A 144,179-nucleotide genomic window follows, 5' to 3' on the forward strand; every position below is an offset into this window, starting at 1 on the left:
TAATTTATAACGTGGCCTTTTGTGGTTTTGTCCTACTATATTGTACGAGGTGATGTAAAGAAAGATTAACTGCTGGTGGGCGAGTAGGTACCAGCTAGTTGTGGTGAAAATGTGCGTTTCGATGTAAAATATAGTTTGCACCGTCTACGACTACGAATAATAAATATACCTAATATAGGTAAAGTATGAATTTAAAGTTCATTATAGTGTCTTCACATAAACCTTTTTAGGCGTAATGTACATTATTACGTCACTCGTATATTATTATATTACACGTGGATAAAACCGTTGAATTATTCGGTAAAATGAATAATACCTAAATTATTTATTTATTTTTCGAACAGACAGCTTCCGGTGAACCTACAATAATTATTGTCGGAGTCGTACATTCGTACTTTCCCTAAACCTATATCATATGTATAGGTAGTATTATTGAGTATTATATAGCTACAGTTTTCGTAATCGTAAAATCCAAATTCTATAGAATTAATAGGTACCTAATAGATTATAAACCAACCATTTTTTGAATTTATTTTTTTCGTGTTCTATCAAATACCCATGTTATGATGTAGTTTATTTTGAAAAAATATACTTTTATAATGGTTGACACTGCAGTATTGTTGTAATACCTATATTGCAATATTTAATACATGATCCATATTTGTGTTCACACTCTGTGGCTGCATATTTTTTTTGCATCTGAGCATTTTTGTTTTCTCCGGCAACGAATATACATGACGATGACATTGTAATACCAATATTGTAACACCGAACTTACTGTGATATACATGGTACTATATACGGTTTTATAAGTTCGTAACATATAATCGAATACCTACAGCCTATAATACTGCGCCGCCGCCAGTAAAACTAATTCAGCACGCCTCTATATAGGTAACCTACGACACGTCACCTCAGCGTAGTCACAAACTATTTTTATAATTTATGTACGCTCCAAAGATGAACGTACATGGCATAAAATATATGAGTTATAAGTTATAACAATGTATATAATATGCATTTAGAACAGTTACAATGCGATATCGGTCTTCAGCGAAACTGCGATCGCGGGGGAGTGCGATTGTAATATACATAATATACGATAGGTATACATATCATATTATATTATATACAATTATATAAGAAAGAGGTGCGATGCTGACGTGTGTCATAAAATGAATTAGTCGTCAATAATAACACAACATTATAATATGATGCAAACACGGCGTGATGACAACGGACATCCGAATTAATTTAATCCACAAACGTGAGTCATGATTAATGTTATACCTAATAATAATTTTCATTATACCTATATCAGATATATAATACCTAGCTACGGTGTTTTTATAGCGAAAGTTACAACAAATGTTTTTGTCACATAGTTAGAGCTTTTTTTATATCAAAATCATTATATAAATTGTTTTAATATTTAATTTGTATTATTAAAAAAAGGACTTAAATTTAAAAAATATATTGCATCGTAGAATATTCCGTTTATTCGCACTGTGACTTCCACATGTGAATTGTCATATTATATATATCCAGTGCTTACTTGTAAATTTTTTCAGTGAATATATACTCCGATGAAACCAACAATTGTGTGTTCCTAGCTAACTATGTGGGACTTTGATCAAGTATAAAAATCCAAACATAATATGAACATATTATCATAATATATAGGTAAAACAAACAAGAGCAAAAACTCTGGAAGAAGCTTGCTGTATATTATGTTTTAAGTGTACAAAGGTATCTACTTATTAATCAGCCGGTCGTCCATGATTCTGTCCTTCCACTTGACAGAGGTGCTGATCGGCCTTGCGAATGCCTCTAGAACAATTTGTGCCGGATGGACAGGTCCGGGAATGGCCGCTGCGTGCTCTGTGAGCATCCAGAAGATACTGCCAAGCATGTACACCACCACCGCTTACCACCTGTGCATTAAAGCAAGTGTATGCACGGAAAGGCTCCTTGAAAGACCCTTTAAAACCGTAAACTTTCCAGGATTGCTGTGCGGGCCTAGAAAGGATAACTTACCGACCGATTACCAATAAAGGATTGATGTTTTTCCCGGACGGAATCACTGTTGGGTGAATCCTACAGTATGAATAAAGATTTCATGACCGAAATCGAAGATCTGAAGTTGGAGTAAGATGCTGCAGCCATTCTGGAAGGTATGAACCTCCAAACATCCAAGGTTAGATTAAGCAACCTCCAAGGGTGGTGGCCTATCGAGTAAGCACGAGAAGAGCATGGATGCGTTGGACTTTGGTTGGCCCAGGAAGTTTACATAGTCGTCTGCGCGGGAAATAACAACAGAACGGATCGACTTATACTTTTGCCGTTGTAAGGTACTTGTCCCATCTTTACTTTATTATATCATATTTAGTATTAATATACTATATTTTGGATGATGGTTCGGACTACCACAGAACATGTACTGTACAATTTTCTTGTTATTATTGTACAATATAATTTGCAACCGAAGTGGTGGTAATAGTGGTAGTATTATCATGATTTTAGCCTCAGTTGTTATACCACAACGAATAAAAATAATTAAAATTTGTCACTGATTATATCTGGATGTGATAATTTTAAATTTAATAATAAATCACTGCATATAAAAAACGGTTCTGAGCAGAGACTTTGAATTCAAATATTTAATTTGAAGAATATTTAAAATTGTTTTTTTCACATAACAATAATTAATTATTTATTTTTCTATCAATTTTGGCGTTAAAATTAAACTTACTAATTTTTGTAAAAAAACACATTATAATCAACGTAACGATAATCTGACGTATCCTATGTATTTGTGTGGTATAAATAGCTTAAAATTAGTCTAAATATTTTGGAAATTACATTGCGTATACCTATGGAAAACATTAATCATTGCAATGAGAAGAAAAGAGTCAAGTCACTATACGATTAATATTTTTAGGTACCTACTTAAAAATCTGAATTTGGATAAATGCATTGTTAAAGGGCGAGCATGCTTACTGAATCGTTTTATTTATCATACAACACATTTACCTATAACACCTCCACGGATACATCGTAAAAACAATAAACGATAAACTTATTCTATACTGTAACGTTTCAATTTCATCGAATTGTATTACTCCTGCAGTGTACATATAGGTACTATATATTCGTACCCATTAATATCACTGTCATTTTTGTTTAAACTATGGCAATGATTAAAAATACTGTAAGATAAAATGTGTATGTATTTACGAATAATTATCGCGCAAATAGTGTTTATGTTTAGTGCGTATAGTGTCAGTGTGTAGGAAGATAATATCATAATTTATAATAATGTAGCATTTATTATTAATAATGTGACACTGTAGCATGCATCGGACGCGATTTATCAAAGAAAAAATCGCAAGAACAATCGCCTACACGATAGGATGTCAAAATACATCTCAAAAGAGTTTACAAAAAATAAAATAACATCCAGCGGACGAGTAGTCTTTATAATATTAATATGTATAGGTATTATATAATATAATTCTGTGTGTGTGTGTGTGTGTGTGTGTGTGTGTGTGTGTGTGTGTGTGTGTGTGTGTCTGCATCGTGTATTATAATACGGGCAAACAAGACAGAAACGGCCATAGGACAAAATGTAATAATAAAAACGAGACTATATAATATTACCTACCTATATATTATATTACATTAGGATATAATTTACACGTATATAATATTATTATATTGGATAAAAACGCTATATATTTACGAGGGGAACAGATGTTGCAGTTAACGATTAACTTCATTAGCGCGGCGTGTGTGCGTGTGTTTAACGTACACAAAACTAGTTTAATAATGATATATTATTTATCCATTAATAAAATATATTGTATAAGAGCGGCCGCCGAGAGTCGTCGCGCATTATGTATAATATAATACCAGGTATATTATACCAGATACCTACGTATACATATTATATCGTAGAGCCCAGTACCTATATCTACCTATATTATCATTTTCTTACCGATTTCAAATCAATTTAAATATTACTTGGTTATACAGTGCGCGCGTGTTGGTAGTGTCATGATATCATATACAGGGTGATACGCAGTTCTAATATTTTTTTACCAGACTGCGGATCCTGACTGCGGATACCAGACTGCTGACTCTGGTCAAACGTTCCGAGAGATGAATCTGTGTTTGCGAACAATATCGGTTATTTAGACATTAACTATTTAGCACACATTGCGATTACATAATTTTGTGGAACAAATGTGATTTTTTTTGTTGTTATTCTTAAGCTCTTATATTATAGTAAATTTTTATAATGCTCGGACTTTCATATTAATACTACGCATATAGCGTGTTACCTACACATTCATTGCTGATAACTAAAAGTAAATAGTACCTATATTTGTCCAATATTAATTATTATCATTGACATACCTATTTGTTGTGTAGACATTTTTATTAAGATGTAAGTTATCATTTAAAAGGGTAAAAGGCTGATGGTATATCAATATATTATTTAATATTATTTTCTAAATGTATCTTAATTTTTTAACTCTGTATCAGTTATTTTTTCAAGTGCCTGCAGACTCAACAGCTCATTACTAGTCATCAGGCTTACACTTTCGACGTAGGTATTGTCCTTTCGGTTCATTTTCGCATAATCGTTTTGTTGGCATTTTGGTAGTTGAGTTGCCTATATTGGTTTCGATACTTTATTGTGCGGTTGCCGCGGCCATTGAGGTGCAAACCTTTTGTGTTTTAATTGTATACGAGGTGATTCTTTTATCATGAAATACTTATTATTTCAAAAAGTATTAATGTTTTTGAAAATATTTTTTTTCATAGTTTCAAGTTGTTAATAAAAAACAACGTTTTTATTAAAAAATCATATTTTTGAATAGTTTTTTGCCTTTTAATTTTCTAAGTTTTTACTTTTTCGAATGACGACATATAGAATTTTAATTTCATATTCTAAAGCAGAATATTTTTCTAAGTATTTTGATACATAATAATCGAATTTAGAACTATTTATATATTTTCTTTTATATAGATCAATTTATTGCAACCACGTTTTTTGATTGAAAAAAAAAATACTATTTTTTAAACGAGTATCAGCTATACTCTATACTATTAATCTCATGGCTTTTAACTGAACCAATAAATTAATTTACTGTTATTATTCTGGGCTCCAATTTTAATTTATCTAAACGTTTTAAGCCAAGTCGAGTTAGTTTTTTTCACAGATCGTCACAGGTCGTGTCCAGTTTCCGTCTTAGCGTTTATTTATTGTTTAAGTGACAGGAAAAAATAAATCAGATTTTCTTTTGGTCTATCATAACTTGCATAATATGCGTAAATATTATATCAAATTTACGAAATACTGGCCAATGGCCAACTGTGTAGGTATATCCGTAAAATCCCACTAACTAGTATCATGATATTTTCGGTACCTAATTATTAAATAACAATATATAACTTATAGGTATACTTAATAAAAAAAAACACTATGGCACTATATTATACCTATACAATATAACATGTATTTGTAACATTCTTTTTCTCTCGCAACTGATCTCAAATTGGTATTAATCTCTGCACTGATGAAAAATATCATTCTGAGGGACAGAAGTTTTATCATTTTTTTTAAGATAAGATCGACGTAGTTGAACGTATAATATTATTGTCTTTACGCAATGTATTAAATTTCACATTTTCAGCTGATTTTTTAATCACGACATTGTTGATGGGAGGGCGGGCGGCATCTCGGGCCCCACCCTTAAATACGCCCCTGGCTATCGCATTATTTTGTACGTATATAGTTATTGTATAAAATATAATAATAAAGATAGAGCAACTTAACAATAATAATATATGTATAATCGATGCTATTCTATAACGACGAAATATTCTATTAGGACTCGCTGTAATGACGTTGCTGGGACAATACAAAAATAGGTGGTAATAATATAATCTCTTTCATTTCAATCATATACCTGTATTATGATTCACTTGTACTGAAGTAATTTTCAGGGTTTTTAAATCTTCGTACGGGGTCAGTGTTGGCGGCCCAATACGCTATTATACCACACGCTATAATATACAGTGCATAGTGAACGTGATGTTTGACCGTTGCGGCTCTTTTGAGTATAGTACGAGCCGCAGCAAAGACTATATAATATATGTATATAAATAGCATCACGTGCAATAAAGTTATTATGTCCGTATAGGTCGTAAATTAAGGCCATAGTCGGATAACGAGTGTAGGTATATGTTACGGTTTGGTTTATTAATATATTATTCTTACTTGGTCATGAGCGGATTAGTCAGCTTCTAGTCAAACAATTTATCTGTCCGTAGGGTTAAGAAATAGAAGTGAACCATATAAAAAAAAGAACAGATTTAATGCGTAATAATATTATAGGTACACATCTCGTGGGCTGGACTTTAAACGCGAAGGCATGAATTGAACGATATTCAAACCTTCTCCAAAAAATGAATCCCAGTCCATCGGTTTCTAGATAACTTAATGAGCATACAAATTTTTATATTTTCTAATTAGAAATAAGAACGTTTTATTAAAAACAATGTACCTATATCAACCATGAGTATTGGTATTATAATAATATATGTAAAAATGCGGTGCTACCGGCCACCGTTCGTATAATAAGTGATGACAATAATAATAGTATAATATAACCATTCATTACACACATTTATCATATCATGTTATACGTTTTGTATACATACCTACCTAAAACATATTATTGTGCGCGCCACGCGGAGGTCGTCTCCAGTATGCATGTTGAAAGAGAATAGCGTCCGCACATGTCTATTGAACAATAATAATTATTATTATAATATTAATTATCAATAACAACATAATATAATATTATAACATTAAACATTCCTGTAATTGAATAATATAATATAATATGTCATCATCATGTGCAGAGTAACGCGACTGCAGCGAGCTTTCTAAATACGCCTCGTACAAAGGAATGCGTGCGATATAATAATAAAATAATATAATAATGATATGTGAGTAATATCGTATACATATTTTATACGAGTATACAATATAATGTTACTATAATATTGTAATATCGTACGCGTTTCATATCGATGGACGCGCGTGACTTACGACTGTGAAAGACTTAAGTGATGCTCGTTCGTGTATACCTATTTATACGCGTCATTAGATAAAAAAAAAATGTAATAATATTATATGATTGTTGTATTATTATACCCACCGCGGCGAGTACAGCTAAAAAACGTCTTGTGATGCTAATATTTTTAGTGTGATATTATTGTGTGCCGTCTCCGTTTGTATTTATTCATCTAACCGCGACAGTCGTATTTAATACGAGTAGGTATAGAAATCTACCACGTCTACGCAAAATCGCGAGATCGTGATTATTGTGCGGCGTTTGGGTTATTGTCCTCGTGTGTAAAAATTTAAACGCCTGTTGCCAAATTTCAAGAGGAGAATATTACTATCGAGAGATAATGTCATATCTCATGTTTTTCGTAAAATAATATATGTTAATATTGTCGAACGTATAGCTGATGTCTGCTGATATTTACGTTTCCTCATACTACCTACCTAACTATTATAATATTATTATTGTGCTATTATACGCTATCATAGTATAATAACTTGTTCGTCGGACCGTATGATTATATTACGAAGAGGATATTCCTAAAAGAAGATTCTTCTCTTAAAATGTATGGCTAGCTGGCGTGTGCAGACTTCTAGTTGTTTAAATGACATCACAATTATTAAGATTTTTACGTAGTGGAATATTTCGCTATATTTCCGGTTGGATGGACTGAAGAGACGTCAGTATAACATTCGTGATACCCGAACGATTATTTTGTATAATATCCGCCATGCTGCAACTGTTGAGTGCAACGATGGTTTCGTTTTTGAGACATACGCACTTGTATAGTTGCAGTCGTCTTTGTCTTTTTCCACCGATTCCACTGAAACTACCTTAGGTAATCTGAAAATATTTGCTTGCATACCGTAGTTGTAGACTTATGATGTTAATAATTTATAATTGGTAAGTCCCTAACCATGAGATTTGTAGGTGTAGAAGTGTACCTGGTACCTAGGCAGTTAAATATAGGAGATGAGGTTATTCGGCATAAAACCCACAATAACAGTGTATTCGATCTCAAATTTGACCCATTTCATAGTAATATACAATTTGTACGAAAAATAAAGTATAATTAGTTATTTATTTGTTATTTTCAGCTATCCAAAGACAGTGGAAATTGATTGGGATAAAACAAAAATATGTCTTGTAATGCGTGTGTATAATATATATATGTATAATATATTATGCAATATTATAATATGTACAAATATATTATTATAGTTTATGATTTATATAGTATAGTAGTAGTTAATCGATATAATAATATAATCAAATATGAATACGAACAAAGTGCAAAAAATCTAAAAAAATTTTTTTGTGTTTTTTGTTTTTTTGGTATTGGGTTAACGAAAAATTAAGTACGAACAAAATATAATATATATAACAAACAAACAAAATATAACAAGCGCGTAATAATAATATATATTAATATACATTACATATATTTCATATGTATATTGTATATAATATGTATAATGTATATAATAATAGTGTACGAACAATTTTTTAGTATAATATAATATAAGTATAAATTACGGGGTATTTACAAAATTAGATACACATGTACATTGTACAATATTATTATATTATAATGTAATCTAAAAATATATTATACAAGTTTTATGTGCATTTCGCGGCGGCCGCCGGTCGGGGCCAACGCGTTTGAACAAAAAAATTAAATTAAATTTTTTTAATAAGGATAATAATATATAAAAATGTATAATATCAATTGATCTAGTTCCTTACGACTAATTTGGGTTTACCGAACATTAATATAATAATAATATGGTCATACACAACTTACTGGCGTATAATAAATATAATAACTTGTAACTACACACATAATAATAATAATAATAATAATAATAATAATAATGGATATTATTATGATTATTGTACTTAAACAATCTTATAAAATGGACGAACACTATAATACCTACTCCTATAATAATATTAACGCGAAAAACGATACATATTATATTATACCGATCTCCCATGACTATTATTATTATGTAATTCTACGGACACTAATATCATTATTATTACCATTATTATTCTATAAATTACGTCTATTTAGATTGTTAATTTATATTTCATTATTTATTATTTATGGATAATGATAATAATATAGTATAGTCGTATATAAAATATAATATATAGTGAGAAAGACTAGGACGCACGCGACAATTAAATGTTTTGTCCGGCAGTTTCGGACCACCATCATCACCACCTCATCATCCCTCATCATTATAATATACCTTTTAGAGGCCGAAATGCTATTTTAAATTGTTTGATCATCGTCACCGACCGATCGGAAAATAATTACTTAACAGTATACATTTCACATTTGGACGTGGAAAACATTACATTTTCACACGTCGATATCGTATGCTTACTACGATATGTAAAAGAAAATTAGAAATGAGATCTCGATTTCATTGTTTACCGCGCTACGGCTGATGGTCGCAGGTGATAGGAGGTGGCATAGGAAGACTCGGCGGATAACTACTTATATACGTTTTCGGGATGCGCCGCGTTCTTATATTATTAAGGTTGATTTACATTTTTTCAGAAAAGTAAGGAAACTTACGAGGAACGTTATTATTTTTTTTTTTAACGATATAATATTATAATAATTACAAGATTATTACGGGCTAGACATGTCGTATATCGTGTGTTGCAGTATATTAAGCAGCTGCTACACAGATTTTGCCAACGACGACTCATAATAGATAATAATATTAGGTATTATAATATATTTAATACTTTAATGTATTATAATACACTCGCAATAACCGACGAGCCGCTCATTCGTCGTACTTGACCGGCTGCTGCTGTTGCTGCTGCTGCTGCTGCTGCAACAGGTGATCGGTGGGCGAACCGCACGCGGCTGCCACCGCCATGGCTGGTTGAGGTTTCTTCTTGAGTATTCCCATGTTCTGGGCCGTCTCCAAGAATATCTTGTGCTCGCTGAGCGCGGCCAGCGTCTCCCGGTCCTTCTTCTGCTCCTCGTAGTCGCGCTTCATCTTGGCCCGGCGGTTCTGGAACCACGTGATGACCTGCGCGTTCGTCAGGCCCAGGCTGGACGCGATCTCGTCCCTGTCGGCCGGTGACAGGTATTTCTGGTACAGGAATCGCTTCTCCAGCTCAAATATCTGGTGGTTGGTGAACGCGGTGCGCGACTTGCGCTTCTTCTTGGGCTGCGACCGCGAGTTGAAAAGATTCAGATGACTGGAACTGGTGTCTGTGAACAGAAAAGAAAACATTGTTTTAATAAAACGAGCCATAAAGTGATGGTGAGAGTTACTAGCGCACATCTCTCGACAAAAACGAAATTGGTGGAAAACCAAGAAATACGTTTAGGATAACCCGCAGACTATATTCGTGACATTTAAATGTTACTACGCACTATATATTAGTTGGAGAAGCATTTATCAGGACGTCACCATTGATTGTCCAAGGTGATAGTTTAATTATTATTCGACCGTTCGGATGGAGATATCTGAATGCCATTAATGGCGTGTGCACGCAATCATCAAACAAATTGCGGGCACTTGCCACTATTGGTGGTTTTTTAATAATATTGTCACGTGGACGACAGCTATAATATAGTATTTACTGTTAAAAACACGATATAGTGCAGATGGTGGCCTAGAAGTTACTAGCACGCCTATAACTTGAAACCGTTTATAGATCGTCGGAGATAATTCTGGACTATTACTCCGATCGGTCATCGTATGCAATAAACAAACTATAAAACCTACTCGGGGCACTAAACTATGTATAATGTTGTAGATTTTAACACCGCCTCCGATCTCCGTGAGAAATGCGATGAGCGGTTTTCCCTATATCTCATTGACACGCTCTCGGCTGGGGTTTTCGTCGAAATTCGGTTATAGCGCGGATGGACACGAGCTCCGGATTACCGATGATCCGCTGCCGCGACGAAACGAAATTCGATCGTTCGGTGATTATTGACCGCCGCAGTAACGTTACACGCACAGTAGCATTATATATTATAGTTAATATATATATATAATAGTTCGTTATTAATATAGTTGCAGTGCGATGTATCGGACGGTTGCGATTCGCCGATACGACACGGCGTTCCGTGTATTTATATACATAATTAGGTTAGGTACTTATAGATATAAATATATTATATGTGCCCATCGGAGTATATAACAGATATACATACACAATATATATATACCTATTATACCTATAATGTATATATTATTATTGTATTATGTATCTTTATATTATGACGTATCGTCGTCGTCGTCTTCGTCGCCGTTTACTTACAAACCGGGTGTGCACAATCGATTGACCCGCGGCCGGCCGTGCTTGATTCGGTCCGAAACGCGCGATTCCGGGCGCAAACGTTTTCGATACAATCGCGCCGCTGACACGCCTGATAATAATAATAATATAACGATAGCGGCGGACGTATTTAAAACGGCGGCACGAATACAAGTAAAAGATAATAATATGTATTATATTATACAAGACGACCGACCGTCGTATGCGGTGGTCTAATAATAACACGCGCGACGTTGTCGATGGCGAAACGTAAATCAAAAAAATATGGGACAGCGGCGGCGCGAGAACGTGGCGAAAAATATTTGAAAAAAATTGTGTGCCCACATCGTATATAATATTATTATATATATATATATAGGTACGGACATAATATACGGCATACATACGATAGGCCGCACGGAAAATAAGACTTATCGCCGTGGCCGTAAAAAAACGGAGAAGGGTTCGTTTTGTGAAACGCGCTCACGAGAAAACCCGTTAAAATGTCAACTCCGATAAAACAGCACCGCGACTAATCCGCCGTTCGGACGAATAAATCACATTTCGTCCTTGCGGCAGCGCATAATATGACACGCACGCCGTTTTAATGTTTTACTGCAGGCGGTCGCTATTATTAATTATTATTATTATTGTTATTATTGTATTGTAATAATATAATACGTCATACATACCGACGCACGACGTTATAATACTATGTCGTCGGTTTTCGCAAATGCTCGTACGGCACTCGATATAATAATACTAATAGTACATAATAATATACGGTGCACTGTATATCAATATATTGTAACACACCTCCTCCTACGCTTCCCCGAGATGGACCCTATTTACGTTTTGCGGCAGGAATCGTGTTAAATAGTTTATTATTATTGTATTGTACGTCATGCAACAACAGCAGAGACGTATAATAATAGGTCGATAACGGTTATTATAATATTACTGCGCATAGAGTTGTCCCCTGTATAATATATAGGGTGATATTAATTTTCTTTTTAGTCGTTTACCAAAAATAGCAAAAAGACGGCATGCCGCTGCCGGGTTTCGTGGATGACAAGTTATTATTATGCAATGATTTTTAAATATATTATATTATATTATAATATATTATTACACTTGTATAATTAAAATGATTTTTCTGAAACTTCCGTGAGAAACCTGGATTCGATTCAGCCCTTCCCTCCTCCCAAAACAAACACGAGTCTACAGGTCAGACCACTTAACCACGATTTTGACGTTTTTTGTACTAAGTTTTCAAGACGTGCGCGTGCCGTTAATAAAAATACGCAATAAAAAATTAAAAAAACGTTAAAAGTAGGAATAGGAAAAATAATAATAAAAAAAAAACGGCGACCGGCGCATGGCTGTTTTATTGCCCGGGAAGAAGCGACCTACCGACCGACCAAATTCCACAGCTAATTTGTAATCTGTGAATTTATACGAACGGACGTATAGTGGGAATTCATAATTTAACTAACGAGCAAACGACAAGCGAAACGTCTCTCTCTCTCTCTCTCTCTGATTTAATAGCCAAAGATTTTCGAATATAATATTATGTGAAGGCCGACGGCGCGGTGCGTAGTTTATGTTCGAGAAAAAAAAATGCACTTTCACGTGTGTACAACGTATAACGTATATTATGTATAATATTTGTAGGTAGTATAAATTATTGTAAAATGTGCATTTGATAAGCGAGTAAAAAAAAAAATACGTTTCCCCCCACACACACACCACTCGCACACCATTAATTGGACGTCTCTCACGTCTCTCGGCGGCGGCATTAGTAGTGGGTGGCAAAAGATTTGTATTTTATTTTTCCTTATTCCTTTGTGTCCGCGTTTTTACACGATTATTACTACTAAACAACACTATACAACACAACAACTACCCCGCGTAATGCCGACCAATGCCACGGTCCGGTAATCACTCTATGGAGGCGGCGGTCACTTCACACTTATTTTGATCCGTGGAATTTTTCGGTCCTCCTTGGCGACGTGTATAATGTTAAGCGCATCATTGTGTGATGTGTACCCTGAGAATATTTCTGTTTTCGGACGGTTTAACGATTTACTTTTTTTTTTTTTTTTGTACTTGTCATCAAGCAGATACCGATCGTATAACGCACGTTTATAATTATTATTATATTTATAAATGTATATGAATCGGACGCGGAAAGCGACTATCTATCTCTTACACGACGGCAATTAATGCGCTTTGGAAAATGGCAAACAACAGAGGCCCTTTCAAGTAGCCCGATGACTAATGACGGTTTCTCGCTCGACAGCGTAGGCAGCAGAAACGGTGCGGTCGAAAATTCCGGATTATTATCGTCGTCGTCGTCGTCGTACGTCGGCGATTTTTCTCTGCTCAACAGAGAGGTCCATTATTAATATTGTTATTATTATTAACATATAAGTATGTATGATTTTTTTTTTCGGTCGAATATACCGTAAATCTGTCGAGATATGATTATTTTTATAATATCATTGTTTCAACAATTAAACAACTAACCGCGAGTTTGACGTGTCACGTGTTAATATACTGCTCTAAAGATGCAGACGATATTATAACGCATTAAGCATATTATAGACATGTAGACATAACGAAGAGCACTATTCAACCCGTTGTAACTCTGTCTTGCAGTCCGCAATGTATGATATTATATATATATCACGAATAATGACTAGATAATCGATATGGATGTAATTATTAATTAAGCAGGTACTTACATAATATGCAATTATAAAAACTTGTCGAAAATTATGAGCGATAGCTCGGTACACGGTGTATAATAATAATATATTATATATTATAATATGTTATGCGTGCCATATTATTATATTATTATAGCAGAACGGACGTTTTGCGTTGATGTCGATACAAATAAAATATATTATCTCGCAACTGTCTGTGCCAACGACGATAGCTCGTAAGTATTGGAACAATCTAACAATATGGGTAATGATAATAATATTATAATAATATTGTGTACGCGCGGGGCCGGTCGTGGCGGCGACGGTTGCCGAGCCGAGCCGAGCCCGGCCGAGCAGCGCGTTACGGCGCTACGGTAAGTTACGCGGCGTGCCTCGGCGGTGGGTAATAGCCGCGGGGCGCGCCGTCTCATGTCGGCGGCCACATCAAAGGTCCCGCGCATGGCAGGTGTGACTAAACAGCAGAGGCGGCTCCTCTGATCGTATCGCTTCTTATTACCGCCGCCGCCGCCGACACCGGGGCCCCGACATTCCGGTGCGCGGGTTCTCAAAATTGTGTGTGCGCGCGCGCGTCAGGTACGTACACGACGAAATAAGCGATATTAGAGAGATGTATACATAATATATATGTATAGAGGCGAGCACAACAGTCGTATTGCAGTACTACCTATTATTATAATACTTCCACATACTTGGACAGCGTCAAGTCCGTTATAGTATATATTAAAATGAACCCACAGGTATATATAGGCTGCGTCTACGGGGCAACCGACGGACATTACTACATTATTTTCTCTACACCGCGTCCGTATGCGTATAATATTTTATACGTCTGTATGCCTAAATAATATCATACCAACTGTACCGGATATAAAACCGACGAGTCTTTGAACAATTTTCGTTGCCGGGAGAGGCAAACCTCCATATTATTTTATTATTATTAAGTATAATAATATTGTGCATACCGATAATCACTGCAGAATTCGAAGACGATAACGAGTGCGATATCTTTGTAATTTTGACTTATGATCTCTCGGCTGTGGCAGCTGTTTAAAATGTGCCTAGGTATATACCTAGTTATGTTTTAATCTCAAAGACGTACGGAGGTACCTATATACTGTTGACCGAGTGCTATAATTAGTGATTACTATGTGTAGTAATGCGAACGCATGGATTTAAAACCAAAAGAATAATAATAGTAAAACTGACGGGAGATCGTATTATATAATAATGTTTTAATATTTCAATATTTATAATAATTGGCCAATTTAGTTTAACGTTATAAATTGAAACATGTATTACATTGGTTGGGTGGAATGTTAATATTCTGTACGTCTTGTCAGATACAGAAAAGAAATTAACGAGTTATGACTTATAAGTTATAACTATTATTTGTATCGTAAATGTACCTACTCTCGAGGTATGGGGCAAATTTACTATCTACTTATGGTTGGGTTATAGTTTATTCGATTATTTTTTTAGTGAGCTTTTTGGTTTTTTAGGACATATTTTTAACACTTAAACCGGAATAAATTATCAAGTAGTGTTAATCAAAAATAGTTATCAAGTTCCAACACATCTATAGGTGGTTCTTCCCCCCGTGCACGTGAACAAAAAACTGTTATCATATTCATATAATATGATAAATATCTCTAATGCGTATTGTACCTATACTAAATTACATATAAAATACATTATATTCATTGTATTGAATACAAAATTTAAAAAAAAAAGTTCAAATGAGCCGATGAGTAGTCGACCCAACATTATTTTGTGAACAAATCATTTATGTCTCCACTGAACTTATGAAAGCATTAAGCTTGCTGTTTCGTTCCAAGTGAAACTATATCTCTCCCACCCACCGCGGTGCGGTTATATGATCTCGTTCAGTTTTTATTATACTGTTACGGCCGATGTCTGCTGGTGAATATTATACACGCACAGTGCGCACTGCGCATGCACACATAATATATATTATATATATATATTACGCATACGATATTAAATTATGCTACAGTAGAAGAGAGTGGCTGTGGTAGTGTCGGCCGTAGTGCGTGTACGTAAAATTGAACTTTTTTACGATCGTCCCGTCGGATTTGCCTATATTATATTATATATATTATTACTATTATGACGTTATTAACGAGGCCGGAAATTGTGCGGGACTCATGCACAGAGTAACCGTGACGACAAAAGCGATAAAAAATGAAAACAAAAAAAAAATCGGATCGGCCTCACGACCCGCGTGCGAAAAGCCCGCGAGACTGCCGCGGCAGACGTGTCCCTGTGTATACATAATATATGTTTAGGTATGTACACCAGAGACAAAAAACTTAATTATATTTTCGGGTTTACATTATATTTGTCAGTATACGTGTTATCATATATATATATATATATTTATAATGTATAATATCATGCATGTATACAAATCGGAGGCATATTATCCACGGTACCTAATACTATGTACCTATTGCCTATATATATACACACTACACTATGGCAAAGTCAACCCGATCGCGTTGATATTATACACGTATATCAATATTATCGCGTCGAATAATAATAATACAATACCAATGTTTTTACCTTATTATTATTAATTTTTTTTTTTCGGTTCGAAAACGTGATCTATAATGGACCTTCAGCCGGCGCGTGGCGTGACAGACAGGCAGCAAATGCGCTCGACCTGCAGCAATAGCCGTCGAATAATACGTTTATTAATATAATATATACGCAACACCGTAAAATTTTAGTTTACCGGTGCGAAATAGCACACTTTTGTCGTCATAGGTATACGCCGTATACAGATTACAAGTATGGGTACTGTGCTGCAGCACAACTACACAACAAAAGCGACAGAAATCGGCTAACCATATCACCATATTATTATCACGACGTGGAGAGGAGATTATCCGTTACATAATTTAATAATTATTATTGTTATTTGTTGTCGTTGTTTATTAAAGGCACGCGGAGACTGAACGTCGGTAGAGTCGATCGTTATAATTGAGAGACATTTACACATCATTATATTATTATAATATATGTTTACTTTTTTCAATAATTTTCGCATATATTATATAGCCGAGAAAACTATCAATTTCTTTATGATTTCGCAATAATGGAACCCGTGACCAACCATACATATAGATACTCACGTAATTGCGTAATACATATTATTATCTTATATAATATTATGATAGTAACATATTTTAATAATAACTATTATTAACGTTGGATAATGTGATGATGTATAATATAATAACTATAATAATATTATATATATAATGTGTGTCGCCGTCGTACGATTTATTTAATGGTTTAAGTTTACGTACCTACGCATGCGATATGTATTGTTTTGGTTTTCACGCTCGCAGTGTGTGTGTGTGTGTGTGTGTGTGTGTGTGTGTGTGTGTGTGTGTGTGTGTGTGCGTGTTCTACCCGTGTAAGGTACATCGCGTCTGTGGGACGAGCGGCTTAACAACAAAGGATCCCCGCTGAACCAATTAATGATTCAGCCGTATTAATTAGCTTCAGTCTTATAGTTGTCCAAAGAGAACTGTGCGAGATGTGTATACGAAAAAAATAATAATAAAAATAATACAGGCTCGTTGGCTCTCTAATGGTTTTGACTCTGATCGATCTCGTTTCGTCCTTTTGTTCGGAACGTCTCTGGTGTGCGTCCCGATGATCGTAAACGAGGCACCTACTAATCGAAAATTTTCATCATTATACCCATTACACACATACACACGCGCACATAAAGTATATACCCGCGATGTGGTATACATAATATTATATGCTACTTCTACGTCTTCTACTCTCCCCTCCTCCTCTTTCTCCTCCTCCCCCTCCTCCTTCTCCACCACCTCTTCCGCTAACTCCTATACTCGCCCAATGTCCTACTATATACACCCGTACATATTATAATACAGGTACGATTTACTTATGTTATTATCATGTAGGTACCCGTCCGTCTGTCCGCTGTCGTGACCGCCTTGCCGAGGTGGTGCTGCAATTAAATCGATGCAGTTTTATAGTGCACGATGGGGAGGAGGGGGGGACAGAGACGCGTGAGAATAGTCAGCCGAAGATATTAGTGACGGCTGTAGTTGTATAGCGGGGGAGTAGTATATCGCAACGAGAAACAATAATCGTTATATATCATCGTTGCACACTATATGCGGCGGCGGCAGACCAGAGTGAACATTAAATTATTATTATTGTTCGCGTTAGGAGAGGAGAGATAATATGTCATTTCTATTGTACCTATACGTGTGAGTGTGCAGAGCGAGTATAGACGAAGACCTACGGATCGGAGGTGTAATAACAGTGAGAATAGGTGGGGGGTGGAAACACTCGAGTTGGTGGAGGGGTGACGAGTATCGTGTTTTTAATAAGATATTGAATTAAACGTGACAAGGCGATATTAGCCGGCAGCAGTCGAGAGCGCGGTACAAAGCGCACCGCTAACTAGCACCTCCGGTTTCATAATCATCGTCGGGATTAGACTGTGACGAGGTTACCGATAATAAATGAAATGCGCGGATTTTTTTTTTTTTCAAACATTGTATTTTTCTCTTGTTTCGCTTCTTTCAATCCCCTCCTCACCCACGCCATGTTTAAAATTTTACCACATATTACACGTGAAACGACGAATCTGTGATGACACTCGTCATCTAATTAGATATTCTATATAGGTCATATGCCATCTTGTCATCTATACATAATATGTTATACCATATTAGAGGCCAAAATGGTGGACCTATATTGTAATTTTATTATCATCTGAAAGAACAGACATTCTAACCACTCATGATTCATGGTTTTATTTTTGGTTTACTTATTGGTGTATAACTCGTTTTAAAACTAAAATACAAAGGAGATAACGCGATAAAACGCGCGGGCAAAGTGTTTTACTGGAAAACGAACCAACCGTGTCTCTTGACTTAAAATAAAAATATGTTGTAACTTGTAATATATGAGGCGACTGTGGCGACGCATCCAAATTTTACTTAACATGATTATAATTTATTGATCCGTGGATATACACTTTAGTGTAATCCCATTAAGTTATGAAACGCCATATATATATAACTGTACATAATTTACAGAACTAAATATTATTTTAACATTTGTTTTTATTTCTGGGTTCTTAGATTGATCATCGAATCACTTGCACCAGAAACTCTACACGATTTTCTCAAGTTTCACACACACATCGATGACGTCTCTATAGCGCGTTGAATAATGAATTGCGATAAACCTATCCAAATATATTATATTATATGTAAAGTAAAGTAATATATAATATATTAATTATGATTCGCGACCTTGCCATATGCTCACACAAACGCACACGCGTACTTAAACTAATTAGTCGTTCGTTCCGCCACCTCAGCCGTAGTCCTCCTATTCGCGTATACATACACACACACACACACTACTATAGGCCAGATGTATTGTAATACTACGGATAAGGAAAAAAAAACAATGGCAACACCTATATCGCGTGGCACGCAATAAGCTATAACACTATTTTGCCTACTGGCAGGCAAGCCGCTGTCGGAACGTAATCCGAATCTTGTTACCGAGACCACGTCGCATTCAGATCATTATTCCAACACGTATACATTATTATTATAACACACGATACACATATTATTATATACATACCGGAGTCCCGGAGTCTTGCAGCAATAATAATAATAATAATTATATATACTGTACAGGTCGTCGTCTCTCACTCTCAGCAATGGGTCCGTTGCCGAGACGGTATAACTTTTTTTCGAATCATCACCGCGTATCACACATTTTCGTTTTCGTGCAGCAGTTAAAAATGTTTACGATTACCTATATAAATCTGCGGAGATGGCAATGGTGGCGAGCGGGTTTGTATACGGGGTGTAAAGACGATGCGAGACACCTTGTGTGTACGTATGTATGTATTTATATATTCGTATACGATGTGTCAATATATATGAATATATATATCACGACCACTATCGTTGAAGAGGGGGGATATTGTTATTTTTTCTAAACGGAATACTAATGATGTACGCGACGGTAAATCATCGGTTTGCGAAAGCTGCGATTCGTGCGCTCTTTTTTCCTCGACCGTGCAGGGTACCTATACATTATATTATTATGTTGTATAAATGACTTGAGTAGAGTATCTATGTTTCAAAACCCAATACCGGCGGTGCCGCGGGAGACAGGATGATAATACGCCACAGCGGTCGTAATCGGTGTGATATCGAGACGATGGTTGTACCATTATAAGCGTATATACCTATACCTACCCATTTGCAGTGAGCTCGTATTACAACCGTCGAATGTAGATGATTTTTTTTCGCACACGGCGTGCATAATAATATAATCGTGTTCCGCGATTCCTGTGTATGCTGCAGTATAATACGTCATTATAATATGATAATATTGTTATTATATACAGGGTGGGACAAGGGGCGTGGCCGAACGACGGTATTCGTATGTGCCGCGGTGACGTATAATATGATAATAATAATATATTATGTGAAATCCGTCCATCTGCCACATGCCCCCCTCCCCCGCTCAAGTCACTCGCAGCACATCACACTGTTGCGTACGATCAGAAAAATATAATAATCGAGTTTTATATACGCGGGAGTGAAGGCGAGGAAAGAATGATTATGTACGTCGAGATTTTGGCGGACGAATAATGACGCGTAAGGGGCAATTAGTGGTGGGAGGGGCGGGGGAGGGGGGGCTGTAGAGCAAAATGTTAGCAGGAGACTTTTATAGCAGCAACACAACCGATCACCGTTGGACCAGGGAAACAATCGTTAAGAGAATCTCGCCAAAAGGACGTGTAACGTATATATTATTATAACGACGTTTCCCCTCCTCCGCGCGTATAGTATAATATGTACGATTGGACATAACACCGCGGGTGGCCGTTTAATTTATAAAATTCGTAAAATACGCACTGCTGTAGCAAGCGGTATAGTATGTAAGGAATCTTCTCTCCTCCATACACGCCGTAAACGGTGAATTAGTTTGGGATTAAATTCGACACGGACAATTAATCGGACGAGAATCGTGTAATAACGCGATAATAATAATAAAAAAAATAATAATGCAGACGCTCACTACAACTGCAGCGGCAAGTGTGACGCGCGGTCGACGATTAAAAAAAGCGACTGCGATTCGTCATCGAATTAAATCGTACTATTATACACTGACATTTGTTTGCTGAGCAACAGTGTATATTGCGAGCCTGCGAATTTTGTTATTTATACTACTTGTATACATTATATATTTATATATAGGCACCTACTATATAGTTTTGATTCGTTTAATTTATCGCAGATGATAATAAATAATACTATTATATTATATAATCGTTCAAAATGTGATGAAAAAAAGGATTTTAAAACCAGGAGATGCTAAAAACTTCACAGTCCGGACCGTGGGCGTTTGAGAGTGTGTGCGTGTGTGGGTGGTTGGGGAGATATATATCGTAGAACGGATCGGAGGGGAAGAAAAGCGGTTTCTTTTCACCGATGTCATTACGTTATTACATATCATACAATATAATAATAATAATATAATATGTGTCGTTTACGGGGCCCATTTAAAGGATTACGACATGTAAAACTAACCGGGGTCCCCGGGTATTTAGGCACCGTCACCCAGGTCTCGCGTCCGTCTCTGCCTTTCATGCCGCCGACGGTCAATGATAAATCACCATTAAGCCCGGGCAGGCGGGAGACGCGTTTTTTCTTTTTCTTCCTAATACCTTCGGCCGGGCGGGCGGGTATTTCGTTTCTTCCAGGGACAAAACGTTATGAGAAAAATAATATAAGACACTGTATATGATTATATATTTATTACGTGTAAAAATGATGTCATATTTCCTCGGTGCCGCCGTCGCCGGTTGTAAATAATAAAATAACCATCGTAGTATATACATAGGTAGATGGTGTAACTTTATATATATATATTATATTATATATCTACACACACACACACACACACATATGATATTATATAGTTATAGAAGTATATAATATAGGAACGACGGCTTTAATTTTCCCGGTGCCGCGAAAGAGGTGTCGTAGTCGGGAGGGAGAGGGCGGGCGGGTGAGCTGCCGCGGCGGCGGTGGAGGCCACACACAAACACCCGAACCGTATAATCAAGCAGCTGCCGCGGCGGCTCCTACCCAGCCTTAATATACGCTCGGGCCCGAAGCGATATCTATAATAATAATAAAATGTATTTAACTAAATATCCCCGGAGTGTAATTTTATTACTATTTATTATTATTATTATTATTATTATTATTATTTCACTAGACTGTTATAGACGCGCGAGCACGGCATTTAATTTCCGAGAACGGGTCAAATTCTCTCTGCCGCGGACGACGCGACGGATGGAACGAGAAAACGGACGAGACCCCTTTTTGCGCTTGCAAAAACGGACGCGACCCCTTTTTTGCGCTTGCACGTAGGTACCATATTCCTGTGTACGCGCAACGAAACGGACGTCGGCCGCCGACTGTTGCCAAAAAACGTTTCGAGACTCTGTCGCCCAGCTCCATCCCGCCCCCCGCTAGTGTCTACCCATAACGGTGACGAACTGAACTGGCGTTCATACGTCTCTTCTCGTCGTCGAAACGTACCATGATATTGCATAAAATAACATATTATATTATTATTATGTTAAACGAATGGATTATAGTATAATATAGTGAGTACACAGTGACTAAACGGCATTCGAAGGTGGTTCGACTGTACAAAAGTGGTTCACCACGGTAATACAACAACGACACCGAGACCGACAATGGTGCAACAACGGCCGACCGAGATTTATACTATTATATAAATGTTACATCAATATAACATAATATTATAATATTGCACTGCGGTATACCCATAACAATAAGCTGCAGTCGTTAAAAAAGGGAGGACGGATTGTGACGGATTCCCCCTATTCATAGTACAGTCGCGACTTTGCTTCCCCTTTAGTTTTGATTCGAGAAGTCCTGGGTGACGGTGAAAATATGCGCAAATACAATTGTGGAATTATATAAACAACAAAAATAATATCAAAATGAGTATATTTTTTTTTTTCAAATAATACAAATTAAAAACACATAATACCTACTATTATTTAAAATTAGATGAAACTATGTTTTACATACTGATACTAATGAATGGCAAGTTTCGTATAATCTGTAATAATACATAATCTGTGACAAATAATAAGATTTTTGAACGATACGTCGTGAAAGTTATTCTAACAATATATTATTATCATTTTTAGAGAGAAAGCATTATTTATCCTGAATATGAGATATCCGAGATTTAGCAAGTTGTATAACACCTATTTCAATTTGAAATTATTTATCTAACTGTTATATCCTAAATATAAGTAATTAGTAATTACTTAAGTACCTGGGTATATGTTGAAGTAGCGTTACTGCAGAACGCCCCCTTCACTCAAGCTGTCAAGCCTTGTACATTTTTATGTAATATTATATTACCATTTGATTATACGGATTGTAAATATTTTTATGATTGTCTTGATAAACAAAAAAAGCTGGTGTAGGCATATAATTATTTATGGACATTTAAAATGTCCACAACAATACAATTATTAATAATATTTTATTTATTTGGTTATTAATTAAATATAATTATTTTCAAGGTATAATTAATATTAATTAGGATTTAATAAGCAGAATATTTTTGGTATAAGACATGTATGATTGCATAAGTATTTTTGTTTAAGAAACAAGAGATATGACCAATATAGGTTATTACGTGCCATTATGTCAGTTCAATATATATTATTGGTATAATATTCTTTTTACTTATTGGCAATAAGTTATCGTAAAAATAGTACAGATTATAAATAATGGGTTTCTTTCAAAATAGATAATTTATTTTAAAACCAAAAAAGCTATTTATGATTCAAATATGATATGTATGAAAAAAAATATGGTCCGGGACGTTAATAATATTTTAGTATCTATAGTCCTCCCTACGATTTTATTCCACTTTATATAAGTGAATTGGACACGAGAATAATATACTATGTACTTAATATCTAATGAGCAATTTTTTTACGTGGAAAAATGAAATTGTATGTATAGATCGGGATGGCCTATAGGTGGTAGGGGGGTGACATCGTAAGTGAAACGCCGGACAAATGGTTTTGACGTCAACAACTGCAGGGAAAAAAAATAAACAATGACCAATTTGCAAAATGACTGCAGACATGGACACATTAATAAATAATAATAAACAGTATTATGGACAACGACCTCGTGGACCTAGAATGTATTATTGTCCCGCTCGACGAATCGTCAATCTAATTGGACACGTATACAATATGTTTATAACATAAAAATTACTGCGCAAAAATAAAAAAAAAAAAATGTGCGCTAGGAATTCTTCTCAAGCCTGTTCGAACAATCTTGGCACGAGAAGTGACGTATATTACCGTAATATAATAATATATACGTACGACAGCGTCTCGATGAAATTTCGAGAATTCATCCAGAGTATAAAACATTTTTATATAATATATTTATAAATTAATTGGATTTCCGCGGCGGTGGTGATTATTATTATAAATCGTAATGGCCGCAGACGATAAATATTTTGTTTTCATTTTTAATATGTCCCTAACAATGAACCCGTCATCACATCATTTCCCCTCTTATCCCGTCACGAGTGCACTCACACACACACACACACACACACACACACACTCATACACTCACACTTACACTCAATCACTAACACACACATACACTCACACTCAATCACTAACACATACACATAGACTTGAGATCGCGCGTGTGCGCGTGTTTAAAAATACACACACACACACACACGCGCGCGCGCGCGCGCTGGCGCATCTCTCGAAAACAGTGTACGCCACTAATTGTCTATTAACAAAACGTAGGTACGACGACGACGTCGAGACGAAGAAAGATTGATCGACGACGGCGGCGGCGGCGGCGGCAGGCCGGGACCGCAAACTAATAATTACCGGCCGCCGCGGTGAGACTTGACAAAACTCGAATAACGCGTCACCCTCCCCCGACGGACGATACGGGCCGCGACGAGATATTACGATATTATGGTGCGCGATTATTGTCCTTTGGATAAAGCTGGCTTACGTGGATGAAGTTTTTGTAAAAAGATTCCGGATTCGAATGTCAGGCGTATGGGTACACTACATAGGTGGGTTAGGTTAGAGGTGCCGACAGACGATGACGATGCGCGCGGTGATTATCGATCGCGGTACCGAGAATAATTGCGATTAAAATGTATGTTATTTTAATCGAAACGAAATATTATTAAAATGAGATGATAGAAAAAAATAAAATCGCCCGGCACACACGTCGAGGTGGCGTAGTAATAATATTATATAGTAACACATCGCCGCCGCCGCCGCCGCCAAACGTGTCGGACGCGATATCACGAACGGGGAAAAAAAAACAACAGGTTCTTTTTGTACGGTCGGCGTCGGCGTCCGTAATTACAAGCCGGCCTGTTGATATTAACTCCACCGTTTGCTATAATATTATACCATCTAGGCGGCGGCGGAGTACACAGAGGTATAGACGTACACGTATACACCTATATACGACCCCGAGACACTCCTAGATGCTAATGAGACTTAAATATCATGTCAAAATACATCCCTGGCGGTCTATCACTCGTCCACCGCCGTCTTCCAGCTCTCTTCATCGCCCCACGTACACACCCCCAAAACACCCTATAAAATGGTTACACACACGTCGCACGATGATTTTCTGCCCCCGACCGCATGACAACCCGGTCATTTCCAACGCCCTTTGTCGCACCACCTTGCGCGCATAACAAAAACAATTCTTCTTTCATTTTACCCATCTAAACTATAACCACCTCGCCCTCGCACCGTGTAATTTATTTATTCACTCGAGGAAATCTCGGGACACCCTCTATACGCATTGCGTATATATCATTACAGACGACCGTCTTGGGCCCTCCAAACGCCTATTATTTATATTATTGTCGAAATTACGCCACGAGTATAATATGATAGGTACATGATGGAAACCCATCCGACGGTTTTTTGGTTTTTACGTCATCTGCAGCACGGTTGTTTATTATTATATTAATATTATTGTACCTACACATTGTACCTATGTTTCGCGAGCATTTTGCTGCGGTCCACGACTTTTCCGACTTCGAGAACGTATTATTATTTAACTACGCCCCTTCCCGCTCTAATCATTTATATGCGGCGTCTTGACGTGATATCATCATCATCATTACCTATTATTCTTATTACCACTCCGATCACCCGGGTCGTGTGTGTGTGTGTGTGTGTGTGTGTGTGTGTGTGTGTGTGTGTGTGTGTGTGTGTGTGTGTGTGTGTGTGTGTGTGTGTGTATTAAACGCGACTCTCGAGCGGTACTGTTGCGGGCACGAACGCTGGCAATAACGATGCTATTGAACATTCCAATCGTCTGAATCGGACGGCTATTAAATCGAATATTGGTTAATCGATAATCGTATAATGCGGCCCTGCACGATAAATTAACAACATAATAGCGCTAGTAAAACGTTAATTAATTATAAAAATTAATAACGGGAGAGTGGAGAATACCGCCGAATAGACAGAAGTAAAAACTTAGCCGCGTGACATTTATCGAAGGCACCTAAATCATTATCCGGACGCGCCGGGAACGAAAATTGTTTTAAGACACTTGCAAGTCATCGTGGTAGCTGTTAATTGATTATTATTTTTTTTTCCGGCAATATTTCCTGTAGGTATACTTGCCAGTTGCCACTGACACACAAAAGATAAACAATGCTTATAAAGAATAATATTGATGAATTTCTGTATGCAACTGTACTACAACACAGGTACTAAAATAAAGAACCGTGATGCAGTAAATAATGGAATAACAAAAGCAAAACATAAAGATGGTCGAATAAAAGATGAGTAGGTACCTACGTGCATTGAAACCGTCGACAACCCAAGTTGCGTGGAGACGAAGAAAAACATAATATATAAAAAAAATGCGTCACAACACAGGTAAATAATAAATTGTAGTCACCGCGATATTATATAGACGCATTTACAAAAATTGTAGCTACATTAGTATAGCCGAAGTTGTAAATAAATCGATGATTGTGACATTCATTAAATATTATAATGCACTATATATGTTTAATAAGTAATAACGGCAGGTCAAGTAGAAACGGTTACGGGTTAAGTTATACTGAGAGATATGGTAATATTACGGTTCCAAATGTTTATTGTGATTTGATCTAATAAACAGGTTCCCGCCGCGTGTGCAGGGAAACCAACTACCAAGTCTTCTAACAATTAACGCCACGACGTTAATTCGGTGGGCAATAAAATAAAATAAAAATACTGCCCACAGGAAAGTAATCATTTTTTATTTTTCAGCGGGTCAAACACTAAAATAGCGGACGGATTCCGTTATAAAAGAACAGATTTAGTTTTGTTTAAACTTTATTCGTTTTCGAAAGACACCGGTTAATAGGTGTACTAGCTCAACCATCAGCCATCGGTAGGTGTTCTCGTACACAATATTATTATTATACTTTTGATAAAATACACACTCAAGGGAGCCTGAAGTAATATTATTACGACGTAATGATATTATTAACAACGTTTTCCCGTATACAATCACGCTTAATTATCCGATCGAAATGATCTGGCGATGACGGCCTTCGCAGCGCGCATACGCACACGGCTATCACACCATTTGAATTCGCCGATTCATTCGAATGTGGCAATCGTCTCGTTGGCTTCGAGGGATCAATCAAGGCGCTGGCCTCGAACGCCGCCGGTCACTCGATCCAACGAAAATAGGACCGCTGATTATAAAAATTAAGGACGCGCCGAAAAGACGGAATCTCGATGCCAAGTTTAATAATAATACCGCGCATTGTTGTATAATATGCATTGTTATATTTTTTACGCATTTCTTATCACCGATATGGTCGCGGCCCGATATTATCGAGCATTTGGGGGGGGGGGGGGGGACATTGGTCCTAACCAGACGACTGTTAAGTACCGACACCCGAAAGACGCGAGAAAATTTTACATGCGATAAAATATTATAACATTCCATTAAATAGTCCATGTACTAACCCGTCCCTGCATCTATATACGGTTATAGTCGCTTACTAGTACGCTGTAGCGATTATACCTAAGTGTAAATCCAAACGACTCTGTTAACTCGACCAATATTGACGGCAGCAGAGGAGCGCGGTGAGAGTTTCACACGATTATAATATGAAATTATAATAGACACGCGGCCGACCGTAATTTGTATACATATTTGATATTAGGTAGGTACACCTATCACTAGACCTCTATTCGTTTGCCGATGCCACACACCTCGTTATGAACATTAATAGAGCACACACACACACACACACACACCACGAGCTCGCTTGCGCCATAGTAAGGGCCCACCGGTCGTTTTTATTATTATTATTATTATTATTATTATTGTTATATTTATTATTATTAGGTATTATATTATATTATTTTTTTATCTTTTTACGGGGAGTAAGAAAAAATAAGCCGGCGCGGTCGGCGACAAAGGATTTCTAACGAACCGTCGATAATTGAAATCTATTCACCGCGCGCGGAGTTTGTGAGAGAATGTTCTTGTATATAAACAAACTATCGGGACAAAAAAAGAAAAATTAATTATTACGTCCGCGCGCGTCGGTATAATACGCTGCCGCCGCGTAGGAAGTGGTCGGAATATATACTATTTTTTTCCTCGGATTTCGTTCCGATATCGGCCGGGGCTTTGTTCTTTGCGGGCGACACGTAGGTTCGAGGATCAATGATCCGTAGGTCGTGTACAGTCACTAGTATACATCTTCTTGTATATATACGTGTAAGGTGTACCTATATTTATAATTTTTTTTTTTTTATCAGCGTAGTATAGTCGTCCAATTAGATTGGGTGACGACAATTTTTTTCGTAAAAATACACACACAATCGAAGCATATACGAGCAAAACAACCTGCAGCACACTATTATAGAGCGCGCGTGCGCCATAAAACCCAATGAGCACTGGACGGACCACGGACTGCACCCTTATCGGGACATTGTATAACACATCAAATATATTATGGTGAGGGGAGATGGTAGAAAATATATCATCAACCCTTTCACACCAGAAAATTCAATGGTATACGGATGTTGAAAACGCACCTAATTTTGTGAACTGCAGTTCGACCTTATTTGACACTTTTTGTGCGAGACATTCAGACATTGATTGGACTTTGATGATACATTGTACATCCGAAGACAACGTATCACAAAAAGTCGATAAAGAATTGAGCGAGCTGAAAGCGTTTTTCGACTGCAATTCGTTGGTGTAATATGCAGTACACAACAGTATAGTTTTGAATAATAATCGAACGCCGAATCGCGCCGCCCGGACTTTCACAACTGCGGGACTTTGACGGTGAACACATGTGCAGCGGTGGCGCGCAGAACATTTTCCAGACCCGAGAAGAAATCATAAAACTATGCCACCCACAGTGCAGCTCTTACAGTGCGTGTACGAAGAAAATAAATTCTCCGCCAGCGGTCTGTCGTAGTCATAATGTATATTATAATATCATTCATTATTGTTAAATGCATCAATTATTATTACATTACGAATCGATCGACACTCGTACCCATGGTAAAATATATTGGCCATTTTTAGGCATATATATATATACGAATTCGCACTCGATTCGTTACGTACAGAAACCAAAAAAAAAAAAAAATGTATATTTATGCGACCCCACCCTCCAAGGCATCGCTACGGCGCCAAAGTCCGGTCAAGTCCGGTCGAGTTTTTCACCAACGACGATGACGCGTGTGCAATAATATAATAATAAAAATAATAATAATAATATAATAAACCGGCGGCGGCGGCGCGGCGGGTGTCGTATAAGATCGTCGGCGTCCGCAGACGAGTTCAAAGAGTTGAAGAGAGGAAAAAAACAACCTTATTGCTCGAGGTGGGTTTACGTGCGGCAGTGACAGCGTATTATATTATTATATTATATACATATTATGTATATGACTATATATATTACAATATATATACATAATATGCCGTCTTGTATATTATACGCACTCATTGACATGGACCCGCGCGCGCCGTTACATTGTGTCGGCCGCCGCCGCAAACACTGTGCGCGTTTGTCCGTTGCCGTGTAGCGATATATTATAACAAAACTAATAATACACGCGGCGGCGGCGGGTGGCGGTCGGCCGGTCGGTCGGGCGCGTGTTCTGCGGCTCGCGCTCTCCCGAAAACGAGAACGCGGCGACGGACACTGCGAGCGACGCGCGCACGCACCGCGGGGTGGAAATCGTTTGTTGTCGACACGTCGTACCTGCAGTCGATGTGATGTGCGTACAAGACGAAGATCGAGGTAAAGGATTATACCAACACTGATAATAATATTATAGTGTCATTAACAACACCATAATATACTACTACTACTACTATTACTTCTACTTCTACCGCACTACTGATATTAGGTAGCCAATATAATATTATATAGGTGGGTCCAGTGCTCGACTTGGCAAAAATTAAAGTAGGGAGACTCTGTTGACTTTTTTAAAAAGAGCGTCTCCATCACTTGTTAAACGTTAATTGCAACCACTAATAACTGTTTTTGAAATTATTTAAAATATATTTATAAATAATAAATTTAAAAAAAAAAATACAAGTTAATATAAGACATGGGCAATTATTAGTAATACCATAAGACGTAGGTAAATATTAACTAATTTATGGAATAAGATAAAATATTATGATGGTACCTATATCTCGCGCATTTTTATAAAAACGCAAAATGATGAAGGGTCCCGTGCGTTCCCCCCAAGTCGAACACAAGTAGTACCACACTAATGTTATACCCCTACTTTACCACGGTGGCGTCGTTTCACATCGATCCGCGGGATGCATGATATAATCAATACTTCGAAACCGATATCATTATTATTGCTATTATAGTATGGAGTATATAGACACGTGCAGCTGAAAAAAAATTAAGTGATGCAAATGCACTGCGACTGTGTAACTGGGGAATCATACTTTTAACGACACGACGTAACTATATGCATATAATATAATATAATAGCTAACTGTAATGTTGAGCGTTTGGTTGGTGATGGTTGGGGAGGACTTTCCACTCACTCATTTCAAAACTTTTAGATGGGGATGGGGGGGGGGGGGGGGGAGACGTCTACGGGAAATGCACACAAATTCGGTGGATACCACCATCGCCCACTTTATTTGTCCATTGTGACAACACGAGTATATACTATTATTATATATTATAATAGTTTCTATTATATTACAATTATATGTAATCTACTGCACGACTATAATGAGTAATGACTATATTATATAGTATATAATATAATATATTATGTGTATACACTTTGATAATATACTTAATAGCCGCACAGCGGATGACGACGTGGAACGATGACAAATTGTGCTCAGATACTAAAATCCGGTGGAAAGGAGGGGTTTGGTTTTATTTCCCAGAGGGATAAAAAATCGGCGACGTTTCCGACGCGGGGACATGCGCAGCACCGGCAGAGCAGCAGACGATCGCGTCTTTCGTCGCACTCGTATAATTTACGGTCGCCAATAAATATACAGCCGCCGCCGGGCCAAGGACGTGTTTTATCCCTCCGCTCATTAGGGGTCGAGCGTCCCCGCACCGATAGCTCTTCATTTGGGCGCACAGGCACACGGTTGACAGACTTATTGGTTTTGCAACGGCGCGCGAGTCCCGTCGACGACAAACCTCCGACTGTCCCTCCTCCCCCCACCGATCTGCTCGTTTCGCTTCCGGTGGCTCGTCGGTTAGATTATTGTATTGTAAAAAGGATGAGAAAAAAACAGCGTTACAATAATATTATATAGATACGCGAACAAATACACGAAGCCCGGTAATCCGGACATGACGCGACATCCCATTCCCGCCATAAATAACCATCGAACGCGTAATTACGATACGAATTTTATTCTGCTATCGCAATAAAACACTGTCAACCCGATTCAATAAAACACGCGCACGGCCGCACAGAATTAGCGTAATGCAACACTGGACAGGTCTCTCGATTTTTGTAACTTAACCGAGTATATTGCATTTGCGGTATAACACTAGGTATTCAATTTCACAACGGTCTGCGCTTAATATAGGTGTGTGTTAAATTGAGAACTAAGTCGAGACGATATTACTTGAATTCAAAATTGGATCAATTTCATACCTATATAGGCATGATATAATATAGAGAAAATAAACCTATAATATAGAGTACCAACTACCAAGAGTAACTGTAACGACTAAATGCCCAGTTTTTTTTTGTGTGGCAAAACACAGGGTCACTACGCGGAATCAAGTATGATATTGTTATAATTAACTTAGATGGGTTGATTGGTATGAATATCTACGGTTGTCGCATATACATCAAAATTTTAATATAATAGACAGTCGCTGCGGCTTATATTTTATTTTAGTTTTTCAGCTCGCGCGTTAAAAACTGCGATTCTTCGTTGTTGGTCGCACGAAAATTGGTGGGTCCTTTTGTCTGGACATGTCCATCGGCCACACAGGACACAAACGACGAGATGATATATTATAAAGTAATAGAAAAATGAATATAAAAGGTGAAGAAAACACCGAAATGACGGTGACGCGTTTCTCGTCGAAAACGGATGCGACCCATGACCAATTGCTTTATATAATAGTGATATAGGTATATTCAACTTGAAAGGAAAACGTCAAAAACTAGCGCCTTGTCTGCACTTATCTATAAGACGTGATCTTGACGAAAGATGTGATAATAATCTGTCCCTACGCGCGTACACCTGTAGTTACATATAGGTTTTTTTTTGTAGTGCCACAATTTTCTTTCGGTTTCTACAAAATTAAATGTTAAAACCAATGTTAAATAATAATTTTTAACGTGTTCTTGTTGGTGTTTAAGAGTCGTTTTAAAATATTGGGTAACCGGGAGCCAAATCATATGCAATTGGTGATGAAACACGTTTTGGATTAAACAATTTTGGATTCTCGTTCAACCCACAATAACACTAACCTTTATAAATTATAATTATTTACACCAAACATTCTATTATAGAATATTCTCAAACGGAATTCTATTCAAATCAAATACGGTCGTTTTCTCGAAGAAATCTTCTCGGTTATACATGCACAAAAAAAAAAAAAAATTAAATAATATAAAAACGTGACGGTCGTACTGCAATCCGAGACAAACAGACAAACATGTCAGTGGCGTTAAACGACGGCGCGATTAAGTAATTATTATAAATTAAGCTAAAATAAAAACGTCCTACTCGCGCGTATTAACGATTTGTCGAAAGAAGTCCCTTAAAATAACGCACGTCGAGGACATATTAACGACCAACAGCAGTGGCAGCAGCACCGGCAACAGTATAATATAGTGATACTGAGACATATATATATATATAGGCGCGCGGGCGGCTGCAATATTATTATTAACCGGCGGCGGCGGCAGTTTGTCAACGAATAATTATAAAAACGCCTGTAAATATCTCCGTTTGTTTTGTGGTTGCACTGTACACTAAAATAATAATGTCGCGTACTAATATTATACACTATTCTTCACGTGTATGTGCATGTAAGTGATAGGGTGGGTATCCATTGAAAGAACGGCGCGCGCACCGAACTGATCTCAACGTGTACGAAAATAGTGTAAAGCGTACCAAATTAATACCTTTCCAGCGGCCGGTCGGTTCGGCGGGTCGGTCTGCTAAAATGTGCCGATAACTCATTTGGCTCGGACATCCAAAGCAAACGTCACGACGTGTTGTCCCGTGATGAACCGACTCGATAAATTACCAAACGTTTCGAAACGGCCCGTGAAAACGACGTTTGCTTGAGAGTGCCGCCGAAAAAAAAAAAATGACATAAATATTTTTTTCAATTTAAAATTCTAATGGGACAGAGTGCAGTGCGGCGGGCGGCGGTCTGCAGTTCCGAATGCTCGTTTGGCACATACTCTGTATAGTGTATAATATTATGTGATATTATGTACATAGGTATATAAATATATTATAATATATCATTTGTGTACATAATATATAGTCGCGGTAATAGCGGCGCAATGTCAAATACCACCGACAATTAGCTGATAACAATATTCGATTTCATAAAATAACGGCAGGTCGCATTAAGTTAGGACACGCATCAGTGGTATATTTTTACTGTACCTACATATAGTCCCTGCGAAAAAATCACGGTTATTGCATTAGAACAAAATATATATTACCTCCGTGGATAGGACATCCATGTATACTTATAATATATTATATCGAATATTATACACTGTGTACCGCGTGGTAAAAGAAATCTACTATATAGTTACCACTTACCATATCATAATGGTTATACTCGGACACACGGTTGTTGGGTATGGTTTATGCGAAAAATAAAACAATTTTATCAATTCGCCATCTGCCAAATGTTGAATTTAATTAACTTGAATTGTATTTTATTTTAAAACTATAAAATACAAGATGTGTCATATTGTGTTTTAATTTTACAGTTCTATACAGACAATATTAATTATTATTGTTAGGTATTTAAGATGATAAGTAGCACGAGAATACTAAAACCTTAACTACTTTGGTAACTAGTATTAATACTCTTCGATCACATTTGAACATAATGCACGTCCTACCCATGTTTATATTATCTATGGTTATAGCGACCACGTTTTTTATAAACGATATTTGGCTCCAAGCGCGTAAACGTTCCGTTTTTGCCGTGTCGGTCTTAACGCAGGCGCTTTTGTCTTTAGTCCCGCTGAATTTACCGCACTCTTCCTAAATATTTATCGTTGTCCGCTAAATATACTACAGATCTGTAAGTGATACGAAACAATGATCCTGTACAGTGTCCACAACAATACAAACTACTCTACGTTAGGCAGTATAATCAATTGCAATGATCAAAAATTACGTTACCTAGTTACATAAATTGTGTAATCTGCAGTAACGAAATTTTCCATTTATACTTTAAATTAATGTACCTCGTTACAATTTAAATAAAATATGCATACATCGAATGTCACATTAAAATGAAAATCGCGGACGATATTAATATCGTTGTCGTCGATGATGTAATTTATAACAATATATAATATTGAAATATTTGATAATATAATAAATATCGATACGAAAACAGTTTTTTTTTTAAATTAAAATATATACAAGTGTTTTTGATGATTTGAAGGTTAAAAGTTAATTTCCAGTATTATATTATTACACCTCAAATCGTTTGTCGATATTAATAATTTACCTACCTATACTTTTATATTATGTATATAGGTTCTTCGGTTAAATTATATAAAATAATTTAATAGTACTATACTACACTCATTGGATGACGTATATAAGACATCACGGTCTCTCCTACATCATATTATATATACCTAGTAACCCTTTCTATTCGTCTCGCCGCGGTCTATAGTATACAGCCCGGCCAACACTCATGACAAGCGCGCGCGCGTTAATGCGCTTAATGGACGTATTATCCACACACGGCCCGTGAATAGCCAATCTAAATTGATATTGCTTTTTCAAAAGGCACCGCGGTCCGTGATGATATTTGTTTTGCGCCTGTCAACGGTCCCTCGTTTGATTGATGTCCGGCTCCTCGGCCGGTATACCAAGCACCCATCGCGCGAGCCGAATGCCCGCCGTGAGTGCGCGCGTGTAATGACGTTATCTCCGGATGGATAGACAATAATAATAATAATACACAAACAAAACGCCGTCTCGCTCTGCGATGTAAAATATTACATTTTTATAGTCAATAATAATAATAATAATAATAGGTACCTGTATGATACGAAGACGGCGGCCAATAATAATGATAATAATAATAAAAAAAAATCGTGACCTATAACGAAACTCTGACGACACCCGCGACTTACTGCAACGGCCGAGACGTGTAACACGAGCATGCGGAGTGGGTGGTCAGAAAAAGACTTGGCGCGGTCCGCTGTACATCCGACACGAGATCGCCATCATGATGGTCATTGGTCACTCTCTCTCATCTCGCGGCGTATTAAATATATAGATAGGTACGATAACTATGATAACATGTAATATATATATATATATATAGTATATACTGCACCCCGGGTTGTGCGACCTATCTGCACGCCGTAATCGTGTACGTGGAGACGTTTCGATCACTTCGTTATCACGGAAGAAGAGTTTAACTCTTTATTAAACAGCCACATAACTATTAACTATAATATTATGTACCTACGACTCGCGGACAAGAAGATTTCATATCGGTCCGTGGGAGGCGCCCGCCCGCCTGCCGCCAGACCGTCCTCGAATCGTCGAATATCATTACCTATATGTAACCTATATAGTGTAACGAATCTGCAGTTAATTTTTCACGACTCTGCGTCGGTGGACTTTCGATTGTGTTTTCTGACGTAACTGTTCAATATCATTTGGCGTTTTCGAGGGGGCACGTATAGACGTATACAATTTTTCACGTTGGAGGAATTTGGTTTTGAAAAGAAACTCCGTCGTCCGCGGATCTCCCGCAAATCAGGCGGCGGCGCGCAATAGTTATGCACCTGTTGTTGTACATACATAATCACTTTTATTTATACAATAATATCATAATATTTAATACGTGGAGTCGTGGAGAAACGTTCAAACAATAGCTCGTATAACAATAAAACCAAAGCTATATATTATTCCGCAGGAGAATGACGATTGTGCTTTACAATAAGACGTCTGCACTGCCGCACGTATTTATAATATAATATCCTTATCTCAATCGTCATAACACTATAATAATATTATGTCGTTATAAAGCCGTTTGCCGGTGTACCTAACATATTTTACTAATATAGTATAATAGGTAGTACAAGTAGTAAGAGTAATATAAGTGACTATAGTGTTCTATTATTATATAGTATAGTAGCGTAGTAGTTATTGCCGTGGCCTAAATAGTCGAGTTTCGGTTGTCTTTTGTGTTTAACACGTCGTCGTTGTCGTCGTCGTCGTCACCGTAACCTGCGGTCGCCGATGTACCGAAAGTATAATAATATTATAATAATATCGTACCTACACGCACATAAAAAGACCAACGCATTAGCACCGTCCCGCCAAGTGCTAATTGATACCAAACAGTATAAATAACAATCTGCCCGTGGGTTACTTTGGTGTATACCGCAACCGGTCTTTCTGGTAGTGATTCGTGGTGGCAAAAAAAAAAACGGAAAAAAACCGTACGAGAAACTTAACGCCCGGTAACACGTCGACGCGTTGGTGAAATATATTACATTGTTACGTGATTTAATATGTATTTTGAAATAAATTGTTTTCCATATCCGAGATCGTGAAATCCTTTCGAACTATAAGTTTTGTATAAGGCACCACCACCACCACCACCACCACACCGCATTACATATGACGTAGTTTGATTTATTGACGTTATATTATTTATATTTAATATTATACTATATTATATAGTAAGCCACCGCGCCCCACTCGCCCTACATAGATACATATTTATTAGTGTAGCATGATAATATTATAATGATGTATATATACCTACATTATATTATTAGCAGATGATTAATTGGTAAACTACCGTGTGTGATCGTTAATCGTATATGGAGAAATATCCTCAGGGATTAGACAATATCATTTCGAAAAAGTATTTTTGGTTTTCCTTATACGACACGCATTTCACTCGGACACAAAACGCGACCCTATATTGGCATTCGCCATTGTAAATGTTGACTTAGAAAAAATATAAAATCACAACCCCTCGTGGCCGAGTTATTCACGTTGTAATAATTGATATTATAGGGGACTGGCAGAATATATTACAACCACCGGGATTGGACATTTTTACGAGGGCCATATTATTAAATACGTAACTTTAATATATTAATATTATACTGCACGTTGCCAAACAATATGGCTATGTAAACCCCCTCACCCTCCCATAAGCTGTGATCCCACCCTTTAATAAGGGCCCACACCCGTGGGGGGCAACGGTGCGTGGTCTACAATAACAGGGCCCGCATAATAATATATAATACCTGTGGTGGCGTGAGGTTATCGCCCATACGAAGATAACCAATCGCGGAATGGCTGTGTAATTGGGTAGTTTGTTTACCGCGGTATAATAATAATTATATAAGAACGCGGAATCGTAGATAAGGGTTTTTTTTTTTTGTTGTATGTGCCTGGATGTATACTTTCGGGTGAAACGGTAATAATATTGTGCGCGCGCGACCGGGTATAACGACCGATGCGTGTCCGATAACAATAACCTTTTGCGTTGTGGTTACCGCCTCCCACACGACAGTCTATTGTTTTTACATACCCTTCCACTGTCGCGGTATAGAGGGCCAAAACACCCCATTGTCGTCGTCGACGACCGCTACGACTTACGGCGAGAAATATTTGAATACAAGAATAATATGAAATACCTATATCTATTTATATACTATTATATGCGCGCGTGTGCGTGTTTGTATTTGTATGTGCGTCTGCAGTATGGAACTGTGTATACAACGGAGAAATAAAAATAACAATAATAAACTTAGAGAAATGCAGAGTTACTGTATATTATACTATATAGGTAACTATTATGTACACGGGTATAGTACCCACGACTGTTATTATATTATAGTGCGCTGCCTATAGTGTGTTTCGACGACTCGCGGTCGAAAAACGCATAAACCGACCAAATGCAAACACGAAGGCGGGGTGTGTTTGCTGCTGCGGAGCACATTATCATATAATAATAATCGTACCCATATAATAGTGATGAATAATAATAACATATAAATATCGTACAAAATATGTATAGTGTGTACAATATTATTATTATTATATACGTATAAGTACTGCGCAGTGGCCGCTTTCGGGTCACACGATTTCTATGTATAATAATAATAATAATATTGCAGTGTGCAACCGCCGCCGCCGCCGCGCGCGCAGGAAGCCGGTAATGGTTGTGCGCGCGAGGCCGGAATACAAATTGTAGCTCATGAACTCAGCCATTTTGTAAACGCCACCACCACCACTACCACAACCACCACCACCACCACTACCACCGCGCCGCCGTAGCACCGGCGCTCGTGTCAACACCCCTATGGGGTTATGTATTATTTTTGTAATGCTAATTCCGCTCCGAACGATACAGCGGTAATTGCTGCGATGGCGAACATATTTATTGTAGTGTACAAAAAATACGGCTCCCCCCCCCCCCCCCCACCCCAACACAAATCTACGAAAGCCGCCGGTCGGAAAAACTATTATTGTAACACGCATTTATTATATTATATATGGGTAGAGGTACACGGCACGACGACCCGCGGAAACGATTTCCACAACGAGCGCGAGTGCTGCGCGAGGTACTGTGCAAACATCCGTTTTGTAAAACGAATTCCGCCACGGACGACTGCGGTAGCTAGAGAAAAATTGCGATTATTATCCCTTACATGCGGCGGTGGTCCGGAGAAGTTTGCAGTACAAAATGTATTCCGGACATTATTCCCTATTCACGTACGCTGAACTCTGCGAGGGACGCGCATTCATGCAGGGAAGACAATGAGTTGAAGGTAATTTTACATACAACGAATCGAAAACGAATTGAATAAATAAAATTCTCCTATAGAAACTGAACGCACTGCAATGTTAACCAAAGAAATTATATTATATATTAGCCATTAGGTGGTATAATTAGTTATTTACTTTTCTATTAGTGATGTTGAACTATAATTTTTGCAAATAACATTTCATTCATTTTATAATAGTTATTAGACCATATTGGCTCCCTGATTCGGGATCCCACGAGTTTGTACTGGAAGAATTGGTAAGTACCACATTATATAAAGATCTACTGTTGAATTATGAAATTGCAAAACAAGAAAAAATTGACTCACCGAATATATATTATCGTTGATAAATTATATGTCAAATTTAAGGCGCCCGGTGCAGCCAATATAATTTTGTACACAAAAATACGCTCTATGGGAATAATGATCAAGTTCTATAGAATCAATCAAATTTGATATTTTTTTTAAACTAATAGGTGGTAATATTCTACAGGCCGCATCGAACTCCATTTTTAATTTCAAACTTTATAATTTGTCTTCAAAAATAATACAATTTTAAGTGGTTTCTAACAAATTATATTATAACATTATTTCAAATAAAATAAAAAATCTGAGTTAGATGCGGCCTGGAAGTCTTCTTCTTTCAGATAAAAAATACTTATTTAAGTCCAACAATTCTACAAGGCATGAAAATTATTCCCGTGAAGTAATTTTTTTTGATATAATACACCTTAACCAACCCTCCCTATTTTAATTATAGTGGCAACTAAAATATGAAATTACATTTTCAAATTTTATAAAATTACAGAAAATTTGAAAAACTAGCACCGGGCCCCGTAAAAAATAAAAATTTTTCATTTTGAATTTAAATATTCAAATAGGTATCTATAAAAAAAACATGTGCAGAATAATGATGTACCTATTCTTGATATTATTTATAAATGGCTGTCGCCTGTCTTAGAATCTAAAGCGAAATTATATTGTTCTGAAATGCATTTTTCCCGAACTACAAACTATTTTAGTTTTATTAGGTATCATTTTATTACAAATCCATTTCATGTTTATGCGTTTAATCGTATATAAGACTGACCAAAAACCTGCAAGTGTTTAAAATATATAAAAATAACAAAAACGTTGTTTTAATTGCATAATTTTGAATTTTAATGGCATACCGATATTTTAATCATAAGCAATTCTCAGCCCCGCAAATAAAATAAATATACTGTTCCAACTTCATATTGTTAGTCCTTTAGAAAAAACAAAAGACATGCACCTAATGCTCTATGACGTCGAAATTCTAAATACGACATACGTTCTACCTATCATAAAATATTCATTTTTCGTAATTTTATAATTCATTTACACGTGGTCCGATTACGGCGGACAATATATTTTTTATATTAATAAATAATAATATTAGACGTGGGTTTGTCTACGCGTGTATACAATAATATTATATATACTCGAAATATTATAATATTCGTCTGACGAGAGTGTGTGCGTTACCACTTGAAAAAAATCTGTCACCGCCCAAACCGCTGCACAGACGCAGTTACATGTATATATCATACTAAATATATATATATATATCACTGAAATACATATATACACGACTAGACCTAATAACGGGGACCTATAATAACTTCCGCACTTTACGTCACACACGAAAATAAAGATTTGTATACGGTCTTCTTCCGACACGCACACCCTCACACTCTGCACTCATTGCTGCACACATACTGCACACGTCAACACGCGCCGACTATAATAATATGTAGTTCCCGACGACGAACGTACGCCGCGGTTTTTCATGGGAGAATTTCACCTCGGTGTATAGGCTGATACCGAGAGAGAGAGAGAGAGATGTATGTGTGTGTGTGATATGGTTTACATCGCAGAAGCATAATATACATACTTATTTAAAAATTGACGTCGGTATCGAGTGATATATCCTGAGGGACGGACCACGTTTATCCGCGGGCGGTGGTCCAGACTGCACGCACACGACACTGCAGCACACCGCGGGTTCACACAAATTACACGTGCGTTTAATACCTGAGCGGTAATCGCCGGACCGACGAACCGATGATGTCAATGGTCAATGTCGATCGCCAGCTAATATTGTAGTCACAATATTACATGAGTTGTATATACAATACAGGTATTATATTAATATAAGAAACGAAGAAACGAAGAAAAAAACGAGTGTTTATAGGTATTATGCGTGCGACTATACAGGGGTTGTCCGGTGGTTCACACAAAAACAAATTACTTGATAATATTACACACGCACACACACATAATACGCACCCACATATACAAAACGTGCCGCGGTTTCCTATATTACATAGTTTATATTACCCATAGATATAAATGATATGAACACGTACGTTATTGATGAGTCCGCCACCGAGGCGTCGCGACGATTATAATTAAATTTCCTGCGTTTCGTATATTATACCTCTACCTACGTCCTATACATATATATAATATACATATATATATTGGCGCGGCGGCGGTGGCGGTAAGTTTGTAAATTGCTTCCGCGCCCCCGATAAATGTTTTCATGTGCGACGGGGGTGGGGTAAACGATCGCGAAATAATAATTAATTATTTGGACGCGGACCCGTTTATAGGTATACTCGCGAGCAGCATTAATTGTTATAATATATGGCTATTATAGCGGGTAACCGGGTGTGTTCCAGGTATATACATAATATTATGGCCGCCGATTAAAAGGGCATATATTACACGGACACACGTATATCATAACATATTACCTCGGAAAACCACTCGTCGATGGCTATCGAACATCGTGTAATTTAGCCGCGCACTGCGGCACTGCAAGGAACCATCTGGTGCAGGCGTGTTTGCTGCCCCTCTAAAGGTATTTATTTTTTTCAACATTTTATCTCATTTCGAATTAACACTGCGCCCTGTTATTAAAGTCAATTAGAGGGAGTTTATGTAATTGATCGATTGGCCATGTTTATGTGGCCGAAACTGGTGTACTACCTGTAATACAGCGACGTGCGTATATGTATAAAGGTACCTAACAATTAACAAACTAATATAGGTAATATTCCTAGATGAACGCGATACATATGAATATAATATGACCCATTGTAAATTTACGTACCTATACAGAGTCAACAGAGGGAGGAAATTACAGTTTTTGTTGTCGACGTCGTCGTGGTTGCAAACGAACTTTTTACAATAATATTATTATTATTATTATTATTCAACGATATAATATATAATTTGCTAATATCGTTCATTATCCATATTGCCAACGGTTTACTGCTTTTGGACACGAATGCCACCATGTATTTTGGCCGCGAAATATCGTGTATTTCAATATAAAAAAAAAAAATTTCTTTACAACTATATATAATGCGAATCGATTATAATTTTTTATACCAACACGACTCGCACACACTAGCATTTTGGCGATCAATTGCGCGACACGATATAAAGCCAAGTGACTACCGAATTAATATCATTGCGTAACGTGTAAAACGTGGTCAACGCACATAAATTATGACAATAATACGTGATAGCCCTGAACTCCGATAAACGTATTATAATAATAATAATAATAACAATAATAACGGACCGCTGTTGTCCGGCGGTCGTGCGAAACTGGTAGCCGATAAGACCACCTCGGCGCCATTCATGGTAAAAATAGTAATTTTCACTATATATGATATTATAATATAGCTAAGCATTAGTTACCTATAATAACGTTTCAACGACAAAAACGCGTAGGTATACAATATATAATAATAATAACAATTTGACACACACACACACACACACAATATTCAAACTATTATTTCATTTTAATAAAAATATAATATTATAGCCGTCAAAATCCTTAGGTCAAATACCGCAAGCAACACACACGATCATTATAATATTATATATAAGTGTATCATAATTATGTGCATTATTTTTAAATTTCATTATGGCGCAACAGTATAAACAGCGTGTTGAAAATCATAATTAAACACACGGTTAATTAGACTGGTGCACATAAATGTGTATATATAATATGTATATGACGTATACTTACATTTATTTATATACTCGATTTCTAGCATAATATTATAACGTAGTATAATAATTGTGGAACAATGTAATAACTAATAAGTATATTATGTACCTACGCGTCTTGTTGAATTCAAAATATTTTAATGAATTTACTAATTACTCGCGAGTAACACGATTCGATAACAATTGTTTTGCATGCATAACGATATGTAACATACTCGACGTTGTATTTAACGTGGGCGTATATAAATAGGTGTAACTAGGCAGATACACACACGCACAAACGATGGCATGGAGGACTGGCTGGCACGCATTTCTGAATTTTAATTAGAAACGACACAAAATTAATTGAATACGATTTGGAAAATTAAAAATCCGGACAGGATACATAGCTCGGATGATGTCACTCGCCTTTTTTCGCTCTTTTTGGCGCAAGACAGTGTTGTAATTATATGCAAATTGAAAGAAATTATTTCAATCCTAATCGTCGCATCCTAAATACGATTCAGAATAGAGCCTGCATAATGTTATTGTAACAACTAATATTACGCAACTTGCAGATATTTCGTCTAGACCGCGATTGAGCTGATGTTTACACAAAATTGTTTTATTTTTACTAAAAAAAAAAACCTCTTTAAATCACAATCCCAATTCCCAGGACCCAGACTAGATTAGGTATAAAAAATTATAATTTTAACGCCAATCCACAAGTGATACTGACGAGTAATCAAATACGCCAGCATAATATTATGACGATACATGATTTATAGTTTAAATCCTGCAGAAAGACAGTTTGTTATACTTAAAAGTTATACATTCATAATATTATATACATAATAAACGTACCTAGGTACATTGTAGATTTAAAAACGTATCGATGAGATGGGAACGATGGGATGGTCTCGCGTACACACTACATAGGTATAACTGATGGACGAATGGCATATTATATATCCGGAAACGAAAATCCAAATCGTACATAATATAATAATAATAATAATAATAATAACAATAATAAAAATAATAAAAATAATGTAATGTGCTCGACGTCGGCGGGATATCATTAAACGCGGAACGGGCGTAACGAACCGCCTTAGGGGAAGGGACTAAATATTTTCAATTAGTGTGTCCACCGGTGCGTATTAATTTACATGGCTGCACCTCTCCACCACCGCCGCCCACCCAAAACTACGACGACTCTGAGGCGTATACGTATTATTATTATTATACGTATACGATTAAAACGTATCGACCGGGGCCTCCGAGAAAATTCCACACGGGACGCGCACGAAATCAATGCGCAGCTGTGTTTGTTTTGGATCACGACGTGCGCGCAAGTATTATAATATTATATTATACATACAGTGTAATGTGTGTTGTTATAAATGATAATAGTGCAACCATCACTCCGCCGGGTCCCCGTGGTAACAATAATTAATAGCCCGTCGTCGTCGTCGCGGAGACAAATCACATGAAGCGACGACGACCGCGTCGTTTGTTATACCATGGACCATGCGGTACCTATATATTATATTACACACAGACGTCAAATAACCAGCTGACCTATATGTAAAAGCAGGACACACGCAGTACACTGCACATAGGTCGGGTGTATGTCGATAAACGAATTAAATTCTAAAAACTCTATAATTTAAACATTTTTTTCTGTTTTTTTTTTTTGGAAAAAACGGGGACACGGCAATAAAACTTTTCCAGTTATGAGATCCCACATACATACACATACACACACACACACACACACACACACATATATATATATAAAGAGAGAGAGAGAGTTGGATACATAATAAAGTAAAAAATTTCATCCATTTTTAGGGTGGTTTTCTGATTTATCGAAGTTATACCGAGGGGAGACGAACGACGGCCGTGATATAATGGACGGGGATCGTCGTCGGACGAAACGACCGTGTTTATCACTGTAGGTCGTCGCCGCACCTCCCCCGCCACTACACAGATTTTATAAGGCGTGAATTCGTTTTTAAAGCTCTACCGAGCTTTGTTAGCAAACACCCGGTGCGGGCCGACGGACATATATTATGGTGTACTGTATGTATATATGCGTACACGACGCGGCGGCGGCTGAAGAGGCGTGAGACGGAGAGAATAAGAGTGATAGAGCTAGAGAGAGAGAGAGAGAGACGCACCCTCGCGCAAACTAGATTGCGGGTTAATCGTCCGGAAAATAGCTTGCGCAAAGTGATCGGCGGCTGTGTGGAGGGGACGCGCTGCAGAGTCAGCCGTATAGTCAGCAGCGCAGACGACGACGACGAGGTATGCGGCGCTGAGGAAAATCTATTATAAATACAACGCGTCCCCGTCGACAAGACGGACTGCCGCCGCGCTCCAGTATATGTATATATAGTATATACCATAGCTACCGTGTTCCCGTCACCACCGAAGAAGTGTTTTCCGGCCCGTTTCCCTTTAAACGCTTTTACCCGATTTCAACCTTAAACCCGCCTCCCCCTCCCATCTACTTCACTGCTGTATAACAACACAACACGCCTTTTAACAAACAGTATATATCTCCGTCCCTGCCACATGCAGCCTACCCCAAACGCTGTTCGCGGGACTTTGCTGCAGCAGTGCACACCGCGCCGCGCGAGACCAATTGGCAAATCAGAAATTTTAATAATCCCAGTGACGCCGCAAACTCCTCGGATTTGTCGTCGTCTCTTTGTCCCTCTACTATAATATAATATACATCATACACTGCAGTACCTACAAAGTGCGAGGATAAAGACAGAGAGAGAGAGAGAGAGAGAGGAGCGTGATAGTGATAGAGATGATGGTATAGCACGGGGTGAATCCTCTGATCGGATTTTTTCCTCTCCACTGACTGTAGGGGGAAGTTTTATTAGTGTTTCGACATAATCGGCTGCCAGTATAAAAACGCTCATTTTCAAAAGACCTATTTTTTTTATCGTTAAACTTTCGATTTTTATTTATGGTTGATGAAATACTGAAGTTTTGTAATTATGTACAACACTGGTATCTTTTTTCCAGCGATTCCATAACGAGTTAAACGGCTAAACAGACATTCCAATTTGACACGATAATATCCGGTTAATTTTTATACCCCTGTTCCTGCATGTTTATATTTTAGAGTTAGGGATGTCGTAAAAACAAGGATCAACGTCGGCCGCCCGCGTCCTCCTCAAAGGACGGCCGGCGGCTACAACAGTGCAAGGGTTTCAGGCGCAGCAGAAAAAAAAGTATAATAATATAATATAAATAAATTTGAATAAAAGTAAAAGACGAACCGCCGACACGGTCCTTTTCACGCTTACACCGTGGTTTTAAGTTTGCCATCATCATAATCATCGTTATTACCTATATATTATGTTATTAGGGTTGCTTTTAACGATTTACACACGTCATTTTCCCTTTGAGATGTTGCGCGCGGTCGGCGGCGCTCGCGATATTTTATAAGAGACCGGCTCGGCGGCATATAATAATGTAATATAATAATAATAATAATAATAATATAATATGTAATGGTAATAGTAATACGATGTAAAAAAAAAAAAATCTCCCCGACACGGTCGCTGCCGCTGCAGCATCAGCAGTCGACCATTACCGGTCCATTTACGAGATTTTACACGATAGTACGAGTATAATATCATAGTATAGTTGTAAGTAGTGGCGGCAACGGAACACTATACACGGCGTGCTCCTATTAAACGAATCAAATGACAACAGCAACTGCAACAACGCTCTTACACGCGTTTATGTCTCAATTAAACCCGTCCTGGTCGTCAACAAAAATATGATATATAATAACACGCTGCCCCGCGCGGGTTTGATATTAATATATAATGTAATATACCTACTACACGCCGTGCACATAATATTATATCCTGTATAACATGCGTAATAGTATAATATAATAATAATGATAATATTAACAACGCGATCCGGTGTTTTTTTTGTTGCTAATCGTCCGGTTTTTGTTTTCGGTAATCGAGATTCGAGCCAAAGGTATGCCGCGTGGACCGCGAGGACCGGAGATCATTATAGATCGGCTCGCGCGGTAACCACCGCCGTCTAATAACAATAACAATACCTAACAACGATAATAATGATGGAGGTGTAATAGTGCCCCTCTTGTACTATAATATAGTCTTGTGTGTTTCGGACAACGACGACGACGACGACGACGACGACGACGATGGTCGTCGGCGGTGTTCATTACATCGACGAGAACATAATACTCGCCACGGCAGCAGCCCCGCCGCCGCCGCCGACGACTGGCTACTACTACTACTGTTACGACTTTAATAGTATAATATATAATAATAATATAACGAAATGATTAATACGGCGTCGGCGGCAGTTCATTAGGATTAAAGGGTCCCATACACGGAACGATTTATCGACAGATTTATCGTCAAACGCGGTCGCACGGACAGATTGATACGTGTATGGGCTGGTTGGCCGTCGTGTCGTCGTGTCTGGCGGTTGGCGCTCGCGGAGCGTCAACACGTCAACCACCGACCTGTCAACAAACCTGTTGGTGCGTGTATGGTATTGTCGATGCCAACACTCAACCGCGCGTTTGCGCAAACTATTGTTGTAGAAGTCACTGGGTCCTGATTTGAATACGGTCTATGCCAACTTATTTTTTTAAAACATATTTAAACTTATAAAACTTTTGTGACAATGGCTTTCGAATTTGATAAGACATTTGTGGCCGATTTCATTGATGAATATAAAAATCATCCAGCATTGTGGAACGTAAAAAGTGTTATCTCAAAAAATAAGCACTTGAGAAATAAAGGAATTGAGGCACTAGTTCTAAAATGCAAAGAAAGAATTCCCGAGGCTGACGATTCTTTTGTTAAAAAAAAAATTAACAATTTGAGGACGGCATACAAAAGAGAACTGGCCAAAGTGCGAGCAAGTAAACGCACAGGATCCTCTGCAGATGAAATATACATACCAACGCTGTGGTATTTTGATCTGCTATCGTTTACCATGGAGTATGAAACTGGAAGAGAAGGTATATCCAGTACTGACGACAGTGTCGCATTTTCAGTAAGTACCTACTAATAATTAAATATTATAATAACATTTTTTTATAGACGTTTGAAGTTGAAATTTTGACGAAATTTAAAATTATAAACCAAGGATTAAATATGTTTAAACATTTTTATTTTTTTTTATTAATCTTAGAGTAAAATCGACCATTACAATTATTTTGTAGTATAATTTTTTTGGAGGGTAGGTACCAATGCCATGTAAATTTGTCTAAATATTTTCAACAAATTTGAAAACATTTTTTTTTTTTATTTCAGAGTCGAATACAAGTTAAATAATAATAAAATATAAAACCAATGTCATAGGTACCCTCTATAATTTTTCTAATACCTAGGTGATTTTAATCAAAAATTATAAAATACGATTTTAGATTTTAGAGATTTATCTATGCTGCTTGTGGGTTTGAGAGAAAAAAGGTGCTCTGCTGTACAGTAGGTTACAAGTGGGTCATTGTATAATGGATGGTATTCAATTTGAATTTAATGATATAATATCATCGTATAAGAAAAACGATTCTACATTATATATCTATAGTATTAAAAAAAAATTGACCTATAATAGGTACCTATTATAAATTCCAAATTAATCATATTACAATATCCATTAGGTACTTATAACGCGTTATACATCATAGATATATAGTAGTATACTTTAGAAGTTTCAAGTACCCACGAATAATATTATACAATCACAAAAAAATAACTAGGTTTTTTAATATGTAATTTCGTCCAAATTTGAACTTAAAATTACTATAAAAATAAACTGTGCTTGTGTATTTTTTGGTAATAGAATTATCTACTTAATGGAATCTTGCTCTAAATTTTCGATCCTTAGATATAAAAGTTGAACATTTTATACAAAATAATTATTCAATTTAAAATTTGATAAATTTTGTCAAAGTTCGATCTTTAAATGCTTATAAAAATAAATTTTGCCCATATATTTTTAATATTTTTCATCTGCCTTTGGAAAAATATACTAGGAGCCTTCTATTACATTCTTAAGCTTTTTTAACCAACAAATAAAATTGTATTGATATTTTTAAAAAAAAAAAAATTTATTTTTTATTTTTGTGTCTGTGTACACGATAAGTAGTCGAAATAATGCTTCGATTTTCAACTTCAGTATCTTGTTCGATTGGAAAGTGAATATCGTTGGTGCATTGGGGAGGTCAAAATTTAAAATTCCCAGTCATTTTCAAAAGTGCCAAGAAAAACAAAAGAAAAATTAAGGAAAAACGGGAATTTTTACGCAAAATCGATTTTTCACAAAATTGAATTTGGTTTTTGGTGTAACTTTAAAACAAATGACCGTAGATACATGACATTTTCACTGGTTGTTTATATTTGCATTTTCTATACACCATAACATTTTCCAAATATTTTGACTTATTTTGAGCTGTTTCCGGACATTGTCATTTTCCATATTTTTTTAGTTTTTTTTCTAAAATATCAATAAAATTTTATTTGTGGGTTAAAAAAGATTGAAAATTTAATAGAAGGCTCCTAGTATATTGTTTCAAAGGCAGATGAAAAATATTAAAAATCCTTAGTCACAGTTTATTTTTTATAAGCATTTAAAGTTCAAAATTTGACTAAATATGGAAAAATCACGAAAATTAGCAAATTATTTTGAGTTAAGAATTCGTAAAAAATTTTCTTTTTAAATCTAAGGTTTTAAAATGTAATACAAGATTCCTCATAAGATTATCATCCTTTATCAAAAAAAAATTTTCTATAAGAAAGTCAAATTAAATTTTTATGAGCGTTTGAAATTCAAATTCTTACAACATTGGATATTCACTCGATTTATCATGTAGCGATTTTCTTATTTTGTTGTAATTTAAAAACGAATAACTGTAGATACATGAAAATTTCACTACCATCCATTAAACAGTGACCCACTTGTAACCTACTGTACAGCAGAGCCCCTTTTATTTTATTTTATTTAAAATAATGTTATAATATAATTTATAAATAATAATTATAATATAATTAATTAATAATATATTTTATGAACCTATTTACACCGTTTCCAAATGATAGAATGTTTTGTTAATTTTATTCTCAGGATACGACTGAAACTGATCTTATTTATGAGAATATACCACCTGAGTCTGATGATACGCAAAGTGTTGCACAACAGGTTCCTAGCCCCAGCCCCAGCCCTCGTCTTCTTAAAAAACAGAAAAGTTTCATTACAAAGAAAAGGGAGTTCATAGATATTGCAAGTGAAACGATGAAGGCTTTGAATAATCCAATTAAAGAAGATGATGAATATGATGTTATTGGTAAAAGATTTGCAATGCAGTTGAGAGGTATGAAAGATCATCAAATGTTTTTGGCAGAAAAAATAATCGGTGATGTTATGTATTATGGTAGAATGGAGAAACTCACTGAGAACTGTTTTCAATTTAATAATACTAATATTTCAACCACTGAGCCACAAATAAACACAAACTCCATGTATGTACCGGCTCAAAATAGTATTATACGACACTCTCATCAAAATTCTCAAAAATTAACACCACCACAGGAAAATATATACAATCAACAACGTCAATATGATATGTTAGAAAATACTTATCAAGTACAAAGCCCATATCTTCATCACGATACTTCTCAACCCAAACAAAATGCAGGGCATAACATTCAACAATATACATACGGATTAGATAGTATCCCGCCAATCACCCAACATAAAAATCGCGTTAATTGGAATGTGAATACCGCAAGTTCCATTGATAATCCTGATGCTGGTGCACAAGTTGTTAACACGAGTATTTAATACATTTTAATTATTACAACTTAATCGAAAGTACAAAATATAGGTTGTTTATATCATTTTTGCTTAGAATAAAGAAGTTATTTTTTATTTTATGACATATAATTTATAACTAAGGGAAATTATTATTATTTTGTTACATTAAATATTTTTTTTTATTTAGAATATTTGTTTTTTCTATTGAATATATCTACTGATAATTTAATTTTAAAGGTACTTAATAAATACACATTATATCTTATAATTTATCTGTGATGTATCATCTTTTCTTGAAAAGATACTTTTCCTTCGTTGTTAAAATATTCTTTGTACTTATCTCTTACAAGTTTGGCGTTTTGAGGTGTATAACTTGAAGACTGTTGTAAAGGAACCATCTCACCAATTTGACGCCATTGCCCTTGGATTATATTACCTGTTTCTGTGTCTTCTGAATCAATGTGATTTGCTGAGGTATAAAATGTACTAGATTTTTTACGTAAAAAATTATGTAAAACACAGCTTGCCATTACAACTGCATCAACGTTTTCAACACTAACGTTTAATGGTTGTAAGAAGACTCGAAATCGTGTAGCCAAAATACCAAAAGCGTTTTCAACAACCCGTCGCGCTCTAGAAAGTCTGTAATTAAATATGTGCTCATCATGGCCTGAGTTATGTTTTCCGTACGGTTTCATTAAATTTTCCATGAGAGGAAATGCTGCGTCACCAATGAAAACAAATGGTAGCTTATATTCGACTTGAGGTAGACTTTGAGGGGGAGGTATTTTTAACTCGTTATTTTCTAATGACCGGTATAGATCAGTTTCTTTCATAATTCCGGCATCGGAAACTCGTCCATTTGTACCACAATGTACATAAATAAATTCAAAATTTGCATTCACCACTGCAAAAAGTACTAGACTAAATGTTCCTTTATAATTAAAGTAATATGATCCACTATTTGGCGGTTTTGTGATCAATACGTGTTTTCCGTCAATTGCTCCTAGGCAGTTATCGAAATCCCAAAGCGTCTTGAAATCCTTTGCAACTTGCTTCCATTCTGTTTCTGTGTTTGGCATCTTAAAAAATAAATAATTCTTTATTTATTTGACTATTTTTACTAAACATGATACAAAATACAAAGTAAGTACCTATATTAAATAAACGTATTTACTACTGCCTACTAGGATCTACAGGGAATGGCCGTTTTTGAACCAAAAACGTACCCTTCCCTTTTCGGCCGATTCACTTTTCGACCAAATTTAAAAACAACAAGTTATATAATAGATATATATTGGTAAATAATTTTTACCAATTATTATTGAGTACAATAGTAATCTGTATAATACATAACAAAAATAAACTAATAGGTATATCATTTTGGTAAAATAATAATTAGTAATTAATATTATATACTTTATCGTGTTTTACTTATAGAAAATTATTTAAAATATAAAATAACCTATATATTAACATTATTTTTATGTTAATATGTCACAAATCTACTCATATAGTTTAAATTGATTTATAAATTATAAAAAATTAAATTACTATATAAAATGATATAAACATTTTTAATACTTTTCATAATTTTAAAAACTATAATTTCCATAATTTTACAAAAATTACATTATTGCATTATATATTTTATATAACTTTTTGTTTTGGTCGAAAAGTGAATCGGACGAAAAGGGAAGGGAAAACTAAATTAAAGTAAACTAATTTTGTACAAAACCTTGCAGTAATGTTCAAGGTTATTTACAAACAAAACATTTTTTAATGAAAAAAAACTTTAAAAAATGGGAATTTCTTAAATAAATTATTGGAAAATTTCAAGTATCTAAAACATTTTTTTTATAGAAAAGAAAAAGTGCGTTTTGCCTTCCTACTTTCTACTAGGATATTATAGTTTAACTTTATAGTAAGTATATATATTTTTTTTTAATATTATGATATATTATAAGGTTATATAATATATATTATTAGGTAAGTAAGATTTTACTAACCTTTAAATATTTTTGTCTTAATACTTCATATATTGCCCAACATGTCTCAGGAATGATTTTCCCCAGAGCTTGAGCAGATATCGCACATGAAAACTTCAGGTCTTCATAGCTCCTACCAGTTGCCAAAAATCGTAATGTTGCTACCAAACGCTCCTCCGCAGAAATACTTTCACGCATTATTGTATTTTGCTTTTCTATTAATGGTCTAACTAAATCCAACAACTCATAAAATGTATGATTTTCCATACGCAAATAATTTTTAAAATCTGCAGGTTCATTTGACTGCAGCTCGTGTAACAAATTCATATGTGAATGCTTTCTCCTCTCCAATAACCACTGCTTTGACCATTTCCTTTTTTTAATTTGTTCTTCTTCATCGTCCACAGCCAAAACAAGAGCAGCTATAACTAAAGATTTTCTTTTCCTTTCTAATAAGTTGGACATTGCGTAAATATTAGGAAATTTTGAAAAATATAAAATGTTTAAACAGAAAACAGAACAGTACTTCGCACCTCGTAAGTAACTTAGTAACTGAACTACTGTTCATCGCGGCGAATAGTTGATAGACAAATCGATTCGTGTATGGAGTAGGCGATGTTTGACAACAAATCGACCGATCGGTTTGACGATAAGTCTGTCGATAGATCGTTCCGTGTATGGGACCCTTAAGGTAGCGGATCAATTTGTGTGCGCTAACGGTATCCGTGTGTACACAACGACGACCGCGTGTGTAAACGACTCTTCGTATTATTATTATTATCTCCTCAGGTTATTATTATTAATATTATAACTCGAACGGCGGCGGCGGTGGTGAATTAAACCATTATATTATGTAGGCAGTGCGCATTACACGTGGTTTAAATTTTTATCTCATTATACGCGCTATATTTTACTCGGGCAGGGAGGGTTTTTCTTTTGTTTCTTCGCTTGTTCTCTCGCCGGTTTGCGGGACGCCCGAACAAAAGGGTACCGCGTACGCGTGTGCGTATATAACAATAATATTATTATGCACGTTTAGTTTTTCGCGTTCTCTAAAAAAAAAAATGACTATTATTATTATTACCGTGTTATTATAACAACGCGTACACCCCCCCCCCTCCCCTGGAGTATTCTTTTATAACAATATACGATTATATAGGTATACGACGATAGATAAACATATCACCCCAAGATAGGTACCTAGGTACATATTATATTATGTGACTTTTTAATTCATTTTTACCAATGCTCCTATTTTTGCAGATTTCAATGTTTCAATTTCCAATGTATTTCCTCGGTAAGTGAGCAAATTTTAACTTGGAGTATTTTTTAAGCTTTTCAAATCGATACGAAATTTATTTGAATCACGTTTTTACGATTAAATAAAATTCGAAGAAAAAATTATCGCTTATATGTAACACCTGAGGCGATTTAGTGCGCACTTTCTATTTTTATTAATTTAAATGACTCAAATGCAAGGTTTATATTTTACATATTTTTTTTTGTTCGTCAATTTTTATGTCCTATACAGGTAGTTATTACAACGTGTTGAAATCGAAACGAGCTGGTTCTTAAAATTATATTTTTTATACACACACTGTATTTATGATGAATCACGGTCGTATATACACTGCAAGCGAGATTGTTTCCACGAAAACGGTGTCTTAAAGCCTCCATCGTTAATGTCATCAGCAATCGCCTCTGTTTTATTTATTTTTTCAGTTTTATTTTGTTATTCGTATACGTAAAAAAATAATAAAACATGCGAATGAACCGCCGTTTTTAATGAATATCCGGTCCACTCATATGTATAAGGTTTTCCCATCCCATATAATATTCTATGCAATATAATATGATAATGTATATACGCGCGTATCTACGAAAAATAAAACGAAATATCGCCATCACTGACGGTGGCCGGTGTACCTTCTACTTCAGTTTTCTTACGGTCAAGTACCTACCAATAATATGCTACCACATACGCTTTAAAAAAAAAAAAACAATAATAATATAATTATATTACGCTAAATTAAATCGAGTTATTTTTTTTTTTAAATGCATGTACTTAAACATTAATCAACTCCGTGTAATTTTACGATTCGGTCAACCGTCATCAACGCGGGTAGTAGGTGTAATACATTTACCTGATGCGCACAAAAAAAAGTTCACAATTAATTTTCAATTACTTTCCCATTAAAAAAAGCCCATTTAATTTATACTTAAAACGATTCGCTTTAAGATAGCACGAATTCTAACCGAGTAGCTGCACGTCACACTATATCATCCGAGAATATTATTTATTTGAGTCATATTATAGATGCGCCAAAGAGGGGGGGGATTTCTAGGTGGTTTCGTGTAACAATATTATGGCGGACATATTAGGTACATTTGGATACACCCAACGAATCCGTATATTATTAAACGCGCAGGTGAAAACCCCATTTAAATTACTTTAAAAAAACGTCCAACGTTGATATTCTATATACCTATATTACATACACCGTGAATCCTCTCCGTTACACCACCAATGAAATGCAAAAGGGTGAGTTCAGCAGGTTTGGATTGGAATGGTGGAAAACATATACCTATAATATCAAACGGAAAACCGGGGCCGAAACCTAACCAGATACTTGTAGATAACCGGACCAGGTGGGCTGCAGCCCGAAGTCATTGGTCGGTTGGAGGTGGGGGGGGGGTCTCTCGATTGTCTTCCCTCGCGGTGAAGGAGTGCGAGCAGCGATTACTAATAATAATAATAATAATACGCAAGTGTACATAATATATAGTCATAATCGGATCTGGGTAGACAATAGGTAATCATAATCATTAGCCGACCATGAAGATTTCGTTGGTCGACTTCGAAACCAGTGTTTATCCCGCGCCCTAAGTAGTTAATAACACAGGCCGATGTGTCCAAAAACAAAAATAAAGGACGGGAGGAGGCCACAAAGGAAAACACGGACGTCGGCGTCTATGTAGAGGGAGTAGAAGGATGATGGACTCTCCAATTAAATTTGCATACAATGTGTATGTGTGTTTCCCTTATGGTGTGGTTCTCCCGTAGATAATGCGATAATATTATTATTTTGTTATACGAAATTCGTGTGTGCGCGCGCATGTATATACGGTGCAAAGTTAATTACACGCCGGCAAACTTATACACATATTAAAGCAGGTACCACGTTTACATATTATACAATATGGTTTGTGCGTGCAAGAGGCACGGGCGGCATACCACCCGATTGTGTTGTCGAAAGCAATATATTATTTATATATATATATATATTACGACATTACGTAGGCATATATACACACGACGATAATTACTACTATACCGAGGCGGTATCCCCCTCGACCGTCATTATAATATTATTATTGTTGGCCGATCAGCCGACGAGCCGACGATGGCGTACGGCAAAAGGTATGGCAAGTATTTGTCAAGTAAAATATATATACGCCGAGACGACGCGTGTCGCATATTACGATATTATCATATGACGTCGCTTTTGAAAGCCCGCTAATGGGAGGTAGAATTAGATCGTTATTTTCCAAACCTATATAATAATATGACGTACCCATCACTTATTTGCTGTCGGGAAACGCGTGTAGCCCCGAAATTATAATCGTATTAATTAATTACAAAGTGTATGTATGTTATTTATACATATTATAATTTCGACGATCTCTCTCATTCTTTACACCGTATCATTCCACATCGATTGATTTCCACTTCACATGCAATATTCAAGATATTAGTGTGGTTGTGGTTGCCGGTATATAGGTATATACAGACATACGGTAGGTACCTACTATATTAGACATATTGCTGAAAACTCAATATCAATGATTATTATCGTTCTTGTAAGGGGTTGGAAGTTTATAGATCTCGATACTAATTATTGTGCCGTGCTTTTTATTTTACGAATTGAATATAAGAAAATTATCAAATAATTTGTATAATATCGCTTATAGGGAAGAGCTTAAAACGCAAAATTATTTATGTATCTTTAATTTGACTTAAAATCGGTTATAAATTAAAATTATTATATTATGTACGTGTACATACTACAGGATTTTACGGGTTCTACAAGTTAAAAATTTGAAATAATTACGCGCACGCAGATACATTTGCATAGTAAATGGTGTAATAGTTTACATATTTTATAAAATGTATTTCTATAATATAGTGCCGCGCACATAAAAATAGTACCTAAACCTATTGTCTACCAATAGGGGTAATTAACAATATTATAATTTTTGTTTGTAATTATTTAAAACGTTAAAACATAATAATAAACAAAAAAATTAAGGTGGGCCATTTTTGGATAATCAAGGGTTACTACCTACTACAAAGTAAACCACGAATTAAAAAGTTAATAAATTTATAACTAATTCAACGCCCAAGCTTGCGTTACGTGATTGGACACTATTTATCAAAATATATACTATATTCTAGTATATATATACGATATACCCAACATAATATAATGTATACTACACGAAAGTACTTGAAAAAAAATATATCGCATGATAATCGCACACTGAAAACGAGAGCGAGGTATTTAACTTAGGTATATATACACTAAATAAAACCTGTACCTACCAAAATTTTTTTTTTACCGAGCAGCAGCGCGCGGCGTCGTATAGGTATGCAATATAGTTTCCAAACGCAATCCTCGCAAACGTCGTTATTAAAGGACGTAATTTAAAAATTCCATGACGATAAAACGAGGGCTGCCTGCGTATAAATGAATGAGAGCAATAATAGGAATAAAATCGTATATTGTACATATTATAAGGTACGTGCGGCTATATTATATTAATATCTTCAGAAATAATTTTCGATATCTGATCGAGCGCGCACGCGCGTTACATGCATAAATCGTTTAATAATAAGAACAAGACTTGGAGTAATAAAAAATTACAAATTAAAAAAAATAACCGTGTATAATAATACAACACGAAGCCCCGTGTATGTGGGCGTCCGGATATGAGGATATATAAAGTTATTAAAAGTCCCGAGGATCACGGGCCGGATAAGACACACACACACACACACACACACACACACACACACACACACACACACACACACATACCTGTACATAATATAATATTATAAGTAGTGAAATGTATAATATACATATAGACAATATACAGTAATAATAATAATAATATACGTGTACCTAATATATACGTATATATAATATAATAATGTGTGTATATATCGACGCGAAGAAGTCGCCGAGGCGGCATATAATATATATTATAATATGTACACGTATACATATATATATACTTATAGAGGATCGGAGAGCTTGCGGAGGCGCTCGCGGTGGTGGTGGTGGGGCTCTGTCAGGTTGTCGGTACCTTTGAGACCACACACCTCTGCCTTCCAATTAGAAGGTGCCGGTCCGGCCACTCCTTTAGGCCGCCGCCGACAACAAACGCGCCGGCAAATCGTACGGATTTTGTTTCGCTCCTATCCCCTTATACACAATATATATATACGTACACCGATATAATATACCTATAAGTATAATATATATATATTGTACCTATATGTGTGCACTCTGTCGTCTTATATTATGCTCATTACTCAATGACCACCGCGGCCGCCGCAACTGCATCAGCCTCCGGGCCGATTTGCAGGTACAAAACGATATTATATAATATAGGAGGAAGAGGAGGAAACAGACTAGTTTTTCATTGACCCCTCACCCGCCCTGACCCGCGAGTGATGTGCTGTAAGTAATATAAGATAAAAATTTAAATTTGTATATCCACGTATTATATAAAGATATCTCGTATCCCCCACCCTCGTTGGTGTTTTCCGCCGTACCTACGTTATAGGCGGGGACGCCGGTATAAACGCGCGCAGGGCGAAACTCCAGTTCCGAGCGGGTCTTGGACAATAAGATAGGATTTGATTCAACCGCGTTTTATCCGCTTATTCAATAGTGCGAGTGTGCCACCAATCCCGACACAGACATTTTTGTACAGACACATTTTTTATTATAATATATATTATAACATTAACATAATATTAACATATTACGTTCGGAAGGTTTTATTTCATTAAAAACTTGTAGTCGCTATTATTATAATATACCATCATGAAGTTGTATCAGTTTTTAGACTGTATTGTACACAACATAAATCACTACACAAATTACACAAATAAAGTTTGAGCAATCCAATCACTAAAGACTGATCGAACTTAAAATGTGTACCAACTGCCTGTAAACAGTGAACGAAGAGAGAGTACAAATCACAACGATCCAGTTCGTAACAAAAAGGGGCCGACAACATTTTGAATGAAAGAAGAGAATTCTGGCGAGGTTTAAATTTAATAGTCTTATACCATAATATGCCTACCTATACTAACGCGGTCATTCGAACACGGCGACAGTTATATAGCAGTAGGTCGTATATGTGCATACGATGTGTATAATAGGTCTACTCGTGGATACCGGTCGTCGTCGTAATAATTATGATTAGAATTTATTTATCGGCGTGGAAATAATAAGAAAAAAACACATAGTATAAGAATTATACTGAATATTATTATTATACGGTGGATAGATTATGTAGATGTTTAGTAATTTGAAATATAATAATATTACTATAATTGAGCGTACGCGCATTTCCTACGACCACCTTGCACTATTTTTTTTTTTTATTCTGTTTTAATTCCTATAATTTAATACGCTATTCATTTTGAACACCGGTAATAATTACTATCTTAGGTACCTATATATTACGCATCGTCGACGTAGTTGTATTGTCCCCATCCCCTCTTGATCGCTCTCTGATGTTTTCGACATGCTTTATACAAATATTTATAATATTTATATCAAAGAGTTGTCTATTTACAATAATTTTTGTACGCAAACAATAATAAATCGTGATATTGTACCTACATGTTATATTACTGTGAAAACTGAAAATTATGATATAATTTGCACGTGAGATATTACTTATCAATATAAATTACATAATATCATGTTTGTAAACTGTATAGTGCGGGAATGTGAACATAATAATAATCATAATATAATTCTTTTCGAACGATCATGCTCGAAAGTTTTTTTTTAGCTCTTGTTTTTAGCCTTGTTAAAGCAACTAGATTTCTTGACGTATGGCCAATTAAATTATTTTGGTATCAAACGACGACGATTAGAAGAGTAGATAAATAGCGAATTAATCTTAGCACACAAGTATATATGTCACTCGAGAATAAATCGTTCGAGGCAAAAAAATATATATAAAAAAAAAAAAAACAATTTTCATTAAAAACAAAGAGGCGAAAATATCTGTTCAACTTTATCTTGTTTTATCGATATGATGCGCGAATGCTGCGAGAGATGGTAACCGAATCGGAGAACTAGATCAAACGTGATTTCTACGAGGGAAAAAAACTCGAATTTGCCGCGGACACGTACCCGATCGTTTGGGCGAGTCGCGGGTACACATAGTGGCAAAACCGTTTACGTCGAATGTACATTGAAAAAAAAAAATAATAAATAAAAGCCACAAAACGGGTACACGCGATCTCTGTATATGGAGGCTATGCGGCTGCGGCTACCGGCCGAGGAAGGAGCAGAGACTTCCGCCTCGGCGAGAAAGCAATCTCTGAGCAGTGTGTGCGATACACGGTCCCTGCACTGAATGATTATGATAATAATAATAAACGTCGAATGCTTCAGTATAGTACGTGCGCGGGAAAAACCGGATAACTGGCGTGTGGGAAAAACGCGGCTGACCGACCGCATTGACTTGGCCACCGCAATGGCAGCGTATAACAACAGCGGTATAATAATAATATAGTAATGTAATAGTACCTAATAATAATAGTATAATAGCAATAATAACGATAATTTAATGTAATAATATTATTATAATGACAGCAGCATCCGTTTGGTTCGTGCCCGCGTCTTTTTCCACTACTAGCTATTATTATTACCGGTCGATAATCAAATTCACACGGTGCTGCAGGTAGGTAAGGTGCCAGCCGCATCACTGCAGGTCGACGACGACGACGACGACGTTATTTCACGTGCTATTAACCACCGCACAACTCAAGATGATTCTGCGGCGGCTACCGTTCATCTCCGTCTCAATATACCTCGTAATAATAATAATAATAATAATAACGAGCAACAATATCATCATCGTCCATCTACAGCGGCGCTCTCTCATCCTACGTGTGAGCTCTCTCACTGACCACAATTCGTCCACACACACACACACACACCACCGCTTTTCCCTACCACACGTAGGCTATATTGTAGTCGAGAAGAAAATGTAATTTCGGTCGTGTCGGTAAACGTGCCCGTTTTAGGTATATAATTTTATTTCGATTCATATCGAAAATATTTTAATATTATAGGTATATTATTATAGTACTCGTTGCCACCGCGGACTGTATCGTTGTTCCACACGAAAGACATCATCGAAGTCGTCTTACACCGAATAAAAGGGTAGGTACCTTACCTATCTCATTCCATTTATACCGGCTCCAGCGATTTATCATTATTTCTTTTTTTGCTACCAGCGCCGTCGCGGGGACGCGAAACCAATGCGCGCGCCGAAGTCAATCGATTCGCAATGACTTCACTGCACCACGCCGACGATCGGCGACGTCGAAAACGAAACAAACTTTTGTACGCACAGTGCGTGATTTTACATACTTGAAATTGAAAGACTACTACAAAAATATTGTTATAATATTATACCGTCGTTCGAGTGGCAATATTTGTACCACACGACCACACCTACCACACTGCAGCATTATATTATATTAGTGACAATATTTGCTGCCTAAATAGGTATACTGAGCACAGTGCACACCGTTTTGGCGTTACAACAATATTTGTCATGATAAAAACTAGGTACAAATTTGACGATACCACATAATAACCACGTCGTGTTTGTTGTACCGTAAAGCAGGGTGTTTAGGGTTTGTGCCTAATAGGAGTCAAGACCGTTTCCGGTTACTGGGTTTGGGTTTTAAACAGATAGCGCGCGCATTCTAATTATTTTACTCTTATTTTTGACATATTTATTCTACACGAGCATTGCATTATTATTTCTACAACAGATATAGAATAATATACTACTATATAATAATAGTCGGGACGTGGCTTAATATTCGTAAAGAAAAAAAAACTGTAAACATTACACGGTCGATTGATATTTTTCGATGTCATAATTATTGGATAAATCGAGATATTGAAAATTAGTGCAACATTTAACGTAACTATATGACCACTAATGCATATATTTTGCAACATTTTAATCATTATGCGAATTTCGATATGTTTCAAATTGTAATGCACATATATTATAAAAAAATAGTTAGTGTAACTGATGGCGTACGATATCCTATTAATAAAACTAAAATATCTTATTTTTTTTTACTAAATGAGTTTACCATAGTCTATGTAAGGAACATTTTTAGTACGAAAACGACGACGACATGTCTTAAATATCGGTGTTTAATTAATTATATACATAGTCACGGGTTCATGATAGTATTCGTCGTGAAAATAGTGAAACGTGAATTTGTATGAATTAAAACCCAAAAGTAAAATCATTATCTATCTTTGTATTGTTTTAAAAATTTCATTATTTAAAAAAATAGTTCAAAATGTATATTTATAGAACAACATAAACAGTAAACACATTATTTAAAATTCAGTTTTCGGTTCACAACCGTCTCATAAACTCCCTGCATTAATGTGCTTGCATAAAAATAAACTGAAATTAAAAAAATATATATATTGGAACAGGGCAGTGGCATACGAAGGGTAAGGTTTAACCCCCCACTAAATTGTCTTCCTTTTAGAAAAATATCTTATTTACCTATCTCAATCAATACACACTGTATAATAATTATTAATTGTTGGTCATTTTTAATAGATATAATAAAATAAATTATAAAATGGCATTATAATCGATGAGAATCTTAGTTCCAGTTTATTTTTCGTGGATAAAATAATTCGTCACATTGTTAAACGTCTGCCATAATCGTTTTTTTAATTGTTACCTATACATTTACTTCGGCGTGAAGAGGCTCTAGATGACTAGGTTAAATAAATACTCTAATCATCGACTAAATTTGAGAATAACTATACAATTTGTTATAACCAATTATATACAATTACTAAATAAAAGTAGGTATAAAATAGTTTTTTTTTTTAATTTTGAAAAGATTTAATCTGTTAAACATTGTATGGTCTACCCATAGGTATCAACAGTTTTACTATTTAGATTTGTTGTATGTTGATTATCATATTATTATAATTATACCTTTTTAAATGTTATTTTTCTAGTTTAATAGTACAATATAATATTGTAGTTGGAAGAAATATAAAAATAAGCATTTGGAATAATTTCCGAATTTTAATGTTGGTGCTATTTATTAATTTAGTTTTGGGGAGAGGATATGGGGATAAAGCACATAGGTTATAGGTACTTATGATACCTATCTATGATTATAAATCTTAGATAAAAACCCTAACTGGTCTAAAATCCTGCTTTCGCTTCTATACCAAGGTAATAATATAATATCCTTAATCAGTCCCTACTTAAAAATATAATTCCGATAGAATTATGATATTTTTGTGGTTTAAACATTTTTTTTTTAGGACAATTCTCGATATTTGGGTCACTACAGGCTGTGTTGTTTACTTATATAGTTATATAATATATATGTATATATATATTATATTTAATACAATAATTAAATAATAATATGATATACAATATATTTGTTTAGTATTATTAGGTACCATAAATTATGTTTACTGATTTTCCATTTTATTATACCTAATTATTTTATTAATGAAAAAAAAAATAAATAGATATACCTACAATTTATTTTACATATATATCAGTGAGTATTATTTTCAATAGTCGTTGATAGGTATAGTACGTACATCCGTATTCCCTTCAAAAACGTTTTGTGTCCCAGTGATAAAAGTATTTATTTAAACACCAAAAAAGCAAAAAAAACTTATTCCAAATGTAAAAAAAATAATGCAATAAATGTAATAGCTATTACCTATAGGTACTTATACGCTATATAATATAATATGGAGGACAAATACCTATTTATACAGGTTTGTAAAAGTCTGTTTTCTCTTCTCTAAATTAACGTGGTCGATTTGGATTTCAATTATTTGAAGAACAGCCACAAGATACGCGTTTTAGATTTCAATTGGTTTTCTTTTTATTTACCTCGTCGCATCAGCGGGAATTACGGGGAATGGGACAATGTTGAACACAATAAACGCCAGCGCCGCCAAACGACATAAATTTCACTGCTGGGCTGGTGACGAGGGGTTAAAGTTTGGAGGGATATATAACCATCAGGGCCGTCTAGAAACAGATTTGTTTTTATTACCCTCGGTTTGTTGGCAGAGGGAGATGACGACGACGGGATCCGCACACGAGAGGATTTATTAAGCTAAAATCCAATGACGTCCCCTTCGCCACGCGCGTTACGGTGTACGAGAAAACGGTTTATTAAACGTTTGTTTTAACAGAGTCGACAACAGTAATAGTAATAATAATTACCACGACCAGAGAGCACGGAACATTATGTGCATTAAACGAAAAAAATAAAACGCGGAAATATACGACTTGTATGCGCTAAAAATATACAAATAGATATCAAGTTTAACACAGAATTCAGCGGTTTTTATTATTTTAATGTTTTTTAACACGGTTACTCGAACACAAATTTAAAACAATAAAATAACGTAACATAATGTGCCTAAATTCAACATTTACGACGGTTATTACTTGCTAGTTTATTATTATACACATTAAAACGTCCACAGTTATATATTGAATTAATGCAAACGAAATCTCATGTGTCGAAAAATAAATAATCCAAAATTAATGAGTATATATATTATCTCAATAAAGGTTGTCCAATTTATGTATGACCAAAAGGTATTGTGTCCAACTCATTTTTTCAGTAAAAGAAATTTCATAAAATGTAGATATATTATAATATAATGTGCACGCGCAATATTGTATTATATGCACCGTAATATAATTTTATGCAACGTTGAAACGATAAATTTTAAACTGTTGAAACCCACCCGACAAGTGCACTTCTCTAAATAATTATTACCAAACGTATATTATGCGATATTCGCACAATTTAAAATTAAATATATATTCACTGAATGTATAGAAAATTTATATCACCGTGCACAAAACGTGCTCGTCGGTAGACCGAAAGTCGTCGAATCCAATGATTGATCATCGAGTTACGGATAGTAACACGTAAACTGTATATAGGTACCTATTTACCTACGATGCAGTACAGATAAATATACGAAAACGAAGCTTTGTTTTAGTTCACATTGAATTGACGAAAAATAGTGTAATGTTGAACTTTTAGTACAAAAATCAATATCCATATATATATACCCTAACTTATGTTATATGAAAAATAACCGGCGAAATTGTGTTCTGCTTTACGACGAGATTGACACGTTATTCGCGTGTCGGTTATAATTTGCTGTCGGCTGCTTAGTGAGGGAAAATCGATATTATACGCTACTGTATAAACAAGGTAGGTATATATTATTATAATATGCTCACAAACATCCCGTGCGCGTTTAGGACCGTTGAAAGTACCCGTGTACTATATTATGCTCATTATTCAAGGCTCGGATTTTTTATACAATTTACGAATTAATATTACTATAACAGAGAGGGCTGGAAAAACTATAGCGGTAAAGTCGTTTTATGCCACGCGTTGTAAGATTCCTGAGACTTGATGCTATATACAATATTGTAATAAACTAATAAATAATAATAGCGATATTATGATAAAAATGCATGGTTCTTGTAATTTGATATTTTATACGTTCTATATTTTAGAAAAATATAAAAGTCTTTAGTTTCAATTTAATTCGAATAAGATTGTTTTTGATTCAAAACTCTGGACATCTGAAATTGTTTGAAAATTAAAAATAAATGGATAAATTATTATTTCTTTTTAATTACAAGATGTTTGTTTTTTGCTTACAATATATAAGACACTCATCATAATAATATCAATCAATAGTTTATACAGCAAAAATAAAACCACTCAATTGATTTAGGTAGGAGAATTTATTATGTCTTTTACAAAAAATAATCTATTATATTTGACTGTTTATAAATAATAAAATATATACATTTTTAAATAGCAACTGTGGTTTTTTCTTTAATTCATAATTCGAAGGAAAATAATAACTTACAGAAAAATATGAAATTATAAAATATAGGTAATGTTAGTCATTTGAATTTTTTTTTTAAAATCAATATGATAAAAAAAAGTATCTAAAATCGAATATATGTCCTTAAGTAGGTAAATCATATAATATTTTGAAACATTGTGAAAATTACAGTATATCATTCTCCTGTTAGATTAGTTTGTATTTTCATGTGGAAGTAGCTTACATATAAAATAATATGACATTTTAAAAATTAAAAATTCCGCAGGGATTATAATAATTCGTATCACATTTTTAATAGTTGTTATAATATGCTACACTCTGCTAGTACCCTCTGCTGCTACAATAATGTTGGAATGTAAAAAAACACAATATTTTAATGTTTAAGGGGTGCTAAAAACAATCGTATATTTGGCACATTATACCAAACTTGTATTACCTACAGTCATCGTTCAGACTCGTCTGAATCTCATGGAACGCAAATGATGATGAGTACAAGTCTAATTTAAATAGAGAAAAAAAGTACCTAGGCGCAGAAATAGGTATTTTCTTTAAACGTTTGTACGCGACACCGTTCCGCTGTACTTTGCGTTACATTATATTACCGTTGTCATCGTAATAATAGTCTCGTGACTGTGTAATATAATTTTATAATGATAACACGCAGTACGTTGATATAATATCACATAAGCCAAGGTATACCATAATATAATATCATCCTGGTATTATATATATATATATATTCGTATATTACAAAATGTAGTCGTCGGATCGTTTTTAAAGACTGCGGCGACGTCGCGAGAGGCGGTTTAAAAAGCCCGCACCGCGTATACACACTACATAGCACTACATAGTATAGGTGGGTATATTATATACCGTTACAGCGGAGGGTGGTCCGCGTGCAGGTATTTCAGTAATAGAAAACGGGGCTTAAAAAATAAAATTTGAATCACAAGACCACATAAATTAGGCATAACGACAAGTAGACCAGGGACGCGGAAACCCAAAACGCTGCGCGGCGGGCCGTAGAGGGAATGAGAACGCAACATCTGCTCTCTGTGTCCACCATGCCACCTCGCCGCGGTGTAATATAATTAAATTTTCCCGTATAATATAATCGTATCGCTGGTCGCCTGTTATCATCATTTTCTCCATTCCACGTTATTAATACGTCATATACAAATAATGTTTTAATTATACGCGCGGGGTCCAGAGTTTAGGCGTTATTTATCGTTGTTGTATTATTATTACACGGCGGTGTGCAGCGGCGCAACACGTCGTATCATATTATGGGTACGCTGCGTATATACTCTAACCTCCTAATGACGACGACCAATATTATATAACGTACGTATATATGGTCGGGTATAATATTATTCTATTGTTCCATCACGCTATAGCTGGGTAAAGACGACCCCGCGACGGGTACCTCGACTACGGGGTGGTCCGTGAAGGGCGGCCGCGGGACGTCAGAAGGGCGGTTTTATTTCTCACCTGAACAATATTTATGTGTGCTGCAGCGTGTGTGTGTGTGTGTGTGCGTGTGTGTGTGTGTGCGTGTGTGTGTGTGTGCGTGTGTGTGCGTGGTGCTGCAGTGTAAGCGCGCGCGCTCGGCGTTCGAGTGTTGTTGCGCGGACGATCGATCGTTTGAAGATTTTTGTTTTCCCCTCACACCCCTTTTATTGTGCCTGTATAACATTATGCTTATTATATTAAACATAGTAATACAATGTGCATTATATTTTCGCAACGGCCAATTCTTCGAGTGTATTGCGATTCGCAAAGCATTCGCTGTACGGCCCTCACTCTATTGGGGTGGTTGTTGAAAATTCGTAAGACATGCGCATCCTACAATTAAACCCCGAAAAACAGCCGGTTGACTAGGTACGTCTCTGTTAGGACTTTCCCACAAATAGATGGTTCAGATAATCAAGTATTATAGCCTACTGGTGAACGATGATTCACGAGCGTGTTCGAGGCGATTGCCCCGGATTGATATTATATTGTTATTGTTATTATTTGTACTATATATTATATAGTTCATTTATTAAACGTAATATAATTATTCACGTCTTATACATTTTAATGATGTTACAGTTATATTTTAATACACACAATTATTCAGAATTATTATTATCGGTGGAAGTTGATATACCTCCACGTGGTTTATTTCGAAACTCTAATCCGGACAAAACTGTTATTGGTTATAATCAGGGCTCGGAACTTTATGCATTTGCATCTTTCTCAGGAAGCTGCATATTTCAAATCTGATTCGATACAAATTCGTTTCATGAACCATACAGTTGAAATACAACAATTTATGTTGCATATTTTTGCATATTTTACTAAATTTATATGATTATGCATATTTAAAGATTTTGAGTATATAAATGCATTTTATGGTAAAAATGTATAAGAAATCTACAACAAATAAGTTTTTGATAGTTGAATATTGTAAATTAAATAATTTAAAAATAAATAGCTGCCGCACACGGTTTCCTAGTCAATATTTTGAATTATACTATACCGAGTAATAGTTGAAATATTGTGTAAATGTTTATAAATATTATAAATTTTAATTGTCTTATTTAATTAAAATGTTTTCAAGAATAAAATATTTATTTTTACCAATAGCTGTCACTATTGCCGTCGGCGACGCTCGCCCGTATGGTTATAGTGTTTTTACTAGGAAATAAGAATTGGCCTTTAATGACCGTAATGACCGGCCAGGTTTACAGATTCAGTATTATCAAAAGAAAAATATAAATAAAATATTTATGATTCAAAAATAATTTTTTTTCTCTATAATTATGCTTTTAAATACATTTTTTTTAAAATAATAAATGCATATTATACCGCATATTTTGGTTTTTTTAGTGCATACGTATGCACATATTTCATTGTTTTTTAGCGCATAAAGTTCCTAGCCCTGGTTATAATATATTGGTTTTTAGGGGCTTCATTAACTTTTGATCTGAAATTGTTAATTTTCGATGTTCAAATAGTAGGTGCGTTTTAGACATTTTAAGACGTGTATGTTAATGAAAAAAATTAGAAAATAGACATTTGCCACTGATTACAGAACATAATATATAAATCTGACATTTTTATATCAGTTGGTAAGTATATAATATTATATATGAGTATGATGCGTATATATAAAAATGTATATATTTACTAGTAGTTGATACAAAAATATGATATTAATAACATTAAATAATAGTTTATAATAATATGTAAGAAGAACAAGGCTTATTTTTTTAGCTAAAATTAACATGCAAATTTTAAATTAATATTATTTTCTTTGACGTTGGATAATAAGCATGTTAAATAATATTGTTGACCTGTGTTTGATGTGAAATGGTATGGAATTTAATATTGGGGAAAGAGTTTAGGTTCATCAACCAATGTCGTTTAGATAAACAGATGATCTAGATATTACAGTCGAAAGTGTAAAAGCTTGTTTAAAAGATAAGTATTATTAATTGTTGTGATCGGTGGAATTCACAAATTTATTTGAAAAAAAGATCTGGATACCGGTGGAATTTACACGACGTTACAAAATGTGACCATGAAATGGTTAGTGGAATTTACAATTGACCGGTATTATATAGGTTATAGATCTATTAACTGCTGTCTGTTCATATTATTTGTGTGTAGGTATCATGACAGTTATATTTTATATAATTCGGTCCCAGATATGGTATTATATTTATGGCTGTAACCTGTATTCCGTCCAATAATATGCCTAATTGAGTCATGATAGAACAACAAAATAGTTGATATCGAATTTGCTCGTTGTTTTTCGTCTATATACGTTTATTTATTACTAATATTATGTAATAACTAATAAGTACAGCGTCAGATGAGATGACTATTTTCATACAAATATAATCCAGTTGTATATAGTCGATCGTCGGGGTGCCTACATATTATAATCAGTAGTGAAATAAGTGTACTTGCAGTTCTATTGTGATAAAATCCCAAAATAAAAGAAATCTATAACGAAACAGGAGAACTTTTGAACGTCATTGACGAAATTAAATTTCGGTTTCACAAAGTTCTTGTTTAAAATTTAGATTTGTTTTACTGTGTAATAAATGGTAGTCCAGTTTGTTTAAAAATTTCCAAAGGCAAAATAATAACAAATACTGATTTTAATAACTATAATTATGAAAAGTTAAATTTAAATATTTTAAATAGGTAAATAATAGGTATGAATAAAATGAATATAATATAAATTTAAAAAGTGGTAAATTAACGGTCAAAAATTCATAAACTAAAAACCGTCTTAAATAATGTGCAATTAATACTTAATGGAAACTTATGTTAGTACAAAAACTTATTTCTCATGATATAAACTTGGTAAACAAAAATATTGATTTTATATTAAATGTTTTTAGCAATTGATACTCTATATAAAATTTTTTTGACAAATTGAGTACCGGTAGTCAATTATAAGTTTGTAAAACGAAAAAGACAAATAAGCTTTTTTAAATTTCTAAATTTTTACTCAATAATTGGGTTATTCTTTGGAAAGTATACATTTGGGTCCACAGGATTTTACTGCAATACATCCAGTAGCATGTACCGTTTATCTAAAATATTAATTGGCAATCTTCGTTACAAAATATACGGTCATTGTCGCGCCATTACTTATCATTAGTATTAGGCATTTTAATTCCTAGCTATATATGGTCACTATGGTACCTGAACTATTAAATATAGGTACAGCTGCTATTATAAAACTATACGATATTAAAATAAATAATACAATTATCTGGTGTCAAAAGTCTTTCCGTGGCCTGTGGGTATTATTCGTCCACTTGTAGTAAATACCATCAACTGGCATCAAGTGTCTAACAGTCGGGTGTCAAATGTCCTAGTTTCGACGAAAACTAATTATCGGATCGCTGGTTATATGACTTATTCACGGCGCAGCAAACACATAAAAAATTGGAATTAAAAAAAAATCTCTCGAGCTGTGTTATTAGAAATCCTCCCACAAAATATCATGGGTAATACATTTTTATTTTTGTTTTAATCCCACGCATTCAAACCGACTGCAGAAATATACTACTCGGTGGATGCAATATTTTCGGCATTAATTTAACAATATAATATTATATTATATGCATTTATGTCCGTCGAAAACTAATGCGTCCGTTCTAAATCATTTTTCATCTTTCTATTCCGCAATTATTTCATTATTATTATCATTATGTCTTTACTTTTTAGACAATATATCCCGCCGAGTTCCGACTATATAGTATGTATTATCACTGTCGACAACAATATAATTTAGGTGCGTATATCTGTACCTATATATCCTAGCTGGCTATGGCTTTAGGTCGTATATATATATATATATATATAGGCTAAATCGAAATGTGCGACACATCGGCGCATGCCAACTATAATGGTTTGAATGAGAAAAAAATCCTTGAAACGTTACAATAAAAACCTATTAACAGTGTTGGACTGCCGTCTTGTGTGCATAATTCATGTATATATATATATATTAACATTATATAGCTACTACAGTTATGACAGAATAAACGAGTTAGATATTAAAATATGTTTCAAAACCGGGACGGTGGTTGACAAAATCGATTTCCCGCTTGGCGATTAATAATAATATACATCATCAGCAGGTAATTTGAGTTGGCGAGAAAATGCAATTAATTTTGGAAACCAGCTTATTTTTACCTCTGTTCATAATTCACGGCACGTTAATTTATTTCAGAAAAGAAATAATATTATTACAATTTATCGCATTAAATGCGCTTCGCGATATGGTTTATTTCAACGATGACAATTTAATATACCTACCTACGATAACTAATTTCCTCGTGTCGACGATTAAACAGAAGATGCGAGCTTTCGTGATAAAATCGATCGGCGATGACGCATAATATAACCTAAATAAGAAATAAATATTTTTCCACCATGTGCAGCCCCCATTCCTTGAATGGCAAAAAACCGCGCCGAGACTGCGCTTAAATCCAAAATCGAAATGAAATAGCTTGAAAATATTTAAGGCGTTGCACTTACCGGCTCCGGACGGGTCGCCGTGCAGTTGATCGAACGTCTTGCTGGTCATCTGGAACAGCGCGTCCAGCGGTGACGAATTGTCGTTGTTCTTGCCGGCCGCTTGCTGCTTCCTGGCCGCGGCCGCGGACGACGACGACGGGTTCGACTGTGTGCAACTCGCTATTTCCGGACTGGTACAGCACTCGCTACCGTCCGTGCTGGACCGGCCGCTTGTGCACGTGGACGTCTCGTAGTCGGCAGACTTTGGCCGGTGCTGGTGGTGATGCTGGTGCTGCTGGTGATGGTGATGGTGATGTTGCTGCTGTTGCTGCTGGTGCTGTAGGTGCTGTATGAACAACGAGTGCGGGAACAGGGCACCGACGACTGGCTGTCGGTGAGCGGGAGGCGGAGGAGGTGGCGGAGGATGCACGAACGAGCTGCACGGTGGCTGATACTCCTCGGCCCAGGGTCTGACGATCTTGGCCGAGTCTTCGGACGCCGTGGCCGACGGTGGTTTGACGCCAGCCGACGACGGTTCGTGGCTGAGTATGTCGGCGATGCTGAACGACTTGACGCCGGCCGCGGGCTGCGCGTCATCGGTGACGGCCGACGAACCGGGGATGGTCCGGCCACCTTGCTGCGTGGTCGCCGTCATCGTCATCATATCGACGCGGTTGGACGCCGGACAGCCGTCAAGCTGCAGTGGTGGTGGAGGTGACGGCAACAACAACTGATGCTGCTGGTGCTGTCTGTGCACCCGACGCTTGGGCGCATAGCTCTTGCGATCGCTTATGCCGTAGCTCACCTTGTCGATCTGCACGGTGCCCAATTTCTTTAGCGGTTCGAAGTAATCAGAACCGCCGCCGGACGACGACGTATCGGAACCATGACCGCCGCCGTCGTCGTGCAGCCGGGCGTAACACTCGGCCGACGCCGGTGGCGACGGCCTGCCGACGCTTATGTCGTCCGTGTCGTCGGCCACCGGGCTCCGGGGTGATCGGCACCTAGAGGCCGCGGCGTAACCGCTCAGATCGGTCGGGTAACCGCCGTAGTAACAACTCTTGTTGTTGTTGGTGGTGGTGGTGCGCAACAACGCTATGGATTTCATGCTATCCGCGACCGGAGTCATCAACAGCACATGTCCTGAACGCGACCGGCACCGTGAGTCCGTCCGAACTTGGAAAACGCGAGATTATAATGTTGTAATAGTATATTAGGTATACTTTCGCGGCCACCGAATAATATATAACCGTTATTGCACAACGCGTAACTCCGAACGATAATTATAAATAAGTCGCGAAAACGAAACCGAACTGACGTCGCGAAACTATATAATATTATTATAAACAAATATTATGTGCGGCGGTGGCGGTGGCGGAGCGAGACGAGAGCGTGTGTGTAAAACGCGGTCGGTGCGCACTGACGGCGAGTCCACTGAGTATTAATCCGTCGGCGGCGGCGGCTGTCGGTCGTCGTGCAGCGGCGGCACCGTCGTCGTCGTCGTAGTCGGATTAGGAGGCGGCGCGGGACGGCGGGGAACGACGGCTCCGGCCGTGGGACGGCGCGCACCGGGCGGCAGCTCCGGCGCGGCCAACCAATCAGCGAGCTCGGCACCGCCCATACGCCCGTACGCTCAGAAAAACACTCCGCCGCCTTAACCCTTTAATTACGCCTCCTTTGTCGGCTCGGCGGACGGCGCGACGCACACACAGACGCCGACATCGACACCGACGGCGGCGGCGGCGGTCCTCTCCTCTTTTAGACACTAAATTATGTTTTCTTTATCGCGACCGCGCGTCTGTGTGCATCGCTAGCGCGTATACCGTCGCCGCCGCCGCGTTAACCATCACACGATACCAGGTCGATTCATCTCGGACGTAATTTATTAGCGCGACACGGCTATCTCCCACCCCCCCCCCCCCACTCCCCGCCCCACGGCAATACGCCGAGCAACGCGCAGCGTTGAACGGCCGCCGGACCGATCGCTCTCGCCGTATTCTACGCGCGGTTATAACTCGCGGCTCGCTCGCCCGTCGCTATATAGTTCTCTCTTTTCGTTTACAATATCATATTCTTTCCCCTCGCGCGCTCGGCGGCGGCGTTACAATAATAATAATACCTAATCATTATTATTATTATTACACGCGCGCGCGCATTCACAACGCGTTTCTGAATAATATTATAATATTATATGTACTACGCAGCTCCAGTGAGTGCCTATCGTGACGCTAACTGGGTGGCCTAACGAGTATTAGTCGTCGTCGTCGTCGCGGCCCACCGACAAGGCTTTAGAATTTTTATTATTATTCCGACGAGGACGACGGCGACCGCGACGCCGCCGCCGCCGGACGGTTGCCGTTATAATAACAATTTAGTATCCCCCCCCCCCCCCCACCCTAAGGTATTATATATTTATATGGGTATATCAGTCCCAAAAATATCCAAATTTTCGTACTACACCCAAATCGGTCAAATCTAAATTATTTCTAGATAAACACTATATGCCACCGTTCACTACTAAGCCGATAATAATAAAAATAGCTACTCACAATAACAATGAATAGTTTATTATAATAACTATAATAAGAGTATGAGACGTAACCAACACAAAATATTGTTTACTGTGTGTCTGTGTAGAATGTAGATGATAATTAAAATGTGGTTCGGCCAAAGACCGTTGAAATTTAAAAAAAAATACGTTATATACAAAGCTGGGCAAGTTAATGATTTGTTTTAACTCAGTTAAGTTAAGTTAATATGCACCAATAACAAAAAGTTAAAAGTTAAAAGTTAATTTAACTATAGATTAACTCAGTTAAGTTAAGAGTTAATACACACTTTTTGTTAACTTTTTATTAAGTTAAAAAAAAATTATAATTTGTCTATACAACGCTAGCGTATTTAATTTTTTTCCAACCCAAAACTAAATTATAGGATATGTAGTGTTAATACTTCATACAGTATTTCCATATAAGTTAGATTCGAATGATATACATTTTTAACTTTAAACAATTTACGATACATATTTTTTGATATGAAAACAAAATGGGGACTGAAATAGTGAAATATTATAAAATTAAAAACAAAATAAATTAACTTAACTTACTTCTTAAAATGAAAAATTAACTCGTTAATTAAGAAAGAAATTTAGTAAGTTAACATTTGAGTTAATGAAAAGCCAAAAGTAACTAGTTAAGTTAAAAAGTTAAAATAAAATTAACTTTTTAACTTAACTTTAACTTTTTAACTCGTTAATGCCCAACCTTGGTTATATATATCCTCTTCATACCCTCCTTATAATATTATATGTATTCCGACGATCCGACGTCCCGGTGGCCTATATAGCGGTTTTTATTTTACTCGTATGGAATCAGCATCGTTACAATAATATTAATAATAATACGTATAATAAAATATTATAATAGGTAGGAAATATAAAAAAAAAAAAACTAAATGTTTATTTCGATACGATAATATAATATTATAATATAATAATCTTATACCACTCCTACTATAATAATGGGTGGTTTATGATTATTATTAGATATTATTATATTATTTATTCAGAACAACTACACTATATAGTACCTATACATATATACTCTTGGCTTGAAGGATAAATACAAAAATAGAAATAAAAAAGCAATCTCTCGAAAGACACGAATGGTTTTTTTTTTCGTTTTCAAACGCTATTCTACATAATATATACCTATTATTTTATGTTACAATATTCGTATTTAGAAGTACCGACGGCGACAGCCCGCTGAGACGACGCCTTACAGGGAAGATATAATATTATATTCCTTTAATAGCTATTATTATACTGCTGCGCACCAAAGCTTTGTTCCGTTTTCGCGTGGCTTGTCAACAGGTTCGTTTTTGCCGCCGTGTGCGAATTTAAAATCACATTATTTTATTCGACGTGCGTATATATTTCGGACAGCGTAATTCATTATCCGCATAAATGGATAATTTAATAATAATAATAAAATAGCCAATGTCCACACTACTTAGATGTATGAAAATCAACCACGGATTATGAATGATTAGGGCTCCGGGGATACACGTAGGATTTAAAACCCCATTTCAACTTTAACCTCAAAAAAATTGTATCACTATACAGTTTTAAAATAACACATATAATTGTATTAGTTTTTATTATAGTACTACGTACAATCATAAATAATAGATATATATAAAGTACTCATCTATGAGTACAATGAAGTTATATATAGTCCACAACTCCTATTTTATAAACTATTCATCATATTGTTATTAATTATTAGAATAACAATTTTACATCTACCGCATCATTTAGTTATTTTATATTTTATTAAACGGTATTGAATGCGTTAAAACAATAAAATTTCGGGGATAAATACGGGCCCCAGGACCGTGCACCCCCCCCTTCTGTTCCCCTTTAATCCGGGCTTGAGGAAGATATAAACATGAATATTCCAAAACGTCGGTCTTGACTTGAAGTTCAATCAGTGACTTGTGATCAGCAGCTGGTGTGGCTTGGAGTTAACTATTATATATAGTACCTTTTATAAAATGGAATTTTGGAAATAAATCATACATCAATCGGTTTGATAACACGTTCCAGGTTTCATTTAAAAGGATTCTGCAGTGTCGTAGACCATAGAAATTTGTCAAAGGCAACAAATATTTTTTAAAACGTTCATGATGAGTTCCACTCCAAAATAGTGGAACTCCAAAATATAATTACTCCATTTGATAATTATAATTGTATATTATATATATAAAGTGTTTCAAGTGAACATGCATCTATGTGTAAGTCATAGTCAAAACTCTTAACTCAACGATTTTGTACAGCGATACAAAATCGCATTTTACAAAGACTATAATAACATTATAATATTATATATATAAGTATACCTAAAGGTCTATTCGTGGGTATTTCGTACGCTGGACATGAGTTACTTACACATTGTACATATTATATACAATAACTATATTACTATAATAAGTGGGTAATAATAATTTACAGTTTTAATAATATTGTGGCACTACGTGTTGATTGCAAAGATTGTAGATCGTAGTTGCACCTCTATATATTATATATAATACACTGAAGATATTATTATTATAATAAATTACACAGCTAGTGTACAACTATAAATATACGATATTATAATGCATATTATTTGTAACAATAACAAAACATGTTATAGCTGTACCCATAACGTCCTAAGCTATAATCGTTTCCGTGATACATCCGAAGATAAATAATATAGAAAATAGTGAACGGGTCGTGACGTAAAAAAATGCATTCAATGTTGGGCTTATTTTTCATTGGTTGGGTATTTAAAATAAAATTATATACCAACTGCGGCATTTCTCACAGAGCATATTTCGGAGAACAGTGTTTGTTTCAAACAGGTATGTATTTGTCTTACATCTTCCATTATATTCATTTTAATTTTGATTATATTATAATATAGACTCGCGTTAATTTTCTTCGTCAGATTAAAAATTATGTTTACTTGCGCGTTGGCCGCTTTATGAGGAATGCAGTAAGTCTATAATTTTCCATTCGCCATTCACAGTATAAAAATAGTCATAACCGTATACAACTGATTTCGACAAAATGTGATATCACACCGGTCACTATACAGGTCGGTATACTATTATCTAAAAATATATTATTTATACTGACGCACAATAACACGGCGATGCGCGACGGCTGATCGACGGTCCGGAAAACACGTGCGCCTTTCAATTTCCATAATAATAATATACAATATATTATGATACGTATCAAAAATCATCGTATTTTAAACCTAATATATGATATACCTATAGTGCATCTAGTGCATATTTATAACTGTGTAAAAATCGTAATCTATACACTCTACAGCCGTTGATATTCATAGAGGTTGTACGTAAAACGAATCAATTAATGCCAATCAACTGGGAGGGATGCAGTTCCAAAAACATCATATTATATGATGTAGGTATATCTCTATTTAATAAATTGAACATTTACACAATTTTCTGTCAGTTAATCGTATATATACTGCAGTAAACGTTTATATCTATAACAGTCGTGGTTCTCAATCTTTTTTATCGTACACCCCTTTTGTAAATTTTCAAAAATTTCACGCCCCCCCCCCCCCTTTGATTAGAGTTTGGAAGACTTTTTTTTTAGCAACTTAAATTATTAATATATTTTTGAATAATAACAGTTTAATAAATATTTATTAATTTACCTATATTATATAAAATTTTCGTTATTCCATCACCACTATATTCCCCCGTGCAGTATACTAGTAATTTGCCCCGGTTGGGAACCACTGATGTGTAGCGACGATCCGGTCGCCCCTTGATTTTAAGTTCGTGAGACGTCATAATATATCATAGTAAAGTACGATTTATTTGTTAATCATTTTATTATGGAAATTAAATAAATCAATAACATTTTATGAAGCACACAAATTTGCGTTCCTATTATGGCTCAAAATATGTTCTGAAAAGTATTCAATTCAGACTATATAATCTTCGGCAAATTGCGTTATAGAGGGAAAAATCGATTCACTTCCTCCTGGGTAGAGAGTATAAATAATAAATATACGATCCTGAATTTATGTATTACCGTGTCCGTGTCGCCATGTCAGCCATATATGTACTATGTAGAAAACAGTAAACACTAATTATTATAGTATGATCGCATGTCTTTCGGGCTACTATATTATGAAACTCTTGATATTCTCTTTTTGGTTATACATTACCTTGTTATCATTTTCTACGGTTACATACGTATAACATTCGTTAATCTGATGAAGGATGAACTCCTAAATAATATTTATATCATTGAACAAAATTCATTTTTTTTCCTCGCAATTCAAAGGACGTAAACCAACTTTTTTCCCAGCAAGAATACAATATATTCCTAACCTATACTGTAGGCTCTTTAAATTTTTTTCTGAACTAAAGAAGTGTCTTGTGCAGCAACTAATATTCGTTCAAATGTATGCAGTTCCAAACATACCTTCACAGTTTCCCCCAACTTTATTTAAAAAGAATATACGTAAAACAAGAGAACTCGTTTACAATCATATGGGCCAAACAAACAATGGAATATAAAATATGTATACTTATATGCTGCGCACATAGTTTTAATTAATATACTATATATCATAATGCTCATAAACGTTTCGAATCGATGTACCTACTTGATAACTGATAACAAATATATGTACCTATATAAGTATCTAATACTATATAGTTATACCATCGATTTTATAAATATACTTACGTATTTAGAATAACAAGTCATAGTTTAAAATTAATATTTAAAAAGTGTGGCCGCGTAGGTAGGTATACTGTGTACTGTGTACAAACAAAGCATGCGAAGGTGTATATTAGTCGAGGAACTATTTTACATTTTTACCTGCCGCGGTCTGCACACTGATCCGACTCGGCTCGACGCACGCCCACAATTATTCTCCTTATCGTGTCCAATGTCCATTCATTAAAGATTTTTTTCATATAATTATAATTATATCATCCTTTTTGCTCCATTGTTCAGCGTACAATAAACCATACACAATTAATAAATAGCCCATGTCAGGCAATATTAGTGTAATTTCACTGGAAATTGATTTAAGATTTTTCAATAAAATGCTATTATTATTATAAATTATAAAATATGGTAATAGCAGGTAGGTATATATATATTGTTAATTATTATATACCTATTTTTGTTTTATTTAACTCTATAAGGCGCAGTAGACGAAGCTGTACTCGTATACATTATTATTTTATTTATACTGTAACTACCTACTATAATAAATAATAAGTAATAATAGGATATAATTTATTTAATATAAAATCGTTAGTATATACCGTATAATATACATAAAGATATTATAATTCGGTCATTATTTATGTTACCTAAAGACTATAAACCTTAATACGTAATATATTATTATTATATTTTTAAATTTGGAGTTTAGTCGGTGACTAAAATTCTCTTTAGTTCAAAATAAACGATCAAAATCAGTATGTAGATAAGCTATAACGTGAAATGAGAATATTCGACAGTCTACGAGTGTGAGCTCAATGGATTGTACTATTATTTGTACATATTTTAAACGTAGTGTACCTATATAATATATTAATATCTAACACAAATCGCGATGATCCCGGAACAACTATACAATATTTTAAAGAATTCTTGCCCGTCAATCATCATCGTATATATTATGAAAAATTAGGTATATCGTATATATAATATATGTGCCTATACATAGCGTACACCCTTTAGTCATTGAAATTTTCATAATGTTATACAATAAGGGTGCATATATGTATTTTATAGCTTGTAAAGAGCAATGAACGCACGACGGTTACACGAACGGAGAAATGTTTACCGGAAAATAATAATAAACAATTATTACTAACCCGGCCCAAATCGACGAGTACCTATTTTTTTGCTTACCCATATAGTATATACAATTATCATACATAATATACAGTACACACTATTTTATGCGCAGCAAACGGTTAGGGCGAGAGGGCGACGGAACAACGGTAAAACCTTAAGCCGTGCATCGCCGTGGATATATAATAAAGTTTTTCACCCCTTGTGTGCTCAACATTTATTGCGAGAAGACAGATTTTGTTCCAGAACGAAACAGGAAATCATACAAGGCCCCACGGGAACACATTTCGCATCGCGTTGACGATCCCCTTCGTGCGGCTGCCGCATTAATTGCGGTTATTACCAACAGTAGGGCGTATAGCTGCTGCCATATAATATATATAGGTAGTATATAATATACCTAGGTACTCGTATATATATATATATATACCAATTATATACATTTTTATAATGCCATTGCGCACATATATAGGTATGTAATGTGTTATTTTTCAGCGAATAGAAATCCTACCTACACGAGTCCTGTTTGAGTAATGCGCGAGCACATTCTTTCTGACATAAATTCATAAATATATTCTACACGAAAATGCAGGGGCAATTATCATACCGAAATATTATAACGATCGCTCTGCTGCAATGTAGTCACGAATAAAGACAAATAAATAAGGTATACGCGTTATTATTTTACGTTAGTATTTAGTGATGTCACAGTCGTGCATTTGGGCGCATGTATAAATTCCGCCGATTATCAGGTGGTCGATTTTAGAGTCAGATTTAAAACATCGTGTAAATTTAAACAGTGTTTACATTTTTGCCAATTAGATAAATAAATGTTAAGAAACACACGTAATAAACTAATGTAAATTCCACCGATATTCTAAAAAAAAAAAAATTCAAATTTGTGTGGAAAATTATATATATTTTTAATTTTTATATTATGCGTATATAATATATATCAATATAGGTAGGTACTATTACTACCAACATATAAAATAAAAAAACCAATAAACTAAAATTAAATTTTCTAATTATAAAGGCATGGTTGAAAATGTTTGTATTATACCTACAGCTAATCATATCAAATTTACAATCTTATAATGCGTTTAACCATCACAATGTAGGTACACGGATAATAATAACTAACATTTGAGCAATATAAAATATGTTGGGCTATGACGCATATTGAGCGCGAGTTGTGTATGGTTAATATCTGCCATAAATTGGGGGAAAAAAATATATGTACCTACCTACCTATCATTAATGATGGCTCATTATAATCAAATTTCGTTTTAATTTAAAATTAAAAACAATGATTAAATTTATCAAAAATAATATAAGTGTAATTTGCATTTATTTTACAGGTCAAAAGTTATTTTAATCGGCGGAGGTTACATTCGAACCGCTGTGTACGTGGTCTTTTATCAATAACGGTTATAAATTATGGATACAAACGTCGTGAATAATCGATAATAGTAGAATACTTTTTACGACGTGTACCTAAAGTATATACCAGTAGTAAACTATTGCATATTATTATAATATGTATTCATTCTAATCAACGTTAAATTTCTAAAAAGATTCAACTAGTATTTGTTTTCAAACAAAAATAGTCAATCAAAATTAAAACGGTTGAAAATTCTGCTGCACAATTATAAGTGCTTTGGCTAATTATTTATAGATAGGTATTTCATAATTTTTGTTAATTACCAATAGCGGTACCTACCTATATGTGTAATTGGAGGCGTAACCATTAAACTAATTATTTTCACATTTTTATAACATTTATATGATTATTCAGCTTTATATGCCCCGCCTAATATAACATTATAATAAGGTAAGTATAGGTATATTAAAAAATAATAAATACTTAAACCAATATATATATTTATGCGCTAACAGTCTTATGAAAAATTGTTATAACCATCATGCGCAACTACATTAAAAAAACTTTAAATTAAAATTAATAATTATGATCGTGTACAGCCATACGCAGGTATATAATATATGTTACTATATTATTTAATATTTATAGATATTATATCTATGCAGATATAAATTATAAAACATTTACCAATGTAGTGTGAAAAAGAGCTTTTTTTCAATTGTTTACAACCATTATTGCATAATATATTATGTTTATAGTGGTTTTGCAGCGCGAAATACTAACTATATATTATTATAGTAACTATAGTGAGTATTAAAACATTTAGAATGTAATACCTAAAGGCTATAAAATATTTGTCATAGGTGCTAATAATTTTTGAGTACTATGTATAATCGCAATATTTTATCAACATTAACATTTTATAGGTTTACCCATACATTAAACATGATTCCGTAATACACAAGACAGTATTATTATACAACAATAAAATATAATATGTTTATTTGTGATTTTTAAATTAATTTAATTCACTGCAAATTTCATTGAATAAATTATTGTTACAAGAAAATGTAATACATTATATTGGATCATCATTCATCATACACGAATGCAATAAATGTTGTAAGTACCTAGGTACTAACAGGTACCAGCTATATTCATATACGCAGTACGCACTGTTGAAATGAACAATATATAACAGTGACTGGTGTTGAAATTCTAAGATTATAGGTAGGTATATGTAGGTAAATAACACAAAAGACAAAGTATAATATATATACTAAAAATATTTATATATACTTCCTAGTTTTTTTTTTTAAATTTTAAGCGATTTCTTGATTATTTTTTTTTTTAACTATATAGAATGTGTGTCTACTGTATACGACAGTGATGTAACTTCTATTTATATTGGTCTACCAAAACTCAAAAGAAAAAAAAATGAATAAACAGAAGAGGAAACGATGTTGGTGACACTCGGATACAATTAGTCAAAAGATGAACAAAATTTTTAGAAAAAAAGAAGAAAAAACATGACAGTATAATAATAATTTATATGCATGGGAAGCACATGTATACTAACGTGACGAATGTTTAATGGGGCGATTTTCTTTAGGTAAACCCGGGGCATATTATAATATTGTATATACTCAATAACTGTTTGCGGTAGGTAGGTATTATAATATAATATATTATTATCCTCTACTAATATTTGTTGAAATATTCGTATGGTGCGGCTCTTCGCTTATCTGGGTTTCACGTTCGAATTAATGCATTATAATACTGTGATATATCCATACAGGCATAATACCTGCACCACTACCGCATATGTTGCAGTTGCATACGCATTGTAGGTTATTCATCGTTAATGAAACAGTATGAGGACATGTATAAAGATGGTAAAATTCTTTACGACAGTAATTTTAGCAATCGAGTGTTGGGAAATTGATCAGTGCGTGTTTGTTTTTATGTGATTTGCACAACACTTGTACGTAATATGTAATAACTGATAAGAAATAATATACTAATGAGTATAGGTATATAATATTTAATTTATAAATATAATAAATGAATCGCATACAAATTAAGAAAGAAGAAAGATATTTAATTTTTGAAATAAATAATATTCCGTTTTGTTTTTGAGTCGTCTTATAATGATTAATAAAATAAACTATTTCACAGCTATGAATTCATATGATGATGAACCTACTTTCGTCGATTCCTTATTACGGTCAAAACTCAAAATATGTATTACCTATGAATGATTTCGCAAAGTAAGACGTATCATTCGTCGTTATAGTGGCAACAACTGGCGGTTCGGTTGAATAACGATTAGCCGATGCGCCGCAAACCAGGCACTACTAATATTATAGTGTACCTATATTATACCACAACTACAACAGCGCACTACCATATTATAATATTATAATTATTTAGCCTTCGGTATAATATATGTTATATGAATAATAAATTAATAACCATTTAAACGCGCACAAAACCTACGCGCGGTGTCCGCAATGGCCCATTAAATCGGCTAATCAATTATTTCGCGCAAGTACTGTACGCAATGCCAATGTGTGTAAGTACCATCGCGCGACACACACACACACACACACACTGTAAGTTAAATCGTTATATATATATATATATATATATATGTTATGTGTTTATAAATATTATAGTACACCTGCGCTCTGGTATTAAATTGGCGGGCGGGACGTATATAATATTATTATTAATTTGAAGTTTCAGCATAGTTTTAACGTGCCTATATCGTAATAAATATTATACCTACTCTATATATTATAATATGCATCACAATGCTGTGCGGAAGACCGGTTCCGCGGGTTTTTTTTTTTTTTGTTTTTTTTTTTTTTTACATTTTAATACGCGTACATACCTGTACACGATAACAATATTATAATGTTATATTATCATTATTATTGTGTATTATTTTATTATACCCACCGTGTATAATACCGACGACGACGACGATCTGGTGGCAATTATAATAATAATTACACACGATGATGTGCGTATAGGTAACCATCGCGTAATTATTACGACGGACGGACGTGATGGTTAATAATGCGCACGCGTACAATATTATTAATCGGAAAAATGATCAAACGCCGCCGTCCGGGGTCCGCCCGAGTCAAACAGAGTCAATTTGTTTCGTCTCGTATTATAACCTCACGTCCTTGCGCCGCACCGTCGTCGTCGTCGTATCGTCGTCGCATGGTTGTTGCAATGATGATAATATTATTATTATATTGACGGACGTCGGACGTATATTATAACCATTATGGTATGTCAGTTACGTTTTAATTTTTTTAAATGTTGTGCAACGAACGTTTTTTTCGATAAATCGAGCGGAGTAGGCGTATATAGTGCACGGGAAGATGTCGACAACAATATAATATTCAATAATAATATTATTGTTATTCGCTGTTTGAATAACGCTATAACGTATTGTAATGGATACACTTGCGCATATTGTATATTGGTCTATTACAATAGGCTTATTAGTAGGTACTCGGATTCACGACGATCAGCTGCGTTCATCTAAGCACGCGTAAACTTATATAATATACCTATACTTATATTATGTACATTATATACGATATACCTGGTTATAGGTATAGCTGGTGTATAGCTCTGCATCATGTTTAAACTGTATTGTTTAAAAAAAAAAATATTGAAACCCTATTATCTGCAGCTGCACATTACAATGAGCGATTGATTTTAAATATTTTTCAAATTTAATTAGTAATTATTAGTCACCTAATGTAAAAAAAAAACATTAATTTATAACTAATTTGATACCGATTACCACTATAGATAGTGAAAACAGTATTATTAGTACCTAACCTAAAATGTTACCATTATACAACGCCCCACTCAGAAGATAAACTTTTAATTTTTATCAGAAACGCATAATTTAAAAATAATATTGCACTAGTAACAAAAAAGTGTAAAACAAACATATTTTTAATAGGCATGATATTATGATGCCCGTGTAATATTACGATTATAGAAATTATGAATGCATTTTATTTGGGAATAAATAATTAAACCTATTAAACAAAATATGGTAGTTTCATTTTGTTTTATAATAATAGTTTTATAATTATAATTTGTTTTTTTTCATAGGCACCTACTTCTTACACATAATTATAGATCGGATTATATTATATTATATTATTATTATTATCCCATTCAAAAATTTGGTAAGATTACGCTTCAAAGAAAAACGAAAATTTGAGGCAGACATGAGTAATGATTTTTTAGTGATCATAAATAACAGTATGAAAATGGCATGACAAATAAAATAAAATAATGCTGTTTGGTTAGCTGCTGCCTGTAGTGGAATTTATTATTTATACTAAGATATGAAAATCATTTAAGGGAAGTTTAAAATCATCTATTGTAACATGCTAGCATTGCATTTGTCGTTACTTTTGTGTAAAAGTATAATGTTAAAACTTAAGGGGACCTGTATAATGTCCAAATTGTATAACCTAACATTTATGGCAGCCGGCGGGTACCTAGCTATACATATATAGTAAATACATTACCTACATTAACACAAATGTTACGTGTTTTCTAACATCTAAAAAGTAACAATAATAATATATTATTCTCAGTTATAAATAACTGCATATAAAGTAACATGGGAAGGCATATTTTAAAGTATCTTGCCATTACTTAATGTTATACATTCATCATAAATGTAGACATTCAACATAAATATATATGACCGCATATAGTTAATAATTATGCATAAACATGAAAAAATATATAATATAAAAATAAAAAGCTGTAGGCGGGTATCGAACCAAGATCATCGAATTACATGATTTGCTAATGATTTTTTGTACCCATACTTAAATTTTATAGGCACTTTATTCAACACATCGACTATCCTAATTTGTTTGCCAAATGTGTGTTTGTGTGTATAATCAATGGATGTATCTACATATACCTAAACATGAAATAAATATAGGTAGATATAGGTATTATAATATTATACACATAATGATTTTTTTTATAGTTGCCTATATATTAAATAAATAAAGAATAATAATAGCTAATATGACAATTTGGTTTTGGTTTAATTAAAAATAGGAATTTATTCAAACATTTTAAGTTTACATAATATAGCATGCAGACCATACAAAAAAATGATACGTATGACAAAAATTATGAACATTTCATGGATAATAAATAATTTAAAAAATATACTTACCTATGTTAATAAATTCCCAAAAATATTATTTTGAAAAAAAAATATTACGTTTTAAATTAATTAAGGTAAGTACCTACTTAAAAAAAAAAAAATGTTTAAATATTGATTAGAACAAAATATATTTCATTTGTTATGTCGTTCTGTTTTACTTTATATATAGGCGCTAGAAACAAACTGTTTTACAGACATCTTCTGTAAAAAAAAGAGATATTTGCATTTAAGATAATCGAAAAAAACAAATAAATTATAGGTATTATTTATATTAATATAAGTATGATATAGAATTAAAACCATCTATCTAATTATCTATCCTGATTGAACAAAACAATACTTCGTCAAGCATGGAGTTATAGGTATTAAAAAGTTGTGTCATATCAATGGTAAAAAATATAGGCTTTTTGATATTGAGCGCAATTTTTAAGAGATAGAAAATGCCTATGTTTAATAATTGAGTATATAGTATACAAAAATAATAAAAGAACCGAGAAGAACCTAAAGAAAGATACCGGCATTTTCAAAAAAATATCAAATAAGTGTAAGTTATATGTACCAATAAAGAATATATAAAAATTTGATTATTTGAAATAGGTACCCATACCTATACCTATGCTATTTTACTAAAATTTACGAAGTAGGTACGCAAAGATGATTTTATTTTATATGTTGATTTTTCAATTCGTATGGTATATATATAGCATGCTTGGACTGCTATATAAATCAAGAGCACAATATATGGAACAGTATAAAACTCCTATAACTTCCGATACAATATACCCATCACGGTGTATTAAAAGCATAGGTATTTGCGTAAATCAAATATGAATGATAACTTTAATAAAACACCTAGCTTCAGTCAAACCAACGATAAAAATTTAAATCTGTAGATATTATATAACTTTTAAAATTGTATCTCAATTATTTTTATATTAGGTAGGTACTTCCTTTATATGTTTATAGATACGATATATTAATACACAACTATTGAATTATAAGTATAGGTACAATTTGTTTTTTTACATAAAATGATATTATAATGTAAATATCAAAATATGTGTTGTAAGCTAACGTTTTCTATTCATATTTATTATGCATAGGTACCTATAATAATTGCTATCGATTTTTAGGGCATTTTAAAATGAAACACGATAATAATAAACATTATTTCACGAACACGCGAGTAAACAATATTAATAGGTACTACAACGAACAAATACCAAAATTATACTTTTTATTAACATTAAATATTGTGTAGGTACCTATCTATATGGAATAAAATATTTCTAGCTGGTATAGTATTGTTGGTATAAAACTTTAACCGCAAGGCGCCATGGCAAGTTTTCTATTCAAATAATTCGTATCTAATAATCTACATAAATAATGCAAAACCATTGCTATGTTTTTATTGTCTTTAAACCGAAATTCCATTGTTTGTCGGTGAATAAAAATTCTCGTAGAAAGATGATTATCTACAATTTATTATTATCTTCGCTTCACTCAAATTATCCACTTGTATGAGTTATTGACCAGGTATTGCGGCTGGTTTAACGGTACGTATAATTAATTGTCATTGTCGCGATGACGTGATTAAGATCTTGATGTATACCTTATATTATAATATAATTAAAGGATATTATGTACGTAATTCATCACGGAAACTCGGGCGATGATGGACATTCGTAGAAAAAACCGGCTCGTTTAATTATTGGACATAGACTTGATTTAACGAAAGCCAACGACAAGGTGTACCTACTTCATAATATATATTTTTATAGTGCAGGACACATATTACATAATATTACGTCAATAATATAATATCAGTTACGCACTTACGCCGTCGACACGGCGAGTATTCTATAATATTATAATAAATAATAATATTCTCGCATGTAGGTATATACATATTAATGTTTTAAAATATCACTGTGATATGTATAATATATTATATTATGTACCACAACAAAAACGAGCATGCGAATTCCATCATTGTGCTAATATTCGTTCTTACGTTGTAATATTGTATTGTATATTATAGTTATACGATGTTGGGTGTATTATATCAAAATATATACGATCGATACCTATATACGATATGATATAATATAATATTATACTATGTGTATATCATTACGGGCATACTATTATTGTGATCGGAGTGATAACGGGGTGGTGAAGGTGATGGCAGTCGTCTGGTAGAAAAAAAACTACGTACCTATTATTGTGATAAAAATATAGCAAAAACCATAACCACACAACTCGTGCACCGTGCAGATCTTATGTGTGTGTGTGTGTGTGTGTGTGTGTGTGTGTGTGTGTGTGTATGCGTGTGTGTTGTACTCGCAGTGCGCCCGTGTGTGAGGTACGCGGTGCGCGGCGGGCGCTATGGACCCAACGGTGGTCGTGATGGAACACGCTCCTCCTATGGCTGAGTGCCATTGGGTTTCTCTCGGCAACAGCCGGACGACCACGCCTGTCTAAATGGGAAGAGAAAAATATATATAATAACGATATATTATATTATACAAAGAACAAATACTTATATTAAAAAAATATCCGCACAAACACACTCCGAATACGCGATGACAAGGTATATAATATTATATTTACCATACAATTATTGTACACCGCAGCTATATAGGACATGGGTAGTTATTATAACAAACAATAACGTTTCAACACACACCCATATACATACATAATATAAACTCAACCCCTGCAGCCTGCACGGTAGGTATATATATATACCTACTATATACGCGGTATATGGTTTTATGCGCTCGTAAATAAAAGGGTTATTATATGTTATTTAAATACGCGACGACGACGACGACGACAACGGGGTGCAGTGTATATATTATAATATTATTTTATTACGTGTGTGCACGCTTGACGTATAATTTATTGCGCATTGACGCAATCTGCCATGTACGCGCACGTAAACGATATCGTGTAATTTGTATATTATATTATTGTTGCGTACTTGCGCGTATATAACATATATTATATAAAGATATATTCAGTACAGCACCTATATATATTGCCTACGACGTATTCCGATAACACTGTACCTATATATAATATATATGTCCATATATGCGAGCATTTCTTTCAAAAAATATTTAACTAGACATTTTTATATAGGTATATATTGCGGTACCCTTTTTATGAGTATTCTATGTAGTAGGTAAGGTATATAATATATATATAACGAATCCATAAACTGTATATAGTATTTTATAAAATGAATACCTATACATAATATATGAGAAGGAGAGACGATGAGGAGCGAGAATTTCCAGTAGATATACTTTGTCGGAAGCTCTTAACGTGGATCCTTAACCCTGACAACGTCTGATCGCAGTGGTGCAACATAATAATCATAAAGGCCCAATGTGAAAATGTCCAGACTATAGAGGGGCTGCTGCACTCCCCTGTTAACTAACAGTTAGACATAACCTTATTATAACTTAAAATTGTTTTTTTGTATAGTTATAATACTTATTATCGATATATTTTTTTGTAAAATCAAATATAAAAGCTGGTAAGTGGATGTCTAGGACCGGCTCAAGCAAAAACAGTGAACTAGGCAAAATCAAATTTTGCCGCCCCTAACAATATAATATTATTAATATTTTGAAAATGCCACCCTCTTACTAAGGTACTGCTTAAGTGCCGCCCTAGGCGTGGGCCTATGTCGCCTACCCCTTGAGCCAGGCCTGTGGATGTCGCTCTGCTGTACAGTAGGTTACGAGTGGATCAATGTACAATGGATTGCATTAAACTTGAATTCAATGATATAATATGGTTCTATATAAGACAAACGGTTCTGAGCAGAGATGGTTTGTTAGTCTGGGTTTTTATATTGTTATTATTTATTATAGGCAGTAAGTTAAATTAATATTATATTATTATAATTTTTTATTCGTTGCTATGGTGATAGACAAAGCGTTAGAAAGTAAACCCCATTTTTAGCGGTTTTTCGTTATTTGTCGGTAGTTTTTCCAGTGGCATTACCTAACTAACTATTGAGATAATCAAAAAATGACCTCTCTATAGTACCATCTTGATCCAATTTGCTAAAAGATAAGTTACTATAAAATGTTGAAATCAAAGCACTCCTTCTGGTAGAAATTTTGTATACAGGATAAAAAAATAAACATCATTGTAAAATCACTAGCTTCCTCGCTCCGCTCAGAATCTAAAACTAAAAATTAAATTTTCTTGTTTTCATCGCAAGAAAGTCCCTATACTCATTAATAATTTTAGTTGTATCCAATTGAGTATTTTCTGTATTTTCTGATATATGTATAGTGGTAGTGCTAACATAATTTACTAAAATATTTTATATTTTTTTATTCATGAAATGTTAGCATACAACTATTGTAGGGAAAGTAATTGACGTGTAAAGTTTGGATTTATATCATCATGATACGACTGATCAGATCGTATCAAAATCAAAATTTGTAGGAGTCGTTTTTAAGTTATTTAAGTTTGTGTACTAAGAATAATATAATTATAGCTAGGAGTATAACGATAATCAGTTTGGAAGATATAAGTTATATTGTGATTTTAAAGTTGTAATTAATACAAATCTATCAACAATTATAATTTGTATAAAAAAGTATAAGTATAATAAATACTATATAGATCCAATATTACATCTATTTTATATTTTCTTAAAATTATTTTTAAGAACTACTATTTTTATTACCAACACTTTATAATATCTGAAACATTACTCGTTAGAATTTTGAGTAAGATACCAGCTGCATCATATTTTCAAAAAAAAATTAACTTATTAATTTAAATGAGTTTTTCATTTGAAAAACAGAAGTTTGTACTACCGTTCACCACAACACACTCTTTAAGTAATACAAAAATCTCAAGAATTTGAAAATAATAGTACATTATTAAAGGAAAAAGTGGGAGTGAGCATACTTATGTATATAAAAAAAAAAATAAAAATAATAATGTAACCTATAATGTGAGTTATAGTAGAATTATGTGTTTAAAAAAGCTAATGGCCAACGATGTCGATAGGCTAAATAAATTAATAAAATAAAGTAAATTCTTCAAGACACTATATAAGAAGTGACAAAATTAAAATATTTAGATTTTTCAAAACACATATTTTTAAGGCTGACAATAGATGGCGATATAAGAACATACAATATACCTAATAATATATTTTGTATAACTATATGAGTATGAACATTTATTAAATGTATCTATAATCTATAAACCAAAAAATTTTCAAGACTATAAAATGAAATAGGTTTATTATATTACTATAATTATTATAAGCTATAATAGGCAGTAATGATTATTGATTAATTTTAAATTATTTAAAAATATATTTTACCTATAGGAGATACCTAATTAATAATATTATATAACACACATACATTAAATTAATGTTCTAAGATTAAAATATAATCGTCTGATAATGATTTTGGATTCGACATAATCTATTCATATTTCGTACATCACTATACCATTGGTAAATAATAAATAAAAGCAATAATCAATCTATCGCGATGCGTAGTTATTATAAATATTTTATGGATTTTCAGTTTTTACTAATAATTTTTATACATGCTAGCACTTATATATTATACGAAGATATATAATTGGGCAACTTGTCAGACATGTTCTTAAATTTTAAAACCCAATTAAAATCTATTACCTCAAATTTAAAATGATTATATAATACTTAATATGGATATCATAGATTTTCTAAGAATTATTTTTCAAATTAATAGGGCTATATTTTAGGTACAAAGCCAAAATAATTAATCATTTATATTTTATGAATAAATAGTATGTTTATATATTATAATATATTTTTTGTATATAATAGGTATGGACAGTATAGCTAAGTTATTAGAATTTTGATCATATATAATTAGTAGGTGCCAAGCATTATAATACTTTATAATGTATCTATGTCTTGTATATTTAAATATAAAATGTATATTACCTTAAGTCACTATAATAAGTGTCTAAGTCTTATATTTTATCAGATTTTAATTAATTTACCTATGACTGATATTCATAATAGGTATCCATTAAAATATATAAACATCAAACCATTATACTATTAATACAAACATGGTCCAAATATAGACAATAATATATTAATTCAATTTTTATTATGTACCTTATAATATTATCATTATTATAATTTATCAAATAATCTGATCGGATCACATAAATTGTTTTTCAACCAATATGTTTGGCTCAATAAATTAGACTGTGGAGGTTAAAACTGGTTTCACGTGCAATATAACCTAAAAATATGTTAAAGGTATGAAATAAATACCTCGGAATAAAGTTATGTTTATTAAAAAATACGATTTTATTATTAGACGGATCTTTATACTTTATTGTAAACTACTTCACTGGTATAAAATATAGATGCTTGTGGCGAACGTCGTTGGTGGTACACGTGGCCTCCCCTGCTTAAATACATGTTATTATAGATGGTATAAACTATTGCTTTCACGTATATAATATTATGTACTATCGATACTCAGAGACGAATGGAATGTAAAATAAATAATGTCTGCACATAATATATCATTACTATACATCAGAAAATGTTGCCTCAATTACTCACAAACGTATTAAAATTTGCTACTGGTATTATTTGTCTGACCATAATAATCCAATAGTCTATAATCCTATAAAACATAACTCGTATAATTAATCGTATTTTCATATGTTAAATTACATTCTTAAAATTTGTTTTATTCTTCAAAATATATAGGTGTATGCAAAGAAATAACAATATTATAACAGCTTCATTCTAAAATAATTCAAAAATATTTTATTTTAATCAAATCCTAAAATAAATATGATACACGAAAAAGTTAAAATACTATTTATTTTTGGTAACTTCTTATACGGACTATAATATTATGGCTATATACAATATGTATGTGTACTCGCGTATTATATCGTATATTCGTATGTAAGTTATATATAGGTATAAGTATCAATGTATTAAATTGATGTAGTTTTTTTACTATATAATAGAAATAGTTCTGACCGCACCTTATATCCGCCATTTAAAAACTACACCCCAAAAGTGTTACCCCGGATATTGAAGTTGTGTCTTGTGTACTCATATATAACGGTCGGTAGAGCACGTTTGGGGAGGACCGCCATCGTTGATATAGTTATTATTTTTTGATAATAACGACTTTGTGATGACGTGCGTTGTAATTTATTTATACATACATACCATATAGGTATTAGGTGTGTATAATACATATAATACCTACTGTATAGCATATATATATATATTATATACAATATTATACCTACAACAGTTATAATATGGTGAGTGACGTGTACCTAACTGTGTAAGTATATAGAATGGGAGTTTCTGAAAAAGGAAATTGTATGCACCTAAACCTTAATATTAATGCATCGTTCGTTTTATAACAGGCGGGGAAATATCTAATATAATATATATAGGTGTACCTTCCTATAATAATTGCTAAATTAGTATCTCTATATAATATATATGCATACATGGCACATGCATTTCCATAAGTTACGCATGTAGATAGGTATATGCGTATGTACAAGTCTTACAGATATCCACACAACCAATTTTTAGAACAGAGAAAATTGTCAATCAAAAAGTATCGAGAACTGTGTATGTTGAAACCATGTTATTGAAGTAGATTTAATGACAATTATAATTTTATATTCTATACTAACCAGACTTCTTTATAAAGTACTGTGCCAGATAATTAGCAGAGTAAAAACCTTTTGTATACAGATGATGCATAAGTATCGCACTATAACAGAAACAATAAAATTGTATAATATTATATCTATCTAGGCGTGAGAAATAAAATTACCGAGTAGATTATGTGTAACCATTACATAATAGTATACGTTATGTTAAATTTTTCTTGCTTATAGAAGATCGTTTATAAATGGTACGATTATTTATTTGACATAGTACTATTAATATACATATCTATAGGTATACCGGATGTGATCATTATAAGTTACCATAGTATGTAGGTACCTACTGGAGTTAAAAGCGCAAGTATAAAATATTTTGTAATTGTATACCTACAAAATACTAAATAGTACTAATTACACATTGTACCTTTCATTATCACCTAAATTATAGTAGTTTAATAAAGTTAATTAGATTATACCTATATAATAACAACTGCAGATAAACGCATATATAGTATGTATAGGATTGTGTGAATATTAAGGTTTTCCATATAATGAATAAATTCACATGTTAATTAAATTAAAAATAAATTAATGTAATAATGATGTATATAGGTACTATAGGTTATTATGTATACATTATACTGTACATGTACACACAAACTTCAGTTTTCTCTTGAGTTACCTTTAACTGTAATTAAATTAATTTAACTACAAGCTGAGGTTCATGAATTTAAATTCTATATATATACTTAGCCTAAATGTGATTTATTTCCAAAATCATTATCCTTTACATAATTGGTAAATCAGAATCATCAAATATTATTTAACTACACCTATCTCGTACGTATTTATTACAGGAATTAAATGTATTCAACAAATAATCAAAATAATTTTTTTTATATTATCAATTGAAGTTCAAATTTTAGCAAAATTTGACAAAATCAAGGAAATTTACAAATTATTTTGTAGTTAAAAATACATCATTTTTATTTTAATACCCAAGTTCCAAGAGGCAAACGCTAAGGCTTGAACATTAAATTTAAGATTTTTCGTAAGTTTTTCTGGAATTAAAAAGAAATTAAGCATGAATTCATGTTTTTTTTTTATTAACATATAAAGTTTAAATGTTGTCATAATTTCATATTCAAATATAAAATTACGATTTCTCTTTAAACGTTTTGTGTTATTTTGCTATAATTTTAATATGTTAATAGTATAAACTTTAAACATTTCAATATTATTTAAATAATTATATTTTTCAAATTATTTAGATTAATTTTAAGCTATATGAACTTACAGCATTCTAAAATATCAAAAATTCAAATGTTCCATTTTTTTTATACATATATAGATAATACCGGAGGTATAATAAGAATATGTAGGTATGAGCTAATTGACTATAAGGCAGAGAAATCACATGTCATAGAAGAAGCCACGGTGTATACCTACTATAGTGATACAACCAATTTGCTTACAGAAATTTCAAGTTAAAATTTTGATGAAATTGGATAATATGTAGGTATCGTAAAATCACAATTTTCCTACAAAAATATTATTTCTTTAGTAATTTTAATTCAAACAAAATATTATTCGTTATAGGAACTCAACATACTATTAACGACATTACGTACTTATATATTGTAATTTTCTGTATAGAATGAAAGTAATATGAAATATAATATATTCACGCCATTCTGTCGTACGTCGGTATATTGACTTATAAACGATAGGTAACAATTAAGTTAACAACAATAATATATGAGATGATAATAATCTCTAATATTATTTGCGATGCTTGAACAAGTTTTTGTAACACACCGTATATTAGAAACTAAATATTAATATAATATAGCAGGTAATATAAATACATAATCAAATATCCTTCAAAATATAGTGATGGCTGACTAAATTTTACGTTTTTAATAAATTTCGATTTTAACGATAATCGACTGGTTGATTAACAGTTTGTTAACGTTTTGGATTTCACTAAGACGATTCGGTACTCGGAATAGCCTTGAAAAATATAGTCAAACAGCACATTCAAAATACATACCCACTACCCAGTTCTAATTACGTATGCTGCGGCACGAAATGAAAGTAATTTTTAATAGTTTTTCCTCTTATCCGTGTTTTATATAATAACAATAAAATGTCATTGTGAAAAGTCACGGTAATTAGTCAAGTACGAAATGTCACGTTCGGTTCCACATTAGGTTTCTCGTATAAATAAGTAATAGCTCTGAGATATATAAAGTATGCATATATCTATATAATGTCCAAACCAATATAGCACGACGTTGTAATTTAAATTGCACAAATCGGGCACGGTCAGTGTGAATTTGTACGTCTGAAAATAATTCAAAACGCTATTTTCTTTCTAATTGAATTGTTCCACCTTGTTTTTTTTTCAAAACATTCCGGAGGAATCACGCATTTCGAAAACAATATATTATTATGTACTATGTTATGTACAGATAAAAAAAATAAATATATATTCAACTTATCCACGTGCACGCCCGCTGCAGATTCTTGTAAAAATCGCGACACCACCGTTTACTGCAGTCGGAGTGGTTTGGAAAAAAAATTAATCGATCTCATTGTGAAAATAAAAGAGGGTGGTCATTTTATACAGTGCCTACCCATATTATATTATACAAAAGATGAATGAGCGTTTAGTTATTAATACGTTTCGTAACCTGCAGCAGCAGTGGCCTGCGAAACCTATAAACGCGCTACCCCCGCGCGAAGTCCATTAAACGTCGATTCAATCGGATCCGCGTAAAATCGGTTACAATTTTCCTTTTCAACGGTTCCTTTCTCCCCCCCCCTTATGATTTTCACGGTGACCTATATGTGCGTGCGCGTATGCGAGGTAATAACACAGAAATAATAATAATAATAAAAAAAAAAACATATAATGGTTGCTCTCGTGCCACGGACAATAACGAAATAGCCTATGTATGTATGTATGTATGTATGGACGTATGGCGAATCGTTTGTATTAAAAATAACTTTAACACTAATGTGATTTCGAATTTTTTGGCACACCAAAGCGTCCCAAAAGAGATTTATATACAATTCAAAAGAATAGTATGCGCAGATGGTGTTTATTAAGTCGTCATGCAATTGAGTCTGAAGAGATTAAGGTATATAGCGCCTCTAAGACCAATTGAGACGACGATAATGCGTTTTTAACATAAAAGGAATCTTATACAAAACCAAAAGAAATAAAAATAACATAAATAAATTATCGTATAGTAATAAAAAAGCCATTTTCCGTTAAATTTAAAAAGAAAAACATTAAAATGTATTTTATGAGTTGAACCATGATGAATTCAAACCCAGCGTTGACCAGAACCTTTTATATTTATTTTTAAATTATTAATCAACATTAACGTCGATGACACAAAATAACTCCCCAGTGCTAAAACCCTGCAAGAAAATAATGAAAATAATACAATTAAATATATTTTATGTGCAGTGGATAAATATCTTTAGTGGGATTTTGTTTGGAATTTAATCTAATTTTTTTTTTTTTGTTATTGATTTGATTTTCTATGGAAATAAACAAAGCGTTACGAAAATCGGCCTCGCAAAAATCGACTAGAAAAAAGTTATACCCAGCCCAAAAACATTATATCTATGTTAAAAAACAAATTTCCAATGATTTATGCGGAAAAAAATTCAATATTTGTGGAAATCTTGAATAAATTGTCAATGGTTTGCCCATCTTAGATAAATAGGAAAGTTTTTGAATAATAGTAGGTTTTATATTTTCAATTTTAATTTTAACCATATAGAAGGTATTTTATATACTTTTTATAGTATAGGATACCTCCTCACATATATATTAGGTTTTATTTATTATTTTGCATTATGTCTTTGCTGAAGAAAGGCTAACGCACATGGAGATATTATCAAATATAGCTTAATATATTTATCTGAAACCGGGGAAATCAAAACCTCAAAATCGTAAATTTGGCACAAACAAGATTTTTTTGTGTCAACGATGATAATAATAATATGTATAATGTATTTTTTTATTTTTGTTAATAATTTATTAATAAAAAAAAACGATATAGGTATATTCCAAGTAGTTATAATATGTGGGTTGAATTTAATTGCGTGATTCCTTAAAGTTTAAGGCTTAAACAATTCTGATATTCCTACACACACACACATGTAAAATTAAAATTAAAAATTAAAAGACACTAAGAGTTACCATGTATTGTTTTTCAACACATGGTGAGAAAAATTTCAGTATTTTAATTTACAGAAAAATGGACGAGAACTGTACAAGAAAAAGGTGTCTGGTACCATTTGAAATTTTAAGCGATTAAAATACAATCTCTATTTGAAACCAAAAAATAAGTTGAGTTGAATATTATAGAAATATTTTTAAAAACGTTTTTAGATAAGTCACTAGAAGAATTAATAAAATCAAGTATGATAAAATATATATATATATCAACCTATGTATTGGTATTCATGTTATAAATCTCAAGGTATTCTATTTCTAATTAAATATTTATAAAAAAATATAGCCTTAAATAGTAGATAATAAACAATTGATATCGAATTTCCGCTTTAATAACACAGAAACGATCAACTATAGGTACTTAGTTTAAGTCAAGGCGTATAAGGTCATTTAACACCGATTGAAAATATTATATGATATGTATATTTAGGTAATAGGTGTTTATTAATATTATTATAATACAATATGATTTTTACTTTTAGTTTTTAGGGCACATCAATTTCGTATAAATATGAAGAAGAACGATACACATTCCTAAAAAATAAACTAAATAATAAAAAATGTAGTTTATTGTTGCAGATTAAAATAATAATAGAGTATTATATTATATTGGTTTCTATTGGTTAATTGGGATGTTTGTTGATTTGTATTATTATTTGTTGTCAATATATATATATAATTGAATGTTTGTGTGTAGATTAGATCTCTGGGAAGAAGGTAGGCTAATTTAAAAATGGTTAAATTTGGTTTTTTCTATTAATCTGATTTTAGTATGGTTAGGTTAGGATTTTGTATTAATTGCTTATGATATTAATCCACCATAGGTAGAATATGACAAACTTGGCATAACTTTTATACTTTAGAGTTAAATCATACATTTACGCGCAAACAGCATGGTGTCCGCAATACCTGATAATATACTGCTGCAAATCAGAATTTGTATTCTGGGCAACGGAAAAGTTAAGATTAATTTTGAACAAATACACCGAATATTAAACAACGAATTGAACAAAGTTTGAGTCGTATAGAGTTGGTACATTTAACAAAGTGCACGGGTTCAGCTAGTTTCGTATAAATATGAAGAAGAACGTTACACATTCCTATTGCAGGCTACTATGTTGTATATTCATCATTCACTCCTTGCATAATTTAAAGGTAGTTAATTATTATATAATTTAAAAAACTTAAAATATTATATAATTATTATAGATATCATCTTATAATCATTAAAATGTTAAATCAATACTTATTTGTATGTAGGTAGTACATGCGTAATGCGTAGAAAAGTAGTATTATACTATATAATAATCTATATGTAATAAGCATGTAGAAAAAAAAAGGTAGCTGTATAGTTAACGTTATCTGATACCTAGAAATTGTATTAGAGTATGATACATTGCAACGAGTCATCAAGAAACTCAAGTGCCATGTGGGCATGTGCAGGCCCAACATAATTGTATGTTATTTGTGAAAATAATAGTTTTTATTTTTCAATAACAATTCCACACTATACAAACTACCCACTTTAATGACTTTTGGGTTTTGGGTACTTTTTAAATAGTGTAAAGTATAATTAGTACTTACTTTTGTAACATTGATACTTTTGCGCATGAAGACTTGTGGGTACAAAATGTTCAATGTTTTCTTTTTTGTTTATTAGGATTTATATTAATCTGTTTTTTTTATTGCATGAAAATCAATTAAATTTTCAATACTCTAATTAATTTTTAAGAAAAGTACCTATATAGTTTTTTAAGGAAAAGAGAAAGCTTCTTCAAATATATTTAGGTATGTAACATACCGCGTATGTTCATTAACTATTTAGAAATTTCGTATAGACAATTTCAATGCGTAGGGTGAAAAGGGGACGACAAATAATTCTGTCGTGTAAGTCTACTATAATTGCGGTATTATAATATTGCACGTAGATAGTTCCTAATCAAATAGTAATGATAATAACAATAAAAAGAACAATCTGTTACTCGAATGGTCAGGTCATAGGTCGTAGGGTTAATAGTAAATTATAATTTATAAGTAATAGCTATAAAATAGGTACGCGAATTCTGCTCGCGCCATTACAGTATAATATCAATATTATACATTATAATATAGTGTAGCCATGAAGGTACCTATATTAATATATAAAATCATAGATTATAATATCATGGTTACACGTTATATTATAACCACGAATAAAATAATATGAAACGCGTGAAAAAAAAAAACATTTTATTACGAATAATAAGGCCCAATGAAATAGAACTGGCGTGTTATAATAATAAAGTATTTCAGCCCTCGTCTATATAACACAGTGTCCGATGCTGCAGACAAGGGGACAATAATGCATTGTGTTCAGTGTATATTAACTTTGCATTAAATGGCGGCTGCAGTGCAGTCAGAAACGGCAGCCAGCGACTATATTATTATGTATAGGTACAGCAGCGGCAGAGCAGATGTGTGCCGATTCGGCAAGGTCTCTTTTAATCCGACTCGGAATTGAATTGTCACCTAATTTGGGGTGACGGTTTTATTGAGTAGGTACGAGTCGTTTAAAATACACACTAAATCTGTACCAGTGCAGTGTGTGCACATGCCGAGTGACGGCGGCCGACCGCGTGATGACTGTGCGCATTCGGTCGTCGTCGTCGTCGGCGATGATGATGATGATGTGTTCGATATAATATAGGTATATTACATTATAATGTGCGTGTGCGTGAGTGTAACATAATATATATATATATACGTATAAATAATATTCCGCGACTGTACGTTGATACCGCTTTTATTGGGCCAATTTGTTACGATGTGGATTTTTTTCAATAGACCCCCGAACAACACCCATTGTGCGCACGACAATCGTCACCCACCGCCGACGACCGTGTTTTCGACTTCATAAAAGTATACGCTACCAATCCTTTTGAAAACACATTGCGAAAAACGCCTTAGCCCTGGGTGGCCACGACGCCACCAGTGGGTCTCACGTTGATCGTATATATAAACATCTAACAACATATAATGGTAATCGAACCTTTTAAACGACCGTAAATCATACGAATGGCACTAATCGACATTTACGATGGTCATTTATGTATCTAAATCAAAGTGTATAATAAAATATAACATCTACATCATAGAACAATCTACTCGTACATCGTGTAGTCTACTTACTTGCTGCATTGATGACTGTATACATACTATACACGCTAATTATTAGGTAGGGATACCTAAATATACTAATTTTTGAGAATATATCAGCTATTCTTAAAAATATCTTTTGAACAATACAAAATTTCTGAAATTGTTTTTAATTTTAAAAACGAGCACCTAATAAGTATTTGCCAAGAAAACGGTCTGAAAATGATTTATTAATATCTACTAATTGTTTCTCAAGACGCCACACCTGCAAGTGTTGTCTTCATATTTCAAACGAAGGTACAAAACAGCAAATTTGCGTTCAGTAGAACCAATTTAGTGTTGTTGTAATTAACATTAGTATGAATTGACCTATTCTAAAATTGAATGGTATGAATATTATTTAGGGCATTTCGTTAGTTTTATTGATGTCAACATTAGTTATAACTTAAGTTATATATCATGAGAATTTTAAAGTTGTTATATTTTATTTTGTTAAGAGTCACTTGAACAATTTAAGTATCAATAAAAACCTACTGGATGGCATGATGTCATTGATAATATTCTATTACCTTTAAATTTGATAATAGACCAAATTACTCTAATAATAAATCTAAAAACATAAAATTAATTTTGTTAAATTACGTTAAACAACACATGTGGATGTGGAATCCGCTTGTCTAATTTTTTTTCTTGAATATACCTATTAGAAACTACAGATTGTATGACTACTTGCAGTAGATATGTATATAATATACGTATATATATATATATGATAGTCGGTTAAAAACTTAAAAGTAACCACGATAGATAAAACAAAAAAATAACGAGCCATTTAATTTTGTGTAGTTATTCCAAACATCATATTTATTAGTTATTTCCATATTATAACAATGGCAATAAATATTAAAAATATTATATATTATATTAAATATCTGTGTATCAAAGTGTCAAACATTCGAACATTCTAACTGTGTGTGTAAATTGGTAAGTAGGAGGTACCTATACTAAGGTGAGTGACGCACCTCCTATACTAGACTATAAAAATGAGCTGATTTCACAGTTACACATTTCATGTAACAATGTACCTATCTACTGGAGTCAGTTTGATTAGATTGATTAGTTTTTTATCTAGTTAAAATATGTCATGTCTAGGCTCAAGGTTATATTGTGTTTTTGAAAAAATTAAGATTTTTTAATTCAAGGATAGTCTTTCAATTGTAGATATTCTTAACCACTGTTTTACAATAAAACGTGACGTGGTTTTTATATTATATAAAATAAGATTAATAATAATCATAATATCTTACAAAATTACTAACCACGAAATGGTTAAATTAAGTATGTCCTTAACATAACGTTGTGTGTCAAACAGAAAATTTAGAAATTTGGAACAACATAATATAATGTAACTTCTATTAATATTAATACCTGCGTATAATTTGTAAATATAATATGAGCTTAGTAGTTGAGTATAGTTCTATCGTTTCTGATGAAATTATTTTTATTTTTGAATTGTTTATGTTATTAAATACATAAATATATTTATAAATTATTATCGGAGAATTTTACGTTCATCGATGTGAACGCTATAGGTAAATGTTATTTAAATCTTTACTAGCCGCCTACAGGAAGCGTATAGTGATAAAATTGTGTTATTTAGGACATTGATTTCTGAAAATTTCTAATATCAAACAGTATATCTAAAAATGTACCGTAATACATAATGTATTATAACATTACCCAAGTTTATATGATTAATTATAATATAAAACGGTATATATATATATTATAATATGTTTTACTTAACTATATAACAATGCGAAATTAAATAGTTTGTTTAATGAGTGATATATAATGGCGAATGCCGTCAGCGAACGCGACGAAGTGTCATGTACACACGCTTGTTTAGTGATATAATAATAAATTATTTATGTAAAAAATGAAGAAAAAAACAACTATCAGGAAGAAAAAGCATGTAGCGCCGTGCAGGTTATGCAACCGGGTGGGCCGATTTGTCTCGCGCGCCGCGGTGGTCCTCACATTGTGCCTAATCATCCACCATTATTGTTGTTATTATTCGTATTATTATTGATGTACGCTGCCACATATAATACATATAAACATATATATAATACCTTGTGTATATATTATATTATTATGATGCACGTGTGTGTGTGTGTGTGGGTACTCACCATCAGCACTGTGACGTTGCTGCCCCATGGTCATCTCGGACTCTATGTAATCATAGCCGTCCGTCAGTCGCCTATATGTATTCTTCACGCTTCCACGCGTCGTGTCTACAAACTAAATTGGTTTATCGACGCTGTTTACTTACAAAAAAAAAAAAAAAACAAGAAAAAAAACGTAGGTATATAGGTAACATAACGTGGTACATTAGAGGTACCTGATACCTGTATAATATATAGTTCATTTATATGTATATCGCGGTATAGGTAAACACAGAATATACTAAACACGCGACGACGAAAAATGCGTACAGACAATGACAGTACTAACACTGCAACTAACACAACCGATATATATTGTATAGTGTTTCTACGGGTAATTAATAATTTATTGTATTGTCGCTGTCGTTGTCGTATTTGTTAGTACAGATTTGCGTTTTCTACAACTTACAAGGACGGCGACGAAAAAATATCTCCATTGTGCCATGGCTGATCATTTTCAGAGCAACAACAAGGAGTTAAATTTTGCAACTTATATACACTGTGTATAACAACGATAATGTTTACGATTTTTACTCGAAATTCTATTCTCAGTCAATTCCCATGTTGTAAACAGTTATGACTTTTAAAAAAATACCAAAATTTAAATATAATATGTAGATTCAATTTTAAAGGTGTTAAGTCTACGAGTATTTAAATTTAAATTTAAATATGAAATTAGGTATACCGGTATGCACTTAAATTGTCTTTTTACGCTTATAATATAAATGATTCCTCCCTTTTATATTGCATCTATTTTTTCACCCTGTTGTTAGAAAAACCACTATCAGCTTTTTATTATTGAAATGATTAACTAGGATTTAGGTAATGAGACTAATATTCTAATAAGAATGGATATAACACTTAGTATAAATCGAAAGTGGTTCAAAGAGGGTAGCTCTATACTTTCCTGATATCTCTAAGAATAATTTGAAAATGTTCACAAAATTATCAAATAGGTATACAATTACATGTTTAACAGGCATTATGTTCCTAATAATATTTTACCTATACTAATAAACAATAACACATAACAGAAAATTAATAAGTAATTAGTGTTAAAAAAAGGTGGATAAGTGGATGTCGCTCTGCTGTACAGTAGGTTACAAGTGGGTCACTGTAATGGATGGTGTTAAATTTGAATTCAATGATATAATACCATTGTATAAGAAAAACGATTCTGAGCGAAAACGGTCAGTCAGCCTATGATTTTACCAAGTATATTTGATGATATTATTGTGAATAAAGTAATTTATATATAACCTATTTACGTGGAGCCTTGTTTTAAATTTTCAATCCTTAGCCATAAAAGTTAAAAATTTATAAATTTATAAATTTATAAATTTTTAACCACAAAATAATTAATAAATTATAAATTTGATAAATGTTGTCAAAATTTGAACTTTAAATGCTTATAAATAAAAACTGTGACTAAGGATTTTTAATTTTTTTCATCTGCCTTTGAAACAATAACCTAGGAGCCTTATTCTATTAAATTTTCAAGCTTTTTTACTCAACAGATAAAATTTTATTGATATTTATAGAAAAAAAAACTAAAAAAATTGAAAACTGACAATGGCCGTAAACAGCTCAAAAAGAGTCAAAATATTTTGTAAATTTTATGGTACATAGAAAATGCTTATATAAACATTCAGTCAAAATTTCATGTCCCTACGGTCATTTGTTTTAGAGTTACACCAAAAACCAAAATCGATTTTCTCGAAAACAGATTTTGCGTAAAAATTCCCGTTTTTCCTTAATTTTTCTTTTGTTTTTCACGTCGCTTGTGAAAAGTACTGGGAAATTTTTACTTTTTACCCCCTAAAGTACCAACTAGATTCATTTTCCTATCAGAAAAGTTACTATTGAAGAAAATCCAAGCACTTTTACTGTCCTAAAAGGTGATGACAGACACAAAAATAAAAAAAAAAATAAAAAAAAACACACATCATTGTAAAATCATTACATTCATGGCTTTGCTCAGAATCTAAAAAATCATAATAAATATTTGAAACAATCACCAAACACAAGTCTGTGTTACAATTAACTATATGATCCAGATATTTTTATCCAGGGAATTGGCCATGATGTTGTTGATCAATTTTGTCTTTCAAGCTTCATCCAATTTTTGTACGACGACGTCTGACGAGTAGAAGTAAATAATGTTTACGGTTAATCTAAGTGTACCAGCTAAACCAGACTAATATGTGGAAGAAGTCAAGTGATCAGATATCAAGGCTAGACTACCGCCATTTTGTCTCAATAGACTTTGTCCTGTCCTACCTGTTTATGTTTTTTTCGTATGAGAACAATTAAAACGTATTAAACCTTACGTTGGTATTGCAAAAAATGTCCTTCCTGGTTAGTTTTTACGATAAAAACCTAGTTAAAAATAATTGGAAGGACAAACTTAATCGACAGACGTTTTATTTTATTTTTTTTATAATAATGCAATCAAACGATCGACTCACATGGTGACAAAATGATCAATTTAGTAAAAGATCAATAGATAATAGAGTTTAACATTGACACTTCCTAATTATATTGCTTTTAAAATACTTATCAATATTATTAAATTTCAATATCTACTAAATTGTTATTCCAAAGGGCAACATTAAACATTTTGTTTCGTACTTACTCATTTTTCATTCAAATTTTTTTTAAGAAATTCTCTGAATGTTCAAACAAAGATACAGGTAAAATATAATAACAATGGTGTAAGGTAATTGTAAATTTGGAACCTGAAGTTAAATCGGATAAATCTCCTTTGTCGTTGGTTCAAAAACAAAAAATAAAAATAAAGCGTCAAATCCGTTAAAAATTATAAAATTTATCGCTTCACCTATACTCAGATATCTTGACCATTATAAAAGATACACTTTATTTCTTATATTTTGCAGGTTATTACATAAATACTGATACAATAATATTTCAGTTATTTCTAATACATCGGGCGGAACTAGATGGGAATATTACTTATTAGTATTATAAATTTATAATATTACGCTTTGAAAGTTTAAATAATTGACACGATAAATTATAAAAAAAATAAGACATTAATATTTATGTAAATTTTATTAAATATAATGTAGCATTGATTATATAGTAATAATTTTACCCCCTCACCGCCTCTCGAATCGATTGTTTGTTCGCGCTTACCTATATGTATCATAATAATGCGCAACATTGAGGTGTACTGCTTTATTAATCTTATTAATGGTCGGTGCAATTTCCAATCTTTATAATTGTGGTGATTTGTCGATTTACGTGAATTATACTAGATTGTAGATTGCAAAAAAAAAAAAAATATAAAAAACCATGACATATAATTTAATTTTAATATTCATAATAAAGACCTCTCTCTATAATACTCGAGTGATCCAGCTATAAAGTTTGCTGATTTATTACAAACCCATTTTTCTCCTTCTCGTTCGTTTCATTGTTATAAATGTGAATTTTAAAAACGTTACCCTAGCCATAATATTATATGTAGATAAAATATTATAAGTACAACACGTAAATCATATTAATATAGCTAATATAATATATGATATTATAGGTAAGGGTTGTGAGACCGACCAATATATTTGACCTCCTATATATAGGTATATTATATTTGACATGATATTTTATTTTATTTTTCACAATAATATCACGTACCTAGGTACATGTAATAACAGGTTTCGTTCGGTGTAAGCTAGTACCGTATACTATTTTTCCGTATATAGCATGTTAAAGCTCAATCTCGCCCTCGCCGCCGACCTCAACGTGCGCGGAACAGAACGATATCGTGGCGGTAGGTACATAATAGGTATATACAAATATATATATATTATATAAGTACGAGTAATATAACTTACAAGTAATATATTATGGACTATGGAGTAGATATTATAGATACAACGGTACCAATCGCAAACGAACCATTTTATTGCCATAACTTTTCGATATCGTGTAATTTATATTACTATACACGATCAAAATACGCATTGCTTAGACTATTTAGAATTTTAGACTTTAGAGGGCCCTTATTATTATATCGTGTGTACAGCATTATGTATATTATATAACGTGTGACAATATATCTGTATATTACCTATATATAATATATATAAATATCATGATATAATTGTATATAATATGTATTGGTTATTATTTTCTGGGAATCGTGTTTGATGGTAGCCTGGCTGGATTTGTGTACGTATTAACACGCATAATGTCTGTCGGTTTTGAAACGCAAGTAAACCCGTCTTTCGACTTTCAATAATAATATAATATTCAAACACGTACGTAGCATATTGTCAATATTATTTCCGAACGTCGACTTACACTTCATTACACGAGTATATAGGTATGAAGTCGTTACATGAACTTTGATTAAATTTTTTTTATGAAATTATAATCGTGCCGCGCACACACACACACAAAGAGTCATTTCAAAATTTTGGGTGGAATGCAAAATAATATACCATTAATCATAGCCGTTCGTTTCGCTTGCGAAATATTCTCAAATTTAAAAATGATTAACATTTAATCACCATTAAAATGTGAATAATTATTCACAATCTTTTTCCTTTGGAACAAATTAAAACAAGTAGGTATACTTACGAACATTATGAAAAAAAAATTATTAATATTTTTTTTTTAAATTCAAAACGATTTACCTAAAAAAAATTCAGAAGAAAAATTAAGATAATTACTAGTGTTAAATCACAGAATAAATTAACTACTACTAGTATAGTATATTTTTAATGTTATGAAATATACTTAAAAATTTAATAAATATTTCTAACTTTTACACGCCTTAAACAAAAAAGTGAGCTATATTAAAATATTAATTCAAATTTTTTATTTCAGAAAATTCCAGAAAATTCTTCATAGAAATTTATTAAATCGTAAATTTTTAAAATTTTACATCACTAATTGTGCGTAAACGTTTACACGATTGTGTGTCGTACGGATTTCCAAAAATTGGTTTTTTTTCGGCCGAGTGGTAAAAACTAACGGTGTGAAAATATTTGAATACATTTTATTTCAACTGTCATAAATCATTACGCGCCTATATAACAGTCGTCCTAATTCAACACAATTAATAGCTAGTTCGAATAAGATATAACCATATAGATAAATCCGTCGATATCTGTACGTAATATTCATTGTACCGTCGTTCGTAATACAATAATTATACCACAGTTTACATAGAATACAATACATCCAGGACTCTAGGAAGGTATTAACTAATGTACTAGTATGAGTATTATATTACTTTATGTCGAATTCTAAATTATAATCCGACTGAGCATTAATGTTTAATTCGTACCTAATACATGACTAAGATTAAGAAAACAAAAGCTATCGCATCAAACCCACACACGTCGCCAAATAAGATTATTTCTCGTGAACCCCATAAAATTGATTATTGTTTTTTTTTTTTTAATTATCTCCCGTATACGCATCTCCGCGTGTTAGGCGGTCGGTAGCTGTCAATAATAATTATAATAATAATAGTCAAATGAAAATAATCAAAACACGAGATGACAGCAAAAAAAGAAAAAATCGAGAAAAAACAATGTAAGGTAATTAATTCATCACAAAAATGGTCCCGGCAGCAGCATTACCACCATCACTGCCACGTAGGAATATTATATTATTATATATAGTATAGCGAAGGTCTGATCGATCGCGCCGCGACCTGCTGGCGAATTAAGTCATCATCATCGTGCTTACACTCACACACACATAAACGCGTCTTACAAACTGACAGATGTAGGTATATACGGTCGCTGCCGGGTTAAAAAACTGATTTGATCTCTCGATGCGTGTGGTATTATATTTCTTAATTTGGTCATTACGGACGTCATTATGTTGCGTAATGGCAAATGAAATGATAATGTCGAATTTGATTGTGTTCGCCAAAATGCCAACCCGGCACATCACAATATGGGGGCCCCCGACGTGACGTGTGTGTTGTCTGCAGGACCCTACGGACATGCGCAAACAGACGATGGTAAAAGAATAATTATAATAATAAGAAGAACGAACGAATGCTATTCGAAACAAAACAATACTCATTTATAATTTTTAAATTATGTTGTACATAATATTAGATATGCATTAATTAATAAAACGTCGATGACCGCGATCGGGGTACGTGTGTGGTATTTACCGCAGTGGTAATACTACGAGTACCTATACATTAATTAATACACATATCAACCCAGTGGCGCGGGCGTACACAGACATTACAAATGGGTGGGGGGCTGGGGAGGGGGTTGTACTAAGATATTATATTAAAACATATTCACGAAAAAACTGCCAAAGGGGCACCTCTCCTCATGTGTGTACACCATTGTGTCCGCCTTCTTTATTAATTATATTCTAAGCTTCTGACTTCTGTATCCATTTCCTTCGGGGCCTATAACTTTAAAACTTAGGTACATAAATATTTGAATACTTAATAGAAATCACTAATCAGTAACTATCAAATGTATCAATGTTTAAAATACTACCTAATATTATCAGAAATGGGTTTTCAAGATATTATATTAGAGATTTATATATTTTAAATGAGCGGAGGTTATAGCTCTTGACTTTTACTCTGTGTAACTTTAAAAGTCAATTAAAAATAGGTATTAAGTACCTACATATACGAGATGTTCAAAAATGACCTATACCTCTAGATATTTGAAAAAGTGGATTTTGTTATAAATACTTTGGACATTACTATTTTGTAAATTTGTTTTTGTACAGCCATAGCAACTGATCACTCCGTATCTTTTTAATATTATATATTTACGCACTCCAACCCACACCCTGAACAGAGGACTAATGATTAATTGTCGGATAGCGTAAAAGAGTCCTCTTCGAGTGCGAACATGACGTCTATACCTAACGGCTAACCCCAACAATAGCAATATTCTACTGGATAGCGATAAAATAAGCGACGCGTCTATGTTACAAATATTACAATATGTATACCTACATACACAATATATTATATAATATAATAATAATAATAATAATATACACAAAACTCAGTGTCGTACATCGTGAGTGCGTGTGAGTGTGTTTTTGTAGCAGGTAGTCGTATTACTCGCATTATATTATTATTATTATATTATATTATGTACTACCACCGGCGAAGGCGGCGTGCTAGGCGTGACCCGCGGCGGTCGTGTTGATTACACCGCGTCCTACGGTGCAGTGTGTGAACACTGGTGCGCGTGCGCGAGTCGTATATTTTATATATATATATGTACATAATACTAACGCTCAAACACGTACGCCACACGGACACATACGCACACTGACACTAATTACACGCGGGCCACACGCACGCAAACGCATCGGACGCGAGCCTTTTTTGAAAAGTTATTCGCCGACCCTGTGTGCGGAGAGGAAAATATTATAATATTTCGACGCGTGTGTGTGTTTTCGGTGCGTGCACACCGCCGACCTCCGACCGTCCCGGATAATATAAGTGTATATAGATAATATAAACGTATAATGGCGTAATATCGTAATGCACGTGTACGTACACATACCTAGGTATCAATATGTGTTATTTTTTTGTAGTATAATATGGATTGTGTATACTGTGGTTTAATTTCCGTGTGTGCGTGAGGCCGTGGGGGGGGGAGGTGGATACGGCGGGCTGAGGCTGCTGCCGCAGCCGAGGATTCCGACTGTACGCATTTTCTCATAATATGCGCTACTTTGATACTACGTTTGGATTTCATATGCGATATTACAAGACCGCAATGCTTAAAACGGCTGTACGATATACAAGGTACCTATATACGCGCCCTTGGGCGCAGCTTGTCGAGACCGATTACCATACACGTCATATTATTATATTACATTTATATGGGTATCAGGTGTATGAAAACCGATAGACCTCTCAATCGCTCGGATCGGACTAAGCGTGGCGGGCAGCAACCTTATAATATAACATCGTCCGCAGCGACTGCACTCGGCTGCAGCCCTACATTTTATCACGAAGACGTGTTGCGTGCATGATATTATACCTACGATACTTCATCTATATTGGCACGTGTGTGTTGGCCGCTACACATTTTTATTTATATGCTGTTTTCGTTGATTAAAAAAATAAATACGTATCGTAGTCTGTAGAGTTGCGCGCCTTTCTGTATTCACGCGCACATGCGAGCAATATAATATAATATTTTGTAAACGGGTAATGCGACGGGCTTACTATACCGAAACCGCCGTTACATATATACTTATATGGGTGTATAATATATATATATATCATATTATATGTTAGACGAAAAGAACATAATATACAAACCACCGGGCGAGCGCCGAGCCGAGATCAATCATCGTCGGGCGAACACAATGCAGACTTACAAGTTATAACATCATCGCTTCAGCTATAATATTATACTATATTAACACATAATATATTATTATTATTATGTGCTACGCCGCGGCTGGTTGATTGAAACGTTATTAAACACCGCCGAACACACACATACACACATATTACACACACAATCGCCACGCACGCACACATCGAGTGATGTATTTGTATATGTTATTGTTATTATATACGCTTTTTGTGTTTATTGTTCGAGTGGCCCGGGCGGGCGGCCGCGGCACCCCGACACACGTATATTGTAATGGTATTATATTATTATTATACCGTTCGGTTTGTGTGTAATTTTTTTCTATCTGTGTTATAGGTAGGTACACCGAGTGTCCGGCGACCGAATCTTAGACACACGTTCGTATATTATTTAATTTTAATTTTATTTATTTAACGGGCAAAGACCTTTTTTGCAGAATTTTTATTGATACCTGATGGTAAATTTTATAAAGGTATTCGAGTATACAACAAATAAATAGAAGAAAAAACTTTTAAACTAAAAAATTAGAGTCCACAGTGGCGATCGACGTTAACATTTTCAGAGGTTCGTTGGCTAATTAATAGTTTGTGGCGGCATGAGGGACATAAAAATGATCTAGTGAAACGCTGAGGTACCTTAAAGCATATTAGCGAAACAAGATCAGTGAATTAAACTCTGTCAGCCCTATTCAATAAATCTAATGCTAGCTAGCGTACTGCTACGTACTGTATTTGCTCAGCCAACAAGGAAAGGCCAAGCAGATTAGCTACTGGTGAGTGGTGAGAGGTGCATAGGGAATTTTTAAAACATAAATAGCAAAGCGTAAAAACTTATTCTGGACTCGTTCAATTTGCCTTACGTCACACGCAGTATGAAATGTGCTCTATAGTGCATTGACGAATTTGTTTGGTGTTTTAGGTGTTTATTTAAATAAATAAACGTATTCAACATATTTATTTGTTCTACCACGACGTCTTCAATGCTCTGGAGTCTGGAGCGTACCTATTCAAATATCCGAACAGATTGTTCACAAGGAGTAAAAGATTTGCCAACATTGCCAATGCGTCTGCAGATTTCATTTCATAGTCATTAACTATACAGAACACGTATAATTAAAATATGTTAGAATTTTGTTAGAGCTAATATCGTTTGTTCGATAAAAGTAGTACAAACACTCTTTTGCAGATTGAATCTAAAACAGTTGACACAAGTACGAATTGAATAAAAAAAAAAAATATTTTACTATAACAAGAATAAAGCTAACTATGGCTTATATTCTTTTTTTATATTATGTACTAATGTACTATTATAAGAACGATTCCTAATTATAAAGTATAGATTATGCATAAAGTGTTTAATAAAACAGAAAGACCATCGCATTCATTATGTAATCAATAAGTAGGTACATCATATAATATGCAGACTGACAATATTCGTATTACTTATGTAAAAATGTATTAGCTTATAAGTTATAAGTAATAAGCAATTCATTAACATCACATTACACTAAATTTAACATAAAAAAAAGTGTTGGGATTTGATACCGAAGTTTTTAAGGAGTTCAATATAGGCAATTTTCTAATTGCGTGCTTGCGTGTCGTGTAAATGTGTACAGTGTTAATGTGTGTGACTGTGCAAAAGAAATTTTAGAGCACAATTGTGACACACAACTCAGTCACAAGACGTCAATAACGCGCCACACGAATATTAATTATTTTGTTGTTTTTTTTATACAATAGTGTCAATTCTTTGCCAAATGTATATATTATCCTAGTTACCGGATAAATTATTCGAAAACGCATTTGAATTCGTCATGAGGTTTACTTGAAATCTACTTTTTACGTTTTTCAATTAATTTTTTTAGTTCAATATTATATGTATATTTATATAGTTGATAGTCCCTATTAACTGCAATATACAACTTGAATGTACACTTTGGGTAAAATGTCTGTTCGCTTTAACCGAGAACAAAAGTCAAACACTGTTTGTTTGTTTTCATTTATATCCTTGATTCATAAAATTCGACAGACATGTACCTACATAATATAATAATATAATACCTATTGTGTTGTTGTTGTTATATGAAATCATAAGACGTATCGTTACCAGAAAACATTCATATTTATAAGGCACATCCTTATTAAATAGGTAATGAAAAGTTAAAATTTATGTGGCAAACCTATGCTACATATACTTACAACCTACTAATTACTATAGTAATATAGGTACATTAAATTATACGTTCGTGATATTATTATGCATACGATTATTACTTAAATCGATTATTTTATTCTACACAATGCTACGTTTTTATACCAAGTACAGGGGCGTGGAATAATAATAATTATTTGAAAAATATATTTTGTATAATACGACGAATCGAAAACCATTTTGTTTAAATTCTTTAACCACCGTTAAGGTGTTTGTTGGTTAATCGCACGTGCACTTAGTCGTGTATGATGTTAACCGTTATTAGTTGAATGATAGTGTGGCATTTACCTTGCACAACATAATATTATATTATTATGATCGCGAGTGGAAATAATAATAATAATAATATGCGATGATGCGGTGCGGACCTGCAGCGGGTAATATCATTGCTATAAAATATAAAGTATTGGAAATAAAATTATATAATCGCCGTATAAAATAGATTTATAAAACGCTCAACCGTATACGATTATTTCTTATTCCTACATAATATTATTATATTATATATTATTATTATCATGCGCACTGTGCACGTGTACCTACATACGAGTAAATGACTTGATAGAACGAATAACTACCGCGAATTCACCATGGGCGATAAATCTACCGGCCCGCCGATCAGTAGTTTTCATGTTGGTCTGTCTGCTTTATTGTATTATAAAATAGTAATAATAATTTAATGTAAGTAGGTATATGGTCATTTTAATAGGAGTTCATAAATATTATAATAGACGACGCACGCTGCGCATATTACCTGTACATAGGTACCGCATGGCACAGGCGAGCATATGATATATATATAAAACAATATAATATTATGATTCTTTGACAACTTCGTTTCCAAAATGTAAAACAATAACGATAATAATAATAAGTAATAAAAATAATACAGTCTTTGTACACAGCAGCTATCGTAATTCGAAATGACACGCCTACTTTAGAGCTGTTTCAAGGGCTTTGCCGACTACCCGTGCGTTATACACAGCCATATAATACTTCGGTGTATATATCATATTGCACTACGTATTGCAGTATTATATTATTATTATTATGCGTATATAATATGTGCGGTATTATAAAACCTTGATTTATTTGTGGTACGTTATTAAATTATTGTCAAACGTTCAATACAATATGTATAATGTACAATATTGTACTTGATAGATTTTAACTCGCATCTGCAGTACAATCAATTTCTGAGTTATACGACAACGTGTCGTACTTAAACTTTATTATTATTGTTGTGTTCGCGACGCACAAGATAGATGGTTCAATAAATCGCAAGTAGTTAAAATACAAAGTCTATATTAATATTGTTTATGTACTAAACGTAGGTCAAGCACGCAAAGTTATTTATTATTCACCAATGCATCATACTTTATAGTACAATATTATGTTTTGATGCATTTGTAATAATTATTATCATATTGATGAAAAACGCACGAAAAAATTCTTAACAAAGACTACTGTTTTCTTACAATAATAATTATTGTTGGCAATTTTTTTTATTATACCATACACAGACAAACTATTATATTGTCTATTGATCGATGCGACGATGCGGAACATAAACTGCATCGAAATCATGACTGATACTAAACTAATAAAAAAAAGTTATAATATAAGAGCAACCAAGGAAGTTGCGGTTACAAATTAATATTTTTAAATATTAATATATAGTTGTAGATTTGTAACTATAATATAATTTTTAATGGTATTCTTACGTTGTATGTATATAAAAAAAAATGATAAATTATGTAAAAGTTAGGTACCAAATTTGAATTTTTAATTTAAAATAAATCGTTGAAAACCAATTTTGATCAGATAAAATATAATATTAATTGGTTATAAAACGTCTTGTCATTATAAACGGTTTATATGTGTTAATAAATATATAATGTGTTGAACAATGCGCTAGGTATTAGTTTTAACACATTGCCGGACAATCATGAAAAAGTACTGATGTAGCAGTATTTTTGTTTGGTGATGCCAGGGGACACTTTTGAATTCATGTGTAATAGTACTGCTATAGCAGTTCTCAAAAACCGACCAAAAATGGTCACTACTGCTACAGCAGTGGTATTTTCAATGGTATCATAATATGAGAGATCAAGTGTACTGTCCATATACACCATAAAGTGACATCGGTCACTGACAAAATAAAGCAAATATATAATTTGAAAAAATTATTGATCATTTATCTTTTATAAAATCATTGATTAATTTAGGCATGCTTTTTATAATTATTAACTATGGATCCTCACTGTCCGCCAATGTGTAGTAATCATAATTTTCCGACTGTACGGTAACGAATACATTTATGAGTAAATATTATTAAAATCTATATATCATATAGGCGTATAATATATGTATTGTAATTTTATAACCAATGTATAGAAATGGATAAGTTTTAAAATCGAGTGAAACATTATGATATCCAGCCACTAGGTACATAGCGGTATACATATTGGTATGATGTATATAAATATGTTATTTTTAAAGACTCACGAAAACAAATTACACGCATCACCTACACATAAACACACACTGTGTGCAGAAGGCAGAGCACGCGTGTACATGTCAGTGTGTGTGTGTGCGTGTGTGTGTGTGTGTGTGTGTGTGTGCGTGTGTGTCAATTGCTTTTCGTGTAAATTACAAACGCGGCGACGGACGTGTATTTTTTTAATTTTTTTTTTTTTTTAAGGACCAGATAAATTGTTATAACTACGCGGCAGTTGGCCACCGACGGTGTCCCCGCTGAGCCGAGTGTGCACACCCCTTTCGAGCCGCTCCCGGCCGTCCCTAGATCTGCCGCCGCGCCGCGCGCGCATTCGTTTTGATTGCTCTGTTCGTGCACCCGACAGCTCTCTGCTGTACCCGTGTGGCGGGGGAGGAAACGAAACGTGTAAATAATACGTATAACAACAATAATAATAATAATACAAACGCGAGTATATTATTATTATTATTATTATTCCGACACCGGAAACCTGTACAGTGCGCGCCCCTGCAGGAGTCCGTATAATTTGATATCTTTATTCGTATACCCACCCGCCCTATGATGCCTACCTGCAGTGTTCGACACGTCATGATTATCGCTTTAATTGTTACAGCCCGTAATAATAATATTATAATAATTTATATTATTATTATATTGCACCGCCGAAGTATAGTAATAATAATAATAATAATAACAACACGTAGGTATAGACCGACCCGGGAGTATAATATTATTATATAGTCGGCGGCGGCGCGGGGGTCCACGTCTGCTGGAGGGTTTTCCGCCGCCGCCGCATAGAGTCATCGATTAATCATTTCGGTACGCTTTTCCGTATGTACCGGGCACGTCATCGCGAGTTTATTTATTTTTGCCACGCGCTCGACGTCATCGCGATGTCGTTGTCTGTTTCACGGCGTCGTGACATGCTACTGCTGCAATAGTACCCTAACACAGCTGCTGTGTGATGATTTGTTGATAACGTCTATACAACTTTGCCGCTGTTCGACATAATATTCAAATGAAACGCATTTATTCGGCGTGCGAGTAAAAAGCTGTACCTGTGTGAGAAGTATATACAATATAATAATGTGTACATCGCACGATTGGTGGTGTTTGGTTAGGTTAGGGTAGCCCCGACTAGATTTTAAATGCATTTTGTGTTATGATTAGAAAACACAAAATTTGCGACGATGGTGATGCTAATTGTAGCGTCTAAGTAAAATATATCCGAAGGTTTAATTAGTTTTTATAAAAGGTCAAAGCGGATTGTATACGCGGATATTCCTATATTATATACTTTATACGCCGAGATCGAGTCAAACGTTTATATTATATTATATAGAATCCCAATCAGCCATCTATATATTTTGTGTAATTAGAAGAATAGATAACACGACAAATAATAGAATACTATGTATATAACGTAATATTATAATATATTGAAAAAAAAATTAAGCGTGATTTTATTTTTAAATGCATATTTTAACATAACATTAGAATCGGTAGGTTAGTATATATAATAATCTAATCAGATCGTTCTGTTTAACCCTATATAATTACGTGGACACGTTCATTGTTATAACAATATTGCTATGTGTCACATCTGCGATGGCTACAGTGCATGGGACGACGAAACGTATTTCTCCCTAAGAGAAACCCACGTGTCTCGAACAATTCTCCGCGCTTCTTTGGATTCGTACCCGTTTACAATCTATTTTTTGTGCACAGCGCTGTGTCGAATTCGTACGTTTCAATCTTCGTTCAGACGCGTTATATGCTTATGAACGCTGTACATGCGACGAATATATAATATAATGTATATAGACAGCTGGCGGGCGACCGTGTTCGAGACACCACCGCCGCCGCCGCCGCAGTTGGGAACCCGAGGTTTTCGATGATGGATTATTGCAGACTAGCGCACATAATCGACGAAACCAAACTGCACAACACGTTTATGAGCTATGTATTTCGTTTTCGCAAAGTACCTTAATGCTGCATGTCGACCTTCAAACATAGCCACGAGACGATATAGAATATATATATATATAATATAATAATATGAGCGCGTGTAGGGACGATTTCTATCGATCTCGCTCGCGTTCAATAATATTATAATATAATATTGTTTGATATTTTTTTGCGGTTCGTTAACTTTAGGTTATTATACTGATAGGTGTTTGAAATTCAGAAATGACTACATTGTTGATATTCGCGGAGTTGCTGAGATTCGATAAGTTTCACGGTCGTACACGGTGCTGCACGTTGTAAGGCTGTAAGTTATTACCTTGGATCGGAGCGCCACGCCGCCGCGAGAGGAAGGATTTAGAGTCAATTATTATAATATGTGTACATAATTTAATAATACCTAGCGATTTAAATAGGCATTGAGAAAATGTATTTATAGACGGAAACAACGACGAAACATTTTTATACGAACAACTACGGTGGGTATACATGTCATAATATTAATTATTATTATATTATTACATTTGTCCGACAAATTTGGTCCAACACGTTTTTACGACTTTTGACATTTTGGGGCAGAAAAATGAAAAAAAAATGTATATATATAAATATACATACTAGTATGTTGCGTACACAGACACATATATGATTCTCGAAATAGCTCGCAAAGCGTTTTGGTCCTAAACGAACCGTTATAATGAGATGCGTGGGGCTGTGGTCTCGAGTGTAAAACAGCCGACAGCCACACGTAAAGCAGCCCGCGTGTATTCACTGCAGGCACACAAGGCCCTGTGCCAACTCGTTTTCCTTTATATTTTCTTGTTAGTTTTTGGTTAAACGAGTCCATTAGTAAACGTCAACGGTGCGCACATCAAATGCTCGGGAGAAAGAAACGGGGAACTCGTCAAGCAATTTGAAAAACCGCTGCCGAGTGCCAGTGATAAATTGCATTTTAAATTTTCCTAGCTTCTTGGAACTCGGTCCAAAAAAAAAAAAAAAAATAGTTATCGTTCATGTCTTTTATAAATCATTATTCTTTTAATTAAAAAGTAAACACATGTTGATTATTACATATAACTACACTGTGACATCTGTATACCTACGCACTGATTTAATTTAAACCGCCGCTGTGAGTTTTGACTGGGTAATTTAAGACTAGAATGGAAAACAGACAGAGCTTAACTATATCTTATTATAATATTACTTTATTTTTTATTCAACATCAACGGAAATCACATCTTAAAGGATATACCCACGCAGATTGATTCTTTTCTTCAAACAGTTTAATATCCTTCGGGGACTAGGCAATGTATTATTACTGTATGATAATATATTATGTATACCTTCCGCTTTAACGAGGTTTGTGTAAAATATAATATTCAATGAGGTTTTTTTTTAATTCTGCATTGTGCAGACTATAATATATATATATATATATATATATATGTATAATATTAATACTTTGAGAAAAGAATGTGTAATAATTCACAATGTGTAGTGATTTTCTTATAGATGTTAAGCCTGTCAAGTTCAGAGTAGGAAATCTTTCATTGCGTGCTAAGCATCCCTTTATACGTATATAATAATATACAAGCATGTGCCAATATTGCCAAATAAGAAGTTATCAGAAATTCCTAACAGTGCTGTATTCTATTACCACAAGATCCATGAGTCACCTCAGACAGAGTAAAATACACGTACAAATAAAATATTTATTATTTCAATTTCAATTTGTAAATTAAATATACCAATGCACGCAAGAGAAAATGCGTATTGAAAATACGCTAATATATTGATCTGTTGATAACAATATGATGTGTCTTACTATAATGTTATTCTTGAAAACTTTTATGAGTGGTGGAAAAAGTTTATATGACACATTATAGCACATAGCACATGGCATTTCAAATAAAATACGTTGACTTATCACATTTTATACGTAGGACCTGCCTATAATATATTGTATTAAGTAACAATGTATAATACTATTAAGTTAGTGGGCACTAACCCGCGGCGAGGGGCGTCTATGCTCTGTCTGAATTTTTCCCAACTCGAACAGTAAATGGATATATCATAATATTTATCGTTTCTTTTAAATTATAATAATAATATGAACGCTTAACAAGCGTATTATATATATGTATACAATAATCAGTAGGTATAAGAGATACGTACTTCAAAAAACAAATTAATGTGGCGAGATTCATTAGCATGCAGATTAGGCGAAAAACTAATCCATGGTTATGATTATATAATACTATATTTTTATACTTCGTCTAGTGCAAGTTAAATGGGAATTGTATACGGTGCACATATTGACCCAGCGGTGTGCACAATGCCCGGGCACTTCTCACCATGACCGATTTTCCCACTTGGCCCTTACAACGCGCAGACATATTATATATTATAACGTACATTATACAAACTACCAAATTACAGAAGTTTTTTTCCGGTATATAGTTATCTTTAACGATCCGGATATCTAATTAAGTGATTTTAATAGTCAACACATCCTTTGAAGTTATGAATAAATGTACAAGAATAACAAAGACTTAACAACGACTTGGACGGTATCCCGAAATTTAAAATTGCTGAACCGTAAACGGCTTTCCGCAGTACCTATTACACATACCTATGTCGATATACGTAATAAAAACCTACGAAATCATACAAGGTGATATAATTATAAATTGTACGCAGTGTATTTATTTACCGTGTATATTTTACCATATACCTGCTTAACCAATTATTTGTTTTTCTAATTCAAAGTGATAATTATTATTATTATTATTATTATCATTATTATTATTACGAGGAAATTCGTATGTAGTGTGGCTAAGTATAGGTATTATAGAACTTTTTTTTTATTTCATAACGGTTCCAAAATTGTTAAAGACCATCGTGGTTTGTAAAATGTACTCTGAAAATAAAATAAGGTTTATCTTAATTTAGTAAAGTAATATTATAAAAAGCCACATCATTGCAAAACCAATACATCGTTCGGATTCTAATATCACACCCATAAGTGTAAAAAAACGTGTCTTTGCCAGTAGTTGTCATCAATTAATATTTATAATTATTATTTTATATTAATATAGCTGTCTGTATAGGTACTTAATGCATGCAACTTAAAATATTGTATTAAAAACCTTAATGTAGGTGCTTTACCTATTTTTAATATTAGTCATGTTAACTAAAACAGTTGGCAATTCAAACAATATTTAATTAAAACTTATTTAACTTTTCATGGGTAATATATTTATTGCTTTAACTGTATATAGTAAGAGCAATGATTAACTGACATATACATTCTATATTTTTTAGTTATTAGCTACATAGTTACTGAAGGAAGTTCTTCTTAAAAATCAAGTCCTTCATTAGATAAGTAATAAGTATATACTATAAGTAGATATTTTTTTTTGCAATAATTTCAATGAGAAATACTCTCAATAAAAAAAAAACAACAGAAATTTTGTTTTGTTGTACAGTATTTCTGATAAGTGATACAAACACCGGCTATAATAATAATTGTTGTGTTTTCCGTAGAAAATGTGGTGAGAAAATAATACGAACGGGCAGTGTAATATTTTACCACATATATATTACGTGTTTTTGTGAGAAGTGTATATTTTCTTACTCCGTGTGTGATTAATATAGACATAAAGATAAACATAAACATACATAAAATGTATATTGAATGCAATTGGTGTAAATGATGTAAATTATATAAATAATAATTTATATTCATATATTAGTATCGATAGTTGGGAGGTATTAGGGCTGGCATTACCACAATTTTTTTTTTCAATATTACGGGAAGTTTAAGTCTCCCTCCCCGCCCACAGAAAGAAATTTGGCCTATATTTGCGCTAATGGGCAAATGCAACTATAATTTACATTTAGAATACATACAATTTTAGTTTAACTATACCTTACCAATATTGTTTTTCTTTTTGTATTCTTATAACTATTGGTATATTATTATATAATATTATGTATACATGAAACAAGCGTCGCGTACAACGAGGGGTGGCTCATCAGACGAGAAATGTATTTGCTTGTTTTTCAATTAATTCTCGCGGTTGGGGGGGGATAAAAAAAAATATACAATAAAGAACTTTTGTAATTACACATAATTAAATTAGTGCCGTCGAGTTTACTCGTACAATTTAAATGTAGGTATAATATGTATTATACATATGTACTGCTGAGTATAATAATATAATCGTCTGCATCAGTAGTTCCCAAAGTGTGTACCACTCTATATATCTTTATCGCAAATATTATCTGGTCCAAAAATAACCCAAAATATGGCAGCAAGCTGCTTATTCCTTGTGATTAGTCATGTTTTGACTTAAAAAAAGGCTGCAGTGAACCTTCGTTCAAACATTTTTGGTTTGTCGAAAACCTTTGGAAGCCACTCGCATATTATATTCTTCACACACGTCGTCCATATATTGGCATATTGCCTCCTCCGTGGTATACCCCTTTGCTCAGATGTGTTACCAGCTAAATAGCTGGTAACGGTGTTCTACCGAGGCCCTACAACACACATAAACCAAATTTGATCATAAGACCACATTTGGAGTAGCTCTTCACGAACTCGTGAACATAATAATTTATATATACACAGCTATCACTGAATTTCACGGATTTTCACAGGCTTAGGTGCAAGGTAAGCCTTAGATCATCATAATTATTATATTGTATTATCATATTTGATGTATTTGATCTGATAGGCAGTGGTTACCAATTAGCATTAAGCCACACTACCTAAAACTTAAATTCGTGTTTATTTAATTTATCGTATAGGTATAAAATATAGATAAAATATAGAAGTAATACTAAAAATATTCTATATTAGAAAAAATGCATTGCCCGTGTGTGTCGTGACGGCGTCACCAATGAGTGCCTGGACTACTTGGTCACACAACCTCGTACCCAGGGGTGGATTTATTGGGTGGTGGGGGAAGGGAGACGTGGCGGTCACCCTGTTTGAGCTTTTTTTAACCATTTAATTGCAGTCAAGTCTTCATTGTACTTCATATATCACTCATAAGTATCTCTACTCGCCCTCTCCCCTTAAACAAGCTTCAGATACGCCCCTGCACGGACCCGCTATAATATAATCGAGTCGCGAACCCCGTCTGAGGGATTGCGGACCACCTACAATTGAGAACCATTGGTGATCTAAGCCATAATCAGTATGAGAATCGTCATTCAGGGCGCGTACAATAATAATGATTATGATAAAAAATAATAATAATAATAAATACAAGATATGCGTGTCTCGAGTCGCGCACAATCGCTCTGTATACACAAACGGTCGCGCATCAGTATCGTCGTGGTGCGTATACGAGTACGAAACGCTGCTCAAACGCGTCGTTCTCGTTTTGTTGTTATAAAATATAATAAATCGTCACCGCTACGTATTGTGCCGCACCGTATTTTTTATACGGCCGACCTGACGTGAGTGATGGCACCGCCAATGTTATAATATTAGTATATTATTATTATTATTATTACTATTATTATGGTATACCGCACGTGTGCTCGCTGCGTGTGTGTCTGAGATGCCGCCGCCGCCGCGACAGTTTATCCGGCAGCGAGTGATCCGTGTCGGCGCGGCTCCCGTCTCAGCCGCCGACGCTTTCGACAAACGGTCCCGGACGACACATAAATCTGCGATGGCAGACGGTGGTCGTCGTACTATAATCATTTTTCCCCCCGACGTCATGTATGATGTAATATAGGTAACAGTCAACAGTGTGATCTGCCGGCAAAAACGCAGTCGAAAAAGATGTCTTCGGATCTAATGGAGACACGAGAAATCATTTCTTTTTTTTTTTTTTGCCTACGGGTGACATTCCCACCACCCCTAGGCCATAACAGCAGATTTTCAAGAAGTGAAGAGGTGCCTTCGTTCATTTGGTTGGGGCACCCGCGTGGTGGTCGGAACCACAAAGTTTTCTCTGCGCCTGCAGGTGAAAATAAAATACGCTATTGTTTATTAGGGCGAGAACTGAATGTTCTTCACAGATCGCTCCGAATGTCTGGTCCAATTTTGACCTCCGTTTAGATAGATGACTGCAGGCAGAAATGTGTGTACGATAAATTTAGCTAGTGCACAACAAGGCCACATAATTATCAAGTAGGTACCTACTGGCGCCGTTTATCGGTGGATTGCTTTCAGCCGGTAGATCACGCTGTTGACTGTTACCTACCTAATGTTATGATTTTTGGCATATAATATTATAATGAATGGTCTGGTGGCGTATTATAATATATTATTATTGTAAATAGTTGTTTTTTTAGTTATTAAACTATATGATTCAGACAAACTCGTTCGAAATATGTTCGTAGAGGGCGTGCCGTTTGTATACACCAAAAAATTCCAATCGAATATATTTCAATACACGACATCCATTTTCACCCCTATTCGCCACGTAGAGTCGTCCGCCTTGACCGGACCTCAATTGTTTTTGGATAAACTGAAGGCGGCACAGATCAGAATTGCGTTTTTCGAATGAAGTTTTTATAATTTATAATCGTATCGAGATTCGACTTTCCCAAAATAATTTCAGTTGCGGCACACTGGTGGAAACTGAACCTAAATAAAAAATAATTATCACATATCTACATCAGCCTCCGCTGCAGCTTGAGTGCTTGACCATATAGTTTTGTTACGCACCAATGAAATGGCACCTATATATATTATTATAATCGGTCGGTCATCACGCGCACAGACATGCCTCGAACTATATTAAGTATATTCACATATTTTATACTTAAGTTCTGTTCCAAGAACTATTTCGTAGGATGTAAAAAAGTTACATTTCTTTCAACCGCTAACCACTTATCCCACCAGCCGAGCCATATAAGTTTATCACATGATTATACATAAGAAATAAAATAAATATAATATAATATATACGAATTTACAACAATCATTAGATATATCGCATGACTGTATGTACAACAGACGCTCACAGGTAACCAAATCCATATGTTGAGATATCTTATACCTACTTTATGGCTGATGTGTAATATTATTATCTATAAATCAAACGTTAACGATTATTACTTATAATTTCATATAATATCTGGTATGTAACATAATAATACCTATATATACGCCTAAGAATGTAACACCTGCAGCTGTACTATTGCTATAATATCATAATCGTATACGACCATATTATATAAAAAAAAAAAAACTGCTGTCCATACCCTGAGCAGACAACAATCCCGCGCTCGCGCTCATATGCATATGGAATTTATATATTATAATAATGTATCCTACCTAATGCAAATGTACGCAGAACCATATAGTCTATCTCTACGTGCGTATAACATTAATATCGTATACAAATGTAGCATATTCTGCAAACGTGTGCAGTAGAATATAAGTGTTGGTATATATATATTATATTCGATGACGAAGCGGGCCGGCGGCGGCGGAGTCTGCAGTGATTTATCGTGTTGGAGAAAAAAAAACAGAACGAACGAAAAACACGAGTTTTGCTAGTCGTGAATATTATAACAAAGACCCGAGCTGCGCGCACACACACACACACACACACACACACACACACACACACACACACACACACACGCACACACACACGTCACACACGTAATATTATACTGACCACCGCTTATACACCTATATATATATTGTATTGTATACTCTACCTATAACCTGCGCAGTAACCCGCACTGTACGCGCATATACACGGCAAAACTCGAGAGGAAATCGGACCGTGCCCAATATCGTTAGGAGCTTAGAGGTCCGTAAGTATAGTGTAATGTATTATTATTATATACACGTCGCGGGACGCATACGACGACGCATTTTTCCACGGATGTCGTCATATAATAGTGTATAATAATATTATATCATATATTTATATGTTTTATCATTGCACTATATAATGTTATACTATAATACGGTACCGTGGCTAGAGCTAGAGACCGTGCCGGACGGACGGGCGCGCGCGAGCGGTCAGAGGTGTCACCTGAGTGCGGGACCTCTCCGCCGATGCTAATGACCAGAGTCCCGGGCGGTTCGTTTGATGTTTAGGCGAGGAACACCCAACGAGAGCACGCGGCGTACATTATTATTATTATCATATGTATATATATATATATATATATACCTGTACAGTAATAATATGTATAGGTGCCCATACTCTCGTTTGCTTGTACCTCCAACGCCGCCGCCGCTGCAGCATCCGTCGTAAATACGTATGCCCATAGCTATGTATATATTATTATGTACAACGCGTATATTTAATATATATATATATATACAATACCTTCAGGGGTACTCAAATTATACCGCGGATAGTAATCGTATTCACAGCAACGAAAACAATAATCATAATAATATAATATAAGGTTCGCGCGAACTATACGAAATGCAACACTTGGGTATCCGAAATTATTCAACATTTTTTTTTACTTTTTCATGATATTATTTTGTATATTTACAGCGTGTGTGCATATTGAATACGATATATCCTATACTCTTAAAAGTTCTTTACATGATATTATGTTTAAAGCCGGTATCTATAGGTAAATGGATTTTAACGACGAACACGGTATAATACAATAATATGATGGTGTTAGCGTGAACCGGCAAAACACGCGTGGTCGAGCATGGTCATAATACGACGAACATTTTGTTTTGGATGATAATGTAATCAGTGCGTACGGTGCGTAGGTAATCAGTGCTCAAAAATGCTCTTCTCGTCAACCACATAACTGCAGTCCACCCCCGCAAATTTTTATGCAAATTTGAAATCTGTATAGAGCGTGCGATTGGCGCTGCGGACGATTATTGTTTGTTCTGTTTTCGAAAATCGTTCGATTGCAATTAGCATCATTTACGAATGTCGTGTCCTAACGCTAAGTTTTAATAATACATTTTAATTTCAATTCTCTTATAATTTTGTATAGTGCGTGTTGCGGCACCTGGCGCATTGTCGAAAACGACATTTATAGAATAATTTTTTAATCCGGTTTATTCAGGGTTTATTGGTCACGCGTAGAATTAATATACTATATATAGGTAGCTGATAATAACTTCTAAAAAAAAAAAATTAGATATTATCTATATAGGTATACACTTGGCTAGGTTGAGTTAGCGTTAGGGAAAGGTGCCAAGAACACGCAATAATTCCTTTAAATTTATAGATTTAGCCACCACTTTTAACCCGATGACTGGTCGGATAAGAAAAAATAATACAATATTTAGGATGTCAGTATTTAATGGAGAACTCCTCCCATTTAGAAATCTTCGGATGTAATGCATAACAATATGATTTACGTATAAAAGCGCGTGGGTGACGTAATTTGATCGAAAACGTGATCGTAAAACAATTCTTTACTCAAATGATTGTGTATTATTATTGAATGAATTACTAATGAATTATTCCGTTTTGCGATAACCCGAAAGACCTTCTCTTCCTCATCGGTGTTTTTCAGTTATAATTTGATTTATGGAAATAATTCCGTTTAATTCTAATACATCACTGGCTAATTATAGAAGAAACCAAAGTTGATCTATGAACAATCTATTATTTTTAAATGTGTTCCGAATCTTCTGATACAATTAAATATCAATATTTTAACTGTTTCAAGTATCAACAATACAGTTTCCCGGCTTAAATATTTTTCAAAGTTTTCGAAAAACAAAATCTAGGCAACCCGTTCTGAAAGTACATTTTCCTTCTATGTGTTTTTAGTTTTATGTTTAAATGTAGATACCCATAGGCGGAGTTTTGCCATAATTTTAGAGAGGGCTGATATTTAAAAATACTTTATTGCATATTATATTATCTAAGTCACTCTCTGCGCTTGCGAAAATCATCTCACCTGATAAAAACTATAAGAAACCTTACTGTGATTTATATTGGACATTCTACATCATATACGTAAACGAATGTGGAATATGTATGTGCGTTATATTAGCATTTGTGACTATACCTTAACATTTGACTTTAAAATATAAAATGTATAGGTTATAATGAAACTTTATCCAATCATATTTGATTTTATTTGAACGTATTACTATACCTATATATATTTACTATTTATAGTATAGAGACCAAAGACCGCTTGGTATATTCTAGTTTCTCTATTTGTAAGTTTTGAGAGTGCTTAGCTCCCCCATTTCAGCCTGTGCAGTTACCTGTTAAAAGCGTTTGGATAATAAAAAAATAAAATGTGATTTTAATAAAAAACAATACATTTGTTCATAGATAAGCGCATACAATGACATATATTGACAGTCCTCATAAAAACCACCTGTTCATAATAAATGCATAGGTAAGTACCTACTGAAAAACAAAAAAATAATTAATATCCTTAAGGGGTTTTGATACAATATTTTAAAAGTTATTCTTTAAGAATAATAATAATATTAACATAGGTAGTATTTTTTGAATTGGCTAAAATTTTTTTACCAACCGATTTTCTTAACGCTTTGCTTATTTTTATAGAAACGCATGTCAACAATAGTATACAAAATAGAATAATAAAGAAAAATTATTTAATTCCAAGTAAAATGTAACATGCTACTATATACTTTTCCACTGCACTATACTCAAAATAATATATCTATGATTCTTCAATTTCCCTCGCAGAGAAAAAAATATCTAGTATCTAGAATGTGCTAATTATTTTGTAGTTTAAAATGCAACACATTTATTTGTGTCGTTCATTGATTTTATTGACTTGGTGGTTTGGATAATCTATGTAAGTTCTTTATTATTATATATGCTCACAGGTATAGTGTTTAGTAATATCAAGGGCAGAGGACATATACCTACTCCTGAAATTCACAAAATATGCAATCACTTATGCACTAATATATTTTTTATTTCTAGTCGTTCAATAAAAACATTTAAAAATAAATAAACAGAAGCTTATCGTCGTTAAAATAATTGCGAAAAATTGCGAAAGAAACAAACATACCTCAATTGCAAAAAATGCCGTTATATTATGCAACATAAAGCAAAAGATTTGACTTTGTCGTAAAATAAAACAAATTAGTTTCTAGTTGGCCTTTTTTACATTTGCGCAACTCAGATATGTAAATGCTAAAAGTTCTCCGCCCTTGTAATAAGTAATAATGACTAGGTATAGCATAACATAATATATAGATTTATATAGTTGGGTAACCTTTATAAGGTAATGATTTATGAATTTACTATCGAAATGGTATTTAACGGCAATACCGAAATATTATCTTTCATTAATCAATAGTGTTAGCTTATATAATACATAATAATAATAAGTAATTAAAAACTAACACCGTGTCGCACAATATTTAATTATATTATGTATAATACGAATTAGGTCTGTAAAAGTCGTATTGGTCAATTTGGTCTTAGAATACATCACGCGACGTACTTTGCGACGTCTTGTCCGTGACCTGTGTACGTAGCGGGTTACTGCTCGAATCAAATTTATTGGTATATAATCTCTTAATTCTATTACTAATCACTATTGCAGTGCGTATAATTTGTTAAGTATTACAGGTAGCTAATTTGAAGAGTGTCTAATTGGAAATTTTGTTTTAGAGTTTGTTAATCAATTTACTTTGAGGGAAACCTTATACCTATTAATTATTATAACATAATATCGAGGGCGTTTAATAATTGAAAGCGCACTATTAGCGACATTTTCCCCATTCAAAATTAACTTTTTAACTGTTAGTAAATAGATAGCATTATCCATATCATCGCATCTTCTAAAACCACACCATTTCTATATAACTCTACATTGGTAAAATACAAAATCGTACGGATATCTACCCACTTAAATAAACCAAAACTCGTCGGTATATGAGACAGCAACTGTCAGATGTTCTATCACGTTCAATTTTAGCTGTCCTGTTGTATTGATCGGTGACTTTTAATAGAACGCCCACGATATATGTATAATAATATACCATAATTTTTAATCTGCAGCATCACAATATTATGTTTTAAGATTAATAAAGCTACGTAGGAATTCGAATTGCAAGCGGTTTGGCGTCTACTTAACGGAAATAGCCCCGTCTACGTCCGCAGTGTTATTGACAAAATTTTATGAAATTGCCCGAGTGCAACCGCAGTGTCATTATCGACAAATTGAATTGAATAGCTCGAGTTCACGCCCAATTGGGCAAAGGGCCAGCTGTAGGTAGGTTTTACTCATTTAAATTAAGCTAATCGGTTAAACACTTTTATCTTAACGTACAGATGCAGGTTCAACGACCGACTATATAATATAGTTCAAATGTAAACAATTATTATAAAATATTATTCAAAACTTTTAATAACGGTTGTAAGCAATAATAATAAAATAAATAATAAAAACCAATTCATTTTGGGGTGTAAATGTGTAAGGCGTAAGCCAGTTCACTTAGTCGCGGTGCCTAACTCTAAATAAAATGGGACGCACTCGGGCTATGGCAAAAATATGACCTTTTTTCTTGGGACGCCCTCAGCTGCCTATACCTTATTCCGGAAGCTCTCGGGACATTACAATTCGATGGCATAGTTCAAAACTGTTGTATGTGAAAAATTCAAAAATAATGGTTTTACACTAGATACAATTACATTTTTTCAATTTTGTATGTATCACCGAATAGATTAAGGAATAATTAAACCAAATTTGCTGTAACGCATTGCTTATTTACCCTGTTAATAATATATATTATACACTTTATGAATAAAAGATATTTAAAAGTTAATTTGTGGCTTGATCTTACGTTAAAACCGTTCTTTACACATTTATTAAGATGTACCTCCAACATTTTGGCACAACAATAGATAATAGAAATGTTGTAAGTGCTCACTTAGCACATTATTGTAAAACTGTTATAAGTATACAAATGTATAGGACTTAACACATTTTTGAATGAACAATGAAGTATTACCATCGAACAATATTCCTGTATTACTGGTGGTACAAACCACAAAAAACTACTCTATTTCATGGTTCAAATATTATGTACTATAATATCACATTTTTGAAAACATTAAAAATTCATATTATCTATAGGATCATACACTTAACTTATTTTCGTAATGTATTCGTCAGTCGTCACATAGTCCAAGAGGAGTAAAAATGAGTTAAAATATTTCGGGCACCTATGCGGGTTTCGTATTAGAAACCGGATAAAAAGTGTTGTGGATTTCGGGTTTCGTATTAGAAACCGGGAAAAAAGTGTCGTGGGTTTCGGGTTTTGAATTCAAAACCGGGTGCAATATTGTTTGCGGGTTTCGCGTCCGACACCGGGTACAATTTTTGGTGAGTTACGGGTATAAGGTACAAATAAGGGTGAAATTCTACGCGAGTTATGGGTTTTGCGTTAAAATTTGGATAAAATTGTTTGCGGGTTTCGCGTCCGAAACCGGGTACAATGTTGTTTTGCGGGTTACACGTATAAGAGTGGGTCAATTTATTACCGGGTTATGGGTTTTGTGTTCAAAACCGGGTATGAAATGATTTGCGGGATACCCGTTTTTACTCCCTGAGTTCATAACATCCATGTGACGACGAGGGTGCTGGGAATAGTGAATTATTCTATAACGTATACATATACCATTACTGAGGTATATTATAAATTAAAATAATTCATGTATAATAGTTGGCTATAATAATAACAGTAGTTTTAAATTATTTAAATGATGATATCTCCGGATACTTATTTAAAATTCAACACTGTCCTAGTATTATAATTATAACTATATTATTATTATTATTATTATATTTGATTTATTATTATCATTTAGAGATCACAAAAGTCCTATTTCTAAGACTCCAACCGCTCACTATTCCTATAGGACATCTTTATTCAACCTGTATTGAATGTCAAGAAAATCATTCGCATAAACATTTGTTTAAAGTCCTAGAACACAGTGTTTATTTTGTGTGTGTGCACGCCGGCCGGCGATAGTGAGTGATGTGTTTGGTGTGAATATGAAATGGTGAGGGGACGACAATATTAATCAAAATAATAATTATAAGGGATTACGATTATATATGAACAATATACGGAGACATTTCATTCACATCTACCTATCCTCTATAGACACCGAATTATGTTATAATCTATTATAGCCTGTGATTCACATATGAGGTTAATTAATTAATTAATTTATTTATTAACCCTCTTCCAAGCGTTAGTCTATCAAATAATTTTAAATTGTATGGTACTTAGATAATTATATTACAAATTATACTACTATAATAATAAATATACTTAAAATACTCAATAAGTATATTTATATTACCTAATAAGTCTATACATAAAATCAACTTACTTGGTTTAGGCATCTATTGTGTAGCTTAGCCGCGCCGACCAAGACTATATCAAAATAATTGCTTACCGTCACTGTCAACGGTGTTGAAACATTGACGTACATACAAATATTTCAGATCTGTACTTTGAGATATAATATAATCCTTTGTTACCTAATAGTTGCATTAATTGATGTCGTGTGGGTGTATGAATCTAAAAAGGGGTAATGGTTTTATATTGAAAATAAAAAGAACTTAACTTCACGAACGAAAAAAAATAAAACAGTAATCGGAAAAATTTAAATATTATTCACGAAAATAAAAACTGATGTATATTACACAAATTTATTTTGAACAAAATTAAAACGGTAGTCACATTTATAAGAAAATTAATAACAAACATCCTATTTAGCCAGCATTACAATTTTAATATTAAATATGAATAACTTGTATGCGAACGTTTTAGATTATATCTTTGTGGCCAACTACACATGATACTAAACATTAATAGCAAGTAAGTTCAGCCTTCGACTAGAGCTGTCTTAAGGACCAGCGGGCCCCAGGGCAAGTGCAAATTCATGGTGCCTAAAATTTTAGACTAATTTAGTTTGGGCGTCAATATTGCAATCGTTTAAGTATTATTAAAATTTTAAAAACGCAAAACATATGAAAATATTATCATATGAAAATATTTTACTGAATGTTTAATTCTATAGTAATTGTTTTTCTAAATCTTAAAATAATATGTACTATATTACGTATCGTGTTAAGTAGTAATTATACTAGTATATATTATTATATACATATATTACAAATGTCGTCTGTTAATTATTGTGAACATTGGAAATTTTTATTTACAAAAGCGAATCAACCACTGGGAGGTAGATATCATTATATCGATAGGGGTGTATATGACAAGTGCGCCTCGTGTTGCCCTCGTCGTCACGACTAATAATTTTTCGTACTTGTTTCATCTCTATGAACGAGAAAATATTCGCAATAATTCCGATCACGGCATCCGGAAACGTATGCGGTTCATCCACAACAGTCATAATATTCGTGCCGTATTGTGTTTTCCGTTTCGAGAATAATACAATATGCTAAGTAAAAGTATATTATTATTACATTCGTCGATTTACAACCTCATAACATTTATAGTCTCCATTTATACACAGAGCACACTCTGTGCCAAATCTGATTTTTACGCCAAACAGTGAGAAAAACGAATAAAAACATTAATTATTTTTGTGGTCGACCGAATTATGTAAAAAGATAGTATGGTATAGTAAGGTATGTTGTGCGACATCTATCGCTCTATAAAAAAAGTGTTAGTGTAGACATGTTTACGTCGGTGTAACGCAACGTGGCGGACGAACGCCGAGAGAACAAAACTCGGTGCGTATAATTCCGTACAGGTGGCGCTAGTTTGATCCTTTTGCATTGTACGAGGAAATCTAGTAAAAAATAAAAGTATGTAATATGGATAATAATATTTTAATATTAATAAGTATTTTCGTCACGTCTTTCGTACAACGAAACTCTCCCATTGACCGAAACACTGAATATTGAACGGGACAATTAATATTGGTCGTATCAGCTGTTATTTATTATAATTAAGTTGTTTCTTTCACGGCGTAGCTGATATCATCTTACTTGCATAGGTTTGTGTAACTGCGTTTGCGTATAAACTGAAATATAGACATACACGTAGTCAAGGTCTCCATTACGAACATTTTAAAATTGTTACTATTTTTAGGTGTATGTCTCTCAGTATGTTAACAGCACGACGGAATATTACTGAAAAAACAATATTTTATCGGTTTAAAGTATTCTATATCATACATTTTATACGTAAGTACTTACGATTCATTTTGTGCAAAAAGTAAAATAGAATAAAATCATGTTATGATAAACGGATTATGGCTTGTATATAAGTTTGTAGGGTTATTAGGTAGGTATGTTAATTTTATTTTAGTATAACAATAAGTTATCCCGTGGTTATCGTATGCTATTTAGTTACGATTTTTAAGGAGTTTTATGTAGGCAATTTCGACGAAATATAGTATAATAGTTTAACTATTTTCCAAATTTAAATATGAAATGTATAGATAGGCACCTAACTAAATCATAGTTATGACACCGAATTGTAATTTTGCAGAAACTATAACTGTAATGAGTTGAAGTAATTATAATTATACATTTCAAGTTTCAATTATTAAACATTATCCAATAAAATATTAATTTCACGAGTGTGGCCAGAGTACGAGTATAATACTGCCACCTTAAAATATAGTATGTTCATAATCTATATATTATCTATCATTGTAATATGTTGAAACTATTAATTGTAATATATTTTGTATCTAATGTTACAGACCTCGTACCTTTGTTTGGTTACGACTAATAATTTTATTATTTTATAGTTGATACGAATAATGTTTATTGTTCATTGAATTGTGGAGGTGTCATAGTTTTTAATAGAAGCTTATAAAAAAAAACTCATGCATGATAATTGCTTAATTAATAAAATAAAATTAAAATTAAATAAATAAATTCGATTATTAAGCTACATTTCTCATCATCAAATTGAATAATATTTAAAATGATAATACAAAATATTGTAAAGTCTGATGAATGTAACTTTTAAAGTTTCTTTTTCGCTAATGACGCTAATATGTAGTAAAATGAATCAGACATCAATATAGAAACGAGTAAATAAAATAGGTTTACAATGTAATCACAATTTTGAGCTAGGTTTCCTTCAATTCACTATTCAACTAATATTAACTGTCACATGCAATATCTGTACAGTGTACATTCGATATAAAAAAAGTATATATATATATATATATATTATGTGGTTGTGATTATATCTATAAAAGTGTATCAAAGACAAATATTTTTCAATTTTATTTGTCAAAGTTTACTACACGAGCCAATATTAATAATAATAATAATATGAAATATGGATTATAACAGCTACATTCAATTGCACATATTAATTACTATAAATATAAATGTTATAAGATATAATATATATTTTAAGAAATCATCTATGGCTATTCAAAAGAAAAAAGAAATTAAATTACTTTGTTATTTCCTTTCAGATGTATTAAAAATATAATAGGTATTGATTTATGAATATAATATGCAGTAACACTATACCTGTTTTCCAAAACAACTTTCTTTATTAGAAATAGGTAATATAATACATGTTTCTGGTTAATTTTATCATATTTTTTTTGTTAACAATGTCAACCGTCGTTAGCTAGGTATTTAATTATTTACGTAAGTTTAATGAATCCTAATTTTTTTTGGTATTATACGATATATTTTGTTTGTAACTGGTAAATAATGTCATATTATGATACTGGGATCTTTCATCTGCTGTATTGCCAGCAACCAAGATTGAACGGGTTAAAAAATATTTTTATCTTTGGTATTTACAAATAATATCTCTTGTCACCGTCATAGTATATGGTTAATGGTTATAATCCTGTTCATCTCGCTTTCGCTCTGGATACCCGCAGCAACTGCGGCACGAGACAAACATATTAAGAGGACGCTACACGGATATTCGTTGTCTCCGTCTTACAAGTGCGTATCTAACATAACAAATTTACGGTCAGCAGATCATGTTTAGCTCCATTAGTTTTGAAATTAGAGGGAATAATCGACCTATTATGCAATTTTATGTTGAGAACATTATCTGTGATGTTTGTAGGTATGTGTGTTTTTTACAGTAGTTCATTTTTTTTTTAGCAAGTTATGCGTATTATATAATATAGCGTAAATTAAAAATGCTCATAATTTGCTAAAAAATTAAACTATTGTAAAAAACCCACACAGATAATGTTCTTAACATCAAGTTTCATAATAGATGAAATTAGACTCTCTAATTTGTACACTAACGGAGCTAAACGTGATCTGCTGAGCGTAACTTTCCTATGTTACGCACTTATTAGACGGAGACAACAATTGGCCGTGTATAACGTCCTCTTAATATTCCGCGAGTAATTGATTATGTTACTGACCACCTTGGCTTTATGTTTAGCTATAAACTTGACCCTAGTCTACAAATAGAATATTATGTGTGATGTGCAGAATTTAGAACACTCGGTTCTGCCATAAGGTTGGCAACATAATTTCAGCTAAGTATCTATATGTCTATATTAATATTTTGTATTGTGTTCTTGTACGCTCAATTTTAGAGTATGTCTGTGTTGTGTGGGATCCTCATACGGTTAGCAATTCAAAGCAGCTTTAGCGAGTCGATAATAAGTATATATTATGTTACGACCAAAGTAGGAAATCGGGCATTGTTATGGAATGCCCGGAAATTTTGGGCAATGTAAGAACAACCATTTTAATACTCAATTTGTTCATACATTGGCCGGGAATTGTTGGAGATTGCCCGGGCAAAGTGGACAAAGTGAATTAATTACTGCACACATTTATGTCGAATGGTATTTATATGCATATGGGTGTGCAGGGTGTGCAGCTGCTACCCTGTAAAAATGTATGTCTTCTTAACATTTTTGATGAAAAATTGTTTAATTATTTAAAACTGATTATTGGTTATTAACTTATTACTGATACTGATTATTAATAAGTAATAATACTGATTATCAACTTTTAAATTTGTTTTTGCTATGTGTATGTTAACTGCTAAGGCCTATTTTAAATTTAGTAAACAAAGTTAGTGCCACATTACAATCACCTAACTTGGATTTACATACAGCAGTTACACTAATCACTGCTTTGCAAAACTCTCTTCAAACAATGAGATCAGACGAAACATTTAGGTAATACAATTTTTGACGAAACTAAAATGGCTCGTACTAAAATTGATGTATTCATACCTGAATTAAAAAGGCGTAAAGTAACCAAAGTAGATTATGAACATCATTTCCAACATTTTTTTAAAAACTTAAAAGAAGAAATGAAGATAACTGTGTATAAGTAACAGTGTTATTGATAAAATGTTAAATGGCATCAAAGTTCGTTTCAGTCAAGATATATTAAATGTAGTTGCTAGTTTTGGTAACTTATTAAAACTAGAAATAGAAAAAAAACATGTACAAACTATTTCCTATGCATTTAGTTTATCTTTTGATCAACTCAACACTGAAATCAGACTATTTACACAATAGATGACATACCAAGAGGAAGTAATAATAGTACAATAACTCAGTGCGGTTGAACTATTAAAATAACTATAATTTAATAATAAATAATATTCATCTTGTTCATGTCAAACCACTTTTACATAAAATATGAATTCTTCAGTAGGAGGTACCATACTGGATAATAGGTTTAAAAACTATTAAAAAGCAACTGATTTTGAAGCGTTTATTTCAAGTTTTTTTTTTATTATTAAAAATTCAGTTAAATGTTTTTTTTGATTTTTAATATTATATTCACTCTTTAACCTACAGTGCCCAAATCTAAATGGACACTGTATACAACTCCCGGACAATGTTAACTTATATGCCTTCATAAAATGGGCATTGTGCTCATTGACCTGGCACTGTGCAAAATGCCCAATATTCAACTTTGCCCATAACATATAATATACCGAAATGCGTGTTTATAAGTTAAATCATATTCTCATGGAATAATCTACACTCTACATTGCAGTGTCATTGCTTTACATTTGTGTATTATTGGTATTGTATATTTTATGGAAGATGTTGGTAGGTAATTAGAATTTACATTCTTTTAATATGTTTTTAATAAGCAGCAACATTTTAACATTTCTTACAATTATCTCAATGATACAAATCTATTCTCCTTTGAAAATTATTTAATATGCTAGCAAACGGAAACTTTGTCAATAATTTAATATTTATACTTTTAAGATAAATATATTTGCTCTGTTTTGCTTATACTGCAGTAAAACAATTTAACTAGAAGAAGTCAATCATTTGTTAATGTTGGAACAATTAGTCCAACACGTAAAAGAATAAAGTTAAATACCTATACACACCTTCATACATAAACCACAATATTTGTTATAGTATGTCTTCAGCTAATATCATAAGATATTAAGATTAAATAAATAAAAAAATCTATAATATGTCTTATACAAATACAGTTGGCTATGTTTCCATCGTTGTTTTTAATTCATTAAAATAAAGGTCGTCGTAGTTATAAAAAAACATAAACGCTTTAAAAAAAAGTGCACGCAGATGTCAGCAACGATGCGAGTTATTACCTGTGTTCTGTATATTATATTATGGGGTCGTACTATGTGTGCAGGGGTAAAAATTGGTAGTATGTGGCTAAATGAATACACACAACAACAAAAAAAAAGGGCACGCATAAATATGTGCTTAAAACATTATAATATTATATATACGCGCGTGTGTATATATAGGAGTTTTGGGTTCGCTTGAATCGTAAATCTTGATTATCAGATGTTAATGAGAGGGCGCTAGTGAGGTGTCGGGTGGTGACTGCGGAGACTAATCGCATATAAAATGAAGGGCGCTACCGGTGTTGTACAATGTGTCATGGTGGAGGCAAAAACACAATTAACCGGTCGTTCCGTGGAAACTCGTGGGCCAATTACGTTGTGTGTGTGTGTGTGTGTGTGTGTGTGTGTGTGCGTATAGATTGTGTAGTGAATATACTATGACGGCGGGAGAAATCGTGTTGATGGGGAGAGGGGAGGGGGGGGGTGAAGAAGAGGAAAGAGTGAGAGATTGCGGGCCGAGGGGCGGGATAAAAGTTATAAGTATTAATAAGGGTATAAAAAAGCCATATATAGAGTGGAGAGGAGAAAAGTGGAAAACTTATGAAGAGTGAAAAAAATAATATTTCAACGCCGAACACTGTGTGAAAAAAATGTAATACTGTTATATTGTTATTGTGCGCTGACATTGTAGACCACATAATATATCTATGTATTTAGTAATCGGGTGAAAACTATTGTTTCTCTTAAAGCTATTGTTTCATAGACGATTTATTCGCCATTTCTTATTAAACAATACGAATAACCTTTTTTTGAAATTGGTTTACAACACACCTATTACCTACGTAAAAACGAATTAACTACTTTATGGACCGTGTGTAATTCAGTTTAGAGACGATTTGTACAACGTGCATAAATTGTATGGTGGATAGAATTGTACAGGTTTTAAAGTGGCACAAAATGGCAATAAGAGTTAAGGGTACTTTGATTACAATTTTGTTTTGAACGTTCCACGCAGTGCTGTCCCGTACAGCAAATTTATAAATCATTATAGGTATATAGAAAGAAGTAGGTTATTCATTAATTTGCGCCGAACCAATAACATTTTTCTCGCTTCGCTTTAAAACTGACTTGCTTTCTTTAATAGCAATAAAATATTATAAAGAAACATTAACAATATTTTTTTTAGCACTTCATTGCACACAGTAATTATTCCAAACACCTAAACATAAGATATTATTTTATTGGATGTTACGGATGGCGAGGACTCACAGTGCTAATAATTTTAATAAATATGTTTTATCAAACTAAAAGTATATAATATTATTATGTACTAATATAAGTACTTATACATCTAATATGATAATATAATGGTGAATATAAATAATTATCTATCTATTTGGAACGGAGGAAAAATTTAATTTTGTGTTTAAACGTTTAGGCCTCTACGTACCTTCTGGAGGACATAAGTTAAAATGACGCCTGTTTTTAAGCAGCGTCAGAAATATGGGAATCGATGCAACTTTTGCAAACCGATAGATTTTAAAAAATATTATAGAATTAAATTACATTTTCCATTAAAACAATAAAATAATATAAACTATAGGCATTGCAATTATAACCATATTACATTTGTATTGAGGCTAGCATATAGTATAAATTTACTTATGTTAATAATTATATTATGTAGGCACTATTGTAAATATTATAATGTATTGCAATCTTAAAATTATATAAGTATTGTTCATTTAGTGGCCATTGAGCGGCACTATATGGGGTTTCAAAATATAGAGCATCTCGTTTAATTTATAATACCTATAGCTAGACGAATTAAGCTGAATTAATGAAAAAAAAAAAATCATTACACGTTAAATAACGTGTAAATTTGTCTGGATATCAAACAAACACCCTAATGGAGACCATACTTGGCTATATCAATCGATGGTGTCGTACAACTAATATTATTAATTTCACTTTTGGTTTTAAATACAATGGCAAGTATATACATATATATTATTATACACATATAGGTTTATTATATGGAAAATAATACGTGGACGCTACTAATGGACCGGTCCGTAAATATAAATGATAAGACATAAAGAGTGGTATTATAAAACGTCATTACCGTTAAAATATATTTCGTGTTTGTGTGATTGTTTTAACAAAACGCTTAATATTGTCTATATATATAAATATATATTGTGTATACTGTACATGCGTGTGTGTGTGTGTATACGGCGTCTGTCGGATCGTGGAAGCAGCTGTTGCTGTCTGCAACGACATTTTGTACAACGTCGAGACAAATTAATGGGGCCTATTTCTTTTTCTTATTTTATTTTTTCGTTTTTATTTTATATACGTCTTAAATAAAAAAAATAATTATAATAATAATAATAATATAAAAGGAAACGGCGGAAACTGGTTCCGATAGCAGAGCTGTTAAATGTGGATATAATATAGTCTATAACCGGCGACTTGCCCGAGAACGGCAAAACGTTCAACAAAATTACGCGTGTTATTATAAGACACGAATATGGATTTTTTCTTATAATATAATATTGCTCTCGAGTCTTTTAAGATAGGTCGAATACGGTCATCGTATTTTTTATTCATATTAAATTAATCAAAGATGTCTCTCTATAATACTGCTCCTTACCCCACCGCATCCCGCCCCTATATAATACGAAACCATGCAACTGTATATTATTGTGGTTCATTGTGGTTGGGCGATTGGGTATGTTTATAATATCGTTTGTTTGGACGACTGTGGGTTCACGACCTAGCTGTTTTTACACGCATATAGTTTGAAAAAAATAGTTCATTTATTCTTTTCATTTTTATTTATTAGTTGCAAATTGGTTTACTGATGACTTGTTTGTTAAAACTATGTTCAGTTTGTGCGAAGTGTGCACCTTATACTATATCTTATCAATTTATAATATTTGAATAGTTTTATAAAATATGTAATCAAATTTACCAATGTATACTTATTTAATTCTATTGATTAACTTGGAATGTTAATATCTGCTCAATTATATGTATTTAGATAATGTAGGTAATAAGATTGAGTGACCTAATGTTTATGTATTTATTATAATATTGTACAGGTATAACCATATGGGTTATACTATTATAGGACCCGTGTCCAATAAACAATATTACTATTAACACATCATGTTTATACATTTACATTAACATCTTTAAATTAACATAATTCACTCAACCGTAAAAATTTAAA

At 33.7% G+C, this 144,179-nt stretch overlaps 1 protein-coding gene across 1 annotated transcript; it reads right to left on the reverse strand.

Moving 5' to 3' along the window:
• Positions 1-8,369: 8,369 nt before the first annotated feature.
• Positions 8,370-74,640, reverse strand: LOC132951818 (homeobox protein Hox-D9b-like). The gene is made up of 2 exons (XM_061023808.1): positions 73,063-74,640; positions 8,370-10,389 (listed from the first exon to the last, which is right to left on the reverse strand). The coding sequence occupies exons 1-2, from the start codon at positions 74,168-74,170 to the stop codon at positions 9,953-9,955; spliced, it is 1,545 nt and encodes a 514-aa protein (XP_060879791.1). The 5' UTR covers positions 74,171-74,640; the 3' UTR covers positions 8,370-9,952.
• Between the last annotated feature and the right edge of the window lie 69,539 nt (positions 74,641-144,179).

Source organism: Metopolophium dirhodum, chromosome 9, assembly GCF_019925205.1.
Source record: "Metopolophium dirhodum isolate CAU chromosome 9, ASM1992520v1, whole genome shotgun sequence".
Classification (NCBI taxonomy): domain Eukaryota; kingdom Metazoa; phylum Arthropoda; class Insecta; order Hemiptera; family Aphididae; genus Metopolophium; species Metopolophium dirhodum.

Bases quoted from the DNA above. Each gene is read 5' to 3' on its own strand.
- LOC132951818 (XM_061023808.1), bottom strand. From the start codon at position 74,170: ATGACTCCGGTCGCGGATAGCATGAAATCCATAGCGTTGTTGCGCACC. The intron at 10,390-73,062 runs GTAAGTGCAACG...TTCTGTTCACAG, and splicing joins CGGCGACCCGTCCGGAGCCG to ACACCAGTTCCAGTCATCTG.